This window comes from Nesoenas mayeri, assembly GCF_963082525.1.
Source record: "Nesoenas mayeri genome assembly, chromosome: 3".
Taxonomy (NCBI): Eukaryota; Metazoa; Chordata; class Aves; order Columbiformes; family Columbidae; genus Nesoenas; species Nesoenas mayeri.
The window spans coordinates 3896733-4009498 of record NC_137544.1 but is presented as its reverse complement, the minus strand read 5'-3'; the positions used below and the strand labels follow the sequence as shown (position 1 = coordinate 4009498).

Below are 112766 nucleotides of genomic sequence, written 5' to 3'. Positions count from 1 at the left end.
GGCTTTGCACCCCAGATAAGGGAGGGTGAAGGAGGCCTTTCTCCTTTCCATCATCCTCTCCAGAGCCACCACTTGCAGGACCCTTTTCCAAACCCCGTGAGCAATCAGCTCTTCCTCCAGGATTAGGTCCTGACTCCTGGGACAGACACGAAAGCTGTCAGAAGACTTTATTGTCCAGATCTTCATGCCGCTATCAGCAACTCCCACACACTGGAAGTGAGATATGTGTGACAACATTTTTTCCATCAGCGAGCTTATCGTTGCTGAGAAGAGGAGAAGGGGCTGGGGAGGGTGATGGGGAGGACAGGGGAAGGAGGGGAGGTGAGTGGGTATGAATGCCCACCCACTCCATCCTTCCCCCACTCCACACTCCCCAAATCTATGAAAAAAAGGACAGGAAAAATGGCATTTGGGAGGAATGTGTTGGCAAAGTAGTTGTGTCAGACCTAGAGCCTCCTGGCCCTGTAGGGACAGTCCTAAATTCCTTGGGAAAGATCCTAAAAAACTCTTTCTGAAAACATATCTCTTCATTCATATGTGTACAGACAAATGGAGAGGCCTTCTACAAGGATGTTGGCTGGGCTAGCAAGACCCCAAGGGGTACGACCCCTCCTCAGTGTCAGACTGATCCTTTCCAGGACTGAGGGAAGGTCCAGCCAGCAGGAAAGATCTGAATCCAACAAAAAGCTGAGACGTATCAGACAGGGACAAAGCAATTGGGACACCATCACGGTGGCTGCAGTTGTGAACTATGCATTGCATCTCGCTGGGTTTTTGCGGTGGTCACTTTAATCAAGTCCTGGTAAGGCAAGGTCTTGGCCCACAACCCTGTTGTGCAGAGCAGAACCCAAAACATGGCTTTCTCAGTCTTCATCTGGAGAAGACAGGGGGAGTGGAAGTAACACATGGTTCTTCAACCCTGGCAGTCCATCCCTAGCCTGGAGGACCTAATGCCATGGTCATGGGGCACCACAAAACATCAAGGTTTGCACAGCTACAGGAGCCATGGGGACTAAACCAAACCTGCAGCTGGATGATGGGAAGGCTTTAGGGACCTGCAAGACTTTATGAGTCTTCTGATAGATGTCTGGAGTTGGCAGCACTTGTAATGGCAACACATCTTAGTGAGGTCTGCAGGACAAGGAGCTAAGGATACAGGTGTGATTTCAAAGAGTCTGTCCATTTGTTCTGAACCCTTAGGTACCCTTGTTCTGCCATTAGCCCCTTTCCTCCCAGGTATCAGGTTTCTGCTTCTCCCACAGCGGCCCTTTGAAGAAGCCACCTCAAATAAAACATGCCTCCTAGGATGAGAAAAAAAAACAAAAAAACCCCAAAGATTAAATAACCTCTCTTGCCAAGCTGTTGCTTGCAAGGAAAATCCAAGACAACGCTGCCCTGGTTTTGCTTCAAGGTGAAAGGTTGCCAATGCTATCTTGGGACCATGGTGGGGTAATTGCCCAAAGAAGACATCTCTGAAAGCTGACGTGAAGCTGAGGTCTGCCTTGCTGGTATGTGGATAGGTTTATCTCCCCAAAAGAAGATAGTTATGGATTTGCCCATTAAGTGCACTATAGAGTCTCCAGGCTGGTGTTTCATAGAATCATAGAATAGTTTGCATCAGAAGGAAGCTTCAAAGCTCATCCAGTGCCACCCCTGCCATGAGCAGGGACATCTGCACCAGCTCAGGTTGCTCAGAGCCCCGTCCAGCCTGGCCTGGGATGTCTCCAGGGATGGGGCATCCACCACCCCTCTGGGCAATCTCAGTGTAAGCAATTTCTTACTCATGTCTGGCCTGAATCTCCCTCCTTTAGTTTAAAACCATCACCCCTTGTCCTATCACAACAGGCCCTGCTCAAAAGTCTGTCCCCATCTTTCTTATCAACCCCTTTTAAGTACAGAAAGGCCACAATAAGGTCTCCCCAGAGCCTTCTCCAGGCTGAACAACCCCAAGGATGCGGCTGGATGACGACACAATCTTTTAATGTATGGTCCACAGTCAAGGGGCAGCCATATCTGAGCACCAGACATCTCCTGACACTGAGCACATGGGAGAAAAAACACATGGGAGCAGATGGCAGGGGAAAAATGTGCAAGTTCTGTCTGCTCAGTGGTGTGATTAATTCCGGTAGCTGCTGTGGGGAGGTGGCAGCTGCACTTCTGTGATTAATGGGAGGTTTCACCATCAGCATCGTTACTCCCAGGCTGCCTGTTCCTCAGGGAGCTGTTATCTGCTGGGAGATGATGGTCTTCAAGCACAGTTCGTTAGCAGGGTCCCCTGGGGGGTGACCAACTGCGGTGGGTTACACTCAGGCTGGAAAAAGGTCCCCTTGCTTTTTGTGAGCTGACACGATGTGGGATGAACCAAGGTCCTGCTGAGTGGAGGCAGAAGCAATTTTGGCTTGAGCTAATCCAGCTGTCAGCCCCCACAAGAGCCCGCTCACTCACCATCGTCACAGGGTGAAAGCCTTCAAAATGCCTTCAGAGACGGGCAGAATCATCCCACCAGCCATTGCCAGCCCTCAAGCCACCAGATGGACCATCCTGATATAAAACTGAAGCACACATACCTTGCTGGCCCTTCAGAATCATTTCTCTACCCACAGCCTCCTGGGACCACACCAGGTCTGAGACTTCTTCACTGCAGGAGGACTTGTTGGGAATGTACTGAGGGCCTAACTGTGCCCAGGGTTTGTTCAGCAAAGTGCACACTCCTCAATGTTAAAAGCAGGGATCTAGTAAAAGTGTAGACAAAGGCACTTATTTAATTCCCTCTTTGATAGGAGGGATTATCCGTGTCCTGCCAAGGTACCCCACCAGCAGTGAGGGTCTGGTAGATGATAACCCCAGAAGGAAAGAGGTCAGTCATTCAGAAACACCAGAGGTTGAAGAGACCTACAGGGTGACTACCTCCCCAGTGATAAGGTGGGATGCAGCACACCTGCTTGTGCTGCCAGACAAGGGAGGTGGGCAGAGCCCAAGGAGAATCATCTCAGTAGCCTGATCCAGGAGCCATCGGTGATGGTGCTAGGGATGGAAACCAAAATCCCAGCCTTAAAGTGACAACCACAAGTGCACAGGAACTGGTTGACTTGGCTGGTGTCCACAAAAGGCAGAACCAGTTCCTCTAACATCTAGGATGTGGGACATGAGACAAAAGGAAAGGAGGTGACATATCTGTGGGCTGAATCTCTCCATCTGTGCCATGGGGTTGTCTTCCATTTCTCTCCTTGTGTTTCCCCTGGGGTCCTCATCTCTCTGATGCAGGGTGGGACATCATGAGGTGATAAGAGCTAGGTAAGGGCAGCCAGACGACTCTGGCATTTCCAGGCATGGCTTGGGCAGCCTTGAGAAGAGGGGACAAAGAAACAGCTTGACCACAAGACTTCTCCACAACCAGTCCATCTCATCCCACCACCAACACCAAATATGCTGAAGCATCTGTTCATGGTACCACTGGCAGGTCTCCAGCTGGCATCAGCAGGACAGGGTTGGACCACAAACACCTGGTGGTGAAGCCCAATCAGGTCTTGTGGAAAAAGCCATGAGGGGAACCCCAGGGGCTGTGTGATCTGTCCCTCAGCATCCTACTGCTTATCTGGATGTTTCCAAGCACACTCTGGAGATGGGTACCATGTGCCCTCCTCAGACAGGTCTGGAGATGAGCATGGGATCACATCATGGAGAGTAGGCTATGAGAAGGTGGTACCTGGGATGGGCCATGACAAGGGAGAACCATGATCCTAAACTGTATCTAGTTAGTGAAAGAACAGTAGGCTCAGTGAGTCACGCATTTTGGGGAGGGCTGCTCCAAAGGACAGCCATAATCAGGGCCAAAAATGGTAAACACCTGGACTGGGGTTTTACCAATGCAGGTGCAGAAGAAAGGCTGTGTCTTGGAGAAACTATGCAAAAGAACAAGATTTTCATGTGCCACAGCTGAGGCCGGCTCAAAGGTGATACCCAGTGTACAGACCTGAGTGATCAGCAGTGAAGTTTTGCCCAGAGAGGCTGTGGAGTCTCCTTCTCTGGAGACATTCAAAACCAACCTGGATGTGATCCTGTGCGATCTGCTATGGTGAACCTGCTTTAGCAGGTGGGTTGGACCAGATGATCTCCAGAGTTCACTTCCAACCCCAACCGGTCTGTGATTGTGTGAGAGTAGCGGTGTCTGCAGAAATCAGTTGGGAAGCACAGTCGTTACATTCAACCCCATTAGGATTAAACACTGGGACACCTGCACAGGGAACCCTGAGGCAGGACAGACCTGGCACATGGTCACAAACCATCATCTCTGATATGATTCATCCTAGCAGGTTAGCAAGGTGTTGGGGTCACATAATTCCTGTCCCCAGGACACCCCCTCTCTAGAGCTGTCTGTGCACAAGGCAGTAACTCAGTCTCACCATGATAGGAAGCGTGCCACTAACATTAATTAGCAGGGCTTCACAACAGGCTAATTAACAGTTCCCACAGGCCTGTGCTTGGAGTCTCCTGGCCAGATAAAACCATGCAGGTGTGTGACAACCCCTCACACACCTGCCAGAGCATCCCCAGCTCTCACCTTGCTGTCAGGCTGAGACCTGGCTCCTAACACAACAACAAGGGTTTTTCTGGGCTGCCTTTGTCTCAGCAGCTTCCTCTCGCGGCACGACGTCTGCTGCAGGAGAAGCCAGGATCTTAATTTCCCTCCTGCCCTCCATTATTCCTCTATATTCCTCTTCCAGGGTATTTTCCTTATCTGCCACCACCTTCCTGTTTTTCTTCCTCATCCAGCACCCTCCAGCCTCCCCGGCTCCTGGACCCATCGTCTCCTGTCGAAGTGCTTCCTCCTCCTCCTCCGGACAATGTCCTCCCAGCGATAGCCCCCAGCATCCCGGGGGACCACGGGCATCCCATGGGGCCCATCAGAAGAGGGTGGTGGTGCTGACCCCGCGGCGAAGGAAACAGGGCTGGGAGGAAACGACGGCACTGGGCTCCCAGAATATCTCTGGAAAGGGCTACCCCAGGGATGCAGAGATAAGCAGAAAAAGCTTCATTTGGGGGGGGTGGAGGTGGAGGTCAGGGCTGTTCATCTGAGATGTTTGCACGTCTTCTGGCATAAACACTGTTCTGGGCTTTCTCAGTGGGAGCCAGTATCCTTTTTGGAGTGGGGGCAATTGTTTATTCAGCCTCTGCTCACCTTGGGACGTGCATCTCAGCACCGTGATGGCAAGGAAGATGCTCAAGGCCACAGGGAGGTGACACGAGGAGGGCCAAGCCCTGACACAGCAGTTCCCAGGAGAGGGTCTCCCCTTTTTCAGGGTTTTTTGCCTTGGGTGGGTGCCAGTTCAGGGTTAGGATCTCACTGTGGGCTCAGGGCCATCCCTTGCCCCTCATGTGGGGTCTACAGGTACTCGGTGCATGCATGGTGGCACGGCCCATCCCGTGGGACAGATGCCTGCCTCATAAGGACTACCATAGATGATGTCGACAGTCATAGATTCATAGAATTGTTTTGGTTGGAAAAGACCCTCAAGATCATTGAGTCCAACCATTAACCTCACACTGGCACTGCCCCATGTCCCTGAGGAAATCACCTATGTATTTTTAAACCCCTCCAGGGATGGTGACTCCACCACTGCCATGGGCAGCCTGTTTCAAGTGCTTTGCAACCCTTTGTATTAAGAAATTGTTCCTAATATCCAACCTAAACCTCCCCTGGCACAACTTGAGGCCATTTCCTCATCCTTTCATTTGTTACTTGGGAGAAGACACCAACATCCTCCTGGCTCCAACCTCCTTTCAGGCAGTTGTAGAAAGTGAGAAGGTCTCCCCTTAACCTCCTGCTCTCCAGGCTACACAACCCCACCTTGGTGGGCCAGTCTCAGGAGCCCATCGCTCTTGCAAACACCAGCACACGGTACTTGTTGGCCACAAGTCCTTGGAGAGGTTGCAGTTGCTTGCTGCACTTAGGTCATGCAGTGAAGCCCCTCTGGGAAGACCCCATGGTGTTTTGTCAGCCCTCAGATGCTGAGGTCCATCTGCTGGTGGGTCACCAGGTACCTCACTCAGCATGGTGGAAGCTGCAGCCAGAAGTCATCACCATTTCTTTCCCCATTCCCCATCCCAGAGTCTCTCCGTCCCAGGAAATTCCTGCAGCCAAGACATGCCCTGGGATGGGGAATATGGACAAGGACCTAGGGAACAGCCACTGGGCCCCCACTGCACAGGCACAGTTGCAGGTACCAACAGGACTATGACAAGGGCTCTGTGTGGGGATATCAGCCTCCCTTTCCCTGGATGAAGAAGGCCACCTCATAGCTAAAGAAGACACTTTTCAATCTATCTGACATGCTACCTCATCAGCTAGGAAACAACTCAGCTGCCAACTTCCTCTACAAAACTCAAGACTTCTCCAAAGTCCCAGAACAGAATAATTTTTCACTTAGGTCTCAGTTTAAATACATGCACATGACTCTGTTGCAATGAGTACGAAGCACGCTCACTCTCTCAGAGCCATCTCCATCTGCTTTTCCCAAGCCAAACCTGCTGCCTTCCTCCTGCTATATTTATCAGAATGATTTAGATGCTTGGAAAGTGCCTGGGGAGGCAGCTGGGGTGGAGTGACCTTGGACATCAGCCATGGGAGAAAACCTGCAGCCGCCTCCATCCTCATGTGGCTGTTGCAAGATGCTCTCACATCTCCCTCGGGGTAATTCCAAGGAAAAGCTATGAGGCTGCTGATCATTTGTCAAATTGCTCACGCTCTACAGATAAATTTTGAAGTATTTAGCACCCCTGTGCTGGAGAACTGCTTGGCTCCCAAACCCTCACAATCCTCATCGCCAAATGGAGATTTCCAGGATGAGCTGGTGATAATATTCTTTTGTCTTCTGCTCAGGAGATGGTCCAAAGCAATTTGTTCTCCTCCTGTCCCTCGGTACTGCCCCTCTGAACCCACAGGAACAGTCAGACTAAAATGTGATTTCTTACTGATGCAAATCAGATTGATGCATTTAAGTACCTAAAAAAGCTTTTGATTCCTTAGTGCTCTCCTGAGGCAGTGAGACCAGAGAATAACATGCAAAAACTCCCCAAAACCACCCAGTGATAATGCACAGGGTGCAACTGCCTTTTACTCCTCACTTTTTAGCATCCCTTGGCAAGACCTGTTCCAAGCTGGAAGCCCTGCCCGTGCCAGCCAGGAGGTAGTTGCTCAAATCTCCTCAGCTATAGAGGTTGAGCAAGCTTCACAAACGATTTCTGCTGTAAACCACAGCACAAGGGCTCCTGTTGAGCAACCAGGCTTGCAGCAGCAGAGGTTCAATCCTCTTTGACGTGGAGATTTTATGGTGTTCATCTTCCTTTTCATTCCTGATGCACACACTCTCTGCATTTCGGTCTCTGATGTGTTGTTTTGTTTCGTTTTTTTCTTTCTGTGTTGTGATGAGGCAGGGATCTGCACTTGAAAGGCTGAGGGATCTGGGGCTCTTGAGCTTGGAGGAGACTGAGGGGTGACTCATTCATGGTTATCAATATATGAACGGTGAGTGTCAGGAGGATGGAGCCAGGGTCTTCTCAATGACAACCAATGATAGGACAAGGGGCAATGGGTACAAACTGGAAAACAGAAGGTTCCACTTAAATTTGAGAAGCAACTTGTTGGGGTGAGGGTGTCAGAGCCTGGCCCAGGCTGCCCAGGGAGGTTGTGGAGTCTCCTCCTCTGCAGACATTCCAACCCGCCTGGACACCTTCCTGTGTAACCTCATCTGGGTGTTCCTGCTCCATGGGGGGATTGCACTGGATGAGCTTTGCAGGTCCCTTCAACCCTGACGTTCTGGGATTCTGTGATTCTCTTGTGGTCCCTCGACACCCCTGGGATGCTCCCCATGGAGAAGACATCCCCACCACCCAGGCCAGGCTCCACACTGGGGAGTTAATCCTCCCACCCTGACCTCGTGGCGCAAGGGCAGCGCATCTGACTCCAGATCAGAAGGTTGTGTGTTCAAATCACACCAGGGTCAGCCTTGGGCCACCATGCTCACCTTTCCAACCTCTGGGATTTTATGTTTCATTTAGCTGACAGCAAACACTTTAAATCCTCTCACCAAAATCTGTGAGGGCTGATACTTGCTGTTTCCAGCCTGAGCAGCTGACAATCACAGAATCACAGAATAGTTTGGGTTGAAGGGACATCAAAGCTCCCCCAGTGCCACCCCTGCCATGAGCAGGGACATCTTCACCAGCTCAGGTTGCTCAGAGTCCCGTCCAGCCTGGCCTGGGATGTCTCCAGGGATGGTTCATCCACCACCTCTCTGGCCAACCTGGGACAGGCTCTCACCACCCTCAGTGCAAACAATTTCTTCCTCATGTCTGCCCTGAACAATGGTGTCACTGGGCTGGGACTTGATTCAATCTCTCCTGTAGACACAGATAAAGGTGCTGCAGCTCCAGTATGTTATCAGCTTCTGATTCTTCTCACCTCTGAAGTGGATCTGCCTTTTTTTCATTTAGGAAGGGGCAGAAAGAAGTGGGGGCAGAAAGAAGTGGGCACAGAAGGTAATGACCACGTCTGGAGAGGGTTATGGCTGAAGGAGAGGTGAACCCTCCCTGATCATCTCTCCCCCACACCCTTGGAGGGATGCTGGTGTGAAGGACTTCCCCACAAAGGAGCTTAAAATGAGGTGGGATGAGACAGCCCAGCTCCCTAAACTTAATCAGGTTGGCAATTCCCAAACAGAGGCGGGATGAGGTGGTGGAACTCATCCTCCAGGAACGAGACCTGTTGGAAGCGATGGGGCCAGGGCCAGATTTCACAATGCCCTGGGAAGCAGCAGCAGGAGCTGCTTCACTCTGCAGTTTTTCTGCCCAGACAAGGAAATACTCTACACACATCCTTTTGTGTAAAAGCCTTCCCGGACCACAAGATGGCATCCAAAACCAGTGCAGCCTGAACCAGATTGGTTTCCCCTCCATTCTGGCCTCATCCAGCAAACCCAGATGTCCTGAGTAGGATCCTGCTGGGATGGATGAAGCACAATGTCCCTCGGTGTAAGGACGTCCCTTCTGCCCGTGGGAAAATCCCCGTCATCTTCCTCATCCTGCACAATTTTATGTAAATAAATTAAAATGAGATGTGCTTCCAGCTTCCTCCACATGTAAAACACGTTTTTAGGTATCGGTCTCACTCGGTCCACAGTCACTCGCCACTGATCTCAGAAAAAGCTCCCAGTGCTTTGCCCTTCCTGCCCCAGCTCCTTACAAATGGCCTTGATTTCCAGTCCCACCAGTTCTCCTCCTGTTCCCATTTCCCCCCTGAGGTTCATGTATAAACAAAGCAAAGAACAGGGGAAAAACAGGGTTACCAGGAGAAAATGGGTCTCGGGTGGCCGGCAGCATGTGACAGGCCCTCACACGTCACTGAGAGCCTGGCATGGAGCCTGATGAGATAACCTTTCACCGGAGCACCAAAAAACACCCATTTCTGAGGGATCTTGGGAGGTTTCCCTTCCTGACAGAAGCCTGCAACTCTCCCGTCTTTGCAGGCAGCAGAAGGGTGCAGGCAGCATGGCCAGGCTCCCCATGGGCCAGGACTGCTGCTTTCTCCATCTGGGCTCGCCATGGGATGGAACTTTTGTGCCTCAGTTTCCCTTCTGCAAAGCAGACACATAATGGCTCTGTAGACAAACCAGTCATAGAATCATAGAATAGTGTGGGTTGGTAAGGACCTTCAAAGCTCTTCTAGTAAAACCTCCTGCCATGAGCAGGGACATCTTCACCAGCTCAGGTTGCTCAGAGCCCTGTCCAGCCTGGCCTGGGATGTCTCCAGGGATGGTTCAGCCACCACCTCTCTGCCCAACCTGGGACAGGCTCTCACCACGCTCAGTGTAATAAAATTTCTTCCTCATGTCTGTCCTAAATCTCCCCTCCTTCAGTTTAAAACCATCGCCCCTTGTCCTATCACAACAGGCCCTGCTCAAAAGTCTGTCCTCATCTTTCTTATTGGTCCCTTTTAAGCATGAAAGGTCGCACTAAGATTTCCCCAGAGCTTCTCTTCTCCAGCTGAACACACCAACTCTCTCAGTCTGTCCCCCAGCAGAGCTGTTCCAGCCTCGAATCATTTCTGGGGCTCCTCTGGCCCCTCTCTAAGAGGGCCAAGATCTCCCTAAACCTGAATTCTGCATGTATAAGACACAGCCTCCATCCCTACATCTTCCATCCAACCCAAACACAACACTGGACAAATATTTTGGCCTAAGGAACCACCCCCACAATGTGTGTTTCATGCTGCGAGCAGGAGGACCAAGAGATGGAAATAAATTCAGTGACACAGATAGGAGTCTGGGGTCTCTTTAGACAAGAGCAAGTACACCCCCCCACCCTAGTTGGTCCCTCCAGGAAAGCATCTCCCCAATGTTCTATCAGGACTGAAGACTCATGTCGGTGTATGAACAAGCCCCATCAGCTAAAAGCCCAGGTCCCCACCTTGCTCAGGGTCTTGTGTTGGCCATGCCCAACCTTTGTGCCTGCAGAGGAAGGCAAAGTTCTTCAACGCTCCCCTAAAAAGCTGTGCCCAAAGTCAGGTTGTCAAAGTTATTCTTGTTGGAAGGCACTGACACGCTGATCCTGGAGAAGAGAGAAGAACATGAAAGGAGGGGCGTGGATTGCTGTATTTGTCCCCTTTGTTCAGCACCCACAGAGAAATGCTCCGGATGCAAATTTTTGTGGTGTGTGTCAGTGCACCAGCTTCTCTCTCACTTCTTCTTTTCAGTGGATTTCCCCCTCTGAGGCCAGCTGGAGGTTTCTTTTTGAAGCACAAGAGCTGTCCCCATCCTTGGCTTTTCTTACGCAAACCTGTCATCTGAGACGGGAGGTGACCGCAGAGGGGAAGTCAGCTCCTGCTTTCCATCACCAGCCAGGACAGACTGACAGAGATTGCAGCTGGGTGGCTTAAAAGCACGAGCTCAGCAAGTGACGGAAGGAAGAGGCCAGGATCTGGTACCCAGGGAGACCAGATCAGAGCATTTTCCACCACTCTTGTATTTCCCAGAGGTTGGGGTATGGTAGGAGCAAGACCAAAGTTGGGCATGCACCACAAAGGGAAATGAGGCCATAGAATCTGCCCCAAAGTGTCTGAACCTGCCTGAAACCTCTTACAGAAAACCCATGGGAAAGGTGCCCTGAGGGTAAGGTGTTTCCCAAGAGAAACATCTTGGTCTACCTGGAAGCATTGCAGCTGCCCCAACCAGCCTGAGATTGATGGAGAGACAGGAGTGGGGAGCTGGCCCAGCTCTAATTGCTGAGGAGGAAGATTCCTTGCCAGGGAACAGAGCAGATGGAAAAAGTTCCCATAAATTCAAATATCTGCCAGAGTCATAGAGGAAAAATCAGTTCTGGACTGCTAAACACAAAGGTCCATCTCTGGCTTCAAGGGAATTGCAGCCAAAAGTTGCTGGAAGAGCTGGCAAGAGAGGTCTGGCCACACCAAACAGCTGAGCAGTGACACACCTGGATCGTAGAATCTTAGAATCATAGGAACATACAATAGTTTGGGTTGGAAGGGACCTTCAAAGCTCATCCAGTGCCACCCCTGCCATGAGCAGGGACATCTTCACCAGCTCAGGTTGCTCAGAGCCCCGTCCAGCCTGGCCTGGGATGTCTTGGTTCATCCATCACCTCTCTGCCCAACCTGGGACAGGCTCTCACCACCCTCAGCACAAACAATTTCTTCCTCATGTCTATCCTGAATCTCTCCTTTAGTTTAAAACCATCACCCCTTGTCCTGTCGCAACAGGCCCTGCTAAAAAGCCTGTCCCCATCTTTCTTATTGACCCCTTTTAAGTACAGAAATTGATGCTGACTATGAAGGTCTGTCTCAAACCAGACATAGGACGAGTTTTGTTCTCGCCTTATCTTACGTGCCAGACATGAAGAAAGGCATTTCCACCTTTGGATGGGAGCAGCTGGGCATCTTCTTTGGTGCAACGCAGACTTAGCACAGCTAATGGTGTTTGCTTGAAGTCAAAGGAGGGGAGACACCCCAGGAAGACAAGATGGATCAAGTGACGGAACCAAGGAGAGCTTTTTGATAGAAAATAGGGAAAATGTTATTAATGGTTAATTCAGACAAGGACCCTGTGTTAGAGACAAGGATCAGCTTTGTCCCACATTCCCCTTAGCCCAAACCCCAATCCTGGCAGCAAACGCTGGAATAAACTGGGAAGGGAGGTTCTCCCTTTTTCTTCCCTCCTGCCCATAGCCAGTGCTGTGCAAAGGGACATAAATTTCCAGGAGCAAGTCACAGCCTTGCCATTGTGTCCCCAAACCCAGCCAGGGCCTGTGGGCTCTCCCCTCTCCATGTCTCTGCTCACCCACATCTGGATTTGATTTCTCCCAGCGATGGTGGGAAGAAGCATTTTTTGCTTAAGTCACCCATTGCTGAGTCACCTCCTGGCAAAGTCATCTGCTTCCTCGTGAGCTCAGCTGAGTCACCAGGCACTGCTGGGGTTGCGTAACCAGAATTGCCTGTTTTGCAAGGATTTACACAGAACCAGGAGTTCCCTGTTCGCAGGGATTTGCGGGGAGCAGAAAGGGAAAAATGCTGCAGGATCCTCCAGATCCAGAAAGGACTTTGAGCCTCCTAGGGAGCATTGGCAGTGTAAGGCAAAAGGGGTGCACAGGCGTTGGAGGACACCAAGACCCCCAGTTTCTACCTGCCTTGCTGTGTGGATGGAAATCCAGGCTGGGTGTTGGATTTAACTCTGCCAATGCCTTTCAGCCATGGCCAAGCTCTTCTGCTTCCTGCTGGGCCATGAGAGCATGGCCCAGGTTGGCCAGAGAGGTGATGGATGAACCATCCCTGGAAACATCCCAGGCCAGGCTGGACGGGGCTCTGAGCAACCTGAGCTGGTGAAGATGTCCCTGCTCATGGTCCCTGCTTTGAAGGTCTCTCCCAAACCCACCTACTCTGTGATTCTAAGATTTGAACTCAGTGTATCCCAGCTCCCCCATAGAGGTGAGAATTACATCAGTGCCCAACCTTTCCAGAGAGAATTTATTAGGCAGGGTTCTGGTTTATAAAGTCCTGCTTACCAGTTGCCCTGGGCGAGTTATTTACTTTGGCAGCCTATCCAACCCTAATAACCGTTATAATCTCCATCAAAACCCAACCAACAAGTCGTGGAAATGTTCTGCTGCTGCGAGAGCATGTAAGTCAGCTGCAAAATCTGCAGAAGGGACAGATCACTATTAGGGATGCAGATATAACTCACATTCAGATAATCTTTTTGCAAATTTGGGTGCAAAAATCTACATCTGATGTAAGCTTTCAAATTGCTGAGACACCGGTTTTCTGTTTTACAGATGAAAACCCCAGATATGTTGTCTAAAATGACATACGTGACCAATCTAAGGCTGTCTAAGTCTCAGTGTAAAGGAATAAATGCTGATACACACCCCTGAAGTAATGTCTTTTGGGCCAAAATGCATTTTTATTTCATAAATTCCGTTTATTTAATTTATTTCCCAAATGCCTCGTTTTGGATAACCTGCAATATCATGTGGTTTAAGTGACTCAACACCCAAATATAAGACAGCTGGGAAGAGGAAAAGTGGCATTGAGAAGGGAAGTATTGACTTTTGAGGATTAACCATGATGCTTGAAGCAAAGAACAAAAATGTTAAGGGACAAAGAGAGGGCAAGAATATTATAGATCTTTAAGAGCAAATTCACAGTATGTTTGGGATTGGAAGGGACCTCAGGAGATCATCTAGTCCAGTCCCCCAAATTCCATAGTGTTGGTTTGGTAGTAAAATGTTAGCATTTAAAAGTGGGTGATAAATGTGAATTGGGAATAATTTGGGTAGATACACCCAGAAGGAGTTGACAGCCCAACTGTGAAGCACAGGTTTTGGGATCAAGGACCACGCTTTACTTCTATCCTAAGCCAAGCTATTTGCTTATTAAATAAATAGATCTACATTTCATGCATTCAGCATAAGCAATAATGATTTTAAACCCTGAAAATTAAAATAAAAACACAACAAAACAATAACTTACCCATGTTATTTAGTATTTATTTTCTCATTTTTTTGGTGGCAGGTAGGTATGCATAGAAACTTTTTTCTTAGACTTAGAGCTATTGGTCTTGCAGAAGGAGTTATTTGCTGCCTAATGTTCAAGCAAGGCCACCATGAGTCAATCAGCAGTGATTTAACAACTGATAAGAGCCCAAGACCTCCTGGCTGTTTTCCTTATCTCAGTACTGTCTGGTGGATTTTGCTCCAAAGGCTGAAAAATGCCATTTATTTCTCCTAAAATCCTACAAAAGCAAAAAAGGGGGTTGTTTCGTGCCTGGCTTGGGCACACAAGGGATTAACAGGCTCCCTGGGGAGCGTGTCTAACAGGGAAACCTTCCTGCATGCATTCAGCTTAATATATAAAACCAATTTATCTCAAAAATTGGTGTGGTTTTGGCCCAAATTGACTGAAAAAGGGAGAGAAACTTCATCACTTCCACAAAAAGGGTAGAAAGGCCAGAACTTCATGCAAAGTTTTACTTCATACTTTCGATTCTTGAAAGAAATCGCATTTGCAGAAAAACAGGCAGATGCTCCCCCCGCAAACAAAGAGCAGAAGACTTTGGCATAGCCCAAAGAATGGGCTTTGCAATGCCCCATAATAAACTAAAAGGTGTTTTATAAGACTTTAAAGGTTTAAAAACCTCTTTGGAAAGTGGGAAGTATTGGGAATAAAGAGAGACATGCTGCAATTGCTGGGAAAAATGAGGATTAGTGATGTCCCAACCCCAGGTCCCCAGTGTCACACGTTCTTGGGAACTTTGAGCCAGTTCAGTAAAAGGTCAGGACAAAAATCAGACTATTTTGTCTGTATTTTACACCAAAAACACATCACGGGCAACACGGAAAACTGCAAAAACCAAACAGCAATGAGCAGAGCAACACAATCCTGTGTGAGTCAGAGGGAGGTTATGCAGGTTACAAGTGATTTATTTACTTTTATTATTGTTGTTTTAATTGCAGGTTACAAGTGGCTTATGTGCTTTATTATTATTTTAACTGCCAAAGTATAAATAAAAACATAGCGAAGGACTTTACTCTTTGTTGGTTAAAAATTATATTATAGGCAGGCAATGATGCAAGGGCCTTTGCACAGATTGTATCAAAGGATTAACACAGTAACAACATCTCCAGTTTTACTGCATAAATATTGAGGTTTACAGTTAAGTGTATTGAATATGATGTTTCTGATTTATTTTTCTGATCGTTTCGCTAGGAAGCCTTCTAAGCTGAAATCAATCTTTAAAATGTGAATGTGACCAAAAATTATTATTAGATATTAATGGCAGCAGGTGGAGAAAGCGTACTCACAGGTTTTCTAGAGAAAATATATTACAAACCTTCCAAAAGAAATACTAAAACGTATGTAAAAATACATATATAAGGCACAATGCTTATGAAAACCCAGCAGAGAGAGAGGGACCTTCTGCTCCATCCCCGCTAAAAAGGACCCAGGATCCCCTTTTTGATATCTAAAATGAGTCCCAGGTGATCCTCGTACCAAGCTTTGCTGGATTTTACAGATTTTGCTCACAGATTAATAATTTTCTATTCCATGCCAAATGGTTCCTCCATTTCCAAGGGTGGTGCAGAATATATATTATCCCTGTCTTCTCCCATAGAAATGTGAGAAAATAAAATGATGGGGTTTTGCATTAAAGGGAAGCTTTAGCATCATCGTGGTGCAGAACAGAACTTGAAACTGTGTCTTAAGATGACCTTTCTGTGCTGTTGACTCTGCAAAATTTGACCAAAATGGAGGAAAGAATCATTATATATATATATATATATACATATATATATACATATATATATATATATATATACACATATATATAACATCATAATAACACAGTAAAAAGAAAAAAAAAGTAAAAAGGTAAAAACTTGCTGGACTTTCTGGTGGAAACTTCAGAGGATGCTGTGGGGATGGAGGTGGGATGGTCAGGGGATGGAGGTGGGATGCAGGAGGGAAGCAAGCATGATGGAGGTGGGATATGGGCAGGAAGGTGATGGGATGCAGGCAGGATGCTGAAGGTTGGAGGACGGAAGAAGGTGGGATGGAGGTGAAATGCTGGTGGGATTGCGAAGGGATGTAGGCGGGTTTGAGGAGGAAAGCTAGAAAGGTGGAGATGGGATGCAGGTGGGATAGAGGCATTTTCACAGAATCATAGAACAGTTTGGGTGGGAAGGGACCTTCAAAGCTCCCCCAGTGCCACCCCTGCCATGAGCAGGGACATCTTCACCAGCTCAGGTTGCTCAGAGCCCCGTCCAGCCTGGCCTGGGATGTCTCCAGGGATGGGGCATCCACCACATCTCTGGCCAATCTGGGACAGGCTCTCACCACCCTCATTATAAAATATTTCTTCCTCATGTCTGGCCTGAATCTCCCTCCTTTACTTTAAAACCATCACCCCTTGTCTTATTGCAACAGGCCCTGCTCAAAAGTCTGTCCTCATCTTTCTTCTCGGCCCCTTTTAAGCACTGAAAGGCCACAATAAGGTCTCCCTGGAGCTTCTCATCTCCAGCTGAACACCCCAACTCTCTCAGCCTGTCCTCCCAGCAGAGCTGTTCCAGCCTCGGATCATTTCTGGGGCTCCTCTGGCCCCTCTCCAGCAGCTCCATGTGTGTCCTGTGCTGAGGACCCAGAGCTGGACCAGCACTGCAGGGGGGTCTCACCAGAGCGGAGCAGAGGGGCAGAATCACCAACCTCCACCTGCTGCCCACGCTCCTTGTGATGCAGCCAGAGACACAATTGGCCTCTGCGCTGCAAGCGCATGTTGCTGGCTCATGTTCAATCTTTCACCCCCCAGCACCCCAAGTCCTTCTCTGTAGGGCTGCTCCATCCCCAGCATGGATTGAAACCAGTGGTTACCCTGACCCAGGTGCAGGACGTTGCACTTGGCCTTGTTGAACCTCATGAGTTCCACATGGCCCCACGTCTTGAACTTGCACAGGTCCCTCTGGGTGGCCTCCCGTCCCTCAGGTATGCCAAGGGTGGCAGAGGAATATAGGTGGGTTGGAGGAAGGATGGCAGAGGGATGCAGGTGGGCTGGAGAAGGGATGTGGGCAGGATGGAGCAGGGATGCAGGCAGGAGCAGGGATGCAGGCAGGAGCAGGGAAGCCAGCAGGAGCCGGGATCCCGGCAGGAGCAGGGATGTAGGTGGGAGCAGGGATGCCGGCGGGAGCAGGGATGCAGGCAGGTGCAGGGATGCAGGCGGGAGCAGGGATGCAGGCGGGAGCAGGGAAGCCGGCGGGAGCCGGGATCCCGGCAGGAGCAGGGATGTAGGTGGGAGCAGGGATGCAGGCGGGAGCAGGGATGCCGGCGGGAGCCGGGATCCCGGCAGGAGCCGGGATGCAGGCAGGAGCCGGGAAGCCGGCAGGCGCCAAGATGCAGGCAGGAGCAGGGATGCAGGCAGGAGCCGGGATCCCAGCAGGAGCAGGGATGTAGGTGGGAGCAGGGATGCAGGTGGGAGCAGAGATGCAGGCAGGTGCAGGGATGCAGGCAGGAGCAGGGATGCAGGCGGGATTAGGGAAGCCGGCAGGAGCAGGGATGCAGGCAGGAGCCGGGATGCCGGCAGGAGCAGGGATGCAGGTGGGAGCAGGGATGCAGGCAGGAGCAGGGATGCCGGCGGGAGCCGGGATGCAGGCGGGAGCCGGGATGCAGACAGGCGCAGGCGTGCAGGCAGGAGCAGGGAAACCGGCAGGAGCATGCGGGCTGGGGGCGGGCAGCGGGCGGGCGGGAGGCGGGGAGCGGGCAGGATGCAGTCACGGCGGGGGCGGGCCGGGATGACTCAGCCGCCGGGCGCTGCCCCTTCCGCGGCCGCATAGGAACCGCGGGGCTGGCCGGGCTATACGGGGCGGTGAGTCCTGGCGGGGGGGCGGGCCGGGTCGGGGCCATAAGGAGCGCAGCGGGGCGCGGGTGCGGGCGCTGCAGCGGGGGCAGGTAAGGGGGTGTCGGGGCGATGCTGCGGTGCTCGGCCCGGCTTGGGGCAGGAGGACACGCGTAGGGGGGTGCGGGTGGGGATGTGGAGCAGTGGGGCTTTTCGGGAGCTCCGCACCCGCGTGGGACCCCAGCCCTGCGCCCGCGGGGTGCGGCGGAACACGCAGCAGAAACGTCTCCCACGCTTTCCAGCTGCATTTTGGGGTATTTTTTGGCAGCGGTGAGTCTAGGAGGGATGCTCTGCAGCTCAGCTGCGGGCGAGGTTTGTTGCGGGGGAGATGCCATTAACCCTTAGTGCGCCTGAGAAACAGCAGATCTTCCTGTAAGCGGCGGGGGAGCAGAGCGGAAACCTTGTTTTCATAATGAAGACTGGAAAGAAAATATCCCCAACCCTGTTCGTCAGCTGACGCCAAGGAGGTCGGTTTGGCACTGAAGTGTTTCTGGGAATATCCCGTGACGTGTGGCCAAGCTGGGGTCTGGCACCAGGACCATGGCTTGGAGGTGGCGATGGATAAAAGCTGCCTCACATCTGTCTGATGCGCAATGTATCGGTCGTCCATATATCTCGTTCTCAGGGTTGTTCTGCAGGCGTGATACAGTAAAGATCGTTTGCTTCTCGTATTTACCTCCAGGTTGGAAGGTTGAGGGCGAGGAGTTTCAGTGGCGCAGGGTGTCTGCGGCAGCAGCTGGGGGCTTGTGCAAGACTCTGGTTTGTGGATTTGTCTGCAAGAGGAAAAAAGAAATAATCACAATTAAAAAATCAGTGCAGTTTGCATTTTCTGTGGATTCAAGCTGCAGAGGGGAGCACTGCAACTTGCCTCGAAATGCATTTATTTTGCTAGATATCTGACTTGTGATAATGGTTTTGCTTTCCTGTAAAGGAAGTGGGGAAGAGTGGCTTGTGCTTTTTTCTTTATTAATAAGACAAAAAAAAATGTCAAGCTTGGATAACGCAGTAATGGCCATAATGGAGTCACCAGGCCATGAGTTTGGTGGATAACGCAGTAATGGCCATAACGAAGTCATCACGCCATGAGTTTGGTGCGTGCTGGTGTGGCCACCAAGCTACTAGCCTTGGTGGCACAGCAAGCTAAGCTGGATGGCTTTGTTATGCAGTTGCTTTATTGTGGCTTAGAGTCACACACAAATATTGGCAGCCAGAACAAAGGACAAAGCTCAGCTTGGGTGAAGGGCTGTTTGCTGGAGGAGGACACATGACTTGGGCTTTGCTGGGTACTTCTCACCCTGAGGGGTGGGGGTGTCATAGCTATGAGGCTGAGACAGCTTTTATCTTCCCCAGATCCTTGGAAAAGGGTGTGTAGGTGCTTCTGTCTGTGCCTGGAGGGCTTCGGCCCAGACAACGAAGGTGCTTCAGGGCTGTGGCTTATCTCCTGGCCTGACCTGCCTAAGCGGAGTCATGTGAACTGGGCTTTGCATAGCCAGCTTTGGGGTTCTTTGATTTTTTTTTTTTTTGATGCAGAGAACTGGCCATTAAAATAGGACTTGTAGGCTTTGATTTCTGAGTAACAAGAAGACCTTCACCGCAATTCACTGCAGAGGGGTTTGTTGTATTATATCTGCGCATCTCCCTCGGCCGCTGCGAGGAGGCTGCGTGATCCTGCTCATCCTCACCGTAATGCGGTCCAAACAGTTTTCCTTGGGAAAACAGCCAGGAAACCGCCTCTGGCACCAAGATCTCCTGGTCAGGAGGGATGGAGGAGGCACCTGGATGATGTCACCTCCATCCCCGCAGAGGGACCGCAGGGACTGCGGGTGGGTGGTGCAGCATCTCTTCGGAGTCTCTCCTCCCTCGCACGCTGCAGTTGCTCTGAGCAGCTCATGTTGAAGAGCCTTCGGCCTCAGTGCTTCCTCCTTGCTCAGCCTGGAGTGGGGGCGAGTCAAAGGCTGCACTCAGATGGCCCGAATTTCCTCTTTTTTAGCAAACAGCTGTCTGAATTGTGACAGTCCCGCCCAGGGTTAAGCATGCTGGCGAGTCAGTTTTTGTTCATCCTTCAAAAAATCACATTACTGGATACTTTGGATCCCAAAGCAGGGCGCAGGGGACTTGTCCACAGCTCAGAAGGAGGTGCAGCAGCTTGGGGGGGGGATTTATTTGCAAGCCCCAAACAACTTCCTGCCATCTGAAGAGTTTGCCAGGGTGAAGCTGCTGCGTCTTAAGTCCAACAGCTGAGTTTTGCTTCTTGTTTTCAAGCTAACAGGCTGTGATGGGACATGACCTGTGCAGACAGCCTTTGCCAGGTTTATCCTAAAGCCACAAGGCACCTCCAGGGACATGGAGGATGCAAAGGGATCTGCTGGGGTTGCTGGAGAAGCCCCTGTGGCCTGTTCACCCTGCAGAAAGAAGAGCAGATATCTGCCAGGTGCAGCAGCTGCTGTGCAAGTTCAGTTTTTGGTGCTGCTCTTTTGGTGGTGTTTAAAACGTCTGTGTGTGCAGAGGAGATAGCGGCCGTGGGGGAAGCATGAGTGCGATAACGCTGCTATGGGAAGCGTCTTTCTGCTGGTATCTGTGGAGAAACGGGGGTGATGTTGGGAACCGGCAGCTCTTTCTGACTCCCTGCGTTGCCGCTGGGGTCGATGTGCCTCTGGCTGCACGTGACTCCCTGTCCGCTGGAATTCACCCTGCGAGTCCCGTGCCTGTGCTTTCTAAATATAGGTTTGCTGTACACAGGGCACTTGTGAAAGCCGGGGGAGGAAGAAATGGCATGAGATTGAGGGTTTCCCCTTCCTTCTCCACCCAGGTCGTGAGATACTTTGCGCCAGCTGGTTGAGGTATCATCCCCCAAATTCATACCCAGGGGAGACTTCATAGAACAGTTTGGGTTGGAAAGGATCTTCAAAGCTCCCCCAGTGCCACCCCTGCCATGTGCAGGGACATCTTCACCAGCTCAGGTTGCTCAGAGCTCCGTCCAGCCTGGCCTGGGATGTCTCCAGGGATGGTTCATCCACCACCTCTCTGGCCAACCTGGGACAGGCTCTCACCACCCTCATAAACAATTTCTTCCTTCTATCTGGCCTGAATCTCCCCTCCTTCACTTTAAACCCATCACCCCTGTCCTATTGCAACAGGCCCTGCTAAAATACCTGTCCCTATGCGATAAAGGATTTCCCCTTCATTCTCCACCCAGATCTTGGGATAATCTGTGCCCCCCAAAGCCCCGTGCGTGTAGGAGACTTGGCAAGATGCTCTTTGCTGCAAACAGGAGCCAGTCGGTCGTTATTTGGGTGACCACGTCACGGGGCAGATGCAGCGCGGCAGAGCTTAAAACACGAGCGCCTGTCGGAATAGAAACTGCCTGGTATCTCCTTTCATTTTGGTCTCGGGTTGCCTGGGGCTCGCAGGCTGCAGCCGGTGTGGTCGGGTAACCTGAGGATGGGAGATGTCCCATGTCCGTCCCAGCCAGCGCGGTACAAGCAGCCGTGTCCATGTGGGAGGCTTTGTGGGGCGGTTTTAGCGTGTCAGCAAGTATACAAGCATCCTACTGAAAACAAAAGTGTGTCAAGGCAGCTTCTGGCCTCAAAACTGCCTCCTTTCTGTGCTACAGAAAATATAAAGCAGACTGCAGGAAGCACAGAGGTTTTTGGGGTGGTTATTTTGGTTTTGTGTTTGTGATTTTTTTGTTTTTTAAGATTTTTAATAAGCTTAGGTCTGTCACCTTCCTGTGGCCATGCTGAAAGTGAAAAATCACACTAGACTTAGAAATGTATATTTGTGTCTGTGGGTGTAACCACTTTCCTGCTGGGTAAGCAGCAGACTGTGGTGGGGACACCAGCAATGCCAGCGAGTCCCTTGTCTGGGAGAAACCCCTAAGCGAGCAAATACACATGAAATACCTTCAAAGAGGTGAGATTTGAGGGTAGGAGGATCCACATGCTGCTGCAGCTCAACTGGCTGTTGTGCTGAGCGTTGTGTTAAAAGCCTGGAGAGTGGGAAGAAAAATAAACGGTGAAAGGAAAAAACAAATACAGTTAGTTAGCTGCAGCCGCCTGGGCTTGTCGCTGGCAGAAAGTAGGACACTCCTGCTGGGTTTTCTTCTCTGGAAAGGCTAAACTTGGCTGTGAGTGGGTGGAAGCAGCCTGCATGGGAATCTGTGCATCTCCCCATCCCCTGCTCAGCAAGTTCTGCTGCCTCGGGGCTGGAGAGCTGCTGGCAGGAGCTGTGTGTCCAGTCCTTTGGGTGTATTTGTCCAGAAGGGTTTAAGCCCAGGCTTGCAAAGGTGATTACACGTTCAGCTTGCTGAGATGAGTAGGAATTAAAGCTTAAATATCTCTTGCTGTTCAGGCTGCTGTGGAGTATTCGACATCTTGGGTCATTCACCAGGCTTGGTGCTCATCGGGTTGGATGGGAGCTAGGAGGTTTTGGAGGAGGACGAGGGTGGATTGGTGTGTTTGCAGAGGTTGTACAATCATAGAATAGTTTGGGTTGAAGGGATCTTCAAAGCTCCCCCAGTGCCCCCCCTGCCATGAGCAGGGACATCTTCACCAGCTCAGGTTGCTCAGAGCCCCGTCCAGCCTGGCCTGGGATGTCTCCAGGGATGGTTCATCCACCATCTCTCTGGCCAACCTAGGACAGGCTCTCACCACCCTCAGCACAAACAATTTCTTTCTCATGTCTGGCCTGAGTCTCCTCTCCTTTACTTTAAGACTATCACCCCTTGTTATATCACAACAGGCCCTGCTCAAAAGTCTGTCCCCATCTTTCTTATCAGCCCCTTTTAAGTACAGAAAGGCCACACTAAGGTCTCCCTGAAGCTTCTCATCTCCAGCTGAACACCCCAACTCTCTCAGCCTGTCCCCCAGCAGAGCTGTTCCAGCCTCGGATCATTTCTGGGGCTCCTCTGGCCCCTCTCCAGCAGGTCCATGTGTGTCCTGTGCTGAAAAGGCTGAGCAGCCCGTGGTCCATCTGCACATCCGAGTCAGGTGTGGGGGTGCTAATGTCGGAGATTAAACTGCAACTGGGCAATTTAAAGTGAATTAGGTTAAAGGAGGCAGGAGAACAGAGAAACGCCTGAGCCGTGGAGCATCTTTGGGCAGGGTGATGCTCTGGTCCTCTCTTGCTGTGCTCCTGGGTTTCCCCTGCATCTCTCTTCCTTAAATTGAGATTTTTCTGGTGCCCTGCACCAAGGGCTGGGGCTTCACAGCCCCTCTCATGAAAAACCCTGTGTGGGAAGGCAGCTCCGATGTGCACAGACCCCCTCTGCATGGGCAGGAGTTCCCTGCTTCAGGGTTGTGACCCCAATCAGGGGCCTCATGGCAATGGGCTGGCCAAAATGATGCTGTAAAGCCCCAAAAATGTGATTTGAAGTGATGTCTTCAAAGGGAAGAGCAGTGCACTAGGGCAGGCACAAGCAAGTTCTGCCTGCAGTTTACCATGGTGGGGGAGTCACCTATTCCTTCTCCTGGTCCTTATTCTCCAGCGTTGTGGAACTAAACACTGCTTTTAATACCCTCCAAATCCCTTGGATCTGCTTCAAAAGATATTTTCCTGCTGCTACTAATCCTTAAGTGGTTGACAAACAGTGTTGCTTTGTCTGGTTTCTTCCAAGGAGGGGGGATTATTAGTCGGCTCCTGTGTCTCTCCTGACCTTTGGGGTAAATCGGGATCAGGAGGGACTTCACGCAGCCACGTGTTTGATCCTCCCACGTGTTGCTGTGACATTCCTCCTGCCAAGCCCTCATGCCTTGGGAAGGTTTCCAACGATGCCCAAATCTGGCTGCAGGTGGAGTGTCCTGTTTTGTCGCCAAGATGTGGCCGTCCGTGTCCATCCTGTGTGTCCTGGTGGCCTTCGCCAATGCTCGCAGCGTTCCTTACTACCGTCCTCTCTCCAGTGACTTGGTCAACCACATAAACAAGCTCAACACCACCTGGAAGGTGAGTACCAGGTTGCTTTTGTTTTGGGTTTTTTGATGCATTGCTTGAGAGTCTCTTTGCGGGATTTAATAGCTGAGCTTTGGGAGTTGCATCACTGTGGTTGCATCAAACCAGCCTTGGTCCCAGTTGACTTCTCCAATGAGTTGATGCCATCAGGGATTCTTGTGGTGACAGTAACTGTGCAGCTTCTCCTTGGAGGAGAACACTGATGAATTCATAGACTAGGAGCAATGCTGAGACTTTGTGGGAGGTTGGAAACAAGCAGCAAGTGTCCAGCTGCATTGGTGACCTGGCCAAAACCTCCTTGATGAGGCTGCTGCAGCCAAAGCCTAGAGTTGGACCTTAGCTTACTGGTCATCAAGTACTGATCCTGGAAGGAGCTGTGTTGCTCTGTGTCCACATGCACTTTGGCTCTTGGCCCATTGATTTTAAAACAACTATCAGACCCTGTGTGGGTTTGATGGAGATCTGGAGCACTATGCTGGTCCCAGCAATGCACTTGGTGGCTGTGGAGAGTCACGTCCCATTGCTCTGTGTCTTTTCCCAGGCAGGGCACAACTTCCACAACACCGACATGAGCTATGTGAAGCAGCTCTGTGGCACCTTCTTGGGTGGACCCAAGCTCCCAGAGAGGTGAGAAGATGATGAAAACCCTGTAAAAACGTGTGTGGATGCTCCTGGTGTGTCTGGGGTGCGTGAGGGTCTCCCCTGGCAGGCTGTGAGTTGGGGTTCCCCTGGGTGCAGCTTGCTGGACATCTTGCTTGGAGTTAAGCACAGGATCACGCATGGCTGGAACATCCATCCTCCGTCCCGCCAGATATTTGACCAGTTGTGTAATTTGTACTCCTTGGAACTGAAAAACACTGAGGAACTGCTGACCTGGTCTGAGGCCTTCAGAAGTATTTGTTCTCCTTCAGTAAGCAAACAGCAAGAGCTCTTGTCCTCCAGGTCACATTCAGAGGAGGTTGGAGAGACCCGTGCACCCAGTCCTGTTGTCACACTGCTGTTTCTATAACAGGACGTCCCTCTTCTTGCTTGCAGGGTAGATTTTGCTGGAGATATGGAGCTTCCTGATAGCTTCGACTCACGGACACAGTGGCCCAACTGTCCTACCATCAGTGAGATAAGAGACCAGGGCTCTTGTGGCTCTTGCTGGGTAAGAGCATGGGTGGTTTAAGATTGTGTCAATATAGAGTTTACTGGCCAAAATAACTGCTGTTGAGTTCGATACTGAATTGCATAAATGGGGGGGACATGGGGGATCCTGTGGTGTCAGAGTTTCTTGGTGGGCTTCTCCTAGCCAGGCTCATGCTTGCTGCACTCATTGCCAAAGGTTCATAGAACGGTTTGGGTTGGAAAGGATCTTAAAAGCTCATCTAGTCCAACCCCCTGCCATGAGCAGGTTGCCCGGTTTCTCTCTCCTCACCAGCTTTAATGGTCTTCCCTTGGAATTTGGGGGTTGTCTGCAGGCTTTCGGTGCCGTAGAAGCTATTTCGGACAGAATCTGCGTTCACACAAACGCCAAGGTGAGCGTGGAGGTCTCGGCAGAGGACTTGCTGTCGTGCTGCGGCTTCGAGTGCGGGATGGGGTGAGCTGCTCTTGCTTCTTGTACACTTAAAAGGGGAGTGGGAGGTATGGGGACAGAACCCAAAGATGCTGAACATTTCAGCCCTGGTTTCCTAGTCTCTTTAGGTGCTTTGTGCTGTAGATGCTGGAGTTAGCTGGGAACATAAAGGTGACTGCATGGACTGAATGTCCCTCGGGGTCACATCCTGCTGCCAGCAGGAGCTGGATGATGATGGATGGTGGAGGGAGAGCAAGCATGTAGTGATGCTTTTCCCTATAGAGTTGACAGCAACCCAAGCCAAAGGAAGGATCTTTTAATAGCCCCAAAGCCTTGGTTTTCAGGCACAAGTTGGTTCTTTTGCCTGTGGCTTTTGCAGTTGTTGAGAGCAGGGTGCGGGGTTGAGTCACCAAGTTCTGTGACTTTTGCTGCTACTGACAGGGGCTGACCAGAGACCTGGTAAGGGGGCACTACTGCTTTGGGATGAAGGCATGGATGCTTTTAGATCCTTCTTGCCCTGAGGCTTTGGTGTCTTGAGGCCTATAAATCCTGGGGAAGACAGGGACAGACTTAGAAAGTTTCAACCTGCTGAAAGCTTCACTTCAGCCATCCTCAGCTGGCTTCATGTCCCTTGCATCCCCCAGAAGGGGATGGCTCTGGACAGGCTGGAACTGGTGCCTCTTTCTCCAGGTGCAATGGTGGTTACCCCTCCGGCGCGTGGAGGTACTGGACAGAGAAGGGGCTCGTGTCTGGAGGACTCTACGATTCCCATGTGGGTAAGTCCCTTGTGAAAGCAAAGAGGAGCATCTCTGCTCAGTTACAGGTCCGTGTCCTTCAGGGTGCTTCTTTCTGGTCTGCATCCTTGTGGCTGCTCCCGCCTTTGGGGCTGGGCTCATAGAACCATAGTATAATTTGGGCTGCAAGGGACCTTCAAGCTCCCCCAGTGCCACCCCTGCCATGAGCAGGGACATCTTCACCAGCTCAGGTTGCTCAGAGCCCTGTCCAGCCTGGCCTGGGATGTCTCCAGGGATGGTTTATCCACCACCTCTCTGGCCAACCTGGGCCAGGCTCTCACCACCCTCACTGTAATAAAATTTCTTATTGATGTCTGGCCTGAATCTCCCTCCTTTAGTTTAAAACCATCACCCCTTGTCCTGTTGCAACAAACCCTGCTCAACAATCTGTCCCCATCTTTCTTATTGGCCCCTTTTAAGTCTGGAAAGGCTGCAATAACATTTCCCCGGAGCTTCTCTTATCCAGCTGAACACCCAGCCCTCAGTGTGTCCTCCCAGCAGAGCTGTTCCAGCCCTCTGATAATTTCAGGCACCTCTGCTATCCCAGCTGGCTGCTCTTGTTCCCATGGCACCTGGTCACCCCTTTGGGACAAAGGTCCCTGAGCAGCACCTAGTGGCAGGAAACACATCCAGAAAGGGAGCAGAGTGTCCAGACTTTACCATTCAAGATTTTTGCTTAAAATCACAGAATAGTTTGGGTTGGAAGGGACATTCAGAGCTCCCCCAGTGCCACCCCTGCCATGAGCAGGGACATCTTCACCAGCTCAGGTTGCTCAGAGCCCCATCCAGCCTGGCCAGGGATGTCTCCAGGGATGGTTCATCCACCACCTCTCTGGCCAGCCTGGGACAGGCTCTCACCACCCTCAGTGTAATAAAATTTCTTATTCATGTCTGGCCTGAATGAATCATGCTATGGATTTTTTTGTTGTTGTTACTGGTTTTGGACCAGTTCATTACACTTTGGATGAAGGCAGGAGTCTTTCTGATGTTGCCCACTCAAAAAGCAACTTCCAGACTGGAAACCTCTGCTTCTTCCCAGCATGGTCATGAGCTGGTTCATGTTTCCATCTTTTCCATCTCCTTGTCAAGAGGGAGGTCGTGGGAAGCAGGTCTAGAGGGGAAGCACATTGCTGATGCAGGGATTGCTCATCTGGCAGACCTACTCTTGCTTGCACCCCACTGATCTGTGGGTCTTTGGGGTCAGAAAGGTCATACCCTTTCTTGGGGTATCTGGTGCCTTCTCCAGAGTGGCTGTTGGGGTCAGGGGTGTTTGGGGACAGCCACTTCATGCCACTTCTGTCCTTGACAGGCTGCCGTCCCTACTCCATCCCACCCTGTGAGCACCATGTCAACGGCTCCCGGCCACCCTGCACTGGGGAGGGGGGAGAAACCCCTCGGTGCAGCCGCCACTGCGAACCTGGCTACTCGCCCTCGTACAAGGAGGACAAGCACTACGGTAAGGGAGGTGGCCTCCAGCACTGCTCAGTGCTCCAGAGCTGCTCCTGGTGGCAGCTCGGTGGGGTTGGCAGGGTTAGACTTCTTCCAAAGCTGTTTTATGGTGATTATGGTCCGCTTTCTCTGGATGGGTGGTCCTGGAGCAAACGTAAGCCTGGCAGGTGCTCAGTATTTGCTGAGACTCAATTGAGATGGGAGAACTGATTTGAGTCATAGAAACATTTTGGTTGGAAAGACCTTGGAGATCATTGAGTCCAACCATTAACCTCACACTGCCAAGTCCACCACTAAACCATGTCCCTAAGAACCTCATCTACGCATCTTGTAACCATCTCCAGGGATGGTGGCTCCACCACTGCCCTGGGCACCACTAACCCATGTCCCTAAGAACCTCATCTACGCATCTTGTAACCATCTCCAGGGATGGTGGCTCCACCACTGCCCTGGGCACCGCTAACCCATGTCCCTAAGAACCTCATCTACGCATCTTGTAACCATCTCCAGAGATGGTGGCTCCACCACTGCCCTGCGCAGCCTGTTCCAATGCCCAACACCTGCCTGGATTGAAGAGCATGGTGCTGAGTCCTGGGCGATTCTGGTGTCAAAGTCATCTTCTTCCCACTCCTTGGTGGTAGCCAGCCCTATACATGTAGGCTAGTCTGGCTGCTTCTTGGAGATTTGTCTTAGCCTGGAGTAATTTGGTTTGGTTTGGAATTGAGGAAGTATAAGGGGAAAACTTCCTGCTGAAGCTGCCTGGTAATAGGTTTTTGGGTACAGAATAAACCTCTTCAGTTAAACAGGAGAGGAATGGTTGGAGCCCACTTGCCCTGCCTGGCTGTGCTGTTGCCTCTGAACAGCTGGGTTTGAATTTAACCTTTAAGTGGAGAAGTCTTCTTGCATGGGCAGGCCAAGCAGGTGCTGTCCAGCTGTCCCAAGACCTCTGTGGCCTGACAATGCTGTACTAATGGTGTGAGTTGTTTTCCTCCCTAGGCATCACATCCTACGGTGTCCCTCGCAGCGAGAAGGAAATCATGGCTGAGATCTACAAGAATGGCCCGGTGGAAGGAGCCTTTATTGTCTATGAGGACTTTCTGATGTACAAGTCTGGTGAGCATCAGCATGAAGGGTGCAGGGAGTCCCGTTTATACTTCATCCATAGGGTCTCTCTTGCATGGCCCTTGTCGCTCTACTCAAGTTTCAAAGGACATCTCATGTTCACACTTAAGTATCTGGTGTTAGAAGAACATGGGCAGATGCCATCTCCAGTATCTAATGGTTTATAACAAGCGGAACAGGTGCTTGGGACCAGAAATGCAGCTGAGAACAACAGCTAGGATCTTAGGTAAAATCCTGGCAGATGGTTCTCATGGTGTGGCCCCAGTTCCTTGTTCTGAACTGCTTCGAATGTGCCACCTTTGGGACCTTTGCCAGGTGTCTCTGGGTGTGCTGGGTGCTGAGCTGACACTTAGAATCACAGAATAGTTTGGGTTGGAAATGACCTTCCAAAGCTCCCCCAGTGCCCCCCCTGCCATGAGCAGGGACATCTTCACCAGCTCAGGTTGCTCAGAGCCCCGTCCAGCCTGGCCTGGGATGTCTCCAGGGATGGTTCATCCACCACCTCTCTGCCCAACCTGGGACAGGCTCTCACCACTCTCATTTTAAACTATTTCTTCCACATGTCTGGCCTGAATCTCTTTTAGTTTAAAACCATCATGCCTTGTCCTATCACAACAGGCCCTGCTAAAACTTTGTCCCCATCTTTCTTATTGGCCCGTCTTAGGTACTTAGCATCAGCCTTTCTTCCACTAAGCTTCAGGTTTGTGTTTAACCAAAACCACCATCTCAGGTGGCCTCTGGGCTTTGCTATCAATTATCTCCCAAGCTGCCCATGGTCTGAAGCGGGGGGCGATGTGGTGCCTGTTGCAGTGTTGACATGTTGCGGTGTTGCCGTGCAGGTGTCTACCAGCACGTGACCGGCGAGCAAGTTGGTGGCCACGCGATCCGGCTCCTGGGCTGGGGGGTGGACAACGGCACTCCGTACTGGCTGGCGGCCAACTCCTGGAACACCGACTGGGGGGACAATGGTGAGGAACCCCGAGATGCTGCTCCCCTTCCCTCTTCTTCGTGGTGTGGTGGAGAGGTTGACTTTTTGCCCTTGATGTTCTTCCAGGCTTTTTCAAGATCCTCCGAGGAGAGGACCACTGCGGCATCGAGTCTGAGATCGTGGCCGGCATCCCCAGCACGGAGCAGTACTGGAAGAGGGTGTAACCTTGATCAAACCACAAATAATCCTGAGTCCTCGATGCTTTTAACTGATAGCAGGTTGGGTACAGAAACCCCTCCTTACCTCCCTCCCAAGAGACTATAGTTGAGGTTACTTTATTAAAGCTTTTTATCTTTTTATTTTTAATTTTATTTTTAATTGTATGGTGGAGCTGAAGCTGCTTTCTGCAAGCTTCTGGTGGGTCACAGCTATGGGGCTCAAAGGACTGCTGGAGGGCTCACTGGCCTCTTGCACTGTAGTGTTTGGTTAGCCCATGGTATCTGGGTAGCCCAGACCCCTTCCAGCCCAGTTTGTTACTGGGAAGAAGCAGTAGGTTTGTGCTGGTACCAGGGACTTGATGGGGCAGTGGAGATGGACCCAGGGTGATTTGTGCAGCCCTGGCTGGGCTGGTCACACTGTTAAGGCAGGGGATGTTAGTGTGTGCCTTGAATTGGCTAAACTTAGACCTTTTAATGACAAAATACTGACAAACTTGATGCGGGGCTGGCTCTGGCCTGAGCTGCGTTGAGGCCCCTCCTGCCTGCAGCAAGTCCTTTGTGCATCGCTTGCTCTGCTCCATCCTTTCAGCTGCTTTTTAAACTACTTGTTTCTCTGCTGGTTATTAGTTGTTTTTCTTTCTCTGCTGTAGTCTGGGGTAATTGATCCTAGAGAAGGGCTTGGCTGGAGCTCCATGAGCCTTTGAGCAGATGTCCTGCAAGCATCTTAGGAGCATGCTGGAAAGAGGAAGCCACTTAGCCATAGAATCATGGAATAATTTGGGTTGGAAGGGACCTTCAAAGCTCATCCAGCCCAACCCCTGCCATGAGCAGGGACATCTTCACCAGCTCAGGTTGCTCAGAGCCCTGTCCAGCCTGGCCTGGGATGTCTCTAGGGATGGGGAGCTCAGTGTGTGCGGCGGGTCGTGCATCCAAAATCAGTGTGGCGCTTTGGGGCTGAACGCTGAGCAGAGATAAGGGATGTTCCCGGTGTTGGCTGCAGGTGCTTGGGGGTATTTTGCTGACTTGCACACTGTTGAAGCTTTTTTCTTCTTTTTTTTTTTAGCCACAGGCATTAAGAAACAAGAAAAAAGCTTTATTTTTATTATGGGGGGGAGGTGTAATAGCTGTGTAGGAGGAATCATGTGATTTGCCAACACTAATATAGTGAAAGAGCTTTCTTTTTTAATTTTAAAGCACAAAGTATATTGCTGAGCTGAGGCTACGGGCCTGAGCCATGTGAACAAGCTCTCCCTTGCACTGTAAAATAGCCCCTTACCTCTGCTTACTGCCCCCAGTGAGACAGAGCTGTGGTGTATGTGAATGGAACAACTGTGCCAATAAATGATTTCTCCAATGTCTTGTCTCCTGCCCCCTGGTTGCTTCTTCTTGACTTCCAACCACCTCAAACTGTTGTCCTGTTGCTCTGGGTGTTGTGGAAGCCAGGTGAGACCCTTCTGTGTTCATACAAGGGTGGTCAGTCCCAGCCCTGTGCTCTGGCCATACTGGGGACAGTGGGACTTGTGTTGTTTCCTGGGGCGCCCCAGGGCATTGCCCACTCCTGATGGTGGGGAAGGAGCTTCAACATGGACCAGGGCATCTCTACACAGAGGGTTTGTGGGGAGGAAGATGCACCAAAGCACTGGAGAACATCTGCAGCTCAGGTCTGTGCCACCACCCGCAGTGCCTGCAGTGCAGGGTCCATTAAAGGTTAATTTACTGACCTTTAGATGTCACTCATCTTGGTTACAATTATTCCTTTGCTTTAATGAGATGCTCCCAGTAGCAGCAAGGAAGCGACTGCATTTTGTCTCAAGGCTTTGTAACTTATGGCAGGGTGGGGAATTATGAATGTAGAAGAAATTATTTAAAAAAAAATAAAACTAAACAGGTGTTTTGTTTTTTTTTCCCAAAGGAAACTTTAATTTAAACAAGACAGGAAGCTGCACAAAGTTTGTTTGAACAACAGCTTAAAACTATCTACAGGGGTACTTGTGGAGTAGGGGTCCTCCCTCTGAGTAACAGTCTGGACATGGCTTGGCCTTACTAAGGCCACCAAACTGAGCTCCAGGACAGGGGCTGTCTGTGTGTCTGTCCTCCCTTCACAAAGGAGCAGCACTTAGGGGTGACAGGGACCACAAATCCAGAAATCCACCCTCAGAAAACAGGGCTTGCCTTTAAAGCGTCGCTTCCTTCTCGAAGTCCAGTTTCAAAACAGCAGCAGAAGCCTCTTCCAGTTCATGTTGGTCTAACCCAAAGTATCATCTCGAGCTGGAGCCAAGGAAACCGGTCCTGGCCACCCTCTCGGTGGGTCATCCCCACAGCAGGGACCACTGGTGCCTTTTTGGTGGCCAAAACCACCTCTTGGGGAACAGTATGGTGCAGACACTCACTCCCCTGGAGCTGCTGCCATGGCCACCCATTCCCTTGGGCTGTAGAAGGGGTTCAGACCCCACAGGGGTGCCATGTATTGGGGTTATCACCTCAGTGCCGTGCAAACAGCTCCCGTCTTCATCTCACCACCTCCCCAGCTGCTAAAATCCGCAGCTGTGCAAGCGCAGTGTGGCATCTGATAGAAGACAGGGAGCTGCAATAGGTGATGTTCAGCTGGGGGGAGCGTCACAGCGGACAGAGCATCCCACCTCCTACGAATTTAACATTAAAAGGGCTTGTTTCAAGCCTAGCAGCCTCTTTCAGCACAACACAAATGTGGATTGCCTCGGCCTCTTGCTAAGCTGGAGCAAGTCAAGCAGCCCAGGCTGAGGGCCAGAAGGTGGCCAGAACTTTCTCCCTGGGTAAGGAAGCGTGTTCCTCTCCTGGCTGAAGCAGCATCTCTCCATTGGGGAACAGGCACTGGAGGCCATGGGGGACAGGCTGCTTAAAAAGAACAAAACCAAACAAACAAACAACAAAAGGGAGGCAAAACCCAGAAGGTTTTGCTCAGCTCTGAGCTGGAAAAGTGTCTCAAATCTCAAGCAAGAAAAGAGGTAATAGGAGTTTCCATTTAAAACCATCCTAACAACAACAACAACAAAAAAATCAAATTTCAGGTAAATCATCCAACAGGAAGGAAGGGAAAAAAAAAAACCTCAATAAGACTCCGATTAGTTTTTGTAACAATCCAAGCAGACAAGGAGCAGGGTCCGGCAATGCCGCGCTGTCCCCCTCGCGATGCAGCTCCCTGGTGTCCCATCCTCATCACTGTCCCCGGCCCCATGGCACCCGCTGCCCGGCTGTCCCCTCTGGCAGGGGACCAGGAGCCTCCTACCTCTTGTCCATCCACCAACCACATCTTCCCCCCACGCTCCATCAGTTCTCTCCCGCCTGGACGTACTCCTCGGTGGCCTTGGAGATGGTGCTGAGGTACTGCCAGCTCAGGGCGGCCAGGAGCATGGCGCAGGACAGGTAGATGGGCGAGTAGTGGTGGCGCGACACCATGGGGCCACCAGGGAAGCTCATGGCGCGGATGGTGGCGATGACCTGCTGCGTCTTGTTGGACGACGGGTCTGCGCTTGGGATCTTCTGGTAGATCTGGGGATGGGAGAAGGAGTTATGCTTCCCACCCAAGGCTGAGGAGACAAACAGGATCATGGAGTGGAAGAGGAAGCCTTAAGTGCTACTATGTCCCCAACTGTCTACAACTGACTGAAAGGAGGTTGGAGCATGGAGGGTGTTGGTCTCTTCTCCCAAGTAACAGGACAAGAGGAAATGGCCTCAAGTTGTGCCAGGGAAGGTTTAGATTGGATATTAGGAAAGTTTTCTTAACGGAAAGGGCTGTTGGGCATTGGAACAGGCTGCCCAGGGAAGCGGTGGAGTCACCATCCCTGGAGGGGTTTAAAAGGCATTTAGATGAGGTTCTTAGGGACATGGTTTAGTGCTAGAGTTCGGTTAGGTTATGGTTGGACTCAATGATCCTGAAGGTCTCTTCCAACTGAAATGATTCTATGATTCTAAGAGGAAGCTCGGTGGTGGAGCACCATGGGGCTGCCAGGGATGCCATTTCCCTTGCGAAGTGCACTAAGCCCAGCAGCCTCTTGAGGGCACCCCGCAATGGGAGATGGAACACACGGCACCAGCCACAGTCCCTCAATCACAACTGGTGTTGCTGCGACCACCGTCTCTTGTCTGGCAATCCTGGCTCACTGCAGCCCACCCCAAACCAGGGAGGACAGCCCAGTGTGAGCAGCACACAGTGACTGCCAGGAAACAGTGGAGTCACCATCCCTGGAGGGGTTTAAAAGGCGCTTAGACGAGGTTCTTAGGAACATGGGTTCGTGTTAGAGTTATGGTTGGAATTGATCCTGATGGTCTCATCCAACCAAAATGATTCTATGATTCTTCAGATAACCCCATGGTCTTTTGGGATCTTCTCTTCACGGTGTGCAAACCCCATGGCCTTTATGATACTTGTCAGCACAAGTCCCAGGGAGGCGTGCACTAGCAGAGATCCTCCTCTGGGCTAACGTGTCACTGTCCCTTGTCATGGGGTTGGCCAACCTGCAAAGTGAGCTCTAAAAACATATGTTTTGGGGTCTCCCTGGTGTAGAAGTAACACCTTTTTATTTAACAACCCTCAGTGGAGTTGGTTTGGGGGCTTTGTTTTTTTCCCATGAATCTATCCACCAGATGTTCCTCCACATGAACATTTAACCTCTGCAGTTCCCTGAAGTTGGGAGTCTCACTGCTTGAATCACCATGTTTACTGTTGGCCATGGAGCACAAAGAAACCACCACCAGATCATGCTGCAGCTACAGACACAGAGAAAATAGGACTGCTCGCTGGAGCAGCCCATGGGGAGATGATGCAACATGTGCAGAGGTGTGTTGCGGGAAAGGTCCTCTGTGCCTGCTCAGTGTCTTGAGTTGGAAGGGACCCACACAAGGATCATTGAGTCCAACTCCTGTCCCTGCATAGGACAACTCTAAAATTCACTCTGTTCTCTACCAGAAGGACGGCAGGACCTCAGTCTCTACATCTCAACACGGGCCAAGGGTGCATTCAAAGGAACACATCAAGCAGTCAGTCTGGTCCAGGCCAAAACCACATCAGGGTCACCATGCCCTGCCACCACTGCACTGACAGATGTAAGGAAAGGATTAACAGATTCACTCGTGTCCCCAATTCCACTCCAGGAAGGAAAACTGGAACAACCAGAAGTGACCCGAGAGAAGCTGCTCAACCTACCTCTTCCACATACTGGTACATGATGGATTTGACAGCTTGTATGTTGGTGGCATCCATCATGAGAGTGACGGCTTGTCCCTTCCGGATCTTCACGACACCCCTGAACACTTGCTTGTTGTTATAGCAGGCAGCCAACGTGGCAATGGCCATCACCTATGGAGAAACACCAAGAGTCCTTACTGCATCGCAAGGAGTTTGCCAAGGGAGTAACCTCAGTCCTCGAGAAATCGAGGGCAAGACACTGGAGCAAAGCCACAATCTCATCGACAGCGGAAACACCCGGTACCAGGAAAGAAGAGATCATAGAGAGGGAGAATAAAACAGGCCAATACCAACATGATGCACAGAATCATAGAATCATTGGGCTGGAAAAGACCTCTAAGCTGGAGTCCAATTGTTAAGCTCACCCTGCCAAGCCCACCACTAAACCACACCCCTAAGAACCTCATCTAAATGCCTTTTAAACCCCTCCAGGGATGGTGACTCCACCACTGCCCTGGGCAGCCTGTTCCAATGCCCGACTGCCCTTTCTGTTAAGATATATTCCCTAATATCCAATGTAAGCCCCCCCTGGCGCAACTTGAGGCTATTTCCTCTGCTCCTGACGCTTGTTCCTGGGGAGCAGAGCCCGACTCCCCCTGGCTCCAAGCTCCTTTCAGGCAGTTCAGAGATCAGAAGGTCTCCCCTCAGCTCCTGTTCTCCAGGCTGAACCCCCAAGTCCCTCAGCAGCTCCTCATAAGACTTGTTCTCTAGACCCTTTACCATAACCTGCTTCACCTCCAGCTTCTCCTTAGGTGGGCTGCAGGCAGTGAAGAACCATTTGAAAACGTAACTCACCTGGGGGATAGCGCAGAAGTTGAAGACGCTTTGGTTTTTCAGGCGGGATAAGTACTTGAGGACATCAGGGACGTGGTGGAGGGCATTGGTGACGAGCTCATTTAGACACTGGACAGCCATATCGATGTTCTCTGGTTTGGCAAGATCTGAGAGCTTCTTTGCGTATCTGCTCCAAACCTAGACATCAAAATAAGAATGCACAAGTTGGAGGATACATTCATGCCACAAGAGAGACAGCAACAACAGCCTGAGGTCTGAGAGAGCAACAAGAGCTACCAGAGACCCACAAAGGCCTTGAAGCTTAATAGGCTAAAGAAAGGAAGGACAGGCTGTGGAGACATGACAGTGGCCTTTGCATATAATGAGGGATCATAAATAGGAAGGATGCAACACATCTTCTCTAGGCAGGGTGAGGAAAAGACGTGTCACACGTTGGGCTGACATCAAGAAATGCTCTATGAGACATGTGAGCCACGTGGAAAATGGAGAGAGAAATTTTTGGAGAGCCTTAAGACAAGCAGAGAAGCATCTGTCAGGCACAGGCAGAGCCGCTCCTGCCTTTGGGAACAGACAAGGTTCTCTCTAGAGATCTCACCCAGTCTTATTTTCCCTCATTCCTTGAGCCAGCGTAACAGAGAGGGGAACAACTTGCCCAAAAAGTCCTTGGCAGTGTGGGGAGACGTCACCTCGTCCCCACAGACAGCTGTAGATAGATGTGGGACTCATCAGCCAGCTGGCTTTAGAACTGTTATATCAAGAAGATGCACAACCAACAGCAGTGATCTTCTGCAGGCCTGCCTGACTGCAGGGTCTTAAAATTACAGCAGACCTTCAAGTCTTAATTAACTTGGATTTAGAGGTACATGAGAGACAATACAATCGTAGCTGTGCACCTTTCGCACCCTGTAACATTCCTGAGATGGGAAGCATGGATGGTTCGCTTCATCCATTCCAGGTCTTGCACAGAATTATGGAAGATTATCAACGGACACCAACAAAACCTCTGACTTTGAGGATTTCAAAGAAAATTCCAGCAGGAACCTTTCTAATGAGAGCATGTAACTCCCTGTGTCAGGGCAGCAACAACAGCACCTTCAGTCTTACAGCATTTTCCAAAGAGACAAAACAGAAACACTTGGTCCAAGGCAGCGTTTTCCCCTCACCTCTCTGGGCCAGAACTCCCTTCCCTCCTGCTGGTCCTCCAGATAGTCACGGATTATGTTGGTTTTCTGCAGGAAGAGGCCCATGGAGTTTGCCAGTTCTGTGTCCTGCCCAACGATGGGATCTTCTAGATCTGATGCAGAGAAGAGACGGGAAAGGCCGATCCCCACCAGCCCAGCAACGTAGTGACAATACTGCAAAGCACCAAGGGGGCAAGGGGCACCAAAGAAAAACAAGAAAAATAAAGGAGAAGTTACAAACAGCTGCTGGTTTGCCACAGTGGGTTTGGCAAAAATGATGCTCAGATGTAATTTACAGTACATTTTCTGCAAGTTCATAGAATCACAGAACAGTTTGGGTTGAAGGGACCTTCAGAGCTCATCCAGTGCCAGCCCTGCCATGAGCAGGGACATCTTCACCAGCTCAGGTTGCTCAGAGCCCCGTCCAGCCTGGCCTGGGATGTCTCCAGGGATGGTTCATCCACCACCTCTCTGCCCAACCTGGGACAGGCTCTCACCACCCTCAGCACAAACAATTTCTTCCTCAATGTCTGGCCTGAATCTCCCCCGCTTTAGTTTAAAACCATCACCCCTTGTGCTATCACAACAGGCCCTGCTGAAAAGTCTGTCCCCATCTTTTTATCAGCCCCTTTTAAGTACAGAAAGGCCACAATAAGGTCTTCCCAGAGCTTCTTTTCTCCAGCTGAACACCCCAACTCTCTCAGCCTGTCCCCCAGCAGAGCTGTTCCAGCCTCGGATCATTTCTGGGGCTCCTCTGGCCCCTCTCCAGCAGCTCCATGTGTGTCCTGTGCTGAGGACCCAGAGCTGGACCAGCACTGCAGGGACTCTCAAGCCCTGCATTCTCACATTCCTCTCCGGGACATCTCAGCTTTCCCACCCCCAGCAAACACCTCACCAACCATGTCCCACCAAGGTGCTGCTTTGCTTCCAGCAGCCGAATGAATCATCCACAGGGAAACAGCTGATGTGATGGGTCACTCAACACACATGCTGGTGGGCAACACCAACAACCCACGCCATCCTCCCATTACCCACAGGACCAGCAGCCTCCCAAAGCCTTCCCAAGCCTCATTCATCCAGCTGAACCCTCTTCCCTACAGAGATGCTCTGTCTCCTCTGTCCCCATAGACAATGTGGACCCTGCTCATGTTCAGTCCACTCCTGTGGGCTGACTTACCCTATCCCACTCGTGCTGGGAGTCCACCTTCTTCTCCAAGAACTCTGCCATGCCCACACCCATCTTGCGGCAGATGTCCGAAATCACGTCCTGGTAGACCTTTGACAGGTTCCTGAACTCCATGGAGATCTGCAGCACAAACCATCACGAGGGAAAACAAAAACAAAGACAGCGTCAGGAATAAATAGCAGAGATCAAGATTTATTAAGAAATAATAACAATTTAAAAAAAAGGGACTGTTTACCAAGCTGTTATCCTGCCCTGGCTGGAGATCTAGGACAACTCCCACAACCAGGGTTGTTTCAAGGCCCCTAAAGCACAAGCTCAGTCTGTTCTCGGTCTCTGGCGGCAGATCAGACACAGCAGTATCTTTGGGAAGGCTCTGTGGCCTTGGAGCGGTATCATCTGGGAGTCGCGGGACAAAACTACCTACGCTTGGTGCACAGAGTTGCTGGGTTTTTTTGTAATTTGTGAGAGCATCCCCACCACGCCAACCATGGGAAAAGATGGGAGGATTCTGGAGCTCTGTTCTCCTCAAGGCACATTTTGCACAACTGGAAAAGCATCAAGCGACAAGAGAAAGCATGAAATCTTTCTTCTGCGTGTCCAATAACATGGTTCAGTGACTCAGTCGCTCTCACATTGAAAAAAATAACTTAAGAGCGTGTCCTCCCCTTCCCGAAACTGCGGAACATCACGTTTTATTGTGCTGAGCTTCATTTTCCATCAGTGGGTAAGTACAGCCAGCCCGTGTCTCAGTCACTCTGTAAAATAAACCTATCGGCTCTGCTTCTGTCTCAACGGCTTGAATTCAGTACAGAGAGAGCACCTCTAACAAATACTATTGAAGTCACCCCTGGATATGATCTCTGATTGCCTGAGTAACACAAGCACACCAAGAAAGAACAACGAAGTCGCAAAAACACCTTCTCTAAAGCTTTTCTAATTGCACACCTACCTATACATCAAGAATCCTGTGACACAGTCACCTCCTATAGATATCCCACCCAGATAAGGCACGGCCACTGTTATCCCAGGGCTCAGCATCAAAATTTACAGCACATCTCAGTTTTCGAAACAATTACCCCATTCCTACTGCTACAGAAAGCACGTGGTTTTTATCCTATTATCAGGTCAAAGATGTGCACACAGACCCCTGTAGCTCCAGAGCAGATGCCTCAGGACCACTGCAAACGCTGGTCCATCCATAAGCCAATGCCAGGCAAGCTTTGTCCTCTCCCTGTTTATTAGGGGTGACACCCAGCTCAGTGGTGGGGCACAAATCCAAATCTCTCTCCACAAGGAGAAAGTCGTTTATTCTTCCAACAGCAGAGGCAAAAAGCCACTTTTCAGAGCTGCCGCTCTCCACAGCCAGATCACCGCTGGCTCATACAGGGAACTGCACAATACTTGGGTTTCTCACTCCAGCTCTGTGTCCAGCCCCAAGAGCTACAGGGTCAGTGGGGACTGAATGAGCTTGGGTGTGACATGGAGAAACAACCAAGGTGACATAAGGCAGCTGAAGCAAGGAGGTGGACATCTCACCGTGGGGAAGTCCTCGAGCACCTGCCGGTCCTTCTCCTTGCTCTCCATGTATTTCCACTCTGGTTGGTACAGATAGGAGTGAAACTCGTGCAGCATTGGGACTTTGACATCTAAGCTGATGGTCATGTCATCCTCTATAGTGTCCAGGGCACGGAGAACCAGGTAGAATATACAGACGGCATGTCTGAGGAGGAGAGAAAAGGACAATCATCCCTTACTTGAGGTTGCTTGTCACTGATGCCTTGGGAGATACAAGCACTTTCAGAACAATTCGCTTTTGCATTTCAAGCAATACAGTCCTTCATATACAGTGATATGAAAACTTTCCCAGACCACACCATTGTATCCCAGTGTCTCCTACAGTGTGGAAACCAGCTTTGGTCAAGGGATGTCCACGTCCAACCCCTCTTCTATCAAACCATAGAATGGTTTGGGTTGGAAGGGACCTTCAAAACTCATCTAGTCCAACCCTGCAATGTGCAGGGACATCTTGGACTAGATCCAGGGTGTCACCTTCCCAGGGAACATAAAATAAATGTGTTAGAAACGTGCTGCTCGGGTCACAGGAGCAGGTTAGGGATGGAAAGCATCACCAGCAACACCTCCCAGCCCACCTTGGCTCAGCATCTCCTTGAACCTGAGGACCAGAGGTGCCTCCACACAAATTCCTCATGGGCTGAGCGCTGCAAAAGCTGCAGCACGACTGAGCTGGGATGGGAAAACACAGTTTTTTCCCTTCATGCAGAGAACTACAGCACGGCTTTTGGCTTTCTAAGATGTGCATTGGGGAATGGATGGACCTGTAAGGTCTCCCTGGGAACTGCCAAATCCAACCCTGTAGGCAAAGCCAGCGCTTGCCAGGACCCACAGGACAGAGCCTGAGGCCAAAACTGGTTGGAAAAAATTAATGCAAAATAAGGAAGAGGAAAAAAAATGGGTGTACTTGTATTATCACTTCCTTCCTCTGCACCCAGCATCCTTTTAACCTGTTTGGGGGGAATAAGGAGATCAACTTCCCCATCCGGGGTCCATATTTCTGCAGCTGAAGGAAATATAGAAGTCCTGATGGTGAAAAATAACCAGCCTAGACTCCAGGATTTATATAAAATAATCCCTGAGCTCTAAATGAGCACAGTGATACTTCAAGGAGATGATGCATTTTTTAATTGTTTGACAAATGGTAACTAGCTTGGGCTGCTTAAGTGCTAATTACTAGATGAAAGCGTTGCTATCCTGGGATGACAACATGCAAGCGGTAATTAAGCAGCCAGGGAAAACCAACTGGCTCATAGAGTCAATACTGTTAAATTTGGCGTTTTTTGCTTAATTGAGGGATATTTAATACCTCTGTCCATCAAATTACACATCTGAGTGCTCAGACCAGATTCCTCGTGCCCTCCTGTCCCTTTGCACAACTGAGTTATTCCATTTCAACTGGGTTGCAAAGGTTCACCCCACACGATACAAGTGCCCAGGACTCCCACTCCCCTCCAGCAGCAACTTCCACCAGCAGCAACCAAGAAAAGGCAGAGCAGAACCTCCCAGAAGCATCTCCCGCAACCACACTGTGCCAAGGGAAGAGCTAGAAACACCTCCAGAGCCCAGAATGGTTAAAAACACTTATTTAACCCACTTCTGCATCTGCATCCCTAGATCCTGTCATATCCTGGATTTAGCTCTATGGTGATTTGGGCAAACCAAAGGAATAATGTTTTTTTCTTTACAACAAAGGTGGTGAAACACTGGTCCAGGTTGCCCAGAGAAACGGTAGATGTCCCATCCCTGGAGACATCCCAGACCAGGGTGGACGGGGCTCTGAGCAACCTGAGCTGGTGAAGATGTCCCTGCTCATGGCAGGGGTGGCACTGGATGAGCTTTGAAGGTCCCTTCCAACCCAAACTGTTCTATGATTCTATGAAATATCATAAAAACAACTCTGCAGTGAGCGAGGTCTGCTCCAGCTCCCCATTTCTCTTCAGGGTTCCCAGGCACCACAGTCCCAGTTGGGCGCCAACTTGAGATCCATGGGGATGACAGAGGCCAATCAAAACCACAATCTCCACCAGAAAACATGAGTGACAGCGCTAGGAAGAGGACATCCCATCATTACCTCCCCTCTGCAGAGCTGGGAGTGCCTGCTTCCAAAGAGCAAACCTGGTCCCATCTCAGGGCTCAAGCTCCAGCCTTGTTCTAGGTGCAGCTCCCCTCTTCCCAGGTGAGAAGGTCTCTCTTCTCTTTGCCACCACAGTCACTCTGGTGCCACCAGAAAGGTGGTGAGAGCCTGTCCCAGGTTGGCCAGAGAGGTGGTGGATGCCCCATCCCTGGAGACATCCCAGGCCAGGCTGGACGAGGCTCTGAGCAACCTGAGCTGGTGAAGATGTCCCTGCTCATGGCAGAGGTTGGACTTTCTCCTTGCCACCACAAGGCTGGTCCTCCCCACAAAGCAGCTGAACCTGCAGGAATTGATCCCAAAGGGTCCCAGGGACAGGCAGGACCATGGGGCTCCAGCACCATCCCTCCCCTCTCCAACACCAGGAGTTATGATGTTGTCTCACCTGCCGATGAAGCCACAGTTTTGCATCACCCACCTTCCAAGAAAATGCCCAAACCATGGAGCTGGACGCAGCGCTGGGCAGCAAGACACATGGTTTATGGGGCCAAAAAAAAATAAGCAGGAAGAAAGCAAACATTTTAGCTCAAGTCCTGTGCACGAAGCTGGCGAGCATTGCTCTGAGCACTCAATTTTCCAGCAGTCCTTGGAGGGGGGCGTGTGGAAACTCTCCCAGGAGCAGGGATGTGAACCAGGGAGCAAGAGCTTCATGCTTCTCCCAGCCTCCAAACAAGGAGGTTTCACTCCAAAGAGGCAGCAAACAAAGTTGTTGCCAGAGAGGGGACGGGGCTGGGGCGCAGACCCCAACTCACACCGAGCTCCTCCAACCAGCAAGAACAGCGGCAAATATTAAGCAGTGTGTAACCACAGATCAGCTTAACCCCCATTACAGCATCAACGAAAGCACTTCTGCAACACAGTCCAGCAAAACTAACTCCCTATTAACTAACTGCCTATTCCTATATTCTGCCTATTTTGCATTTCCCTCTTTTGTCCCTAAACTCTCCACTGGGCTTTGAAAATGAGCTTCTTCTGATCCGCTACAGAGCCGGCTGTAATTTAGCAGCAATCTGTAACTCAGCAGCAACCCCTTCACAGCCCCAGGTTGTGAAGATCCAGCAAAAACATTTTTAAGATGCCAGGCAAATGATTCTGTGCCCTGAGGGTGGGGAGCCTTCCTGATCTGAGCAAGCTGCAATTCAAGGATTAAAGAACAAAAAAGACAAACAAGAAGGAAAACTGCGGGAAGATCAAGGTAAACATGCCCCATACAGACACTGCTAACACATTTCAAGGTGTTTTATTAATTGTCCTATTTTTTTTCTTAATTTCTACATTAGCTAATACACCAAGCATAGAAAAAAAAAGCTTAATTCTTGGCTCCGCTCATTCCTTTCCACACAACCCCAGCCAAGCCGCTGAATTTCTTTGCGTTTCCCATAAAACAGGCTGCAGATGACCAATTTCATAAATGCTGGACGACAACCACGGGGCACCATCCAAAACACCAAACCAGGGCTCAGAAACCCAACAGATGACCCAGTGTTCGGGGTGGTGCCTGCAGCCGCTCAGCAGGGTCACAACCGCAGCATTAGACGTGTCCAGTGCCACTCATAGGAACCCCTGATTTTGGTGATTAATCCGTTTTGGGATTAACTAGAGAGAGATCTGCATGACGATATCAGTTATTTCTGTGTGAATATAATATATAGAGCATATATATATATATATGCATGAGACTCTGGGCCAGCTGAGCTTTGCATCCTCTGTTACTATTACCATCTGAAACTCTCCTGCATGGCTCAGCAAAACTTGCACAGCAGAAAATAAAGGGTGTGCAGCAAGCCACCTCCAACTCTTGCACTGTATTTGAGGCGGCTGTTTCCAAATGCATCTTTCTGGCAGGGTCCGGAGCCTCGGTCAGCCCTGGGTTTTTTGCTCACCTCCTCCCAGTAGCAGTGACACCTCCCCGGGGCCATCCCGAAGGCCATCGCCAGCCTTGGCACTGCCAGGACACATTCCCGGGGTGTCACAAACAGCACACGGCCAGGCGGCATGTTTAACCGCCTGCTGGCCAAGCAGCTGTAGTGCCCATCCACAGGCCTGCTCAGAAAACAGTTTTGGGGGAGGATGAATTGCATGCAGCCAGCTCAGACGTGAGAAATCCCACGTACGGCTGTATGGTGAGTCTGCCAGCCAATCCAGCCCAGTGACTGGGCGATCTGCTGCACTGGGAGCAGGGGGAAAAGAGCTTTTCCCAGCAGCATAGTTAAAGAAATACGGCAAGTTGTACCCACCAGCAGCCCTGGTGTCGGAGCGGGGGGCATTGAACCCACTATCTCCTGGGAAACATTGGGGGGACATCGCACTCATCACCTCTTGAAAGCACTGGTGTTTGGGGGATATTACAACCATCACCTCCTGGAGACCACCAGTGTCAGGGGGGCATTGACCATTGCACCCTCCACCTTGCGGGGAGCCCTAGTGTTGCAGGGACATTGCACCCACCACCCCCTGGGGAGCCCTGGTGTTGGGGGGATATTGCACCCACCAGCTCCTGGTGACCCACAGTGTCAGGGGGTCATTGCACCCACCACCTCCTGGGGAGCCCTATTGTTCGGGGGACATTGCACCCACCACCTCCTGAAAAGCATCGGTGTTTGGGGGACATTGCACCCCCCACCTCCTGGAGACCCCCAATGTCAGGGGGACATTGCACCATTGCACTCACCACCTTCCAAGGAGCCTCCATGTCAGGGGAACATCACACTCACCACCCCCTGGGGAGTGCTGGTGTTGGGGGGACATTGCACCCACCACCGCCCGGAGACCCCCAGTGTCAGGAGGAACATTACACCCCCCAACTCCCAGACACCTCTGCCCTCCCCTCACCTTAGCTCTCCGTCCAGAGCCTGGATGACAGCGGCGAAGCTGCGGCTGGTCTGGTTGAGGTAGCGGTAGCAGGTGCGGAGGCCGCGTCCCAGTGAGTCCTGCGGACAGAGCGGGGCACAAGGGGCCGGTTGGAGTCGGGGGGCGGCCGGCGGCGGGGCCGGGAGGGCGGCGGGGACACCGCGTTGCTGCTGCACCCCCCGCCCTCCGCCGCCCCGCAGCCGCCCCAGCGCCCGTGGGGGTCCCCGGGGTGGGGACAGCGTCAGTGTCCGCTTGAAGAGGGACACGGCTTTGGTGCTGGCCGCCATGGGGGCGCGGCGGCGGGGGGCTGCCGCCCGCTCCGCCCCCCCCGGACCGCCCGCCCCCTTAACCCGCTCGGTGCCCGCCCCGTCCCAGCGGCGGGGGCGTGCACGGAAAGCACCGGGGCCGTGTAGCGCACGGAGCTGCTGCCATGCACGGAAAGCACCGGGGCCGTGCAGCGCACGGAGCTGCTGCCATGCACGGAAAGCACCGGGGCCGTGCAGCGCACGGGACGCACGAATCCGTTGCAAAGCAGCCGGGATCAGCAATACCCTGAGTCAGTGCGATGCAAACGTGACCGTGCAACGCTCGGAGCCGGCGCGATGCACAGAAAACATGAAGCCGGTGGCATCGGGTTCGCGATGCACTACGACCAGTGTCAAGCACCTGTGCAATGCGTGGAAAACCTGCAGCCGATGCAAAGCACCGGGCCCGCGCATGGCTGGGAGCCGGTGCGATGCACGCAGGGTACCGGCCCCGGGCAACGCGCGGTACGGGCTGGTCCGCTCCGGCGCACCGAAAGCCAACAGCCGGTGCGATGCCCGGAGCCGGTGCGGTGCTCGCCGAGCCCGTGCAATGACTGAGAGCCCCGAGTCGGTGGAACCCCCGGGAAGCACCGAGACGGTGCGAATCCCACCGAGCCGAGCCCACGGGTAACACCGGGCCGGGGCAGCGGCCGTGGAACGCTCACCCACGGCAACGCCTCATTCGCGCAGGGAGATGACAGCTCCCTCCTCCTCTTCTTCCTCCCGGGCACCATCCGATCAATGGAGACAGAGAAGCGCATCCCCTCCCCCCGGCCCCGGCATCACATCCCGTCCCGCTCACCGGGTCCATCCGCGGCATGACGGCCCGGTAGCCGCCCATCTTGAACCGCAGCAGGTGGTAGATGTCCTCGGGGTGGCCCAGCCATTTCCTCAGCAGCTCCATGGGGCCCCCGCTGATCCCCCGCAGATACCGCGCGTTCCCGCCGGGCCCCCCCTTCCCCGCCCGGTGGTTAAGCGGAGTCAGGCGGGGCCGCCTTTGCCCCTCCCTCCCGCCAATCAGCTCACTCAGTACATCGCTCGGTGGGCCGGCGGGGCACCTATTGGCTGAAGGGCGCTCGTACCAGAGGAGCGTCAGCCAATCGGAAGGCGGCGGGGCTGGTGTGACGGCCGCCGGCCGGCGCTGACTGGGTAGCGGCGCCCGTCGCCACACGCCGGCGGAGCGGGAAGGCGGCAGCGGCGGGGCAACCGGACGCCCACGCGTGGCCCCGTTGCTACGCAGCCCCTCCCGCTCGGGCGCGTGGGGAAGGCACAACACCCTGCCCCGCTGTCACCAGCCCCACTCCACCGCCCGTTCTTCCTCAGGCAGCCCCCGGGGTGCGGTCATGGCCTCCCTGCGTCAGACCTCAGGGAGGTTTATTTGTTTGTTTTACGTCACGACCCGCCTAGAGTGGCACCTGGGGTCACCTTTCGATCACCAGGAACGCATAATGGTTTGGGTTGAAGGGACCTTCCAAAGCTCCCCCACTGCCCCCCCTGCCATGAGCAGGGACATCTTCACCAGCTCAGGTTGCTCAGAGCCCCGTCCAGCCTGGCCTGGGATGTCTCCAGGGATGGTTCAGCCACCACCTCCCTGGCCAACCTGGGACAGGCTCTCACCACCCTCACTGTAAACAATTTCTTCCTCATGTCTGTCCTCAATCTCCCCTCCTTCAGTTTAAAACCATCACCCCTTGTCCTGTCACAACAGGCCCTGCTATAAAGCCTGTCCCCATCTTTCTTCTCAGCCCCTTTTAAGTACAGAAAGGCCGCACTAATGTCTCCCCAGAGCTTCTCTTCTCCAGCTGAACACCCCAACTCTCTCAGTCTGTCCCCCAGCAGAGCTGTTCCAGCCTCGGATCATTTCTGAGGCTCCTCTGGCCCCTCTCTCAGCGGGCCAAGATCTCCCTAAACCTGAATTCTGCACGTATAAGACACAGCCTCCATCCCTACATCTTCCATCCAACCCAAACACAACACTGGACAAATATTTTGTCCTAAGGAACCACCCCCACAATGTGTGTTTCATGCTGCGAGCAGGAGGACCAAGAGATGGAAATAAATTCAGTGACACAGATAGGAGTCTGGGGTCTCTTTAGACAAGAGCAAGTACAGCCCCCCGCCCTAGTTGGTCCCTCCAGGAAAGCATCTCCCCAATGTTTTATCAGGAGTGAAGACTCATGTCGGTGTATGAACAAGCCCCATCAGCTAAAAGCCCAGGTCCGCACCTTGCTCAGGGTCTTGTGTTGGCCATGCCCAACCTTTGTGCCTGCAGAGGAAGGCAAAATTCTTCAACGCTCCCCTAAAAAGCTGTGCCCAAAGTCAGGTTGTCAAAGTTATTCTTGTTGGAAGGCACTGACACGCTGATCCTGGAGAAGAGAGAATAACATGGAAGGAGGGGCGTGGATTGCTGTATTTGTCCCCTTTATTCAGCACCCACAGAGAAATGCTCCGGATGCAAATTTTTGTGGTGTGTGTCAGTGCACCAGCTTCTCTCTCGCTTCTTCTTTTCAGTGGATTTCCCCCTCTGAGGCCAGCTGGAGGTTTCTTTTTGAAGCACAAGAGCTGTCCCCATCCTTGGCTTTTCTTACGCAAACTTGTCATCTGAGACGGGTTTTGCCAGAGCTTCTCTTCTCCAGCTGAACACCCCAACTCTCTCAGGCTGTTCTCCCAGCAGAGCTGTTCCAGCCTCAGATCATTTCTGGGGCTCCTCTGGCCCCTCTCCAGCAGGTCCATGTGCATCCTGTGCTGAGGATCCCAGAGCTGCGGGGGGGTCTCACCAGAGCACCTCGAGTTGCTGCAAATCAGAATATGAGATCTCACCCTGCAATCTCTGCAATTGACTCAGCTGTCTCTCTGCTACAGATACTCAGCTGCAATCTCATGCTTCAAGGTGTGAGGTTCAGGTTTTGGTGGTTTTCCAGTTGTTCTTTCTCTGTGTTTGTGTGTGTGTTTGTTTTGTGTTGTGGGTTTTGTTTTGTTTTTGTTGTTTTTTCTTTTCCCCCTCTTTTAAAAGGTCATGGAAAACACCATACCTCATTTCTAGGCCTTCACCAACATGCTGCAGGACATGCACGAGTGACATTAACCATCTTCTTTGGCACCGTAACCCCATTAATTTGGTTATTCAACAATCCCGTAACCTGCAACCAACTCGAGGGCACTTCAGTTCACAGGAGAGAGGTTGCGCAAGTCTTGTTTGTGAAGGAGTCTACTACTGAGGTGTTGTGACTCCAGGTGGATTTGCAACCCACCTTTAAATCCATTTCCCATGAAAATAGTTCCCCCTGCAAGCCACACTTATGCGGCTGTGGAAAGCTGCTGGTACCATCCTCTAAAGGGCAGCAGCAAACACTGGAGTTTCCCTGTACATCTCAGTTTTTAACCAAGAACCTACCAGAAAAGACACGCTGAACTTAAGCTGAGCATCACTGGTTCTAACTCCAGCTTTTATTTTTCATTCAAGTCAACAATCTATTGTTAAAGTAGCCCCAGATCCAGGGACACAGGACAGCAACAACTTCTGGCTACTGCACAGAAACACATAGATCAACAAAGGAGGGACCACATGATCTCCATTTCCAGATCTTTGCACTTTTAAGGTTACCTTGGAGATCATGAGTTTTATATAACCCGTTATCACAAACATTGTTAGACACCCCCCAGATCCATCTGACTTGTGAACCCCATTGGAACTGGTGACTTGACTGAGCCTCACAGTCCCTTCCTTAGGGGCCACCCCTATAATCTGTCAAGCAGAACTATATATATATTTTTTTTAATTGGCAGTTTGCCACAGAAATCCATCCTGTGTGTGCAGACACCGTGCCAGGCAGGCAGAGACAAGCTCCACCAAGAACTGCTGAGGTTGATTTTCTCCCTTCAGAAGGAGGCAACTGTCCCTGTGAGATCGGACACACGGAACAGCCGCTCACTTTTAACTACACCTAATTGCAGCCCATTGCACAGGTACAAGCGGAGGCAGAATTATCCAATACTCAATTAATCAAGCTGTTTAGACAGAGGAATACACCTACTCCGCTAACTCCACCATAAGGCATCAAGGGACAGGATCACTTCGGACCACAGTGATTGCCCCCTCAACACTGTACATTTTCCCTTCCTCACAGTCAGAACAGGGGAACCAAAACACCCCGGAACTGGTCAAACTATTTACACTGTTGTGTCACTGAGACAAAAAAACCAGATGTAACATGTACAAGCACTTTCCTTTTTGCATCCAGAGGCACACAGCACTGCAGTGAGTCCTGTAGCCTCCACTGAGCACTGAACTCCGCCAACTCGCTGTCCTCAAGGAGCAAACTCAACAGCCTCAAAGAAACCATGAACACCTTTCCAGGGCAACTAAGAACGTGGTTCAGAAGCCACCTAGACAAGTCCAGGAAAGCAGGAACACAAAGCCAGGTCACTCAGTGACTGGGGAAGGATCCCCATCCCCTGACAGTATCGCAGGCTGGCACTGAGGACACCACCATGTAAGTCTCTTGTAGCTACCTGAGGGTCCAAAGGTTCCCTTCATCACTGCATGTCCAAGGGGACACTGCTCCTTCTGGTAGATCTGAGGGTGCAGCCCTTTGCCCTGCAGCTTGCTGTGCAGCCAGTCTGAGCTGAACCGAATGGCACAGTCAAGTAGATGCTCCAGATTCGAGAGAGGCAAGAGAGAGCCTTGTGTTAATGGATGGATCTTGGCCAGGTACAAGACCTCATTCTTAATGATGTTCCCTGGAAAGAACCAGAAATAGGGAGACAATAAGGATGTTTCTTATCAAGATGATGCAGACCTGTGGCCCCAGTCTGTGACTTCTGCCTCAAGGATCACAGCTATTACAGCAATGTCATTCCCCGTATCTGACGCGGCATACAAAGAGTAGACTTATAACTGGGATTGGAATGGAATATGTTCTCTTCCACTACCCCGAAGAAGACTTTCCTTTTGTTCTCGAGTATGAGCCAATCCATAGGTCACACACAGAAATTGTGCCAGTGGAAGTTTAGATTGGATATTAGGAAAAAAGTCTTCCCAGAAGGGGTTGTCAGTCATTGGAACAGGCTGCCCAGGGCAGTAGTGGAGTCACCATCCCTGGAGGGGCTTAAAAGACACATAGATGAGGTCCTTACGGACAACGGTTTAGTGCTAGAGTTCAGTTATGGTTGGACTCTATGATCTTGAGGCTCTCTGCCAACTGAAATGACTATGATTCTATGATCTGTGTCAGGGATAGTACAATACAATGCCACAAATGTCATTAACTCCCTGATACTCCTCAGGCTGGACACCACCTCCCAAAGCTCTGTCACCAGGCTGAGCAGCTCCTTTACTTGGGGCACATCTCCCACAGGTGAGATGACCACATACCCTCAAGCTGCACCAACCAGAAGCCATAAGACTAAGGAGTTAAATGCTTAGATACACAGCACTGGATCTGTAGACATCCCACCCTACCTTCCTCCATTTCTTGCTCTGCCACCATACCCTGGAACTCACCCAGCCCTGAAAAATGTCTTTGGTCTAAGAGGGTGTAGCAGATGGGATTGGATGTGCGGAGAGCATCCAGCGCCTGGCCACGGTGGAATTCCACAGACAGGATGTCAGAGGCAGGATCAGCGCTTGGAGCGGAGCACCAGTGCATTCGGCAGTTGTAGAAAACAAGGAAACCTCCAGTCTCAAAGTGCAGGACCAGCCTGGGAGAAGCAGACAAGTTAAAAAGTCTTGTTCCAGAGACATCCCTGAACCATATTCTGCTCTGCTGAAGAGACTTGCACAGACAGAGCAGAAAGAGGTAGCGGTGCAGCAAAAAGCGCTGGGAAGTGAGAAAGAGCCTGTACATGACATAAGCTCGGGGAAAAGCACAGAGCAAGGCATCAGCCCATGGAAAGGACATCTCATGAGAGCCAGGGAGACACCTTCAAGTACCAGTTCCCCAAGTCCAGCTATTCTTTCCCCACAGCTCATCACCACGCTTGCTCATGTGCACAAGGTGACAGCAGGCACTCCAACACACCATGCCACCACCTTAGCACAAAGTGGTCTCTTTTATGATTTCAGCCAAAAAAAACCTCATTGTGAACCCACACAACTTGTGGATAACGGCTCCTTCTGCTGCCCTGTGGTACCCAGCTGAGAAACAGCAGCAGGCAGAGAGATGCATCAACATCTAAGTGGCACACAAAACTGACTATGTCTGAAATTATTTGTGTAGAAATAAAGCAATCCTCCAAAACATTTCAGGATGGAGGAGCAGGGAGTGTGTCCCTACCAAGGACACTACGTACAGAGGAGCCAGACATACCTTGTACATTATTAAGCACTCAAGTTAAACAGCTTACAAGAACTGAGACCAAAGAATTTTCCTGTATTTACCCCCTCCTTGTTAAGTACATTTGCAGTGGGACTCAGGACACAGACTGCTGCCTTGAACAGCATCACTCCAGCCTGTGATTCCAGCTGCCCTAGACATATGTTATTTCATAGAACCATAGAATAGTTTGGGTTGGAAGGGGCCTTCAAAGCTCCCCCAGTGCCACCCCTGCCATGAGCAGGGACATCTTTACCAGCTCAGGTTGCTCAGAGCCCCGTCCAGCCTGGCCTGGGATGTCTCCAGGGATGGTTCATCCACCACCTCTCTGCCCAACCCGGGACAGGCTCTCTACACCCTCAGCACAAACGATTTCTTCCTCATGTCTGTCCTGAATCTCCTCTTCTTTATTTTAAAACCGTCATCCCTTTTCCTATCACAACAGGCCCTGCTCAGAAGTCTGTCCCCATCTTTCTTCTCAGCACCTTTTAAGTCCAGAAAGGCCTCAATAAGGTTTCCTGGAGCCTTCTCCAGGCTGAACACCCCAACTCTCTCAGTCTTTCCTCACAGCAGAGTGGTTCCAGCCCTCTGATCATCTTGGTGGCCTCATCTGAGACTTTTAAATCATGTAATTGGGAGAAACCGGCATTTTCAGAGCATGATTCAGTCTGACATCCTAAAAAAATTCTCTCTTTGAATAAAGATCTTAAATGAGCTGGTACTATGATCCCCAGGCTAGCAGGTAATATGCATCCTACAAGTGCAATCACTTAGTTCCCTCATCACATAAAACAAAGGAGATGAAACACAGAGACAGTAGCAAAAAGTAAAGCATTATCAATTTTGTAGCTGGGAGGAGGCAGAAGGTGGCAAAGGGCAGAAATCTCAGTTTCTTACTAACGGTAGAAGAACATGCAGTACCAAGATAAGGTGTGTCAAAAGAAAATCATGATCAACTGATACTGTTGGGAGGCCTGCAAGACACCTACAACATAGGAATACTTAGGCAACAGTCTACTGTGGATTCCCTGGTTGAACACACCCCACAGCCAGTCATGCCATCCCTCCTGCCTACTTAAGACTTATCAGAAAGGAAAGAAATCACTAAGAGCATTGCCACACAAATCCAGTTTGAGATAGAAGAACAGTTCTCCAAAATGAGAGGCAAGGAGAAAGTTTGTGAGAAGAGGATTCCAAATACCTGGGTGTAGGGTCCTTCCAGTCCCCCCTCTTATTGCTTTTGTTTGCTCTTGAGAATTCATTTGCCCGAACGCTACCAAACAAGCCGAAGTGGATGCGCAGCCAGCTGCCCGGACCTTCTGCTGCACCTGGGACTTCAGACACGGAGTGCAGGAGTTCCTGTGGCTCCTCATCCTGGGGATGTATCTGTGGAGCACAAACCTGTCCTTGCGCTCCCCAAGGAGAACTTGCCCCTCCAGCAGCATCTCTTTCCGCAGTTGGCCCTAAGGGACCTTCAGCTGTCACAAAGGCCAAGTACAAGTTCTTCCCATGAACCTGAGAAAAAAGGTGGGATGTATTTAGGATCCACATAACCTCTGGCTGTTTTCACACAAGTGATTATTGTCTACAACCTCTTTTAGACAGAAGATACATAGAATCATAGAATAGTTTGGGTTGAAGGGACCTTCAAAGCTCATTCAGTGCCACCCCTGCCATGAGCAGGGACATCTTCACCAGCTCAGGTTGCTCAGAGCCCCGTCCAGCCTGGCCTGGGATGTTTCCAGGGATGGTTCATCCACCATCTCTCTGGCCAACCTGGGCCAGGCTCTCACCACCCTCATTGTAAAAAATTTCTTCCTCATGCCTAGCCATAACACAGGATTCGTTGGCATCTGAGTCATTCCCATCAGAGCTGCAGTTATCCTTTCAGCATCCCTTTTCATCTACGTGAAGCACAAGGTATTCAGATGCCACTCCACTGTGAAGCCCTCCCAGAGGTTCCTGTCATGCCAAAGAGACGCACCAGGATGGACACTTGGGGTTTCAAAGTCTGTCATCTCTGCTTCTCATTTCTCTCCACTTTGTGCTGGCCTCAGGTGTCTCAGGCTAGGGTGACCTAACTCAAGGCTGGCTCTGAAGCCACAAATGGCTGTAGAGCAGCTCACATCTGTGCCCTGAGATGAGACCATCATGTAATTAGAGGTGAGGCTACAGTAACATCTGGTCAGTCAAGTCCAAATCATCATCTGAAGGAGATCAGCCAAGTGAAAGCCCCAACAGGACTGACCCAATGTGACTATCTCACAAGTGCCCACAGCACAGACATTTCAACCCAGCCAGCTGTGCACGTTCACACCTGAGGGAAATGCGGCTGCTGCTTCTGACATCCACATCCTGAGGAAATCAACTCTCATCTTGTACAAACAGCCCTTGCCAACACCAACTCCTCATCCCTTAAGAGGCACAGAACCAGCACATTAGCACAACTGACCCAAACCCACAAATAAATCTGGGCATCTCCATGTCCAGCCATATCACTGCAACAGCCTCTCCTCACAGTAACCTTGATTCCAAACTTCACAACAAGGAACAATACTACAAAATGGGCATACACATCTCTTTGGCCACATGCACCTATTTTGTGGCTATAAATGAAGACAATGTTCCACCTCAACCAAAAGCTTGGTGTCATTCTCAAGTCATGCACCTTCTGTGACCCAGATGCAGGACTATCTGTGGTGGTTTGTCTCAGACTTGCCACGGACCAATAAGTTCATCTTTAGTACATCTCACCTGGGAGTCCTGGAGCCTCAGGGCATTCAGGTCATTCACATTGATCTTCTTGCTGCTTCCCCCAACCTTAGCCACCACTTGTCCCACAAAAGGGGAGGTCAGCAGCTGGAACTTCCTCACCGATGGACCCTCTGGCATCTCCAGCAGCTGTTGAGGACCTTCTCACACTTGATGCCCTCGACTTAAAGGAAAGTTGCAACTCAGAAATACACAAGACCAGACAGAGGCTGAACTCAAACTCCCCATCCCCTTTTTCCTCTTCAAGTTCCTGTGGCAAAGTCAATGGAGGGAAATAGGTTCCTTTCAGGCCCAGGGAAGTAGAGGAATTTCCATCCTTGGAGATAATAACTCAAAAAAAGGCCCTGAGCAACCCTTTTTTAATGTTAGTTTTCATTCCACGAGCAGGGATTTGGCCTGGAAATCTCCATAAGTCATTTCCTACCACAAGTTCTCCAAAAGTCACAGAGGACCTTAAATTATTTTAGCATCTCTCTCCTCAGCAGCAACAAGAGCTCTCCTAACTCCAACTATTCCCTCAGTCACAGCATTGACATCCCAATACAAAGGAAGAATGCAGCCTTACACAGATATTATCAAATAGTTTGGGTTGGAAGGGACCTTCAACGCTCATCCAGTGCCAGCCCTGCCATGAGCAGGGACATCTTCACCAGCTCAGCTTGCTCAGAGCCCCGTCCAGCCTGGCCTGGGATGTCTCCAGGGATGGTTCATCCACCACCTCTCTGCCCAACCTGGGACAGTGTTTCACTTCATGTGCTGCAGAACACAAACCAAAGCCCTCTTGGAAGAGCTCAAGAGGAAAACGTATCAGGGAACATCACCTGGATCCAAGACATGAAATTCAAGGTATTAATTGGTCATACAAACTAGCTTTACCAGGAATAAACCACTGAGCTTTACTCCTGTGTCTCCTAGAGCATGGGATAATTACTCACAGGGCTGCTCCAGTTTCCCCCAAAACAGCTGCGTATTGTTTTCAGACCAAGAGTCAGCTAAAGAGATGCTCCTGCTGCCAAAGGCACCAGCAGCAAGCTGGATCCCTGGGAGCAGCGTTTGGCCACTGGACACACATCATCCAAGGGCTCTACCCATGTCCTGGGCCCTTTGGGTTCTCCTCCTGACTATCCAGGCACTGGCTTTGTGTCAGGCAACACAAAATGAGCCCCAGGACAACTCACAAAGCCCAACTCAAGCTCCAAGGAAGCTCATGCCCTGCAGAGCTGTGCAGATCCAGCTGCTGCCAGTTTGGTCCACAGCAGGCTTGTTGAGAGGGACTGCAAGTGCTGAGCACTTCATAGGGTTTTAATGCACATGCTCCCACAGCTGCAGCCCCTCTGGGCAGCAGAGTAATGCTCCTCTTCAAGAGGAGAGCCTGCCCTTTCCCCCAGGACATCAGAAGAACCAGCATCACCTGCCTCTGGTCTTCTACTCTCCAGGGACCTCCCTGCTTCACCTTTTTACTCCAGACCTACTTTGGTCTCTTCCAAAATGCTTTCTCCTCCAAGAAGGAGGATAACAAGCCCCAAACTTCTGCAGGCCATGACACTCATCTTGCCATGAGCATGACCACTGCACTCCAGAGCCTGTCCCAGCAAGACACCTGAGCTGGTACCACTACAGATCTGGGGAAGGGAGCCAGGAGAAACCCTCCCTATGCATGGGCTCGTTTCCAGTACTTGTGCTCAGACACAGGCCAAGCACCCACACTGGGACATGACAAGGCTGCCAGCTTCACCTGCCTCAACCCAGCTTCACTCGCACCCAGGGGTTGCAGACCAAGACCCACCATGGCCTCACACCCCCACACAAAGCTTCCACAGGGATTCTGAGGCACAGCCCTGACTCCACATGCAATTAAAGGAGTGAAGAGCTCCTCATCTTCTCACACTCAGCCAAGCATCAACTTATAGTTTTGCAAAACAACTGAGTCCACGGTTGTCACCTCATTCCACCCCATGTCTCCCTAGGGCAGTGGAGACACCCATTCTACTCCACCCAAACCCCATATTTCTGCATCCAGCCCTCAAGCCCTTCCCAGGCCCACCTGGTGCTTGCAGCTGGGGAAAAGACCACACAGCCTTGCCCTCCTTATCATGGGATCATTTTGGTTGGAAGAGACCCTCAAGATCATTGAGTCCAACCATTAATGCAACACTGCCACTAAACCACATCCTTAAGAACCTCATCTACACATCTTTTAAACTCCTCCAGGGATGGTGACTCCACCACTTCCCTGGGCAGCCTATTCCAATGTTCAACAATCCTTTCCATGAAGAATTTGTTCCTAATATCCAATCTGAACCTCCCCTGGCACAACTTGAGGCCATTTCCTCTTGTCCTATTGCTTGTTACTTAGAAGAAGAGACCAACACCCTCCATAGCCCCTCCTCTCCCCACCTAGTTTGCCTCCCAACATCTCCCACAGCCTCTCCACCCTCTCCCTAAGCAACCTACCCACCCTCAATGTAACCTTCTGCACCCAAAACCCTTCCACCCACCCACTTTTATAGGGGAGGAGGGTCTTCCACCCCCAAATACCAGAGGAGCTCCCTGGTTGGCTGGTGTGGGAGGAAAAGGTGGGGTTTCAGGCACTGGTTGCACTCACCCAACCAGTTGCAGTGGTGTCCAGGGAGTGGTTAGACAGGGAGTGACACTGTGTACTTTGGGGATAACATTGGGTGCTCGTAGAAGGGGTGTGCTTGCTGGAAAACTAGTTGTTTTTGGGTTAAGGGTGATGCCTCTCAGTTCAGCTGGAAGCGATTAGAGCAATTAGGCTTAACAATTAGGCAAAACCAGGTCATTGAGCAGTCCCAAAAGATAAGTCATAATAGTATTAAAGTGCCCTGAGGAGCTTTGTACTTCTGCACAGTGTTAGGAAGAGATTATCTGCTGCATGGAAAACATATTGGGTGCTTTTCTCCCTTTGTATTAAAGTCATAGACTAGTTTGGGTTGGAAGGGATCTTAGAGATCATCTCATTCCAACCCCCTGCTGTAAGCAGGGCCACCTTCTGCTAGACCAGGCTGCTCAAAGTCTCATCCAGCCTGGCCTTGAATTGCTCCATTGCTGGGTGTGTTACTTCTGGTGTTTGTCATCCTGTGTTGCCCATCCCAGGTCCTGCCTACAAGAAGGAATTCTGTGGGACTCTAGGACTTGGAAACCTTGTCTCCTGCACTGACTCATTGCTTGGGAGTCCCTAAATCTGAGCAATTAATTTACCAATTATTTTGCTTCTCATTAGAATCTAATGTTTATTCAGAAAAAACATCTCCACCATGAGGGTGCACAAACATTGGAAGAGGAACCCAGAGAGGTTCCAGATTTTCCATCCTTGGGGATATTCAACATGTCACTGAAAAGGGCCCTGAGAAACCTGATCCAGTCCCTTCTGATTTAAATTACTCTGTAATTCTATCATTATGAGGACAGGAACCGTTGCACCGTGTCTTCTCCAGGTGCACTTCATAGGTGATCGTTTACCCCCAGCCCTTCCCGAGAAGCCCATGAGGGTAGTCAAAGTCAAACAGCAGCCTTCTGGTTTTATTATCATTGTTTTATTTCCATTAGTCCTAAAGGTGTAGAAGTTACGTGGATTGGTAGCCATACTACTTCATAATATATATTTTTTTTACATTTTTAAATAATTACAACTTGTTCAGTTGGTTGGTTTCCCTCTCCCCCTTACAAATAAGTGTCTGTCTCCATGAGACCTTCCCAGAAGACCTGGGAAGCTTCTAACTTTATACATGGGGAGAAAAAAAAAAGGCAAAACAAAACACCACCCCTGACATAGTCACAGCTTCAACGTTAAATTAGGAGTTGTTGATTGGTTTTAAAGCTCCCTTACAATATTCCTGAGCTCCTCCTGACTGCACCCTCTCCAGCCAGCCCATAACATTGCAAGTGAAATACGGATTTTGCCTGATCAATTTACAAAATAACTGAAGTGATTCCAGATATTGCACTTCCACAAAGAGGAAAGACATCTAGACATGGTTAAATGACCTTTCTACCACTCTGGCTCCTGGTTCTCATCTGCCCATCTCACTCTGGTGACCATTGAGCCCTTGCAAAGATCTGGTTTGATACAACCAAACCTTCTGCTAAAACCCCTTTGACATCAAAATTTGCGTGTGTGATTAATGATGACATCCAAGGGAACAAGTCCTGCAAATGCCTTTATCATGCTTAAATGTTTTGCAGGACTAGGCCCTTCCCTCTTACTCCTCAGGGCAGGGATAGTTCTTGGTCCTGCATTTGTGTAGGACCTGACTTGCTATGGTCCTCACTATGTTCTCCAGCAATTATAATAGAAATAATTATTTTGCCTTAACAGATTTCTAATAATTGTATCTTATTTCATTAACAAATCAAGCTCTAAATACCTCCCCTTCCCCATCATGGGAAGGAAAGCAGAACTCAGACTGAACCCAGAATTTGTCAAGTTGCCCCTTCTGCTGGAGTGAGCTGAGTGTCCTGAGGCTGGTCGCACTTTTATCCTCCCATCCTGTGAGTATCCTTCATCTGTCACTTCTCGTGTTTGTCAACCTGCGTTGGCCATCCCATTTCCTACCTACAAGAAGAGCCTTTGTGTGACCCCAGTGCTTGGAGATGATGTTCAGCCTCCTGCAATGACTCCTTTTTTTGTGAGTCTCTAAGTCTGAGCAATTAATTTACTAATTATTTTGATTCTCATTAGAATCTAACCTTTATTTGGAAAAACATTTTCGCTATGAGGGTGGTAAACACTGGAGCAAGAACCCAGAGAGGCTTCAGCATTTCCATTCTTGGGGATATTCAACACTTGACTGAACAGGGCCCTGAGAAACCTGATCTAATCCCTTCTGATTTAATTATTCCATGATTCTATTGTTACAAGCTCCATAGAACAGGACCCATCTCTTATGGTATGTTTGTACAGCACCTGGCATGATGGTGCTCCATCCAAAGTCAACATCTCACCAGCGTGATATCAGTGTTGGTCAGAATACAGTAAATGCTGTTCTACAGCGGTTCTGGATTATTGAGAAGAACAGCAGAACAGGTGTATCTGGACTTCTACTGCTCGTGGTGCAAAAGGGGGACAAAAGAGGTAATTTTTACCACTAAAGAGAACCAAGTTGTCCTCCCAGGCCCAAAACCTCACCATTTGAAAGCAGACATCTTGTTTTGTTACCTTGGTCCTTGTAAATGCTCCTCAATCTGTTTCAAGAATTATTTTTAAGGCTTTGAGGAAGGCTTGGAACCAATTAACGAATCTCTACCATGATTATTCAGGTAACCTGAGGGAGCATCAGGCAGTCTGATGTCCTGCAGGGTTTTTTTTCCCCTCCTGCATCACAAGCAGACTCCTTCATGGCATCTCAGAGTGTGTTTTAAAGGGCAGGAGAAAAATTCAGCCAGGGATTTTAGCTTTGAGGGCAGGAGGAGGAGAGCAGTAATAAGGCAAGGTGGACAGAAGCTCTGGGAGCATTCATATGAAAGGAGAAATAGGGCACATGATTGGTCTGGACTTTAGCTCCTCTGCAGGAGATCACCTGTTCCCCTCCCTCTCGAGTTGTCCAGGGTAGTTCTGGGTGTCTCAGATGTGTGCGTTAGCCAAGAGGCATCTTTGTGGTGCGTGATTCTCCGTTACGGACAGGAATTCACAGCCAGGTCCCAAGAGAGCTCAGTTGCCATTGACAAAGGAATATATTAATAGTTCAAGGAGGATACTGGCTAAAGACCTGCATGCCCAGGAAGAAACACCTCTATGTTTTCACCCCAAATTCATACTTTTTAAATGCTATTTCTGGCCTCTTCTCTGCAGCCTACCAGGCTGGAGTGCAATCATGGAATTTCATTTATTTTTAATCCATGTTTCATGAATGTGTTTTCCATGTCTGAAATTAGCACTAATGAGGCTAGACCCTGTATTTGCTCAGCCGCACGAAGTGGGAAGTGGTGCAAACACCATCCAACCATTTCCATGGCATCACTGCCATGGTAATTTCTCTGGGGAGTGCAGAGGCTCTGTCACCCCTTCCCAAAACCCTGCAGATATGAGCTACGCAGAGCACAGGGAATGTGAAAGGGTCCAGGTCTCTACCGTGACTCCAGTCCCAGTCTTTATCACGACCAGTTCAGTTGGATCCTTCTCCTTAAAGAAGCTTTTCTCCCATCCAGAAGAAAACGGTGAGTTCAACCAAAGACAATGCAATGCCATGCTTTTGATTCAGATGTGTATGCAGCTTTCCTCTTCGCCAAGCCATGTATCTTGGTGGAAACACTCTTTGTGGGAATGTTAAACAGTGGGAGATGGAGGATGGCACATTTTGGGTGGAGGATGCACAATCCTTCTTCTAGATTTTTCTCTTGGTAGTTCAGTACTCGAGTTGTGGGTGCAGGGAGGAAAGAGAGGAGCTGGGAAGGCAAGAAGAATAACAGAGTTTGAGAGCAGACAGAAATAAAGGCAGAGAATCTTGTAGAATGAGGTCTCCCAGAAATTCTCTGCCTGGAAATGGAAATTTCCTCCTTGGAAATGTTGATGAAAACATCATGGCAAGCATCTGGTGAAGCACTTTGCACAGGGGAGCTGTGGCATCTGCGATGCTGGAGTTTGTTAAGCACATGCTGGAGAAAGAGCAGCCAGGGCTGGGTTAGGTAGAAGTGATCCCTTTGGGAAAAGGGAATGAGTCAGTAGAGCTCTCAACATCTCTTCCAACCCCATTTGCTAGGGTTCCCTGGTTACTGAGAGCCTTATGGCCGAGAAAACATACGAGTCTCATTTAATACTCGTGCATGAATGGAGTTATGCTTCTCTTGCAGGCAAGCAAGTCTGTGCACGTGCTTGGTAAAGAAATCGGCCCCTGCCTACATCCATTAGAGGCTGAAGCCTTTGCTTGTGGCAAAAGGTGAAGTCCTAAAGGGTTAGACATGTGAAATGGTCATGAGCCATCTGTTAGGGGGAAAGCGGACACTCACAGTACAGCCAAAAAGAAGTGACAGTCAGATTTCATCAATGACATCAAAACCAGCAGAAAAGTATGCAAAATAATTAAATTAGCTGTCTCGAAAAGCGATGGCACAGCAGTGTTAGAAGAGCATCTTTCACGTGCTGTGCTCTTGAATGATTTCTAAGCCTGGCTTGTTGCTTTCCATAAGGGAACAGTCTCCTCCAGGATTTGATAACCAATGTGGGTCTCCTCTACTTGCTTCCAGAAGGTTCCTCCTTCCAAAATCCCCCTTTGACTTTGGACAGACCTTCTCCAGGCTCAGCTAACAACCTTTTGGAAACACAATCCCATGGTTTTGTAATGATAAATAGGAAAGGAGTTACTATTAAATATGGACATTCATTAGGTTTTCAGACTATCTAGGAAAATGAAGACAATGCTCTAGATGTGTGAGCTAAGGATGTACGTGAGGGAAGGTCTCCTTTTTCTGTGCCCTGATTCATATCAAATCCTCTAAAGCCACCACCACATGTCTAGTGAAGTCTATTCAACAAACTTTTCTGGAACTGGCTTCGTTTGGTGGAAGGTCACTGAATTTGGGTAGTGAGAAGATGGTGACGTTTTCTTCTGGTCAGGAAAAGAACAGATGGTGACAGATGAAAAAAAAACAAGTGTCTCTGCTCCACCATCATCTGAGTCTTAAATGCCAGATGTTTTTAAATAAACAAAGCTCAAGAATTGTGTCCAACTTTGTGTTTCTGGCTGTTTTGTAGAGGATGGTGGCAATCAAATGGAGAGGCTCATTTAAAGTGGGGGAAAAAAGGCTTGAAGTCCATTGGATTGAGATTTGAGTCTTCTCTGTTTGTTTCGTGAGAGCTCTCCTACACCTCAGATAAGTCCTCTTTACCTCTTTGCTGGAACATCTCACAAGGGGAGAGAAGGTGGGAGAGCAGGGGAGGTGGGAAACAACATTGACTTGATGATTATGTGGCATCTTCTTCATCTCTCAAGTGGATCAGCCTGAAGTCCATGGGTGGAAGACCAGCTTATGCAGTTATGATGTCTCCATGGTTTTCAGCTAACACGAGGCTGTTCCAGGAGTCCTGTTTGGAGCTGGTTTGGGGAGACTGGCTGATCGCTGACTGGTAAGCCTGCGGTGAAAGCTTCAGAGCCGAAATCGCAGGGTGAATAGATGATCCATGGCCGGACACGGCAGAGACTGAGAATGCCTATGGGTAAAGGAAGATCCTGTGAACAAAGCTTCAAAACATAGTGGACCATAAGAATCCCTTTATGGGAGGCTGGTGCTATTGTAATAACACATCTCTGGGCTTGCTGTGGAGCTCCAGATCACAGCTCATGCATGATCATAGAATCACAGAATCATTTTAGTTGGAAGAGACCCTTAATATCATCAAGTCCAACCATAACCTAAATCTAGCACTAAACTATGTCCCTGAGAACCTCATCTCCATGTCTATTCAACCCCTTCATGGATGGTGACTCCAGCAGTGCCCTGGGCAGCCTGTTCCAATGCCCCACAGCCCTTTGGGGAAGAAATTGTTCCCCACATCCAACCTCAACCTCCCCTGGCGCAACTTGAGGCCGTTTCCTCTGCTCCTGGCGCTTGTTTCTGGGGAGCAGAGCCCGACCCCCCCTGGCTCCAAGCTCCTTTCAGGCAGTTCAGAGATCAGAAGGTCTCCCCTCAGCTCCTGTTCTCCAGCTGAACCCCACTCCTCATAAGACCAGGCTCTTTCCATCTTGTTCCAGACCCTGTTCTTTCCTCTAATTGCATCTGGGACAACTTGTTCCCTTCTAAATGTCAGAAATGATCATTTTACCTCCGGAGGCTTGAGATTTCATTGTCCTCATGCTCTCCTAGCTTACAAATTCTTCCAGGAAGAAATTTTTCCTGATATCCAATCTAAACCTCCCCTGGCACAACTTATTTCTTCTCTTCCTGTCACTTATGACTTGGGAAAGGAGACAAACACCCTCCATGCTACAACCTCCTTTCAGGTGGTTATGGCACAGAACACACCACTTCATCCTGCAGCTCTCTGCCATCATGCTGCCTTGCTTTACCTTTGCAGGGATTCAACTCAGATTTGGACTATGTGAGTTTATTCTCCTCACACTGCATTTCTCATACTGCTCAACACACAGCCAGAGAAAGTGGGGTAATATTGCCAAGTTATCCTTGCTTGAGACAAATAAAATCAAATCATAAAAAGGAAATGGTCATTTTCTTCCTATGGGACCTATATAGCTGTCTAGCCAGAAAGAATTTCCAACCAAGCTGCTACTTCTTGTTGTCCATTCAGAATGGCTACACGTCATTAAAAAGCCATATAGTGCTGTAGACATGGTGACAAGAATGTGAGTTTTTGCAGCATCCCAGAGGACAGATCTCTTACTGTGAGCTCCTAGACCTCTGGGTTGAAAAGAGGCAGCCTCTTCCCACAGAAGGTTTGAGGATGTTCTCACTGCATCTACCATCTTAGCTCCCATTTTTGTCCCACTGCCAGAATCTCCCACCCTGTACCTGAGAAATTGGGCTGGGGTGCCCATAATGAGATGAGAGCCCAGGTTCTGTTTTTATGGGGCGCATTTCCTCGGTGGTTGTGGCGCTGCTGCTGCTGCTGCTGGCAGAGCTGGTGGTTGGGGTAAGACTCTCGCTGCTGGATGGACCTTGGAGAAAGCAAATGGTAAAGCAGGCTCTTTACAAAGATCTTTCAGTGCGGAGCTGTGCCCACCCACAGAAAGTTAGTACAGGTAAAAATTAAAAAAATAAATAGCCAAAATTGCTTTGCTACTGCTGAAAGGCATTCAGACATCCCTTATTTTTGAAGAATTAGCCCATTTTCTGTCTGGGTGTCAAACTCACAGGACACAATGATCAGGAACACAAGTGCACACGCATATGCACATGCAATAAACTCCTTCATTCAACGCTTACCTGCTGGTGTCTTTGTTTTGCTAAGGTTCTTTGGCTTGCGCTTCCTTGTCTGAATACCCTCTTTTCTCATTGCTAACGGCCTTGGAACCTATAGAACCAAATATAAAAGCACATTAGTTTCTGGCCATGAGGTCATCTAGGAGAACATGATTCCAGCTTGACCTCGTAGGCCCCACAAAAACCAGCTGATTTAATTCAAAGCAACAAAATGGAGCCCAAAGTCATTGAGCAACATTGTTGTGTGAAGAGATATTTCAAAGCTACAAGATATGCATCCAAATGGGAATATATTGGATTTTCACATCATAGGTAGAAAGTGTTTTAAGGCCAGAAGGGAATAACAGCTCATGTGATTTACTTTCCTGTTTAGGAGAAAGTAAGTCTTTCAGAGAAGATGTTTTTCTGGCTAATACCTGCTTTCTGGAAAGGTACCAAGTCTATGTGGGGAGACCTCCCTTAGGAGCTGATCCCACAGAGGTAGTCACCCTCATGGTCAGAAACACTGAGATTTCTAGGAATAATTTGTTGGGTTAGGTGAGACTTCCCCTCATCCACCTGGTCTTCAAGCTTTGACCTGTCCCTTGTGAATGCTCTTCCATCTGTGCTGAAGCTCTGGACATCTTTGGGAGCATGGATGTGTATAAAAACCATGGGAGTAGCAATGAGAAGTGGAACTGGGGTTTGCTATTAACCAGTTTCCAGGGTGTTGAATGCTTCTGCTTCTACCACAGGGGTGGCCCCATTGCCGCTGACTGATGGGAGAAGGACTGGAGATTTGCATCCTCAAAGTGCCCTGAAGTCCTGCTACATCTTGGACCCCAACTTGACTCTTCTAGATGTATCAGAAATGACACAGATTCCTGAAGCACCCACTGGCAGGAGAAGGCAAATGTGCAAGAAGAGCCATTGGTTGCTCCCGTGACAAGTCTACAACCAAGTCTTGGCTGGAATCTGACACCCCGTGCGAAGGAACTCAGTCTTTCTTTGTAGTTCTGACTCAAATTTCTCGCCAAAGTGCCTGAATTTAGGTGGGAAGAATCTGGGCCGAGTTTTGTGGGGTTTCAAGACTTGGATTCCAAGGGCAGCTAATTGCTATATGAGAAATTCCCTGCGTGCATCACCCCTTGGCAATAAAACCATGATATAATGTTGAGGGGGACTAAATCCCAGAGGAAAAACAGCTCCAGGAGAGCACAGAGTTGTGCAATGAGCCCAATCCCCAACTTGGTGCTATTGATACCCTCCCCACATAGAGCAGAGATCAGTGAAGACGTTACCCCATGGAGCTTCATGTAGAGTCCGCAGGCATTGCAGACGGGCTCTCCCTCGGCGTTTCTGCGCCAGAGCGTGGTGGTCGTCGTGTGGCAGTTGGCACAAGAGAGGCCAACGCGGCGGGAAGCCGACTGTGAGAGAAAACAGAAGGAGAAAACATGTCAGCCCTCCACTGCTACCAGCAGCAGCATCAGATCCCAACAAGCTCGCTGCACCACACCTCAGGTTTTCTTCTCCTGCCCAACTTCTCGTAACAAGGCCAAGTGCAAGGTCCTGCACCTGGGTTGGGGCAGCCCTCGGTATCAGCACAGGCTGGGGATGGAGGGATGGAGAGCAGCCCCCAGGAGAGGGACTTGGGGTGCTGGGGGGCTAAAGACTGGACATGAGCCGGCAATGTGCGCTTGCAGACCAGAAGGTCAATTGTATCTTGGGCTGCATCACAAGGAGTGTGGGCAGCAGGTTGAGGTTTGTGATTCTGCCCCTCTGCTCCGCTCTGATGAGACCCCCCTGCAGTGCTGGTCCAGCTCTGGGTCCTCAGCACAGGACACACATGGAGCTGCTGGAGAGGGGCCAGAGGAGCCCCAGAAATGATCCGAGGCTGGAACAGCTCTGCTGGGAGGACAGGCTGAGAGAGTTGGGGTGTTCAGCTGGAGAAGAGAAGCTCTGGGGAAATCTTAGTGTGGCCTTTCATGCTTAAAAGGGCCAATAAGAAAGATGGGAACAGACTTTTGAGCAGGGCCTGTTGTGATAGGACAAGGGGTGATGGTTTTAAACTAAAGGAGGGGAGATTTAGGACAGACATGCAGAAGAAATTGTTTACAGTGAGGGTATTGAGAGCCTGTCCCAGGTTGTCCAGAGAGGTGGTGGATGAACCATCCCTGGAGACATCCCAGGCCAGGCCGGACGGGGCTCTGAGTAACCTGAGCTGGTGAAGATGTCCCTGCTCATGGCAGGGGTGGCACTGGGGGAGCTGTGAAGGTCTCTTCCAGCCCAGACTGTTCTATGATTTCTCTGCTTTTTTCTCATCTCACCTTGATGCACTGAATATCACAACTGCCTTTTTCTTCCCTTCTGGCCTTTTAGCTTCTGCCTTTCCACTGCCTTCTGCCTGCCAGTGATGCACAGACATCTCAACTGTTGTGGGACATCTCAGATGGTGCCAGACACACCACCTGAACAGAGTCCCACACCTCCAGCAGGTCTGGTAGCAGTTAAAGACCCCCTGCATGTGCAGACACCCACACTGAGGTGTCTGGATCTTAGACAGTCCTGCCCTTTCAGGCTCCCAAGCCCTTCACCTTCCAAGCATCATGGCATATCCCAAGAAGACATTACCAATGCCATGAACGTTACATACTCCTTGCTGGCTTTGCAGGATGTTACTCATGTGGCTTGAGGGGGACATAAGAAAAAGAGTGCTTCCAGCAGCATCGTCTTCTTAAAGAGGGATAGTTAATAGGAATCCCCACTAATGAAACCTTGCAGGGAATAGGCCTTTTGAATTTAATTTTCTGGCTGAACTGGTTTAGCTGGGCTCAAAAGGTCACAGTAGGAAGACAATGAGCTTGAAACCATATAAAATGCCTGGAAGCAGAGTTGGAGATGGGGGAAGAAAAAGTCACATTCTCTGCACCTGCCTGACTCTTCCCAGCATCCTTCAAAGCTCAGGTTTTAAGAGGCTGAGCATAAAGTCTAGATGGGTAGGGGTCAAATTCCCTCTTTGCTTTCTGATAAACTGGGGACTGAACAGAAGTGCCAGAGATATGTGAAGATGTCTGAAGAGGAGGAAATCTGGTGGTCTTGGACATCTACCCAGCTCTGCAAACCTGAACAGCTGTGCGATGGGGGGAAAGCCAGGGAGATGAGGACTTGGCATCTACCAGGGATTTCCTTTGTGATCCTTGCCACAGCTGTTTCTCTGCATCTTTCCCCTCATTATAAAACAGGATCAGTTACTCTACGGCAGCAGGACAATTAAAAGTGAAATTCAAGTACTTCTTAAAGGCTTGGAAAAGTGTAAACCCCTTTGGTGCAGAGAAACAAAATGCTGCTTTAGTTGTAACCTCAACATGTACTGGCTTCAATCATCAGCCTTTGCAAGTGGACCAAGAGTTTAAAAGAGATCTTGCAGCAAAGGCAAAGATCTCCCTTCACAGGGCCCTTTGACGTATCTCAGTCTCCAAAAAAAAGGGTTACACAGTGACAGATTAAACCAAATCAATTGTGCTTATGTATTATTCAGGTATTATTAATGTATTTATTCAGGTCAACCAATTGTCATTACTTTAGCCACACCCCAACATTGCAACCTTAGACATGTCCTCCTTTTCTTCACAGAAGTTCTCTTCCAGAAGGAAAAGCAGAAATTTGGCCACTCTTGCAAGATTTCCAGATGGCCAGCTGCCCAGCCAAGTGACAAAAGTGCATATATGGGTACGCACAGCTCATGCATTTATATTTTTCATAAGGTTTTCCAAGCCTCACCCCAAGGCTGTGCAGAGTTAAAAGCCTGCATTGCTGCTTGCTCCAAAGGACCAGCCCTGGTACCCAATGGGCCATTCCTGACTGCACAGATGTGCCAGAGTCTAACATAGAATCATAGAGCCATGGAATCATTTTGATTGGAAGAGAACCTCAAGATCACCAAATACAACCATTAACCTCACACTGTTGCCAAACCATGTCCATAAGAACCTTACATATGCATCTTTTAAACCTCTCCATGGATGGTGACTCCACCACTGCCCTGGGCAGCCTGTTCCAATACCTGACAGCCCTTTCCAGGAAGAAATTTTTCCTTATATCCAATCTAAACCTCCCCTGGCGCACATTGAGGCCATTTCCTCTTGTCCTACGCATGTAGACCCGTAAACAAATGAGGACCAGGGCCTGGGTGCCAGGGTGCGAGCACTGCGGTGTCTAGGAGGGGGTTTTCACAAGAGGGCGCTGGGTGGCTGTGGCTGGTGGCAGCCCTCAAGCTGCCAGTGTCATTTTCGACACTTGCGGGGGATGTCTGGGTTTGAGCGCAGACAGGTCTGGGTGAAGCAAAGGGCAGGGCCGGTTTGGGATGGAGCCTCATGGAAATATGGCCCTGAGGAATGTCTTGCTGAGTTCTTGCTGTCTAGGGTCATGATGGCCTTGTGTCTTTGGGGCACAAACTGCAGAGATCTTCCTAAAACCCCTCAGCAAAATGGACAGGGACAGGCAGGATATCAACATTGAGATGTTCTCACCCAGCAGCTTCCTCATCCATACCCATCCTGATCCCACAGGCTTCAGGATGCCCTGGCCTGTCCCACAAGTTCACCCAACAGAGCCAGGAGCAGAGTATCCAGAAAAGGTGGCCAGTCACCATGAAATGACCAGTGAATAAGGACCCTGAAGGTAAAGAGAAGATGGACTGGTGGTTTGGTGGAGCAGCAAAGTGTTTCTATTCATCCTAATGTGCCTACAGGGGTGCTAAAGCAAAGACTGGCTTTTGCTAAACAACAGCCGTGGTACTGCCCTTCCACTGCCTGGCCTGCATGTCTTTTCAGAACTAATCTGGACAATACAAGGTGCTGGAGCACACCAAGAACAAGATAACCTGTCTTATTTTGGAAATCTGGATCAAAACCACTTAGTTTTGGGCACATGGGGACCCAAGGAGTTGAAACACCCCTGGCATCCCCACATAGGTGAGGGCTTTTTGGCTCATCCTTGCCTGCAGCCTTGCTCCACATACATTATTGTGATCTTGACTTACCAGCCTCCTCTGAGGTTTGAACAAGGGCCGGTTGATGCCATTCATCTTGTGGTAGAGCCCGCAGGCATTGCAGAGGTAGTGCCCCGTGCCGTCTCTCCTCCAGAGCGGGGTGGACATGGCCCCACAGTTGACACATTCTCGCCCCTCTGAGTAATCGTCAAAAAATTCTGCTGCCATGATGGGAGAGAAGGGAAAAGACTTGGTTAATTACGCAGCCGTACATTTAATTTCTGGCCTGGTTCTCAATATTTGAGCCCAGAAGTGACATTTCGAGAAATCACCAGCATGAGGATTTTACAGGATGCAAGAAACAGCTTTTCCATTCTCAAGGAAGCCCCTGGGATTATTGTGAAGAAGAACCCCTTTCCCTGCTATACAGAGTTGGCTGCAGGACTTCTGTGGCAGCAGGGATGTGCTGGGACACAGATACTGGGAGACAGAAATAGAAACCTTCCCTTCTGCTCTGACGTTATCCAGTTTTCGAGGCTGGACATCACCAGGACAAACAGATTGGGGCAGACGAACAGCCGCGTTTACAACTGAGACAAATTGCCTGCGACCACGGACAAACACAGACCCACAAAGCAGAACTGCCCAGGGGTTCAAGAGCTGCCTGAGCATCTTTCAATGGGGCTCAAGCAGGTGAGGGCAGGGAAAGCGCTGCCTGTATGTCCTGCTACCCTGCTACCCAGCCCACGCCAGCTCCCACCCTGGCCCCTCTGCAGAGGGGAAGATGGCACAAAATTGTGTGCAGTTTTGTGCAATTTTGGGCTCCACAGTATAAAAAGGATATAAAGCTACAGGAGGGTGTCCAGAAGAGGCTATGAAGTTGGTGAAGGGCTTGGAGGGGAAGCTTCATGAGGAGCAGCTGAACTCATGGGGTTTGTTCATCCTGGAGAGGAGGAGGCTAAGGGGAGAGCTCATGGTGGCTGCAGCTTCATCACAAGGGGAGCAGGAGGGGCAGGGCTGAGCTCTTCTCTCTGGTGACCAGTGACTGAACCCCAGGGAATGGCAGGAAGATGTGCCAGGGGAGGTTTAGGTTGGACATGAGGAAAAGGTTCTTCACCCAGAGGTGCTGGACACTGAACAGGCTCCCCAGGGAGGTGTCACGGCCCCAACCTGACAGTGTTCAACAAGAGACTGGACAACGTCCTCAGACACACGGTGTGAACTGTGGGGTGTCCTGTGCAGGGACAGGAGTTGGACTCGATGATCCTTGTGGGTCCTTCCAACTCAGGACATTCTATGATTCTATGAATGGCTGCAGAGAGCCAAGGGGGAGAGATGTTCATGTTCCTTCACCCTGTTCTCTGCACGAAAAGCATCTCCTGAACTGCAAGGATCCACATGTCCAACCCCAGCTCAGGCTGCCAGCTGACAGACATCCTGAGGCATTCAGGGGTGTCAGAGACTCAGCTTTTGACGCAAAATTCCGTCATACTTGGTGTCACTCTCCAGGGCTTGGTGCATTCACCCACCACATTCCTGGTTCATCCACAATATTCCTGGTTCACCCTGCACTGGGGGCCAGCTGTGTCTGTGATGTGAGAGTGAGGACAACCATACCTCTGGCTGTGACAGGTCCATATCATCTACAAGGTGGCACAGAGGCAAACACCTCAACTGCATGATAGTTTGGAAAGATACAGGTCAGCTCACCCTTGGATACAATGCTTTCAAGAAGCCAAGACATTCACCTAATAAAATATAAGCATCAGCTACAGGTCTTGCTGTGATGTAAATTATAGCTGCATCTGGCTGGCGTGGCCCTTCAAAGTGTGTGTTCCTGATGGTAAAATAATTGGTAGAGATAAAGGAAATGACAAATTACAGCAAAGGGCTCCATTATTTAACATAGGCTGGGAATAAACCAGGCTGTGGAAAAAAATCCCAACATGCTGCAGCGCACAGGAGATGTTTGGAGGACAGTAAGAACTTTGCATCAGGACCTTTAACCATTATAGACAAGCATAACATTAACTTTTAAAATGTTATCATGCATCTCACTATGTTTTCTGCTTGTCTACCTGCTTTTTATACAAGTATCTCAGCTTTCTGCTGGAAAACAGTAGTTCCCCATAGAGCAAACCAACAAAATTTGGCTTCTTGCCACTCTGTGCCTCAATCCCGTGTGGATTCTCTGATAGCTAATAAGGGTTATGTTCAAACGTCGGCCTCATTTTCTCTTTTCTCCAGAATATTTTTGGAAAATCTGCAGGAAACTACATAACCCTGAAAGAGACAAATGATTAAAAAACTACTAAAGTGGCGCCAGTAAACAGAGAGAAAAAGATTCACGTGAACCTAATTCTCTTTAGAAAAGCAGGCTAAAAATGGCAAGAGATTACATTGTGTGGCCATGGGGAAATACTAGAAAACAGTGAATGAACGTACCCAAGGGGCTCTGGAGCCAGCAAAGAAGGAATCCAGCATCTTCTCAGCAGCTTAGGGAAATCTCATTACCTTTGAGCAATTCTGGTGGTTTGGGAAAGATGAGAATCCCTCCAGGTGTTTTTTGTACACGTGGATTCAGTGATACCATAACCATAACGCCTCACTTTCCCCTTTAAAATCACCATTGAGTCACAGCCAAAATCTAGATCAAATAAACTCCCTTTGAAAAGAGAAGGGGTTGGAACAGCTGGTCAGGAAAGAACTAATTTCCTTGAAAAATCTCAAGAAAAGAAAACATTTCACTATATTTTTTTTTCATCTTAGAAGTTGTTGAGGTTTTTGATTATCACTTCCCAAAGAAAAAGCCAAATTATTTTCACAATGATTTTTGTCCTATGAGAAAATCCCTTTCTCTTTGAAAATAACTCAGTACAAAGCTGTTGACATAATCCAGGGAGAATTTAGCAGAGCAGAGGTAGTCCAAAGGTAACCATTAAAACTCTTGACCAATTTGTGTCTGTGACTAATTACAAAATACCAGCTTTCCTGGAGATTTTCCCACCAGAGAGCCAAAATCTGAAAGTTTTCAATCAAAGGAAAAGGAGAACATTCCCAACAGTCCCTCAGAATTGTGAAGAGTTGGACTAGCTCTTGAATAAGAAGGTCCCTCAAAGTGAGTGTGATAAGAAGAAATGTCAAGTATAATTCTGGTTTTAGAAAAAAACAAACAAGCAAACAAACAGTAGATGTGGAGTTGAAACCAGACAAATGGCAAATCTCTTCTTTTCTGACAAAAAGCAAATTTGCTGCTGAATCTGGAGTGTTATTTCCTAAGAGTTTGTGTGACATCCAGCTCCACCATCCACATTATTTTCCCTGTTGGTTTGTAATCAGACACCACTACAAAGCAGCCATGAGATCTCTGCTTTTTCATCCCTATTTGTTTGAGCTGTATTCTTCACTACTTGTTTGGTGGTTTGGGATTTATTTTTTAGGTTTCCATGGGATTTGGAATGGAGCTTCTCTCTTAAGGGACTTTCACTGGTTTTAAGTTTCCAAAAACCCTCTTCTGCTTCTGTATTAACGGCATTTGTGTGATTTCCCCCCCTCAGCTGCAGACAAAGGTGATCCTTGCGAGCGTTAATAAGCAGGAATTACTGGTGCTGGAGATGGGGAAGGACCAGACTTTGTTCCCAGGGCACACTGAGGTTCCACGCAATGGGTGGCTCCCCCTAATCGCAGCCCTCGTGGGGCAATATCAGATGGGTGCGTCCCCTGCATGCACCAGCCAGTGCTGACTCGGAAGATGACATCTAACAGTGCAACCTCATTAAAACCACCCCTGGAGCCCCGTCAGAGCGGAGGGAGCTCCTTGACCTCGAGACATCTCACCTGGAGGAAAAAAATCCTCTCCTGCTTCAAAGTGTGTTTGATGATGGCAAAGGACATATATCGGGCACTACTGGATGTTGGCTCAGAGAAGACAACATAGTCGCAGTGCACACCTTCCAGTGAACAAAAGGTCATTTTGACACCGGTGGAGAAGTGGAAGGCAAGGGACTGGATTTCTTTCTATAAGGGATGCTGTAATTTCCCAGTATCACTAAACTCATGAGTGAAGTCACCAAGGGGAGCTTTCTAAGCCAACCTTCTGGCCACACATCTCAGACAGCCCCGCTGCTCTTGAAAACCAGTGTCTACAAAATAATGAGAAAGTATCACCCAAGAATCATAGAAGCATTTGAGTTGCAAGACACCCTCAAGATCATCAAGTCCAACCATTAACCTCCCACTGTCACTAAACCATGTTCTAAGAATCTCATCTACACATCTTTTAAACCCCTCCAGTATCACAGTATCACAGTATCACAGTATGTTTGAGATTGGAAGGGACCTCAAAAGATCATCTAGTCCAATCCCCCTGCTGGAGCAGGAACGCCTAGGTGAGGTTGCACAGGAACATGTCCAGGTGGGTCTTGAATGTCTCCAGAGAAGGAGACTCCACAACCCCCCTGGGCAGCCTGTTCCAGTGCTCTGTCACCCTTACTGAGAAGAAGTTTTTTCTCAAATTTAAGTGGAACCTCTTGTGTTCCAGCTTGATCCCATTGCCCCTTGTCCTATCATTGTTTGCCAACGAGAAGAGCCTGGCTCCATCCTCATGGCACTCACCCTTTATATATTTATAAACATTAATAAGGTCACCCCTCAGTCTCCTCTTCTCCAAACTAAAGAGACCCAGCTCCCTCAGCCTTTCCTCATAAGGGAGGTGCTCCACTCCCTTAATCATCTTGGTTGCCCTACGCTGGACCCTCTCCAGCAGTTCCCTGTCCTTCTTGAACTGAGGGGAAATGGGAGTCCAGGGATGTCACCATCCAGGGATGGTGACTCCACCGCTTCCCTGGGCAGCCTGTTCCAATGCACCACAGCCCTTTCCATTAAGAAATTTTTCCTAATATCCAATCTAAAAAAGAAGTTACAGGCCATGCAGTTTGACATGGATGGATCTCCAAGAGCTAGGAAACCCAAATGTTCCCAGGGCTCAGGAACCGTGATCCAGCAACAGGCTGAGCTATATTGGGCACAGGGGTCACTGGGCTTTGAGTGCAGCGATTGTTTCATTTGCCACTGTAATTAATAACGGGGATTAAGGTGCTGTGAAGCAGCAAAGTGTTTTCTTGGCTTCTGTCTCAGGGTTGGAGCTCTAAATCCTGGCATTATGAGATCCCCTGACACTTATTCCTTGTACTCAGCAGCCGGGAAAGGAAACGTTTATTCAGACAGCAAATTGCCCGAGCGGCTCCTGGACGGCTCAGAACAATGCGGGGGGAAGGAAAAGCTCCCCCAGTCACACTCAGGGCAATAGTTTCCGTTTTGTGGCACAGGAGCCGCTGCCTGATAATGGAGATTTATGGGTCCATCCGGTGACCTCTGTAATAGCCTTTCTGCTGGAGAGATTTACTCCCTCTGCCAAAGCCAGGTATGGCCAGCACTGGAACAGCGTTGAGGAAAGGGTAACGTGTGCTGGTTGGGCTCAGAAGGACACCAGCCCATGGCTGGAGTGGCCTCATGTGTGCTGGGTGGTCACATCTTCCTCTTTGAAGGTACAGGTGTCCCAAGTGGCTTTGACTAGCCCTTATCTTGGATACTATCAATCTTGGAATCATTCTGTCCTTTTTATGGGTTGGGTCCCTGATCCTGCCTAATGCTAATGATCTTCTACTTAATTCTTCGTAAGACTCTGCCTTTAGTCCATGAAGGAGCTTCTCATATGAGAGCAGATCACGAAATCTCACTTAATGACTTGGCTGGTGGAGAGGATGGTCCAGGTCCTGCCCCTAGACTGGTCATCAGCTTGCTGTATAAAAGGAGGTCTTTCTCCTCTCACATGTACTGTTTATGAGGCCTGCAAGGTCCACAGGGCAGCAAATGTCACTTGTGTCTTGCACAACATTCTCCTAATCTTGGGTGAGGCCTTGAGCATGGTAATGTCAGAAATACTTTTCACAATGGGACATTCAGTTGCCAGGGAGCCAGGAGCAACTCCTAAGTGGGGTCTGCTAGGGAAAAAGCATTCTTGGATATGGCCATCATGGTTCTTAGTCATTGGGAGTGGTCATTCACATTGACCACCAGGTCCATAGAGGTCAAACGGTAAGGACGATGCAGGGCTCAACAAGAAAGCAGATCTGATCAACACCAGCCAGCCCACGCCTACAGGCACTTTTTCCATCTTGGCTAGGACATGACAGCATCTCAGATCAAGGACATGGCCCACCCAAAGTCTGAGTACTTTTGCCTTCCCAACCAGGAGAATAATAGAACAGTTTGGGTTGGAAGGGACCTTCAAAGCTCATCTAGTCCAACCCTGGCCAACCCTGGCCATGAGCAGGGACATCTTCACCAGCTCAGGTCGCTCAGAGCCCCGTCCAGCCTGACCTGGGATGTCTCGAGGGATGGTTGATCCAACATCTCTCTGGCCAACCTGGGACAGGGTCTCACCACCCTCATTGTAAAAATTTTCTTCCTCATGTCTAAATAGCCTCAGATACCATCTCACAACCATGTCATCTGGGAATCAGAGGGAGGTTGCCCAGGGCTTGAGTATAAAGGGTGGCTTCTGCTCCCCACTCTGGCTCCTTCCACCATCTCTGCAAACCTTAGATCTTCTCGCCTGACAGCATGCTCATTCCTAGGTCCAGACCTTCTGGTTTTGTTTGGGCTTTTCTTTAGCAACCCTAAACCTGTTAACATTGGAGAGATCATCTTGAACATGTAAACCTGATGGATCAGGACCCAAAAGAATAATAACAGTAAAAGTGCCTCTGATAGAGAGATTTTGAATCCTTCACAGCCAACTACCAGTTTCTAAGTTTCTGTTCCCAAACCAGCTTCCAGAAGGGGACAAGGAGCCCTTCCTGCACTGGTTTGGATCAGACCCTGCTGCATGAGAAACAAGAGCCAGGTTGTCCACCTTCTTCTGCCCTCCAGCCCCTTTCTGCCTTTCACGCCCTCTGGGTGAAGAAGAATGGAAAGAGTCTTCCATTAATACAGCACTGGAGTTTTGTTTATAGCTGGAGGGATATTTAATATCAACATTTCCCCCTGCAGAAGTGTCTTCTCAACCCAGCGAAGCAACTCGGCAAAGGAGAAGCTGTCCTTCAAACACCGCCAGGCACTTACGGGCTCTAAACAGACCCTGAGAGCGGTTTTCCCCACAGAGAAGCAGTTTCCTAAAACAATTTGTTATGATAAGGGGTGAGAGCCACGGTCCTGTGTATACATGAATTTCTAATGGAGTCTCAGCCACTCACAGCTGAGGGAAAGGACGTTGGCCCCATGGACACATGGACACTCTGGGATCCCACCCAGGAGAACCTCACCTCCTTCTTCAAGGGGCAGACATGACAGCATGGCAGGGCAAAACAAGATTTACCATTTCCAGGATGGTTTGTCCCCAAATCCCAAGACTATTTCTGTTAAAAAGTGACAGCGTGGAAATACTTCCTACGGTTCAAGCCTTTAGAAGCCATTTTAATAAATGTTTTACTGCAGCTAGTGGAGCTGAAAGTCACATCTTCTATTTCTTTTGAATGGGTTGAGATGCTGCCATGAACTGCATGACTCCAGAAGCTGAAGCTTCAAGGGTAAAATCCCACTGCGAAGTTTCTGGTCAGATCACAGTACTTTAAAATGCTGGTTGTTCCAATATCATAGCAGAGCAGGGCTGAACTGGGAAGGAACACAGCAGCGAAAACCAAGGAGAGACAAAAGTAGAAGGGACAGGGAGCAACTGTAAATAAAAGAACCCACTATTTTAGAAACTGATGGGACTTGGACATGGGGAGAGCAGGACAGTGCTTGTTTGAATAGCGCCCATCACTGGGTTGGTTGTTGGTGGGAATGTGGCTCCCAACTCTCCTCTGATCTGGATTGACACAGAGCATCATCTGTGTGATTGCTGATCTGCAGGACATGTAGAAGGGGGGGAAATTCCTCACTGTTAACCAGCAACACAGTTTTGAGCAAAATGCATCATTTGTGAAGCTTCACAAAAAAGGTTTTATGCTGTTTCAGAATGTTTTGGGGTTTATCTGACATGCCTACAGTGGAGAAAATGGTTGGTTGCTCAGTTGGCTGCCCTGACCGAACACCTTTCCCTCTGCAAACCTAAAGACCCAATTTATGGCTTAGGAAAACATTGAATCTACAGTCTAGCTGAGCCACATGCTGCTTTTGAAAAGGCAAAGAAAATCAGTTTTCTCCTTGCTTTGTGAAATGCCACATTGAGACTGTTCTTGTCCCACCCTTCCCAGGCCAAATGTTTCACGTCAAAGCAAAGGGAACATCGTGTCCCTCCCCTGCAAAGCTCCCTCCTCTGCCTGCGGCAAGCCAAGGTCTATGGCACACACCATTGCCAACAGCCAAGAATGCTCTTTTCCTTCATGGATGTGTTTTCCCCAGTTTGAAGGACAGTGGAGGTGGAAGCAGCCAAAGGACCAGCTGACATCATGTGCAAGACGGACGTGATGGGAAGGTGGGTCAAACCTTGGGCTGGAATTTGAGTCTTTTAGTCTTGGCCCTGTGATGGGCTTCCCTTGAGCAAGGCTTTTCATCTCCTTGCAATACTGTTCTTCCCTTGAGAGGAGGTCGAAAGGCTCTTCCCTGCTGCAGTGGGTGGGGACAACAGGTCAACTTTCAAAGGCCACAGCCATAGATGCGGAGACAACCAGTGGATGAAAGAAAAGTGTGTGGAAATGGGCTGTACGCCTCTGAAGCAGATTCAGACAATCTGTTTCAGGAAGGGACAGGAGATGCTTCTGAGGGACTGGCAAGTCTGGTTGCTTGAAAAAACATTGACAGCTCTTCAGCACACCAGAGCCACCAGGCCTAAAACATCAAACCCAATGGTTTTACCAGAGCTGAGTGGAGAGACTGTTGACCCACATGCTGAAGTACTGTGTCCCACATCCAACAGACACAGAGTCTGCTACAGAGGAGACAGGCATGGGGACAAGGGGTGATAGTTTTAAACTAAAGGAGGGGAGATTCAGGCCAGATATGAGGAAGAAGTTGTATACAGTGAGGGTGGTGAGAGCCTGTCCCAGATTGTCCGGAGAGGTGGTGGATGAACCATCCCTGGAGACATCCCAGGCCAGGCTGGACGGGGCTCTGAGCAACCTGAGCTGGTGAAGATGTCCTTGCTCATGGCAGGGGTGGCACTGGGGGAGCTTTGAAGGCCACTTCCAACCCAAACTATTATATGATTCTATGCAGAGGCCCCTGAGTTGCTTTTGGTTGGAGTAATTGCTGGCTACCCCTTTGATAGCAACCTGGTGTCCCACAGCAACTTCTGCTGACTGTCAAGTTGTGCATGTGTGAAGGTTCAAGGTCTGCTTTCTTTTGCTGCATTGCAAGTCTGATCCCACCCACCAAAGTGACCTCCCCTTTCTTACTACTACTTACAATTCTTACACTTGTAAATATCTGAGGCTCTTCTGATAAACAGGAGATTCCTCTGCTTATCGGCTGTCCAAATATTTTTTAACAAATCTTAGATTAGCATGGAGAGCCCAGGGAATGGCCATGATGGGGCCATCCACAGCCTGGGGTCTGCTTGGCAGGAGGCACCTGGAAATGGTCTTTCTCTCTTTTGACAAAGGAAAAACAACTACAGTGTTATCCTCCTTGAAATATGTTCCATTTCTAAATGGATATGCCTTGGCTAGACGCTCTTTTTTGATGACTACGAAGGAAGAGTCAGAGAAACACAGAATGTTTTGAGTTGGAAAGGACCTTCAAAGCTCACCCAGTGCCACCCCTGCCATGAGCAGGGACATCTGCACCAGCTCAGGTTGCTCAGAGCCCCATCCAGCCTGGCCTGGGATGTCTCCAGGGATGGGGCATCCACCACCTCTCCGGACAACCTGGGAAAGGCTCTCACCACCCTCATTGTCAACAATTTCTTCCTCATATCTGGCATGAATCTCCCCTCCTTTAGTTTAAAACCATCACACTTTGTCCTATTGCAATGCCATGTTCACACCTGGGTGACTTTGTGACTTGGGCACAGGCAGTGGATCACCTCTGATGTGATGTTCCCACAGGGGACCACAAGCAGGTGTGCTGTGGAGACATGCCAAGCTGCTTCCCCATGGCTGAGCCATGGGAACTGGCCTTATGGCTACTGGGTAACTGCTCAACCTTGACCCTGAGCCTGCCTAGCAAGGCTCTGTCCACATTCATATTCTCTGAGACTCCAGTCTACAGTGGTCACACCCAAATTACTTTCCAGGACCCACACCAGGAGGTGCTTGTGTCAGGCTGAGATGGTCTGTGCTTGGACCATGCCAGAGACAGTGCTAATGGCTGAAGAGAATGATCTGTTGGGTTCTCATTGTTGCCATCTGGCCCTAGTTTGTCATCAAGCATGACACAGCCTTCACATGCTCTTGGTTTGCTTGGGCTCATGCAGAGCAGCTGATGATGTGGCACTTAGGGACATGGTTTAGTGGTGGAGTTGGCAGAATTAAGCTTAGAGTTGGACTCGGTGATCTTAAAGGTCTTTTCCAACCAAAATGTTTCTATGATTCGACACTTCTATGAGCTGAAACTCCTTAAACTGCAGGAACCCAGTGCTTTGTGGTCATACATCCTAGTGCATCTGTCTGTCTGATCGTGACCATTTGTCTGTCTGCAGAGGTGACACCCAGCACCCAGGTGGACCAAAGCCAGGGCTGGTTCTGGGCCCAGGGACACTGGTGCTGTTTGGGATCATTCCAAAGACACCTGGAGAAGACAGGCAGATGTACAGAGACCACAGAGCCAAGCTCGACTCAGCAGTGGGAGAAGACACATGGGTCAGGAGCAAAAAGTACCCAGAGACGTGGTGGAATTTCCATCCCTGGGCATTTCCAAGCCTCATCCAAGCAAATCCACAGCTGACCTCAGCTACTGCCACTGGTTGTCCTGCTTCAAACAGGAGGCTGGACTAGAGTTTCTTCCAACCTGCATTTCTACAATCCTGCAACTCCAGAAAATCAAAAGTGGTGATTTGTTGTTGTTGTTTTGTTTTGTTTTTGTTTCCCCAGACTGGTGCAGATCAGAAGAAAAGAGATTTATACAAGTCAAATGGGGAAAATCCCACATGTAGGAATACAATTAATTATTATTGTTATGATGTGTGTGTATTATACACGGGTATGTATAAATGTGCATATATATAAGTGTATATATAAAAAGGTATATATTTTTATATATAGACACTTAGAGCATTTCCTTAAAAATACCATTTTAGCAAGCTAGGAGTCATCTCTAATCAATTCTGTCTGGTTTTGCTATTGGAATTATTATTCTGTAGCCATATACAACACAGCTACATAGAATTGTGTGTACGCACATATATAGAGATAGGAAGGTATACATGCACAAATATAACACACACAGACACACATATGCATGTATATAAAAAACCCCACTCACTTTGTATATACAAAGCATATATATACCATGTGTAGGAATATACGAAATATATAAAGCATATACTGCTCCACGTGTCTGAGCTCTGAGCGTGACGGCACAAATACTGATTATCCTGTGTGTATTCAACCCCCCACCCCAGTTTTCTTTAGCTCACTAATTTAGACAGGCTCTGACTGCAACCCGGAGGTGTTACACTGATAAATACCACTCAGAGGAGCTACGCCTAAATAAGTTAGTCCAGATCCCAGCCTCCCTGCGGGACACCAGCCAGGGACAAACAAAAAAGGTGTTTACTACGGTTCATCACATTATAGGGGAGAGTCAGTTTGTCTAACCCCTGGCCCTTCTCTTTTCCTCTTTTATTAGTTATTCTGAACGTTAAGTCAACTCAGCCCCCGAGCAGGGTGGGAGGATGGAGCCGATAAAGCATCTGCAAAGGTCATTTCGCACAGAAACTGCAGCCCAGGCCAATAAAACGGCAGGTACCGAACTTATCAGGGCAGCATATAACTTGCAGTTTTTCTAACTCAATTGATTGGACTTTTTATCTAAAATAACAGGCATTATAAGATAGGCGAAAGTCGAGATAAGGAGGAAAATGGAGTAGGTCTTGAATTGAGATCAGCTCGGGGACAGGTTCAAACTCCCACACCTGCCCTGGAGGAATCAATGAAAGTTTCTTGGCGTCGTCCTCTCGTTTTGAAATGCTGCTGAAGTTGAGTGAACTTTGAGACCGTGGCGTTTATTCTGTGATTATAATTAACCTGCTCACCCGTTGTTATTGACTTCAAGCAAAGGGAGGGAGGTGACAGAGTCTGACTGGGATGTTGGATTGGGGATAGAAATGGCTAAGCCGGGGAGGCAGAAATCCCTGCTTGGGGTGAGACCGTTCCCCATCTGGAGGCAAAGGGAAATGGGGTACAAGGGGGATTTCACCCCCCAGCTTATGGTCCTGCTTTTACTGGGATCTGGGAAAGCCCTTGAGGCCAGATCTTCACATCCAGAGGGTCCAGGTAAAACACAGCATAATGGTTTTAAACTAAAGCGGGGGAGATTAGGCCAGACATGAGGAAGAAATTGTTGACAGTGAGGGTGATGAGAGCCTGTCCCAGGTTGGGCAGAGAGGTGGTGGATGAACCATCCCTGGAGACATCCCAGGCCAGGCTGGACGGGGCTCTGAGCAACCTGAGCTGGTGAAGATGTCCCTGCTCATGGCAGGGGTGGCACTGGGGGAGCTTTGAAGGTCCCTTCAACCCAAACTATTCTGTGATTCTATGATCTGCCCCACCGAAGCAGTCAAGAACCAAATGTGGGAAGCCCTTGGAGAAAAGCCTCAGTCATACCCAGGATGCAGGGCATCATCCCAGACAAGGAGACCGCGAGGAGATGACATCCCCCAAGCCATCTGCCCCTCTCATGCTCCACATCACCAAGACATGTCTCAACTCAGCGTCCTTCCCAGCAGCCTGGCCCAGAGCAGCCAGCCCCTGGGGCCAGGCCTCCCTTCCCAAAATAACCTCAGACATCTGGGGCCAAACATATCATTCGGAGGAGTCCTAATGTCTGGGGCTCACCATCTCGCTCATATTCTACAGCTCCAGCACTGCAGATCCTGAATATTAAATAATGATGGCTCCCTGGCTTGCAAACCCAACAGCCTGCCTTGGAAACTCATAGGAATTTAAATAATAAATATCCAGGTTGTTTGTTTGTTTGTTTGTTTTGTCTGTTCTAGGGTTTCAGCATGTAGGAATCAGGGTTTCCCAGCTTTTATCTTGCCCAGAAAAGCTTCTCCTTCCCTTCCTGTAAAACCAGTGCCCTGCTGTACGATAACATGACTTGAAGGGAAACCAAGGCGCATGGAGCCACAACAGCCAGAGACGAGCATAGAATCATAGAATCGTAGAATCATAGAATCATAGAATCATTTCAGTTGGAAGAGACCCTCAGGATCATCGAGTCCAACCATAACCTAACCTAACCTAACTCTAGCACTAAACCATGTGCCTAAGAACCTCGTCTAAACGCCTTTTAAAGCCCTCCAGGATGGTGACTCCAGCACTGCCCTGGGCAGCCTGTTCCAATGCCCCACAGCCCTTTGCGAGAAGAATTTTTGCCTGAGAAGCAGACGAGAGGGTGATGTCTCCCAAAATGTTCGGAGACATTTGCAGAATTAAAGGAGATAACTCACTCCCCCGGTCCTCGAGGCCAGAGAACAACCTGGAATTTGCTTATAATATTATAGGTGCAACCAGAGAGCACCGTGCAAGCGGGAGCTGTGAAAACAATTAAAAAGTATATCTATTAAAAGGAAGAATTGGCAAAATCTTGCTCTGAGGGAACGGTGTGGTCTCCTCCTTCTCCCTCCAGCTCCAGCTCTGCCCCACTGGGCTTGGTTTTAACCTTTTAGGAAAGCCTGATGGCAACAGCCCTACGCCGGCACCCTGTAAATACGCAACGATGGGGATGGAAACATCAACCGGAGGAAAATGCCTGAGTTCTGGGAAAAAACCCAAGACCAGGCAGCAACGTCCCACGGTGGGACCTCTCCTGAAATGCTCCCCCTGGGCAGACACCGACCTAATTCCCAGGGATTAAGAAGAAACTTTTCCAGGCGGTGATTTTTGCTATCCCAGATTCAGCAGCATCCCGTACCAGTCCCTGCTGGAAACGGGAGATCTGCCCTCACTCCACCTCTTCTGCCACTGGAAAACTTGGGTGTTTTTTCCTTGACTTTCTATGAATTATTTTGTTCTTTCACAAAAAACCCACCCAAGTTTCCGAGTGCGCTCCCAAGGCTGACGCGAGCTGTTCGAGCCCAGCTGGCTCTGATAAGGGAACCACCGGCCTTACAGGTCACTAAAAATAATCTTAAAAAAGCACAAATCCCTTCATCCTGCAACATATAAACCAAGAGCCCATTTTTCAGGAAGGAAAAAGAAAAGTTCCACCGATTTCAGGCCTTTACCTTCCCAAGTAAACCTGTAAGTCCCCATATTATTTGTATTTCTTCCTCATAGAAGCTTCTCGCATGGGCCTGATCCTGCGCCAGCCCCAGGCGAAACTCCCTTTGCTTTAGAACAGGGGCAGTTTCACCTCTGGACAAGCAAAGTGGGGTTTTTAGGGTTGTATTTTTTTCATAGCCCATACTGAACCTTTTTTCCAGGACAGGCTGATCTGGATGAAACAGAAGTATTTGCATTAGAAAGACAGAAAAAGGGCAAAAAAAACGTGGGAAGGACCCAGCTTTGCCAACCCCAAGTCAGAGGGTGCATCCTACATTTAGGTGTCCACTTAATTAAACAAAAGAAAACCCCTTTGTGCCAGCAAATAACTGAGGAAAAAATAATTACCGAGCGCTTCTTGGAAAAGAAAATAATTGTTTTTGCTTTCAGTTGACACTGTCCCAAATTTGGCTTTAGAATCCAGACCTTGCCAAAATCTGAAGACTGAAATATTTCAGCGTTGATGGCGGGGTCAGATCTATGTCCAGCTTGGAAAAATCTGTGCCCAGCAGATGAGAAAATCCAGCTCCGGTTTATCATATTGAAAAAGAAAATCGGCACCGGGTGCCTTGAGGGTTTTTTAAAGGGTGCAATATAGCAGCCTTGAGGAAAAAATACAAAGAAAAAGGAAACTAATAACATTTCTGCCATACGAGACCTTATGTCGGCATCGCTCGATGCAGCAGAAACGTGAAGGTTTTCAAAAGAGTATTTAATTCCACTTGTACCAGCCGCTGCGGAGGCAACGATGATCGAATTATTTTCAAGCGCTGTCACGCACGTGTAAGCACCCGTGTCTAAAGACCTCACTGCTCAGGCATGGCAGATAATTGGGTTTAATTTGTCATTACGGATGTATTTACGGCTTGGAGCGGTCACCGTGACCGATGATGTGGGGAAGACTTGTAAAGGCCAGGGGGATTTTAATATTTTGCCGTAATGCTGCAAAGTTTTTGCCCCGTGAGGTTTATTGCTTCCCCCCAAAAAATAAAACCTCAATCCAACCTTATAATGAAATTTGCTTCTATAATTCAGCTTAATTTTGGAGGTAAGAGCACATTCTCATGTATTTCCCTGGTTATTCGAGCAGCATTTCACACTGGGGCACCAAAAGCGTATTTACACCTTCCTGCCAGACAGCAGCGTGAATTCGGGATCCATCGACAAAGTGAATATTCGGCGTTTCCAACCTCCTTTTCTGCAGCCATAATTACACACATCCCCCCCCAAAAAATGCAAACTATATCCCTAACAACCCAACCTTGCCATTATGACCGAGGGATTTTGGCAGCATAATTGCGTTATTTGGTGATCACACGTCGCGGTAACACGGGGAGAGCGCAGCAAAGAAATCTGCATTTCTGCCCTCCTGGCGTTAGCAAAACCGGCCGCTTTAAGCTCAAAATCGGAGCTCTTGCCACAATTCCCCACCGGGTTTTGCAGGCAGTGGTCGGCCCCAAATGAGAGGCAGACGCTTCGTTAAACCCTTTTATAATAAAGACACAAAAGCCTTGAAGGACCCGAGACATTCAGCTGCATCCCCTGAATCTCCTCTGCCGAGCAGGGGGGAGATCCCCAAATAACCCATTTCTGCACCTCCTTTTCTGTAAGGAAATTATAGTGAGCGAAGGACATACCGGGAATTTGGGAACAAAACCTCCAAAAGACAATCTATTGTATTTTCACCTCTCTTTCCTACGCACACAAAGCTCTGCGGGGCTGGAGGAGCAGAACTTTCACCCCAAATCCCTGTGCTGATGAGAAACAAGGTCTCTGCAGGTTTTGCAACTACACTATCAATTTTTTTTAATTAAATTTTCCTTAAAAATTGTATTTTCCCACCTTTATTTTAACTGCCTTTACACACAGGGCTGCCGAACTTCAGGCACAAAAACTTGCCCAACTCCCTACACTGCAGCTTTTTCACCCATTTTGGGGTTTGATTTGCCATTTGATGGTTTGTTTTTTTTTCTTCTTTGTGAGGTTACCCTTAATTTTTCAGAGCGAGGTGTTTTGCCCATTCAAAATACCCAACCGTGTTTGGAATGACCGATTTTGGGGAGCCCCTCTGCCTGCTGAGAAAAGGTTCCTCCATCATCAGAAGAGGACGGAGACAGCAGGATCGGACCCGATTTCCTTTGGGTAACACCGCCTGATAAACGCTCATCTGTTTCCAAGGGTTTTGCCTCTTTCCCCCAAAATTAGGGGATATATACATGGAGAAAGCAAAATATTGGATGTGTCTTAAAAAAAAAAGCTATTATTATTACAGGGATAGAGACACATGGAGGAGAATAATAATTAATCCTCACTCAATAAAGTCTTGGTAAAACCTTAAGTTTTACCTCTTTACAAAAATTCACGAGCATTTATAACGTTATATACCACACCATGGCTATTCTATGCATCATATGCATTAGGATTTGGTCATAAAGTGCAGTTTTCAATGAAGTTTTCAATTAATAAGGATGATACAGTGCCTGTGATGGTGATTTTTTAATTATTTGTTATTTTTATGTTATTTATAATTTAAAATAAACTGTCTGGGGATTTGGGGGAGGGGTGTAAAAAATTTGTGTGTTTGAGCTCGACCTGGTATCTCCTAATTCTGTTGGTTTCATCCTAAATCCCAGACTGGCTGGTGACAATTAAATTAGGCTGGAAAACAGAAGGTGACTTGAAACCTATGGTGGGGACCAAAGGTTTCCCCACCCCGAGGTGAGAAATGCAGCCGCTTTCAAAACGGGGGATGTAGGATCCCGTGCAAAATGCGGACATGTCCTAAGGTCCCTTCCATCCATCCAATGGTCCCTTCCACCCATCCTGTGGCCCTTCCATCCCTCCTGTGTTCCCATCCCTCCCCATCACCCGCTGCCCCACAGGGAGATATCGCCTTGTCCTTAGGTTTGTGAGGAAGATCAGGAGCTGCTTGTGGGGCAGAGGGTTGTGACAAATGCCGATGAGTCACTGGAAATGCCGGGCCCCGGGAGGGGGATGCTATGGGACGAATCTCTTCGCATCCCTATGGGAAAGCTGAAGATCTGGTTCACAATCTCTCCCCCACCAGCAGTGGAGAAGACATTTTTCCAAACCCAACGCCTGCTCCGGGCTTTGATCTTCCCAGATGCTGCTGCCGTGTTCAAACAGCGAGGAGCTCTGACTTATTTAAAACAAAATGTGAGCACCCAGCAGAAATACCCACAGTGACTTGCCCTGATTTACTCACAACCACTTCAACCACCTTGATGGCACTGCAAAAAAAACCCCTAAACAGAACCCAAACCTCGCTGCTTTTATTTCTTTTTCCTGTTTTTTTTGGTTTTGTTTTGTTTAAAAAAAAAAGCAAAATTGCAGAGGTTGGGGATGGCAAACCAGGATCTGACCCCCCCATCCTCAACCTGGAGACATCCAGGAGGCAGAAGCAGCAATGGGCTGGATGCGTTTGGGCTTCTCTGCCGCCCTCCATCCTCGCTCCCCTCTGCCTGGGAGAAGGGGAAAGGGGCAAACTGCTAATTTTAGGACAGATTTCAAGTGGTTTTTGGCTCTGACGGGGAAGCCTCCTGAAAGGGGACATTGCAGCGAGTCCTTTTCATGCCTCATTAAGTCAGGAATTCACTGTAATGGCATCCCGGGCAATGCCTGGAGCAAGTTCACGGCCTCGACTGCAGGGTCTGATCCTGCCCTTTGGGGTAATGAAATAATTCACCAAACTGACTCTGAAAAGCTCAAATTTGGCATTTTGAACTCACACCGGTGAGAATTTTTCAAATATTCCCATGTGATTTATGCACCCACCCTTCCCACTTTATACCACAGAGCTTCACTGGCACATTTCAACCCAGGCCAAAATTCCTCCCATTAGAAAAAAAACAATAAGAGCTTTATTTATTTTTTTTAGTAGAAATAAATATCTTATTGCTTTTTCCGTTTTTTACCATCTTTGTATACAGTTTCCCTAAACTTCTTTCCCCAGTACATTGCTTTACAGCAGGAAAAAATGCCATGCCAAATTGCACAAAGTGCATATCTTTATCTGCAGACCAGCTACACCTGTGTAGACTTGATCTTCATTGTTGAAAAATTATAATAATTAATATTCTAATGATCCCCGGGGGTGCTGTGCAATTAGCACTATCCAAAGGTGGTGGTTCTCCGGGAAACAAAATCACCGGAGGGAAATGAAAGCGCTGCAAAAATCACTTGATTTATTAAATCAAGCCTTGCATGAAGGATTGTGTTTCCACCTTGAGGTTCCACATTGCGCGGAGAATATAAATATCTTTAGACTTAAGGAAAGGAAGCTGGACTCCACTGTGCCAGTGGCCGCTCGGATGCTGAGCTGGGCTTGGATGTGTCTATGATGGGTACTGTCCACAATGGTGTTTTCCACCCACTATATAACAAAAACTCGCCTTCTCCCCGCTCAGAAACCACCAGCCAGGCTTGAAATACTTCATCTAACCCCCTCGATACCCGCAGCCTGTGCAAAGCATCGTCGAGAAGGGACCCAGCTGGGAACAGCCCAGCAGCCGCTTCCCAATGCGGGGAGAAGAGGGAATGTCTGGATATTAAACCTCTTGAAATCCCCACGGCCATTTTAATTCTGAATTTAAAACTCGCCAGTTTTAGGCAGTTTCTTTCTTTGTTTTTTTAAAAAAAACAACAAAAAAAAATTAGCATATTTTATTTAAACCCAAGGGCCATCTCCACACTCAGGCAGACGTGTAGTCAGATCCACGCTAATAAATCCCCCGCGAAGCGACACCGCGAATCCAGCACCCGAATTGGAACCTGGCGATGGAATGGGACTCTCGGCTCCTTCCTCCTTCGTTAGTGACCGCTAATACCTTCTGGACTGGCTCAACACATCCTGGCTTCCTGGTGCTGTTTAAGAGCCCAGATAAAAAGCCACTTTTTGCCACCGAAAGGCAACACAAACCGCTGCTTAACGCAGGGCTTGAAACCCCCAAATCACTGTGGTCCGTCTTCGGCACATTAAAAACTGCCGGGTATTTCTACAGCTGCAACTCTTCATTTGCGCTAAGTTGGTTTTAAGTTATTTTTATTCCCAAGAAACCTTTTGAGACCACTTCAACAAGGCAACATTTTTTTCCCCAAGAAGAGACGGCACGGTAGTCAAGCACAAATGCGGATATGTCCTTGTTGATAATATTCAATCGTTATTTGATTCATCCTGCTTTTTTCCTACACTTTCTACCTTCTCAGGGCTTCCCAAAAACATTGTCTGCTTGGCTTTATCCTTAGAGATAAACTCTTCCCTATTTTAAGCAATTTTACAACACCCAAAGAAAAGCAAAAGGCATTGGCACGGCCAAGCCTTCACCGATGCCCAACTTTTCTTTCTTTAACATCTTAAAATTACGCTAAATATAAAGCAAATCATGCTAGACACGATGGGAAAATTGCCCTCCAAAATTCAGGCTAAAGAACGCAATCTTAAAACGTATCAGCACACAAATTTGAACCATTTTCTTTGTTAACCCCAACGCTGATAGAAATACCTTCACGGAGAGAAGTCGAGGACGAAAAAAAGGGTTTATGCAACTGCGATACAAAGATGTGTCCCACATTTCTCTCCCCAATTCTCCCTCTTCTGCTGTATAAAATAAAATAGTGATATTTTAGGCCATTCAGGCCAACTTCTGGTCATAGGACTCAGGGGTACTTAATGAAATTAAAGATTCCAAGATTGGAGCTGAGATATTTTTTGGAGCAGGAAGACCATGAAATGCATGGTTGAGTTGTTCATATGTGCTTGTGAGTTCCCCAAAAGGCATGATAATAACTACAAACTCATTTATTTTTCTTCTTCGTCATGGTATCTCCCCCATCGGCACCAAATTTCCCTTTGCTTTCCCTTTTTCTAGCCTAATCAGCCTTTCAAAATTAAAAAAAAAAAAGCATAAGATGAAACAGCCCAAAGGGAAGATCTGGGCTTCACGGGCCAAACTTTTGATTTCTCCATTTTCCAAATGATTTTCCCCATTTTTACACCTAAAGCGAGCCTGGGAAGGGGGTCCCTGCACATCCCCAGAGCATCGTGGTCCTGCACACCCAACTGCAACCCCTGGATCCCCTTGGAGCTGTTTGTGGAGCCAACAGGCCCTTGCACATCATTTCAGGCCTACCCTAAATTATATATATATATATATATATATATATATGTTGTTTTGGGATTTTTGTTTTGAAACTGTGGTCCTTGAGGACATTTGGAAATGGTGGTTTTGTAGAGGAATTGCGTGTGCACGGGGGTAACCACAGCAGCGCGGGGACCCCCGTGTTTGGGAGCAACACCCCGAATATGCCACATATCTCTCTCCTGCCCTTTGCGCTTCCTCGCCGTACACAAAGAGTGGTGTGTGCACAAAAATTTGGGGAGGACGGCGATGGATTGAAACCCTCCCTCCCCGTTATCCCAACGCTGGCTGCGCTCACCTATGTTGGCGTGGCGGGCGGCTGCGGGCGTCCCTCGGCTCTGCAGGTTGTGCAGCATGGGGCTGTCGAAGGGGGAAGAAGTCCAAGTCGTGGCCATTTCGGGGCTCATATAAGCCGGGTACGGGCTGGAATAGGAGCTGCCGAAACCCCTGCCGTACTGCTCCCTCCCGTTGGCAGAAAGGTTCAAGGAGCTGCTATAAGCCGCCGCGGCTTCCCGGGAAGAGGTGGCGGGGATGGGGGTGCTGGTGGAGAAGGAGAACCGAGGTGACACAGGAGGGTGAGAAGATCCGGGGTTGTAAGCGGCGTTTTCGGCTCCGGGTTGCGTCCAGATGGAGTGGCTGGAGACGGGGCTGCCTTGCTGGGAAGAGCCGCTGCTCTGGAGGTAAGGCAGGCTGGGGATCATGGAGGTGACCCTCGTGGTGGGGACGTAGACTGGGGACGCTGCGGCCGCGCTGTGCATGAAGCCACCTGCCCCCTCGTAAGCCGGAGGGCCGGGGTTAGCTGCCATGGCTAAACTCTGGTACATCTCGCGATGGGCCCCCCCAAAACCCTAGCCGGATCCCCGGCTACAATCCAGCGGGTGAAAAACCCCAGGAATCCGCTTTCCCCTGCGGCGAGCGGTGGCCGGAGCGGTCTCGCGTGGGTACAACCTTCCAGCCAAGAAAACCAAAAAGAACACGCACCAGCGATGCAATTTTCCTCCACCTCCCCCCCAGCTTTTTCCCCCTGCCGCCCACCTTCCCCACCTTCAACAGGTCCGGCCGCCTCTTCGACACCCCAAGCAAGAAGTCCAGGTCCCTCCGGAGCAGAGATTTAGCTCCCGCCTGGATTTAGCTTCTCCCACTGGGCTCCATCCATCACCTCCCGCCCCCCCCCACCCCCCCCACACCCTCCACGATGGGGCTGGGCTGTTTAAAACCCTCGGTCAGTCTCCTCCCCACTTTTCTCCCCCCTACAAAGCCCCGTCCAACAATCCCCCCGCGGGGGAGATGCTGCCGGGGATGCAGGAGGAGGCGGCGGCCGGGCCGGGACCCCCCCCCGGGGCGGAGGAGATAAGGAGGTTAGAGCAGTCCTGGGGAAGAGGGGGAGATGAAAAGGGGGGGGTTACACAGCCGAGAAGGTGAGAGACAGCGATGCTCTCTCTTAAAGCCTGGAGCAAAAAAACCTTTGTCCCGCAGGTACAATCGGTGCTTTAAGTTGTTAATGTGCCCCCGGGGCCCGGCGTTTGATGTGGGATGGCGGCGGGCTTGGGGGGGGGAAAGGGGGGCGGAGTGACCCGGTGTCTGAGACTGCGGAGGGTTTGGGGGGTGTAAGAATTAAATTAGGCAGACGGTGGGGAAAGTTGGGGAGGAAGGTTGGCTCGAACCTCCCACCCTGCCCCATGCGTGTCTGCACCAACGCGTGGAGGCGGGGGGCGTTGAAAAGGGGAGGGGGGACATTAACCACTGCACCCCCCCATCAGTGCTGCCCAGACCCACTTACAAGTGGGGAGCAGACCCCGCACAGCACCCACAAAGCTCCCTGTCTGGGATGTTTTTCATTCCCTCCCTCCCCCCCACAACACTTTTCCCTCGTGGGGAACTGGGAGAAGCTGGAAACCCACTGGAGACCCACTGGAGACCGAGGATGCCACGGGTCCGGGGCAGAGTGGGTGCAGTGGGTGCTTTTGCCCACGTCGGTTTGGTTTCTGACTTGGGCTCTTTCGGGTGCCTTTTTTGGGGGGTGGAAGGGCTGTTTTTTGGGCACAGTGTAGGCCCTGGGATGCCATCGGTGCCTTGCAATAGCGAGACCCCCCAAAAATACTTGTGTGTTGTGGGGGGGGTCAGGATGAAATACCCTTCCCAAGGAGGGTCCAGGAGGGGTGTGAAATGATCTGAAACGCGGTTTTCTCTTCGGATCATGGAGGGATCCTAGAAAATCATCTCACAGCCGGAGAAGGGCTGGATGGAGGGGAATTATGGCTGGAGAAATAACTCTTGGGACTGATTTAGATTTAACTAGCAGATTCCCCAGGCTGAACCCCTCCGCTGGGCTGAATTTAGCAGCAGAGGAGATAACCAGGAGATAAGGCCTGATACCCGGGAGGGCAGCGGGAGACCGGCAGGCAGCCGAGGAAAGGGGGGAGAAGCCGGAGGCAGCGTTGGGAAGGGGTAAGGACAGAAGCGAGCCGGGAAAAAGGGGTTTGAGGGGGCTCTGCTTCCCCTCAAAACCCAGGGGATGGAGGAACGGCTGTTTTCTGTGCGTGTGACCAGCCTGGGATAGAGGGTTTCCACAGGACGCTCCAAAGAGGAGCAGGATCCATGGGCGAGGAAGGAGGAGTGAATTCCCTTCCTGCCTTAAAAATAGAAACGGTGATGATTATGATAATAATAATAATCAATGCTAAATAAAAGCAAAATCCACTTAATTTTCAAGCCCGAGGAGACAACAGGAGGAAGTTTTTAGGGGAGACCTGTAGGAAGGGGCTCACCAGGTGTGACAGCGAAGGGACAGGAGCGAGGGGACAGAGAAGCGCTACCCACCTTCGGTGCTGGGGGGACAAGGGGTGGAGGGGGCGAGGACACCCCCTCGCTGTGGGGAAAGCACAGGGCTATGAGATTCCTGCCTGCTCCTGCTTCGTGGGAGGGGGAATTAGGGGACCATGGGGCTCTGTCTGCCCCCCGACTTGGCTCCCCAGTGGTGGCCAGACTTCCCAGTCCCACTGGCTGGTTTGCCCACGTCACATGGAAATGGGCGGTGATGGGAGGAAAGAGGTGGCGAGGGGGGGGTGAGGAGGTAAGGAGGGGGGTGGCTAGTATCTGTTGCACCATCAGCCAGGCGCCAGGTTTCATTGCCGTGCAAAAAAAAAAAAAAAAAGGAATAAAATAATAAAATCAAAGCACCACCCCGGGCATGGCCACACGGCCCCACGCTGCAGGCAAAGTCCAGCCGGGCAGCCCCGCTCCGCACCTCCCCGTGCACCCGGAGGGACACCCGTGGACATAGAGATAATTTGGGGTATTTTCGGGGGGGGCATGACACCCCGCTGGCTCCCCAATCCCTTTGGAAACAACCCCCCTTTCCGTGGGGATGTTGCAAAGGGCGTTTTCTCCGAGCCCCTGTCCCAAATCCCTCAGCACAACGAAGAGGGCGCAGACGCTCTCCCCTCCACCCCAGCCTGTTTGGGGGTGCCCCCTCCCCCCCCCACAAAAAAATGAACATCCACCTCTTGCTCCCCCACTGCCTTCCTGTGCGCTGGATCTAAAGGTCAATGGTGCAGCACAGTGGGGCTGCACCCCATTGCAACGCGGGGTCCCACCCGGCACCGAGCCCATGTGGGGGACCATGTGAGCCCATGGGGGGCTCAGCCCCCCACCCCCTCTCCCGGGGGGCTTATTTCGCTCTGGGGCCACTCCAGGCTGTAAAGGCCGCCGCGGGGGTGGGTCCCACAGACCCGGGAATAACGCTCGGACCCTTAATATTTCCTACACCCCGGCTACACAGTTCCCCTTGGAAATTTGGGGCTCCTACCCAGCCGAGGAGGCGGGGGGAGCGGGTGACTGGTAGCAGCTTTTTTGGGGCTCGGAACGAAACAAATCTCGGAGCAAATTAAAAAATCTCCGTATGAAAAAGTCAGACAAGGTTGGGGAGGGTGTGGAAATAATAATAATTAAAACCAAAAAAAGGAGTTGGAAGAGGAAGCGATTTATTAAGGAAGGGGTGGCGGGTCGGAAGGCGAAGGGAGCGCTCAGGGGTTCCCCGGAGCCGGGAGCGGGTCCCAGGGATCGCGAATTGGCTCCATCCTTCCGCTCCGGAGCCTCCCGCATCCCCCCCGCCCCATTACTCCGGGGCGGGTTGAGAAAGGACACAGGGACACTGGCAGGGAAACCCCCAAAAAGGGGGTTCCAGCCCGGCGGGACTGCGTCTGTGCACCGACATATGCCAAAAAACAGAACTAAATTCGGGTAAAAGCACAAAATATGGACACGAAGACGGTTATAGGAAAGTATGGAAATAAAATTATAAGCGCGTATATACGGCACGGAGAAATATCGACTCTGTGTGAGCTGAGGATTTTTATACTTTAAGCATACGGGGGTAATAACTGTCATGTAATAAGAAATATGTAATTATATACACACAAATAGAAAACATAATACATAGAGATGGGACTTAATGTATATTAGACGTTCATAGGAAGGTGAGTTATGTATAAACATGTATATACATGCGTAGCTAAATATGCAGTGCAATTTATACCACGCTGTGTGCGTGTGTATATACAAAAATATGTTTATGCAGAGAAAGAAGAGAGAATTAAATATATTGATGATTTTATCTTTTTATTTATATATATTTTTTTCCCAAAGCAGCTGTGTATCCAGATGTGCAGGGTTTTGGACACACATCTCCCTCTCCACGCCCTGCAAAACCTCTGTCGATTTTCTCTACCAAAGCAGCGCTTTGCTTGAATTTCGTTGAGTTTCTACGCAAGATCGACCGTTTTCTTCAGAAAAAAAAGGCAAAAATCCAATTATAACCAATTAAAACCTGCCGAGCAGCTCTACCAGCAGCAGAGACGATTTCAAGGACCTTCCTCGGCGTTGCCTCCTCCAGGAAAATAAAACATGTACACACAGAAAAAAATAACCCCGCGGCCGGTTTTGCGTGTGCGTGGCCGCATCCAGCCTCTTTCAGCGGGGAAATATCGGTCCGTGGGGTGCGCACCCCAAAAATCAGCGCCGTGAGGAGCTGAGCTGAGCCCCAGCCGGGTGAAAACCAACAGCCGGGAGGGTGAGGATGGATTTCGGACACTTTTTATCCCGAAAAAGCAGAGGATGGGGACACAGCAGAGAGCGGCGACAAGAGAAAGAAATCCCCGCTTTGCACTCCGAGGAGCTGCTTTTCGCTGCGATTACCGAGTGCTCCCGGCAGAAAAGAGAAGCGATTAACGAAATTCGGCTGAAAATAACCCTGCGGAGCAAAGCTCGGCCTTTTCGCTTTCCTTTCCAGACTCTTCTTCCCCGCCCGGGGACGAAATAAATCGATGCGATGCCCGTTTATTTTATTTCACGCATCGAAGTTAATTCCGCGGCGCTTTTAGAGTTAAAGCTCCGGGTGTTGATGGATGCGTCCGTGAGTGGCAGCGAACAACAACAACAACAAGACACCAAAAAGACCCACAAAAACCGACAATAACAGCGACAGTAAAGCCATGAGAAATTTGGGCTGTGGGGGGAGAGTTTTTATCCGCGGGATTTATCCGCGGGATTGTGCTGAAGAATGAATTTTTAAAAAAAAATCACGGAAAAATGGTTTAAAAAATAATAATTAAAAAGAAACAGCTTTGAGCAGAGCAAAAGGAATAAACTGTTGCTGTGCCAAGCGTGCATGGGTATTTTTGAACTTTAAAAAATGGATATATATTATAATTATTCCATGCTTTGGCTGTCAGCCGGGAAGGGGTCTGGAGGGGTTTATGGGCTGCGGGGGGGACGACCGAACCATCCCGGGGTGAGCAACTCTGCTCCAAAAATATCTGTGCCCCCGTCTCCATGTCATATATATACATATATATATATATACACATATATAGATATATAGATATATATAGGTATCGGGGCTGTGGAGATGCAGCCGGCGGGGTTTACACGGCGCTGTCTTGCGTTAGAGCAGCCGGTGTAATTTGGGGGGTGGGGGGTGTGGAACGGGAGGGGTGTTCCCAAGCCGAGGGGACCGGACGCGGCTGCACCCGCTGTTTTTTGGGCAGGATGAGGCCGGGTGGGGGGAACTGGCCGGGGGCTGGGGGGAGGAGGACGAGGCCAACCAGGAGACGTCTCGGAGCGGCACCGCTGTGGAACGAACCCACCTCCCCCCTGCCCGCCTTTGAGGGGGATTTGGGATGGAGGGGGGAGGTTGGGATGGGGAGGGGGGGGATACCATTGACCCCCTCCCCGCCCGCTCCTGCCCTCCCCGCCGATCCGGCGGACATGGAGCAAGGGGGGCGACCCCCGAGCATCCAAACCCCTGCTGGGGGAGCTAAATCCGTCTTACCTCCTGCGGGACTGATCCTGCGCCCCACCCGTTAGCTTTGAACCCCCTCGCACCCCTGGACACATGTCAGGATGTCCTGGTCCAGGGAAACCCCACAGGAGACTGTGGGCAGCCGACCCCACAGCTGGGGGGGCACCAAGGGGGCAATATGCCCACCCACAAGCAGGGGACAGTGTGGGCAGGAAGGTGTCAGAGCTGGAGGGGTCCCTGCTTTGGCTGTCACCCCCCAAATTATCAAAGTCTCCTGTCGCACCTTCAGAGGAACTTTCCTATAAAAAGTCACATCCGTTTACAGGATGACAGCAGTCTTAAAATGTGACCCCCCCAAAAATCTATACCCCCCAAAGGCTAGGTATTACTGCTTGGGAGAAGGATGTCCAAAGAGCATAACTGTTCAGTGGTGCTCCAGAGCCATTTCTAATTCCTTTTTGGCTCTTGGCCCACCTCCAAATATTTTGTTATTGCTTTTTCTGGTTTTATTTGGTTGGGTTTTTTTTCGTTTGTTTGCTTTTGCTTTTGTTTTGTTTTGTTTTCTCCCAATGGAAATAAACACAAACTACTCCCTCAAGGACAAAGCTGTGGGTGCAGAGGTGCATGGAGCAGCGTTTCGTGCTCTGATGCAGTTGGAGGGGAGAGAGGCTGAGGGTCAGTGCCGGGGTGATTTGGGAAGAGTCAGGATCCAAAACCCACTTGGAACCGGGATCTTTAGGGAAACGGGGGCTGCAGGATGTGGACACGTGTCATTGTGTGACGCCACCTGTGTCTGTGTCACTGTGTGTGCGTGGCGGGTCCCTGCTGCAGGGACAGAGGTGTCCCAGGTTGGGAACTGAAAATACAGTGTGGGTCAGCTCCTGAGCATCACCTCCGGGGATGGGGGGAGCCCCATGGGGATCATATAGCATGGTCTGGGTTGGAAGGGACCTTCAAAGCTCATCCAGTCCAACCCCAATGCAATGAGCAGGGACATCTTCACCCAGCTCAGGATGAGTGGGGGCACATCACTGCCAGGGTTCCCATCACGCGCTTGCACCACTACCCACGTGTGTTTTTATTGTCATTACGTCAAAGCACCGCGGTGACAATAAAACCACACGCATGGAGCACGCTTGCAGTGCGCTGTCACCACGCTGCTGTGAAATCGCCTTCCTGGCTGTTGTGCACCAGCTGGCAGCTCAGGCCCCGGCACGGCCGTTCGTGTCCGGCAGTATCGGCAGCGGTGATGGAAAATGCCTTCCCGTGTCAGAGAGGCTGGAAAAGCCTCTTGCACCAGGCAGAAGGCTGAGCTGCCTGGAAATGCAGGGGCTGGAGCCCTGGCAGGGCAGAACCTCAGTTATGTCACTATCTCTTTATCCCTTTATCCATATATCCATATATCCCTTTATCCATATATCCCTTTATCCATATATCCCTCCATCCATATATCCTTATATTCCTTTATTCATATATCCATGTAACTTTCTAGTTATTCCTATGTCTATTTGCCTGTTTATGCCTATCTACTGACCAAAGTACCTATTTATTTACCTATACATAACTATCCATGTATCTATGTCATGTTTATGTGTCTCCATGCCTACACCTAGTCACTATACATCCTTATCTGTCCCTGCATCTCTGTGTGCGGCTGCACTGGTACACCCCTGCCTGTGGATGTCTGTGACCTGTCTGTGGGCTTTCTGCCCCCCTAGGCCTGTGGGGCTCCCCACACCCCCTGACCAGTGATGCTACCTGTATCCCCCCGGATCCAGGGCTACCTGGATCCTTGGGTCTGAGTCTTTCCCAGCCCCACAGGGCAGTTTGCATCCCCCTGACAAGTGATGCTGCTGCTACCCCAGACCCATGGGGCTGCATGTGGGAATGTTGACCCACAGGGTGGCCTACCCCCCAAAACAATGAGGCTACCTGCATCCTGACCCACAAGGCTGCCTGTACCCTGACTTACAGGGCTGCCAGTACCCTGGGCCCCTCGGGACTGCCTCCATTTGGACCCACAGCCCTACCTGCATCTCAGACCCATGGGGCTGCATCCACCCAGACCCACAGCCCTGCCTGCACCTCAGACCCACAGATCTGCCTGCACTGGTATACAGAGCTCTGCCTGCACCTCAGACCCACAGATCTTGCCTGCACTGGTACCCACAGCTCTGCCTGCACCTCAGACCCATGGGGTTGCATCCACCTGGGCCCATAGCCCTGCCTGCATCTCAGACCCACGGGGCTAGATCCACTCAGACCCACAGCCCTGGCTGTACCTCAGACCCACAGATCTGCCTGCACTGGTACCCACAGCCCTGCCTGCATCTCAGACCCACAGGACTGCATCCGTCTGGACCCACAGCCCTGCCTACACCTCAGACCCACAAATCTGCCTGCACCTGGACCCACAACTCTGCCTGCATCTCAGATCCATGGGGCTGCATCCACCCAGACCCACAGCCCTGCCTGCACCTCACACCCATGGGGCTGCATCCACCCAGACCCACAGCCCTGCCTGCATCTCTGTCCCATGGGGCTGCATCCACCCAGACACACATCCCTGCCTGCACCTCACACCCATGGGGCTGCATCCACCCAGACACACAGCCCTGCCTGCATCTCTGTCCCATGGGGCTGCATCCACCCAGACCCACAGCCCTGCCTGCATCTCTGACCCATGGGGCTGCCTGTATCCCCAAACCCTTGTCTCCCTAAGCCCGCATTGACGAGGCTGCCCGCACCCCAGACTCTGGGGGTCTGCCTGCTCGCACCCCCGACTCCCGGCCGTGCCGAGCCGTGCCGTGCCGTCAGCGGTGCCGTCGGGGCGGCGAGGCCGCGGCTGTCAGCCCCTATTGATGAGGTGTGGGCTGATGGCGGGGAACGACGTCCGCCAGCTCCGCTCCAGACTCCCCGACGCTGGGGTCAGCGCCCCGGCCAGCCCCGTCGCCGCCGGGAAGGGAAGGGCTGGACCTGGAGGAGATGCCCCCGCTCCCCCTCCGAGCATCACCCACCGGGCGCTGGGCTGTGGCAACTGGTGCTGGGTGTGATCAGAAAGGGCCAATCTTGACCCAAATCCTCCGCCCCTGGGTGGCAGATGCGGTGTCAGGATGGAGGCGTCATCACCGATTTCCTTTTGCGCTGAAAAAAATCCCTTTAATCTCTCTGTGCTGACACATCGGGGGGTTGAACGGGTTTGAGTTAATCCACCTATTCTGGTTAGACTACAATAAAAAAGAGAAATAAAAATGAAACCACAAAGCCAAATGGTAATTTTTCATACTGATGCTCAGTGATGCGAGTGCCAAATCCACGTGAAGTGCTCTCACATCAGCAAAGGACAAGAAGGGTTCCACGTGAAGGCATCTGCTGGCAGGAGGTTGGTTTGACCTTGGACGGGATTGCCAGTCAAAAACCACAAAATATTGACAATTTAAAGAATGGAAAACTTGGGAAAAAAGAAGCAAACCAACATAAAAATGTCCAGTGTTTGTTTTCAACCAGGAAAAAACCCTCAGGCACAGGGTGTGACCTGAGGTTGACAGTGTCCTCCTCTCTTCACCTGGATCTGTCACAGATGAATTCCCTGAGCTTGGGACACTGGGCTGGGACCTGGCGGATGCTCACACAGCCCAAATCCCCTGGTCTAAGCTTTGTAAAGGAAAGGAGGACCCAAACTCCCATGGGAATGAGGGATCTAAAAGCCTCAGAGGTGTTGGGACAACTGCACATGGGAAGGGTTGAGCTCCTTGGGTGCTGGGGATGTTTAGGATCGCAGACTGGATAAAGCAGAGCTGGCGCTAATAAATAATTAGTCATTAATCTCCAAGTTTCTGCTTTGTATTTTATTTAATTTCCATGTGATCTATACAACAATTCCTGGAGTTGAGGTGACATCGTGGGCTTTTTCTTCTTTCCTAGTTATGAGTTCAACCAACTTTCCAGAAATATCCCACCAAATATCCACCTCTGGTGCTGCTGTTCTCCTTCCCCGGCCTCGCTTGTGGCAGCAGGAATTCCGACTATGCCGCTGAGATTCCTATGGCTGCACAAATAAAGCTTCCAGCTTCCCTCTCCCATTGGGAAAAGCCTCCTCACCCTTCTGCTTCTCCTCTTTCGGGTTTGGGGTGTAAAGGAAAACATCCCTGGTGTTAATATTGCTAGTGCGCTGGTGTTATTGGAGAGCAGCAGAGCTGGTGATCCCTTAAATCTGGCCTGGCTTTGGCTTATAGATTCGGCATGAAGCTTCACACTGACCTAGGAGTGCTGGACGGGGTGGAAAAGCTTGGGTGAAGGTGGCATTTTGTCGTCTGTGGGGAGGAAAAAGCTAAGAAAACACACAGCACATTGTAATCATGAATGGTGCCATAACATGAAAGTGCGTTTTATCATGAAATGATATTGTTATCATTAAGCAAAACTCCAGTGCAGCACACTGTGGAAAGAATACTCAGGTATGTTGGCAAATTTATATCTAGTTAACCCTCATTCTTAGATCATTAATACAGCGTTGATACTATTAATAAACAGTAATATCTGTGCTTGGAGACAGATGCACTTCTGAATTTTCATGCATTGTACAGATCAGGAGAAACTCCCTGAATCCTGGGGCTAGTGGTGGAGGAGGCGGGTGAGGGTGATTCTCAGGAATTGCTTGAATTTTGGAGGTTTTTATTGGGAAAAATTAGAAAAACCTGTTAGAGGTGACAGGAACCTGGACTTGAATCTCTCTGTAGTGCTAGCTATCGTCTGTCAATCAATCCATCAATCCGTCATTCACCTTGTCTGCCATTCCAGGTGGAAAAAATGTAAATATAGATTTAGATAAAGCCTGATGCACTGGTATACGCAGCTACATAGTTTGTAGTGTTGTTAGCTGAACAGACAGTGCTTCAAATAGGGGTATAAAGCTCTTGGCTTGCAGGAGAGACCATCTTGGGCTCAGATCCTGTTGTCCTACCCTGGCCAGGTACCAGGGACTGGATGGAGGCTGTAAGGGGTCTTGCCCCATAACCAGACTGGGGGTTCTTTGGCTTAACATTCTTGCTAATATCATAAAAACCGTAACAAAGGAGGAAGAGGAATGCAGGAGGAGGATATAGCTTTTATTAGACCACTTAACATATTTGGGGAAAAATGCCTGGGAGCCATCACCCTTTTTTTAGGGTGAGCAGATTCCTTGACCCTTCAGAGGTCCTGGATGGAGGCAGAGATCTTCCATTGCTCCACCATCCAGATGGTCACTGTCTTCATTTTTGACCGTAAGGGGAATATTACGCTGGTGTAAAGATGTGCTCATAGCATTTCAAGCAAGATGAGGACAAAGCAGACTTTGATTTATCACATAACAGCAAAGACATTGCTAAAGCACAGGTCTTCACGTGGGCTGGAAAAACCTGTGTCACTGCTGCATCACCTTTGGTGGTACCCAAGAGGCTAAATGAAGGATGGGTCCTGTGCTCTGCAATGATAGGATGAGAAGAAGTGGCCTCAAGTTTTCATAGGGGACATTTAGATTGGATATTAGGGAAAAATTGATTCCCAAAAAGGGGTGTCGGGCATTGGAACAGGCTGCCCAGGGCAGTGGTGGAGTCACCATCCCTGGATGGTTGAACAGACGGAGATGAGGTTCTTAGGGACATGGGGTAGCGTCAGTCTTGCGTTAATGGTTGGACTCAATGATCTTGAGGGTCTTTTGACTCCATGATACCTCCAAGAGAAGACAGCCGATCTTGGGTTTCCAAATGTCCATCAGCTGTAGCTCCCTGGGAGTCGCTCCTTGGATATGTGAAAGCAAAATCGGGCTGGATCATCCATTTTCCTTTTTCTTTTCTTTTTCTTTTCTCTTTTGCAAAGGACCCCTGGGCACTTTCTAAAGATTACCAAGTTAAGCCTCACCACAACACTGCCAGGTAGGTAGATCTTATTATCTGGGAAGACAAGGGAAAGGAAGATTAAAAGGCTTTCGGGGGATCACAGATCCAGGACAGGACCCCTCTCTCACCGAGCACTTAGTCCTAGGTCTTAACACAGGATTATGGATTTTTGGCAGAACAGCTGTGAAATCTCACTGTAAATGCCAGTGGGACATGGGAGGCATCGCAGCATATTCTAGTTTTTAACACCCAAAGATATGCAAACCACCATGGAGAAATGGTGGAGGGTTCCTGTGCAAAATATGTATTTTTGATTTACTGTCGTCTTCTTCTAAGATGAAAAAATATGTGATTTTTAGCACCTTTCCATACAGACTGTGGTAGAGCTTTACATCCTAAATTCACTCCAGAAAAACACATGTCAGAAATAGAACTGATTAGGAAATGGATTTTTTTGGTTTGGTAGAAAATCTCCCCCAAATAATGGAAAATGTCATTTGTCTTTCATCTGGAAGAGGCAGAAACACAAAACTAGCAAACTGGAAGGTTCAGTGTTTTTTGTTTCTGGCTGAACAAAGCTCCAAAGTATAATAGATAGTGGCGGCGGGGGGTGTTGTCTTTGTTTCTGTTTTTGTTTTATTTCTTTTGTGTTTTTAAATTATTATTTAACTGAATTTCACTTTCATTTTTGGATTTTTGATTTCATTTTCATTGGTTTGCCTTTCTTAAGATTTGAAGACATTTCTGGATGAATTGCTGTTTAAACTCAGTATCGAGAGAAGCTAGGCTTGAACTGCTATAAGCAAGAAGTTTAAATGTTTCTAAATGTTTTCAGTAACATTTCGGGTTGAGGTTTTGTTCTTGAAAGGACAATATAACACGAGCACAAATTCAGATGGGCTTTAGTAGTTTTAGCTGAAAAACTTCTGAAATGGTTTCCTTAGCTTGCAGCAAAAAAGTACTCCTTTCAAGAGTCTTTTTTTGGCGGGGGGGGGGATTGCATAGAGAATAAATAACATTTTCAAAATTCTGTCTTGTTATTGCATACTTGGAAGTCTGAAAAGCCTTGGCTGTTAACAGCATACAGTGGGAAAAACACAGAATGGGCAAAAGATGTTACATTTTGTGTTGTTGCAGGCAAAAAAACCCCACAGTAACAGAAAAAATCAACAAAAGAGCCTTTGTTGTTTAACTGTTTATTTCCTGGCTTTTCATCTTCCATGGAAAATGCTATTAAAAATATTATATGAGGGAGTCACAGCTCCCCACTACAAACACTAATAAAAGAGAGAATGATCCAATCCATTTTGTTTTGTTTTGTTTTTTCTTCATGTGTTTGCATTGGATGCACTTTTCTATCCTCTACCCTTGCAGATGTTTCTCCTACTTACCTGTTCAATGAGCCAATCTCAGCCTGGAGAAGAGAAGGACCTTATTGTGGCCTTTCTGTACTTAAAAGGGGCTGGTAAGAAAGATGGGGACAGACTTTTGAGCAGGGCCTGTTGTGATAGGACAAGGGGTGATGGTTTTAAACTAAAAGAGGGGAGATTCAGGCCAGACATGAGGAAGAAATTGTTGACACTGAGGGTGGTGAGAGCCTGTCCCAGGTTGGGCAGAGAGGTGGTGGATGAACCATCCCTGGAGACATCCCAGGCCAGGCTGGACGGGGCTCTGAGCAACCTGAGCTGGTGAAGATGTCCCTGCTCATGGCAGGGGTGGCACTGGGGGAGCTTTGGAAGTCCCTTCAACTTAAACTATTCTATGATTCTACATTATCTCAAACTCTTTGTGGAAACATGCCAGGACCGTTCCCATGAGGTAGTTTTGCTGTTGCTGCTCTGAATTGGGAGCTGGAGTTTAACAGGATGGCTGTGTCCATCTGTCCAAAAACCAGGCCTGATTTACTTGGTGTAGATGAGGATGATGTGGGCAATTCCCTTAGCCCTGCTGCAAGCTGCCCAGGAGCCTTTGGAAACTGTGGGAATTAATGTCCCTCTGCAGTTACTCCAGAGAGGTGGATGCTCCTCAGGTAGAGGAACTGTTCATCTCCATTGGTTACTGACAATAATTCAAACACCATTAGGAAACATCTGAATTTGGTCCAGCTGGGCCTCCAGGGCAGGTTCTCCTGCGAAATGGACTTCATTTCCTTCTCTTGTATAAAGTTGGCCACCAATGTTAAACATACAGTGGAGGGTGAGGCCATCCTCTCTTGGTGATTTTTTCTTTTTTTTCAGAGTTCTTGGCCAATTTCACATTTTTCCTGTTTGAAAGAAAAAAAAATAGGTGAAAATATAAAGAGCTTTTCCCCATTTTTCTCCATTTTTCCTGGTTTCTCTTTTCCCTGCTCTCATGTTTTCTCTCTCTGCTGCTGGTTCAATGCTGAAGCCCAAACACCTGACATTGCCATTTTTTGAAAAAAAAAAAAAGAGAAATAATTGAGGGACAATTCTGCTCTTCAAATTTGGGCTGTTTTGGAGCCTGTATCATCAATGAGCTTTTACTTTTACTATTACTATTGTTTTTTCTTTCTTCTTCTCCACCCTGTTCTCATCCTGTCAGATAAATCCTGATCTCATCAAGAACATGCTTATCTCCGCTCCATTGACTGGAAGAGGGTTGCTTGGTAAATAAAGCTAAGCAAATGGTCACGTCTTCAAAAGATATCGGGACTTTAGATGGAAAACTGTCTCTGGCCAAGGCTCCTGCATTCAGCTGCCAGCACAATAATGTCCTTACTTGGCCAGTCCTTTAAAACACTGTTGGAGGAGGAGAATGTCCCAGTGGCTTGGGAAACCCTAGCTCAATTCTCAATTGTTCTGAGACTTTGGAGAGGCCTCTTGGGACCTCAGTTGCCCATCTGTTAGAATAAGGCTAATAAAGCCCCACGGGGTGAAAATGGTGAATATTTGACTGCGATGTGCTCTCCACGTAGCCAGGTTTTGAGATGGCACAAGCCAAGGGGGCGTTCATCTCATCACCCAGCTTGCAGACAAGGGAAGGAGGGATTTGACTGTACAAACAGAGATTAAGCCATTGATCAAAACAGCCCTGAATGGGATTATAGATAGGTCTATCGGCATCTAGAGCTTGGTGCCTTCCCTGCAAAATGTGGAGAGCCCAAGACTCAGTGGTGATAAGACAATAACGTTGACTAGAGGAGTTATCAGGGTTGGGGACAATGTGAGGACATGAGCAAACACCGGGTGGTGGCATCACAAGGAGGGTTTTGGGAGCCGGTGGGGTGATACTGTCTCACAAGGTAGACCCCCAAAGCTGCTTTCTCCATCTGGGGACATTGGGAGGGATTTGATGACAATGACAACCTTAGGTCATGAAAGACTGAAGGTACAACATGATGGTGTTGGGGTGACAGGGCTGTAAAATCAGCGTGCAAAGCAAATGCCTTGTACTGTCTCACCCAGTGCATGGAAATCATGGGTTCTCAGCCCAAGTTTATGCAAGTTTGGACTAGGGAAGGCTGTTGGAAAACAGACTCAGTGTTATCTCTGTGTCTTCTTTTTTTAAAAAAAATAAAGAAACTATGTGAGTGGGCTGGCTTCACACTTGTCCAGATAGTATTTAAATTTACTGATTCATTCAAGCCAGATTTGGCAGAGGGATGAAGACTTGTAGGTAAGAGTAGGAATAGGCACCAGCTATCAGGATTTGTGGACTCTTTCTAGAAGCAAAGCTGACCCAGGAGCTGTTTGCATCTCTGAGCTATGGACAGGCTGTGAGACTGGCTAAAAATGAAGTAGATGTTCTGTTCTGTGGAAAATCACATTATTTCATTTTCTTTTCCTTCAGTCATAAGTATTCTAGCTTTCCCATGAAAAGAAACCTGCTCTCATAGTGTTATGCTTTGGGACAACCAATTTGCACCCGTTTCCACTGGGTCTATAATTAAAATGAGATCCCAGAGCTGAGCACTGTCAGCCAGCCCCTGCGACATTCACACATTTAAATGTTCCCATCAAAGCAAAACGAACATCCAGAAACTTGGCAGTAATTGGATCATGAAGTGCAAGCTCCTGTGATTAGATCAGGAGCTCCCTGCCAGGATTATACTAAATCAAAAGAAATAATCAGACGGCTAAAAAAGGGAGCAGAGCTCTTCATTTAAACTTCATTAATTTCCTGCCCACTTGGCAGAGCCCACAAATTATGCACTTAAAGATGCAGAGGTTACTTCTAGTGAGCACGGGTTATTGCTGCAGAGAGAAAAACCTCCATATTCCACACAGTGTGAAGAAGCGAAGTCTGTGCTCCAATTGTCCCTGATATGCCTTGTCTAAAGAAAATATTTAGCTGCCTGCTGTATTTTTGGGGGTTGTCAGGTTGCTGCTCTGCTTTACACAGTTTCTGGGTCAACTGAGGTTCTTCTCTGCTGGGCCAAGCTCTGGCATCCCCCAAGGGCATGAGGACAGAGATAAAGGCATTGGCAATGGATGATTGGATAAGTCCATGTGATGAGCTAGAAGAAATGTGAAGAAGTGACTGTATCATTTTTTATGGGAAAATCTAAGGTTGCTCAGAAAAGTTTCTGATGTCTCCAGCTTGTGCTCTGCTAGATGGAAGGCTTTGAGCTCTCACGTTGCTGCTTAGCAGGTTATCTGTCTAGAGGTAAAGCCACATCCTTCCTGCTTAAAAATAATTTTACTATATAGCAAATACTGGAGATCCACAGGTTTAGCCCTGCTCCACTGTTGCCGATGATCATTTGCTTACACCTTCATCAAAATAGGGTAGACATGAGGAAGGAATTTTTTACAATGAGAGTGGTGAGAGCCTGTCCCAGGTTGCCCAGAGAGGTGGTGGATGAACCATCCCTGGAGACATCCCAGGCCAGGCTGGATGGGGCTCTGAGCAACCTGAGCTGGTGAAGATGTCCCTGCTCATGGCAGGGGTGGCACTGGGGGAGCTTTGAAGGTCCCTTCCAACCCAAACTATTCTATGATAAGCAAAGTTAACCATGATGTCTTACTGGCAATGTTACCTCTTAGGAAGCTGAACAGCAAAAACACCAGTTGACCTCTCTGTGCTACGTATCTGTGAAAGTCACATTGCCCACACCTCTGTGAGACTTGGCTTAGAGCTTAATTTATGGCTAATTTGTCTTATCCAGGTGACTAGCCACATAGATTCATACGGGAAGAGTTCATAGAGTGATAGGCTGATAGGGCAGAGCCTGTTGTTAGGGAGGTATCACCAAATAGTGACACAGTGCTACAGGCTTGAGGAAGAGTGGCTGAAATCTGCCCGGGGGTGTTGGTTGACTGCAGCTCAATATGAACCAACTTGTGCTAAGGTGTTCAAATAGGCCACCAGCATCCTGGCTTGTATCAACACTGGTGTGGCCAGCAGGACCAGGGCAGTGACCGTCCCTGCGCTGGGCACTGGGGAGGCCAAACCTTGAATTTTGTGGTCAGTTTTGGGCTTCTCATGCCAAGAAAGGCCTTGAGTTCAGTTGCTGGAGCGAGTTGAGAGAAGGGAACGGAGCTGGTGAGGGGCTGGAGCACAAGTGTGATGGGAGCGGCTGAGGGACCTGGGGGGTTCAGCTGGAGAACAGGAGCTGAGGGGAGACCTTCTGATCTCTGAACTGCCTGAAAGGAGCTTGGAGCCAGGGGGGGTCGGGCTCTGCTCCCCAGAAACAAGAGCCAGGACCAGAGGAAACGACCTCAAGTTGCGCCAGGGGAGGTTGATTTTGGATCTGGGGAACAATTTCTTCCCCAAAGGGCTGTGGGGCATTGGAACAGGCTGCCCAGGACAGTGCTGGAGTCACCATCCCTGGAGGGGTTTAAAAGTTGTGGAGATGAGGTTCTTATGGATATGATTTAGTGATAGTGTTGAGTTAACAGTTGCACTTGATGATTTTGAGGCTCTCTTCCAACAAAAATGATTCTATGATCCTGTGATTCTACATGGTGCTGTTATACACTCATTTTCTGGAAATGTGCAAGCAACTGCTCAGCCTTAGGAAGACACACATGCTTCCTTGTGCTAAGTTCCCTGTATCTTAGAGACAGAGTTACCTGGAGCTTGGGTGGCAAACCATGCTTTGGTGGCATTGGTCAAGGTGCACACCATCTGATTCAGTGTAACTTTAAAGATGTCCAAGCCTTGATTAGGTGGTGGACATCTTGTGGTGGTGGGTTGTGGTGGGTAAGTGCAGGGATGCTGACCTGGTCCCAGGCAACTTAAAGTTGTCCTTACCGCAGACTGAATTTATGTGGAATTTAAGAGGACTATTGTAGTTTTAGCCAGAGTTTTTAATGACAGCAGCTAAACACACTTTGTGCTATGAGGAAGGGGTTTTGATTTTTTTTTAACAGAAAATCCCCTAGAATACCGTCAATTTTGATTTGAAAGCAAAAAGTAAGGGAGTTGCTGTCAGCAGAAGGTTAATTCATCTTAAAAGAAAGACATTCCAGCTAAATTAAATAATAAAAGAGGCGATAAAACCCACCTGCTTTTTAACTCCAGGTTTCTGCTTCTTTTTACATCAGATCAGAGTATTAAAGGTATTCAGACCGAGATTTTTTTTTGTGGAATTATTGGCCCAGATCTAGATCTGTTTCAAATGGAAAGAGGCATGTCATACTAATCACCATAATTTTATGGTGCTGTACATCTCTTTTCACTAGCTGATCTCAGAGGAAGCAGATTTCACCCCTGGGTTACAGAAGAGGAAATCAAAGCAGAAAACTTTCCTAAATTTCCCCAGGAGGTGAAGGAAACAGCTGAGTGGACAAGTAGGAATCTGTGCCTCTTCATGGCTCTGGTCATGAGGTCATGCTTCTAATCCAGACCAAGACAGACCTTTTAGCAGGGCCTGTTGCAATAGGACAAGGGGTGATGGTTTTAAACTAAAGGAGGGGAGATTTAGGCTAGGCACAAAGAATAAATTTTTGACATTAAGGGTGGTGAGAGCCTGTCCCAGGTTGGCCAGAGAGGTGGTGGATGAACCATCCCTGGAGACATCCCAGGCCAGGCTGGACGGGGCTCTGAGCAACCTGAGCTGGTGAAGATGTTCCTGCTCATGGCAGGGGTGGCACTGGGGGAGCTTTGAAGGTCCCTTCAACCCAAACTATTCTGTGATTCTATGATTCTCTTGGCTCCCTCAGAGGTAGATCTGCAAGTTTCCACTTCTTGAGATTTATTGGCTTCCTGGTCTACAGAACACTCACTGTGCAACAGGATGGTGAAAAAAAAAAAAAAGAAGAAAAAAGAGTGGTAATAAACATCTGGGCACTCATCACCATCTCAGCCCACCACAGTGTCCCCCAGTGGATGTCCAACCACAGCCATGTTTCACTTGTGGCAATATTTATTTAGACACTTCTCTATAGGCAGCACTTCACGGTGCACAACTGCAACTCATGCGGTCTGCTGTAGACCTATGCGTATAATGTCCTGTCTGGTTCTGGAAAACCTTGGAAATAGCAGCTTCTCCTGAGATTCAGCATCCATACCCCTTTGAAATTGAGGTATCTGCACTTCACACTGTCTGTGGAGCAGGAAACTTCTTGGAAGGATATCTGGGTCCTGCAAGAAAGGACCTTGTTGGGGTTGTTTTGTTTTGTTTTGTTTTCTTACTTGATTTCACTGGAGACAAGAAGATGCTGCAAGGAGGTGGGCTTCAAGAACCCTGAATTAAGGACATATCTAAGGAACCTGCATGTGAGCAAAATGGATCGTAGCTATTTTGGTTTCAAGGAGACTAAACACCTGTGTCTAGCAGTGTGTTCTTAATTTAGGAAACAGACACATCACACAACGACAATGCAAAATTAATAAACGTGCCCTTAGGGAGAAGTGCAGCTCTTGTCACACTTAATTCAGTTGAAAAGTCTTGGATGCACAAATGCAAAGCATGGAAGAGGGTGATGATACCTTGAGACAAGGGAGGACTTGGAAGGAAACCTATTCAAAGGTGTGTGAATAACTTTAGGGCAAGACACTAATGAAAAATCCAAAGATAAAAGATGTTTCTTACTTTAGGGCTACCCTAATTAGGTATGAGTTCTCATCATGGCACGAAGAGGATCAAGTGGAAGCAGGAACCTCAGTTGTATTTGGTGCTGGACAAACATAAAAGCTCCCCTAAAATTGGTGACTTCTGCAACCAACATAGAGAAGAAGGTGGAGAAAGAGATGCAAAGAAGTGGAGAGACTTGCACAGGACTAAGCAGGAAGTTGGTGGTGGAGTTAGGGAGGGAGCTGAGGTCTCTAGGCTCCTGCTGGTTACATCGACCTGGTCCAGGAGCCAGAAATGAGTAGTGACAATAAATAATGATCAGGATTGATGCTTTTTATTGTTTCTCTTTTCACTACACCCTCAGAAATTTGCACATGCGAATGGATCTGGACTCCTTGATGGAAAGGGTGCTCCCTGCTCCACAGGGACTTGCAACCACTTCATTGGGGTCTGTAGAAGATTTTGGGAGCCTTCACCCTAAAAAAAAATCAACATATCCAGCAAAGACACCTATTTTGTGGCTTTCTAATTGCTGTTCCCCTTGTATGGTTGGGTTGAGAGTGACAGGCTGTTTTTTAACAAATCTTCCTGGCATCTGATGCAAACCCAGGGGACCGGTGGGAAGGCGAGCTGTAAAATGGTTATGCCCTGGCTCTGTCTCTCAGCTCCCAGCCTTTGCTTTGGAGTTAGATAACAGGAACAGCAGATAAGAGGAAAAGTGGTTCTTTAATTCAGCCAGAATTTCACTTAGTGTGAAGGAAAACGTCTAGTGAGAGAATTAGACTAAGCCAGGAAATAGCCTCTTAAACCTCAGCTCTCCTGTGCTAGAAGTATATTTAGCATTTTATATATATACACATCTATATATCTGTCTTTATGCCACTATAAAATCCCTGCCTTCTGACTGTATACTGGCCAAGAAATTCCTTTAAACTAATAAAAACAAGCCCATATAATGCTATCTTTTCAGCTATGTAACCTGGAGCATTTTTTTCAGGTCTCTCCCAATATTCCAGCCTCTGAGGACACTTGAGGCCAATAGAACCAGGGCCTCTGCTTGCCAAGAGGTGCCCACATAACCCATACCCAGCTCCACAGAGAGGGGCCTTGGCCAAACGTGGCCAAGTGATGGTTTAGATGCTGCATGACCTACTGCACCCTGGAGCCCAACACTTGGACGAGGGGGCTCAGCCAAGACTCTGCATAGAGCAGAAGCTTTTGCGGAGGCTGAGGAGGGACCAGGCTTTGAGTCCTACTCCTTTTGAAGACCTGGATGTCACTTCTGGGAAGAAGCTCCTACGTACCCTGCTGCTCCTCTAATTCATCCAACCCTGAGTTTATGTTGGCAGAATACAATATTCTTCCCATCTGGACAGTGGTGAGATATCACTGTGGTTTGGTGAGATCTGCCATGAACAGCTCTTCTCACGGCAAAGCATTGCTGCACCTTCACTGCAATCAGGTGGGTTCACACCAAGAGGAGAATCTGGCTTAATAAAGGACCTTTGGGCATTCCTGTATCATCCCAGCCAGGAACTGGCAAGTCACCCAGATTCCTCTTCTGTTTTGGGAAGAAGATACATCCAAAGACCTCTTCACAGCCCTTGCATGGGATCTTCCCAGTCTGCATCCCACTGACCGACGGTCTCTTGGTTCACCCACCAGCAACTCCTGATAGATCCCTGCAGTCCTGTGCTACTGCCAACAGCTGTGCTGCTCCATGGGGTTTGGTGGAGTCCTGGATTAGGTCAGAGAAGTCATGAACTGTTGTAGGCTGATATTAAAACTTGGGATGGAAGCAGAAGAGGTGGTGTTCCTGCCAATGGCCAACTTCTACACTGCTTCTCCACTTCAGGCTCTTGAGCTTGGCTCTGCTAGAGACATCAGGCCGAGAGAGAGCAAACACAGGGCAGCTTCTGAGGTATTCCTTATCCAAAATGAGCATTTTGATTAGTGATTTGCGTTTCATTTCTTCAGTCCTTTGTCCCTCAGAGACTATAGGTAGGAGATTCAGGCTGTTTGTAATCTTGTCTCCTTTCTTTTTTTGTTTCTACTTATACTTATTATAGAAGTTCAGTTATTCTTATTTTTGCTAGAAGAAAAGCAGTTGTCTCCCGGGACGCTGGCATCTAATTAAAGGTGAAATGGTCCAAGGTTTCCTGATTTGGTTTTAGGTTGCAAACTTATAGGCTTTGAGAAGTCTTAGTATCTCTATCATCAAATGTGAAGAAGTCTGGTTATGCTGAGGGTCAGAGATTGTTGCTGTCGCACACACATTAGTAACATGATTTTATACTATAAACATGAAATGCTGCTCACTAAGATAAAAAAATTATATCAGCAAAATAAGGATACGGTAGTAGCTTTTTGCTAGACTAGTCCACCAGTCTGTGGCCACAGATTATACTAAAACTGAAGTGGGGACTTGGGGTTTAACTAGAGATTTTTCTTTTGTAATTTTTTTCCCATCATTATTTGAATTCACATCGACTTTCAGCATCCACAACATCTTGTGGTCACCTCTACTAGACTGAAGAGAAAGATGCTTCCAAGCAGCTTATTGCAGCACCTGGGGGCCAATGTAAAACCAAGAGACATTCTCTCTGCACCTAGCAAGGAAAGGTAAAGTTGAGCTTGCCTGTGGACTGATGCTGAGATAGCAGTTCAGTATCTAAACAGGTAACACCCAATTACAACAGAACTGTGTTGACTTACACTTTCCCTTATCAGAAGCATCAGGTATTCATGTAAATCACAAAAGAGTTTGATGGATGCCAGTTCACAGCGAGTCCCACACCAAGGAACAAGAGCCTATTTAAACAAAATGTATGTTGTTCTTATCTTTAAGTTGTGACTATT

The 112766-nt window shown here is 49.4% G+C and overlaps 4 protein-coding genes across 8 annotated transcripts; 1 reads left to right on the top strand and 3 right to left on the bottom strand.

Moving 5' to 3' along the window:
• Positions 1-17843: 17843 nt before the first annotated feature.
• CTSB (cathepsin B) lies at positions 17844-31320 on the top strand. 3 transcript variants are annotated; one of them, XM_080340961.1, is made up of 11 exons: positions 17904-17921; positions 18313-18418; positions 23740-23891; positions 24439-24524; positions 24933-25047; positions 25361-25479; positions 26146-26231; positions 27559-27705; positions 28695-28811; positions 29660-29788; positions 29875-31320. In XM_080340961.1, exons 3-11 carry the CDS (start codon positions 23766-23768, stop codon positions 29970-29972), a joined length of 1023 nt encoding a protein of 340 aa, XP_080197087.1. In that variant the 5' UTR covers positions 17904-17921; positions 18313-18418; positions 23740-23765; the 3' UTR covers positions 29973-31320. The 3 variants fall into 3 exon arrangements, with proteins under 3 accessions (XP_080197085.1, XP_080197087.1, XP_080197086.1); XM_080340959.1 differs by lacking the exon at positions 18313-18418 and having other exon boundaries at positions 17844-17921; XM_080340960.1 differs by lacking the exons at positions 17904-17921; positions 18313-18418 and adding an exon at positions 17948-18004.
• A 1386-nt stretch (positions 31321-32706) lies between these two features.
• Positions 32707-46117, bottom strand: FDFT1 (farnesyl-diphosphate farnesyltransferase 1; the record flags this gene model as incomplete). Of its 2 annotated transcripts, XM_080340956.1 has the most annotated exons (8): positions 32707-33494; positions 35149-35301; positions 35986-36162; positions 37149-37340; positions 38344-38472; positions 39889-40072; positions 44891-44988; positions 46016-46117. In XM_080340956.1, the coding sequence occupies 8 exons, from the start codon at positions 46115-46117 to the stop codon at positions 33273-33275; spliced, it is 1257 nt and encodes a 418-aa protein (XP_080197082.1). In that variant the 3' UTR covers positions 32707-33272. The 2 variants fall into 2 exon arrangements, with proteins under 2 accessions (XP_080197082.1, XP_080197081.1); XM_080340955.1 differs by lacking the exon at positions 46016-46117 and having other exon boundaries at positions 44891-45195.
• Positions 46118-49636: 3519 nt separating this feature from the next.
• Positions 49637-54425, bottom strand: NEIL2 (nei like DNA glycosylase 2; the record flags this gene model as incomplete). The annotated part of the gene is made up of 4 exons (XM_080340964.1): positions 54282-54425; positions 52729-53042; positions 50717-50913; positions 49637-49953 (listed from the first exon to the last, which is right to left on the bottom strand). Exons 1-4 carry the CDS (start codon positions 54417-54419, stop codon positions 49637-49639), a joined length of 966 nt encoding a protein of 321 aa, XP_080197090.1. The 5' UTR covers positions 54420-54425.
• A 7855-nt stretch (positions 54426-62280) lies between these two features.
• On the bottom strand, positions 62281-90570 carry GATA4 (GATA binding protein 4; the record flags this gene model as incomplete). 2 transcript variants are annotated; one of them, XM_080340957.1, is made up of 6 exons in its annotated part: positions 62281-62463; positions 63780-63925; positions 64194-64281; positions 65471-65596; positions 69211-69380; positions 90045-90570. In XM_080340957.1, the coding sequence occupies 6 exons, from the start codon at positions 90568-90570 to the stop codon at positions 62281-62283; spliced, it is 1239 nt and encodes a 412-aa protein (XP_080197083.1). The 2 variants fall into 2 exon arrangements, with proteins under 2 accessions (XP_080197083.1, XP_080197084.1); XM_080340958.1 differs by having other exon boundaries at positions 69211-69377.
• Positions 90571-112766: the final 22196 nt, after the last annotated feature.

Excerpts from the sequence above, each read along its gene's own strand:
- CTSB (XM_080340959.1), top strand. The coding sequence starts at position 23,766 with ATGTGGCCGTCCGTGTCCATCCTGTGTGTCCTGGTGGCCTTCGCCAAT. Across the intron at positions 24,525-24,932 it reads GGACCCAAGCTCCCAGAGAG|GGTAGATTTTGCTGGAGATA; the intron begins GTGAGAAGATGA and ends TCTTGCTTGCAG. Across the intron at positions 26,232-27,558 it reads ACTCTACGATTCCCATGTGG|GCTGCCGTCCCTACTCCATC; the intron begins GTAAGTCCCTTG and ends TGTCCTTGACAG.